The 113427-nt window shown below is 35.2% G+C and overlaps 5 protein-coding genes, 1 long non-coding RNA gene, 1 other non-coding gene and 1 pseudogene across 10 annotated transcripts; 2 read left to right on the top strand and 6 right to left on the bottom strand.

Moving 5' to 3' along the window:
* Window positions 1-10686: 10686 nt before the first annotated feature.
* LOC130954788 (rRNA 2'-O-methyltransferase fibrillarin 2-like) lies at window positions 10687-13712 on the bottom strand. Its single transcript, XM_057881553.1, has 7 exons — window positions 13556-13712; window positions 13152-13447; window positions 12834-12929; window positions 12648-12725; window positions 12377-12553; window positions 11366-11434; window positions 10687-11060 (listed from the first exon to the last, which is right to left on the bottom strand). Exons 1-7 carry the CDS (start codon window positions 13569-13571, stop codon window positions 10884-10886), a joined length of 909 nt encoding a protein of 302 aa, XP_057737536.1. The 5' UTR covers window positions 13572-13712; the 3' UTR covers window positions 10687-10883.
* On the bottom strand, window positions 11726-11798 carry LOC130959329 (small nucleolar RNA snoR60). Its single transcript, XR_009078420.1, has one exon. It is a non-coding gene; the product is annotated as a small nucleolar RNA snoR60 (small nucleolar RNA).
* Window positions 13713-14480: 768 nt separating the features above from the next.
* LOC130956720 (uncharacterized) lies at window positions 14481-23145 on the bottom strand. Its single transcript, XM_057883723.1, has 5 exons — window positions 22924-23145; window positions 22516-22815; window positions 21960-22435; window positions 21497-21656; window positions 14481-14846 (listed from the first exon to the last, which is right to left on the bottom strand). The coding sequence occupies exons 1-5, from the start codon at window positions 23143-23145 to the stop codon at window positions 14481-14483; spliced, it is 1524 nt and encodes a 507-aa protein (XP_057739706.1).
* Window positions 23146-27775: 4630 nt separating this feature from the next.
* On the bottom strand, window positions 27776-36960 carry LOC130956719 (uncharacterized; annotated as a pseudogene).
* Window positions 36961-44864: 7904 nt separating this feature from the next.
* Window positions 44865-47253, bottom strand: LOC130956718 (uncharacterized). Its single transcript, XM_057883722.1, has 11 exons — window positions 47233-47253; window positions 47021-47143; window positions 46873-46924; window positions 46629-46728; window positions 46315-46524; window positions 46076-46211; window positions 45873-45988; window positions 45611-45725; window positions 45324-45521; window positions 45138-45218; window positions 44865-45029 (listed from the first exon to the last, which is right to left on the bottom strand). Exons 1-11 carry the CDS (start codon window positions 47251-47253, stop codon window positions 44865-44867), a joined length of 1317 nt encoding a protein of 438 aa, XP_057739705.1.
* A 1749-nt stretch (window positions 47254-49002) lies between these two features.
* On the bottom strand, window positions 49003-53719 carry LOC130956229 (uncharacterized). The gene is made up of 6 exons (XR_009077042.1): window positions 53243-53719; window positions 52763-52869; window positions 52605-52639; window positions 52464-52514; window positions 52124-52228; window positions 49003-49279 (listed from the first exon to the last, which is right to left on the bottom strand). It is a non-coding gene; the product is annotated as an uncharacterized LOC130956229 (long non-coding RNA).
* A 7259-nt stretch (window positions 53720-60978) lies between these two features.
* On the top strand, window positions 60979-62668 carry LOC130954246 (N-alpha-acetyltransferase MAK3-like). 2 transcript variants are annotated; one of them, XM_057880977.1, is made up of 2 exons: window positions 60979-61336; window positions 61909-62668. In XM_057880977.1, the coding sequence occupies exon 2, from the start codon at window positions 61961-61963 to the stop codon at window positions 62561-62563; it is 603 nt and encodes a 200-aa protein (XP_057736960.1). In that variant the 5' UTR covers window positions 60979-61336; window positions 61909-61960; the 3' UTR covers window positions 62564-62668. The 2 variants fall into 2 exon arrangements, with proteins under 2 accessions (XP_057736960.1, XP_057736959.1); XM_057880976.1 differs by having other exon boundaries at window positions 60980-61395.
* Window positions 62669-99903: 37235 nt separating this feature from the next.
* On the top strand, window positions 99904-106772 carry LOC130955168 (uncharacterized). 3 transcript variants are annotated; one of them, XM_057881977.1, is made up of 7 exons: window positions 99904-100152; window positions 100753-100957; window positions 101207-101315; window positions 101523-101643; window positions 101798-102640; window positions 103124-105005; window positions 105900-106772. In XM_057881977.1, the coding sequence occupies exons 2-7, from the start codon at window positions 100762-100764 to the stop codon at window positions 106337-106339; spliced, it is 3591 nt and encodes a 1196-aa protein (XP_057737960.1). In that variant the 5' UTR covers window positions 99904-100152; window positions 100753-100761; the 3' UTR covers window positions 106340-106772. The 3 variants fall into 3 exon arrangements, with proteins under 3 accessions (XP_057737960.1, XP_057737958.1, XP_057737959.1); XM_057881975.1 differs by having other exon boundaries at window positions 100649-100957; XM_057881976.1 differs by lacking the exon at window positions 99904-100152 and adding an exon at window positions 100216-100514 and having other exon boundaries at window positions 100649-100957.
* Window positions 106773-113427: the final 6655 nt, after the last annotated feature.

Genomic DNA, 113427 nt, shown 5'->3' with positions numbered 1-113427 from the left:
CCGAAAGGGATGCTATTTACTCATCTGACTCGTGAGGCCAAGACTTGGCAGATGATATTCGCTTGCTATGTCCTACCCACCACACACTTTTCTGAGATCCCTATGGAGATGCTCCTGCTGATTGGGTGTGTTATGGAGGGGAAGGAGGTCTCTTTCCCTAGGCTTATCCGACAGTGTATGTGGCGGGCGCATATTCGTGGCCTACTTCCATTTCCTACATTGGTCACGAGTATGGCGGCCCTAGCTGAGGTCCCGTGGTTGGACGATGATGTGCGACCACCACCCCCTGATGCTGATGACAGGGAGGTTACTATCCCCTGGGGTGGTTGGGTGCACGAGCGACCACCTGCGAGACGCCGCTCTCGGGCTAGAGCTGTCATGGGGACATCTTCACCATCAGCCCCTACAGCTGCCCCATCATCCTCTACAGCTGCAGCTCCTTCATCATCTACTGATCCACCAGCAGCCCCTGAGCCTACTTATCTCTTGGTCCAGCGTCTTTTCCGATTCTTAGAGCGTGAGAGACGCCATGTCAGACGCCGTTTGGATCGGATGGACCAGGCACTGATTTCCTTGGGTGCTGAGCTACCTCCACTTCCCGACTCTCCGGCCTCCGATGAGCAGGATCATCAGGAGGAGGATGCGGAGGCATCGGTTCAGCAGGATGCCCCTGACACTACAGAGCAGCCACAGACTCAAGAGGAGCCGGTCCCACAGCCACAGTCAGAGCCGGCACCTATCGTTGTACCTCCCACTGATCCTCCGGTTTAGCATCGAGGACGATGCTTGGTTTTAAGTGTGGGGAGGACACCGGTAGTATTATTTGGGAACCGGTGAACTTTTTAGCCTAGTTATCTTATTTTGCACATTTTGTATATATTTTGATGCATTTCTAGTTTGCTTTGGATACTTTTATTGCTTATTTTGGATTTTAGATATTTTGATGCTTTTGGATATTTTTAGATGTTTTGGATGATAGATTCCGTACTTTTAGTTGGATTTTTCTTTATACATTTTGTTTATCTTTATTTTTAGTTGTAGCTGTGATTAGAAATCATACTTTGAATTGCAAATACTTAGTCACCCTTTTTGCATAAGAAATTGATTTTGAGTGAAAAAAGGGAAGGGTGAACTAAGAAAAATTTTTGAACTTTTCAATCACAACAATGCTTAGTCAAACATTGAGATTTTTTTTCAAGAAAAAGTTTAAATATAGAGCATTGACCCAATTGATTGAAAGAGAATTTTTGAAAACTTGCTTGAATTTCATACCTTGTGAAGCATGTATTGAATTGAGAACACAAGCTTGTGAGACTTGAGCCAATTGATGTGGTTACATTTATAACCACTTATTTTCCATTCTTGTGTGAAAATTACTCTCTTTCTATGATTATAATCCTTAATTTGCTTGATTCTATATATCCATTTGTTTCTTGTGTTTGCGCATATATATGATTGAGGCCATCACTTCATTAGCCACTTACCCAAATAGCCAACCCTTTTTTATTCCTTTGATTAGCCAATTTTGAGCCTATGCTTAGCCAACTTATTCTCAATTTAGCTCATTGCAAGCCCAAGGCGGAAAACCAATGAAAAGTCCTTGTTTGGATCTTTGATTAGCCTAGGCTAGTGAGAGTGTTTATTATTCAAGTTGGTGAGGCTTGGGAACATTGGATGGGATAAAAGGGGTAGTACACCTTTATGTTTAGGAATTGGGCACATATTCATGTATAAATTGAATATAGAGACCTTATGCATTGATGTTCTTGTATTTAGTTTGAAAAAAAAAAGAGAGGAAAATATATAAAGAAAAAAAAATGATGCAAAAGAAAAAAAATGGAAAAATGATGATGGAAAAGAAAAAAAAAATATAACACAATAAAGAAGGGACAAAATGCCCTAAGGTGAATTCAATAAAAAGGAATCAATGCATAAGTGTTATGAACCAAATAAGAATGCATGAGTATGTAAGAAAAGTGAAGAATGGGTAGTTAGATTAGTGCTTGATTGTATAGGTCATTAAATAGGTTAGGTGGGAAAGTCTATGTTAATCAAAGATTCAATCCTAGTCCACTTAACCATAAATGATCCTACCTTGACCCTAACCCCATTACAACCTAAATGAAAGACCTCATGATGAATGTATGCATGCATCGAATAAGTGTTGATTGTTAGAAGAAAATCAAATTTTGGAAAACATGATTAGAAGAGAATTGAGTGAATTAACCCTTAAACACCGAGTGACTAGAGCGGATACACATCCGGTGAGGGTTCAAAAGTTCAATCACATGTGTTCACCCGTATTATCTATATTCTTGCAAGTTTGAACTCTTTTTGATAATTCAATACAATTGTGGTTTGGACTTAATTCCTATTGCCTAGCTCTTGTGCTTACACATGCTCTCTTGAAAAATTGATTTGTTTGAACTAAACATTTCCAATTGCTTTAGATAATTGCACTTAGATAGGATTCATGTAGTTTAGTTGCATTCAATGTCATGACCCTTAGTTCCTTCTTATTTTAGCATGAGGACATGCTAAGGCTTAAGTGTGGGGAGGTTGACAAACCCTAATTTGACGGTTTGTTTTGTATTGAATTTAGAGTATCTTGATAGCCTTTTGTCACATTTAGCCTAGGAATTAGCATGATTTCGTTATCTCTCCCGTATTTGTGCTTAAGTGTAAAAACATGCTTTTTAAGCCTTATTTTGATGAATTTTATTTCCTCTTTGATTCCATAAGATGCCTTGATATGTTTGTTAGTAATCTCAGGATGAAATAGGCTAGGCATGGATCAAAGGAAGCAAGGAAGGAAGCATACAAGTGGAGAGAAGCATAAAAAGTCAAAGAGGCAAGTCAGCCATGCACGCGCACGCGCACAAGGCGCTCGCGCGCACATTGCGAGACAGGCCAAGAACGCGCACGCGTACCATGCGCGCACGCGCCGATGATGGCACATGACCTCACTAATGCTACACGTGCCTGGCGATTTTGGGGAGGTTTCAGCAACCAACTTTGGCGCCAAAATGCATATAAGAGCCAAGGATTGAAGGGGATTGACATGACATTCACACATTCACATCATAGACTAATTCTAGATCATTAGTTAGATAGTTTTAGTTTTAGAGTTTTAGAGAGAGAAGCTCTCACTTCTCTCTAGGATTAGGAATTAGGGTTAGATTAGGATCTCATAATTCTAGGTTTAATTCAAGTCTCCTTCTACTTCTACCTTCAAGTGGTGATTGCTACACTTTGGTTCTTCTTTCTATCCCTATCCTCTTGTTGTAATTTCTCTTATTTTGTTTCTAGGTTTTGTAATTGAGATATTCTTGTTCTTTTGTTTTCTTTTAATAATGCAATTTAAGATAATTCATGTGATTGTGATGTTGTTGACTGTTGTTTTGTTAATTCCTTGTAATTATTGGTTGTTGATTCCTTTTATTCTTACAAATAAAAATGCTTTCTTTCATTACCCTCCAAGTGTTTGATGAAATGTTTGAGAGGATGTTAGAGTAGGATTTTATGTTCTTGGCTTGAGAAGGTAACTTAGGATTTCTTGAGTCACTAGTGTCCAATTGATTGCTAGTTGATAGCCATTAACTCTAGCCTTCATTAATCCAATTAGTGGAAAGCTAGGACTTATGGACTAGGATTGATATAACTCACTTGACTTTCCTTTGTTAATTGATTTAAGGATGACTAAGTGTGATTAATCCTTGCAACTACCATACTTGTGGCTAGTGATAATGATGAAGACCCTTGACAACCAAATCTTGCCAAGACCATTTTGTTAATAAAGTTTTCTTACCATTTACTATTCATGTTTCTCCTCTAAAACCCCAAATATAACTCACAACCAATAACAAAACACTTTATTGTAAATCCTAGGGAGAACGACCCGAGGTTTAAATACTTCGGTTTATAGATTTTAGGGGTTTGTACTTGTGACAAACAAATTTTTGTATGAGAGGATTATTGTTGGTTTAGAGACTATACTTGCAACGAGATTTCATTTGTAAAATTCTAAACCGTCAAAAATCCAATCGTCAAAAATGGCGCCGTTGCCAGGGATTTGCAATGGTGTTGTGTTATTGGTTATTGTACATATGTGAATATTGTGAATAGGTTTATCTTTTGTTTGTTTCTTAATTTCTCGTTAGTTTTATTTTGTTCTCTCACTATGAATTCTCACTTTGGTTTTGAGTTTGGTTCTAATTGTGTTGTAGGAAATGTGAACTTTAATGGCAACATGTACCAAGGATGGAACCATCAAAGATGGGAGGAGCCTCAAGGAATTGATCACTCCTATTGGCAACAACCTCCGGATACTTATAGGTATAATTCCCATCCTAATGCACGCCAATTTAACGGCTATGATGATTCTTTTTGTGACACTCAACAACCACCATCATATGCCTATGAATCCTATCCTCAACATGAACCTCAACCATTCTCACAAGCCTTTCATTACCAAACACCGCCCTATGATCCATATCCATCATATGACCAAACCCCCATACCATACTCTTATGACCATTATGAGCAAGAACCTTTAGAACCACCACAATTCCAAGATTACTACTACCAAAAACCACCTCAATACACACAATCTCCACAACCTTACCAAGAAGAACCACCTTCCTATTATGAACCCTCTCTCCAAAATGATGAACCTTCCTACCCACCCCAAGCCCCAATAGACGATCCTCTCACTTTGTTACTCCAAGGACAAGAAGCTATGAAGCGGGATACACTTGAGTTTGTGACCAATTTGACCAAGGTGGTGCACACTTTAGCCCACCAATGCTTGAATACTCAAGGTACTTCCGTGACCACATGTGAAAAGTCAAAAGAAGAGCAAAGCATGAGGGAGAAATTGGAAAATTCGGTGGAAAAGAAGGGAGAATCAAGTTTTGTGTTGGAACAATTGGAGAAGCCTATGATCATTGAAGAAAGGGAAGAAGTGGTTGAAGATTTAGGAGATATTGAAAGTCCATGGGAATGTAGCATCATGGAGCACTCTTCCAAGAAGCTTGATATTGATGTTGAGGAGGGTGCGCGACCTCCAAGGCATACCATTATTGAAGACTTAGAAGAGGTTTATCAAGAGATGGATTCAATCATGGATGAATTTCTCTCTACAATGGAATCCTCACCCATTGGACATGAAGCTCAAATTGTAGAAGAGTGTGCACAACCTCCCAAGGAAGACGGAAATGGCATAGTTGCTACAAGTATGGTGGCGCGCACGCGCATAGTACGCGCACGCGCCGTTGCTGCCACCTAGTCCACTTAAAGCAAAACGTGGCCAGCGATTTTAGAAGCCTTGTGGGCCCAATCCAACTCATTTCTGATGCTATTTAAGCCAAGGATTGAAGAGGAATCAACATACTTTTCATACTTTTAGATACTTTTGATCATTAGTTTAGTTTAGTAGTTAGAGTTAGTTTCTAGAGAGAGAAGCTCTCACTTCTCTCTAGAATTAGGATTAGGATTAGGATTAGTTCTTAGATCTAGGTTTTAATCTTTGCTTTCTTCTACTTCTACCTTTCAATTCTTTGTTGTTAGATTCATTCTTCTTCTACTCTTTTGTTGTAATTCCCTTTATGTTGTTCTTACATTTTGTTGTAGATCTACTTTTGTTTCTTCTACTCTCTTTCAATTCAATCAAGGTAATTCATAATAGTTGTGTTCATTTGATTTGTTGTTGTTTAATTCCTTGCAATTGAGTAGTGTAGATTTACTTTTCTTACAATTTTACTATGCTTTCCTTTTATGCCTTCCAAGTGTTTGATGAAATGCTTGGTTGGATTTTAGTGTAGGTTTTGTTCCTCTTGGCCTAGGTAGAGTAATTAGTGACACTTGAGTTGTCTAATTCCTTTGTTGATTGATAATTGGAGAGATTGCTAATTGGTTTGGAGTGCACTAAAGCTAGTCTTTCCTTGGGAGTTGGCTACAACTTGTGGCTCAAGTCAATTCATCCACTTGACTTTCCTCCATGGTTAGAGGTTAACAAAGTGGGAGCAATACACAATTCTCATCATAATTGAGAAGGATAACTAGGATAGGACTTCTAGTTCTCATATCTTGCCAAGAGTTTTATTAGTTGTTAGTTTATTTTCATTGCCATTTACTTTCATGCCTCTTATCAAAACCCCAAAACAACTCAAACCAATAACAAGACACTTTATTGTAATTCCTAGGGAGAACGACCCGAGGTTTGAATACTTCGGTTTATAAATTTAGGGGTTTGTTTTAGTGACAAACAACTTTTTGTATGAAAGGATTATTGCTTGGTTTAGAAACTATACTTCGACGAGATTTTATTTGAGAAATTCTAAACCGCCAAAAATCCATTCGTCAAAATGGCGCCGTTGCCGGGGAATTGCAATGGTGTTGTGTTATTGGTTATTGTATATATGTGAATATTGTGAATATGTTTGCTCTTTGCTTCTTTGTTAGTTTTTAGTGTGTTATCTTTATTTGTTACTAATTTTTTGTTTTTGTTTTTTGTCTTCTCTTACTATCATGAATTCTCATTTTGGCTATGAGTGTGACTACAACTATGTTGTAGGAAGTGGAGATTACAATGAAGAGATGTATCAAAGATGGGATAACCAAAGGTGGGAGGAGCCATATGCATATGATCAATTTTCATGGCAACAACCTCCACCAATGCACTATGAAGAAGAGCCATTCTATGATGCATATCAATCCAATGGCTATGGTGAATCACCTTGTGACTTTCAAGAACTACCACCATATGCCTATGAACCATATCCTCAACATGACTCTCAACCATACTCACAAGCCCCTTCTTACCAACCACCCTCATATGACCCTAATCCATATCCATCCTACCAACAACCATATAAGCCATATGAACCACACATAGAGCCACCACCATCCCAACATCACCATTTTCAAGAGCCACCCCCTCCATATTATTACCAAGATGAACCACCTCCAATATACGAAAATTTTCAACCACAAGATGAATACTACTTTCCACCACAACCTCCCATGGAAGAATACTCATATCCATTGATCCAAGAGCCACATGATCCTAATCATATTATCCAAGAGGAACAAGAGTCAAGGGATCGTCTCAAGGAAGCATTGGATCAATTTCAAGCAACCATGGAGTGTGTTGTGCAACAAGTGGAAAGAATGGAAAACATTGAACCACCACAACTCTACCAAGAAGAACCACCTTCCTACTATGAACCCCGCCCCCAAATTGATGAACCCTTCCACCCATCCCAATCTCTAATGGATGAAACCCTTGGTGTTCTTGTTCAAGGGCAAGAAGAGATGCAAAGGGATGTGCAAAATTTCATGGCCGCCTTGGATGCGGTAACAAATCAATTAGCCTCCCAATGCTTGAACACTCAAGGAACTCCCATGGCTACATGTGGAGAATCGAATGAAGAACATAGCATGAAGGAGAGATTGGAAACTCCGGTGGAAAATGAAGGAAGTTGCTTTGTATTGGAACAATTGGAGGAAGCTTTAATTGTTGAAGACAAGGAAGAAGTGGTAGAAGACTTAGGAGATGCGGAGCCTCCATGGGAACATAGAATTGAAGAAAACCCCTCCAAGATGATTGAAATTGATGCTAGGGAGGAAAGTGCACACCTTCCAAGGTATATTCCATATGAAGACTTGGATGGGATAAAGAAAGAAGTGAGTTCCCTTGGTGATGAAGATCAAGCATCAAGTCTTAGTGGTGAAGAATCCTTTGAGCGTTGAAGAACCTCCCGGTTGGATTTGAAAGTTTAGTTGAGGAGGTAAATTTTGAAGAGGTGGAAGTCCCTATTATGCTTTGAGTAAAGGAACACCTTCATTGAGTGGGTGAAATTTATTTCTATTAGCTTTATTATCCCACTTGAATATGGTTTGCTTGAAACGGATGGCCAACTTAGGGGAGTTTGTGGGATGAAGCGTAAGCGGAAAAGGTTTTGTGGTGGGCGTTGCAAATCAAGGCTCATTATGGTTGAGGCATCAAACATGAGATATAAAGGATGGAGTAGTGCTCAAATAGATGGGTCTAGAAGGATTGTTGGGCACTTCATAGAGAATTCACCTTACTCACCACCTGGTTGGACTAATAATGATGATCAACCTCAAGACGGGTGTGAAAACAAAGTGTGGGACCCCGGATCACAAGAAGAGGATCAACTTTGGGAGCCCCAAGCTTGTGAAGAACTCCATCAAGACTTGGCTCAATCCATGAGAAATCTTGGGGCACAATGGAGAACCAAGCATTGGTGGGAGTTCCAAGATGAATACAAGCACAAGCCACCTTGATAAGAAGCTCCCCATAAGTCCAACTTAAGGACAATAAATAAAAGTGCTAGGTGGGAGACACCCCACCATGGTAACATCTTTTCATTTTCTTTCTTTGTACATATTGGTAGAATTAGTTTAATTTCTTATTTTTACTGTTTTAGTATAGTCTGATAAATAAGGTTTTAGGGTGTTTTGGTAGTTGCTTGGAGGATTGAAAGGCTTGGATTGGTGCAAAAACTTAGAAAAAATTTTGAAAAACAGAACACCATCCACGCGTGCGCGCACCTAACGCGTACGCGCACCTGAGCATTTTTTGACCATCCACGCAGACGCGCACTGTACGCGTACGCGTGGATGCAAAATTTCACCTCCAGCCAAAAACCCGAGAGTTAAGCCTGCACTGTGCGAACATTGGGCCTAAGGCACAAGTCTATGCACGCGTGCGCGCACCTGGCGCGTACGCGCACATCATCTTAAATTCGCAATGCACGCGCACGCGCACTGTGCGCGCGCGCGTCGATTGCACAATCTGCACCCCCGGTACTTTTACCCGAGAGTTGTGCCAGACTTGGGCCGACACTATGCCTCCGGCCTAACTCGACGCACGCGTGCGCGCACCTGGCGCGTACGCGTCCTTCGACCAATATACCCATCGACGCGTAAACGTGCATGACGCGCACGCGTCGGTTAAAAAAAAAAAGAGTTTTTTTCTCCCCTTCCATTTTCTTTTGCTTATCGCATTCGCATACTTCTACTCTTCCCATTTTCATTTAGTTTTTGTAGCATGTTTTCGGTTTTTTTTTTTACGAGAATTCATTTGTGAAATTCCTTACTCTTTCTATTTTGATAGAAAGAGTAAATACTAAAGAAAGACGGTATAGATTGGAAATTATTAGTCACGGTGATAACATATGCGTATTGTGTAAAAAAGACATTAAATATATTCACTTGTTTCTGGGTTGCAAGTTTACTTGGCAGGTGTGGTGTCAATGGCTATCTAACTTTGAGAAATCCTGATCTATTTCAGGTTCACTAAAAGAGCATTTCAAGAGTTGGACAGATGTTGCTAACAAAAAGGAGGAGTGCAACAAGTGTCTCATAAGCTTTTTTGCGATTATTTGGAAAGTCTGGCTAGAGAGGAACATACAGATTTTTAATAACAAGAGGGGTACAGAAGAAATGTTTCATAAATCTTTAATTAATTATAGAGAGTGGAGTAGTTTAAATCTCTTTTGTTATTAATGACAATGCCAGAGATGACGCTAGAATACTTTTTCTAGTTATATTTCATTACATGTTAATGTTTGATGTTTTGGTTCTTTTGTCGTTCTACTTTATTGTGTTGAGCTCCCTTATTTGAAAAAGTAAATAAATAAAATTGACTAAATAGAGTAGGAGGACCAACTGGACCAAGCAAGTAACACATTGTTATTGTTATTAGGCAAATTCTTTTGGTGACTAAGTTTGTTGTCAAATTTGTGGAACTTAAATGATTTATTTTTGTATTTTTAAATTAAATATTTTTTTATCTTTTATAATAAATTTTAAATATTTAAAATAATTTATTTTTATATTTTTAAATTAAATATTAATTTTTGTCTTTTTTTAGTAAATTAAACAACTATATATAAACACCATACACCTTGTTATTATATGTAACCTAGTTATGTATAAGAGCTATTACAACAAAGTTTTTCTTTACCCCGAATGTTTCATCCTATTCAACCTGTGCTTTGTAATTTACTTTTTAATTATCTAATGTTTACCTTGTGATAAAATCATAAATACAATTTGCAGGTGGAACAAACAGCTAGGCATCCGAAAAGAGATGATATAAAATATTAAAATGTAACATCTCCCAAGAACCTTAAAAGGCATAAGAAAAGGACTCTGTTCTTCCCACTTCATATGGTGTGTTGTGGTAATTACACAGTATAAAAAATTGTTGATATTGTAATCATATCTCAATAGGTCAATGTTTTGTAAAGTCAATCCCTTCTAAGAGGGGATAAGTTACAAACTGTTACTAAAATTATGATCCAAATGGCTGTTACTTAATGCTTGGTTAATAATACTAAAGAAAATATATATAATAGAAGAGTTGAAATGTATATTCGTAGATTAAGAACTTCCTGTTTCTATATCAAAAGAAAAGATAAAATTCAACCAGATATAATTCATACATATGATGATGATATGAGAGCAACTGAATGCAAGAACCATATGGAGAAAAATGGCACTCGCAAGCATGTGTTCAATCATCACTTTCGGCAACCAAAAGGGCTGAATACGCTATTCATATAACGCATCAGTAACGCAGAGAATTGCCTTTTCTCCCTTTAAAAGAAGCTTAATTGAAACATTAAGAGAAATTGCTTCAACCAAGGGAAAGGGTAACAAAATAATCATTTGATAACACAGAAGAAACCCAACCATGAAATTACAAATTTACATTACACATTCTTTTGAAAAGCTTCTATCGAATAGAGACTACCAGAACAAGGTGTAGGTATAAAAATCTCAAGATTTCTTTATCACAATATTATCACTAACATCTCAAGATACTGAATATTAAAAAAAAAAAAACAAATTTATTCGGCATCTTTTTTCTTCTTAGGCATTCTGTATCCACCAACAACACAGGCATGGTCCCGTTCGAATGGTTCAAGGGTGACTTGCTCAAAAGGCTTAAACTGCTCCGCCTTCAGTTTATTGACTTCGCTTGCAAACACCGACTCCGCTGGTACTGTGGAATCTATGCAGTTGGCCTGTCGCATACAAAAACATTAGATTATTAATCACTAATCACTACCCCTTTTTTCCAAGTCAACAATCCAGTACATTAAGGACTTGTTTGATCCACATAGTCAAACTGCACCCATTAGGATAAGGTTTTCAGCCGTTGCTGAGCAACTTTAACAATCTATATGATTCATTCATAAATAATATTACGAAAGGACAAATTTCTATTAAGAATATATGTGAATTATGGATGTTCTCCACATGAGAGGCTTCTTATCATAACAAGAATCTAACACAAATAAACAAACGTAAGACTAATTTCAGAACAAACCTTGATTGAAATAACAAAATGACCCCCTGCTCTGAGATAATATGAGGCATTCAATGCTAAAATCCTTGCCTGCAAGGTCACCAATATAGCATAAAGTTTTAGGGGAAAAAATTTGATTCATAATCTAAGTTATAATAGTCCAGGCTGTTGGTAGCGTAAGGAAACAATATTCTCATAGAACTATTATCCGGTTAGATTACAAGTCCACAAATAAAGATAACATGGCTGAATATGCATACTACATGCTCAGAGAAGACGGGAACATGGAAAGAAAAACCAACCTATCAAGGAACTACATACTGCAAAAACAAGTTTACTGTTCTAGAGACAAAACAGTGGGATAGAAAAAAAAAAAAGTCGTGCATCAGAATCTCGAACCTGCATCATCCAAGATGTCCTGAAGGGGAATCCGAGTATATATCCTCATGTGCACAGATGTAACATAGAGAAGAGGAAATTGTTTAAGTGAAAAAATACTTTGTATTTGAGAACTATTAACATCCATCAATTACTGAAAACAGGAAGCTTTTAAGAGAACTTTTAAATGGAAGGTACATTGCATAAACATATAAAAAAATTTGAAAGAAAAAAATTTTGCCCTATGCAGGAGGTTATCACTAAGAGTGACAACAGGAGGAAAGTTATTAAACCTACTAACTTCTAGATAAGACAAGAATAGAATAAAGATCGTACTAAAAACATCATTCGACAGACAAATCAGAATAATTGCATCAATGAAAATGTTTAAAAAGAGGACATGCAAAAACTGTGGAGCATGTTAAACATATACAACATACAGAATTGGAGCAAAGAGATACTTACCTGAAGTTTGACAGCCATAAAAAGACGATGAAGAAAAGAAGATAAAAAATGAATAGGTTATACATCACTTATGTGAAATTAGCATATATTGGCTTAACAGTCACAAGGAGGGTGGAACCATCCTCGAAAACTTCAATATTTAACCGATATATCTTTCACAATCGAATTGCCAAGAAGCTTAAACCACACCTGATCAGGCTGCGCAACATCAGAAAATATCACATCTACCATGCCAACCAACATTCTGTACTTAGCTGGATGTCTAGCATCTTCAATAATGGGTATAACATTGGTGCGTTTCTTCGCCATGTTGACCAAGTCACGCCCGCTACGATGAGAGAACTCCACAGCATAGACGACTCCATTCTGCATACATCAATCACAAACAACAAATTCTTAGCAGCTCTTGAAAACCATAAAATGACTTGAAATGATTATAGAAGTTTGAATTAGTACATACCGGACCAACAACATCCGACACATGTGACACAGTTGTTCCAGAAGCAGCTCCTAGGTACAGGACTCGAGCTCCAGGTTTCTTTATAGAACACAAGCGAAGCCGATAGGAATACGCAAGTCAATATACAGGATTCAAAGCAAACGCTAAGACACAACACATGTTATTAAGACACTTGAAACTACTTACAATCCATATGTTGTCAACCCCACCAAGAATGGCAGCAGCCAACTTGGAACGGAAAGGGTTCCAAACCCTGTACTCATCTTTTGTGCCATCCTCCTTCTGAAGAATGTAATAATAGTTCATGTGTAACATAACAGATGTTAAGTTAAGTACACTAATCTAATTTTTTCTTTCCTTTTGCAAGGCATGAACAAGATAACAGATGCTAAAACCAACAGCTGTCAAGCATTTCATTACATAATGCAGCATATTATAAAAATCAACAAATTATTTACACACCAAAAAGGAAAAAAAATGGTCCAAGATGAAGAAGAATATAACCTGCACAGTGATCCTTTTCTCATTATAAACAGCTTCACCAGGAACCAAATTCTTAGTAACAAGAGCATCTTCTTTACCCTTTGCAATGAAAATACCTTCATGTCTGTGAGGCTCAACCACAACCTTGCTGCCTCCCTTCATTCCTCCACGGCCACCCCTACCTCCTCCACGACCACCACCACCTCTGCTGCCGCCACCTCGAGCTTTGAATGGCGTACCTCTTCCACCACCACCACCTCTTCCTCTGCCTCTGTCACCCCTGCCACCCCTGAACCCTCCACCAGCACCACCACGACCTGCGGAAATGAAATTTCAAACTTATCAAACATTATGAAGAACCAGTAGAATCAAGCTGACAGTATTAGAGATTGAATTACGAAACGGAAACACGATTTTGCAATAACCTCGAGGAGGAGCCATCTTGAAGCTTCGATTGTAGAAGGGTTTGAATGAATATGGATTGGAATGAAGAAAAATGAAGTGTGGTAATGAAGGATTTATAGCTAAACTTTTAGGGTTTAGGGTTTTTGACCGTGTGAGTCTAATGATTTTTTTGGTGACTTAAAAAGAAAAAAACAAAAACTAAGAGAGAGAAAAATAAGAAAATGCTTAAGAAAGGTAGACTCGCTGAATACTATCTTCAAATTCTTTCTAAGGCAACGGAAGCTCCACTTGGGGAGAAAGGGTCCTTATTGCAGTCTTTGCCATGATGTCTGCTACTGTATTTGCATCTCTCAAAATCAACCGAAGATCAGCACGCCATTTCCAAGACATGATATCTCGGATTTTTAACACCAAAGGATCAATAAACCTAGAGCAATCTTGTAAATTATTGACAATAGTAAAGCTTCCACACAATCTGTCTCACATATAATGTCTCTTTATCCGAGTCCCATGCTAAAAGAAAGCCTCTCCAAATAGCAAACAACTCTCCTTGCAAAATACTACGACTTTCAATTGTTCACAGACAACCTCGTTGCCACTTTCCCTTCCAATATCTGCTAACACAAGCAAAACCAACTCGAGCACCACTGCCAGGATAGCTAGCATCACAATTAATCTTAAAGGTACCCACTGAGGGGGGAATCCAAGAGCCACTAATGGTTGAGGGGATAGACAATTGTTGCAACTCAAAAATATTTCGGAGCTCCTTTTCTAAGGATAAAGCCATATCAAACACCTTGTCTGTGGTCCAATGCTCGTGAGGATGAAAGATCTCGTTATTCCTTGAACGCCAAATCCACCAGAGACCAGAAAAGAATCTAAAGGGGCGCTATTTGCTATTATGTAAGAACCAACTCATCAAATTCACTGGTTGATCGGAGATCCCTAAAGCTTGTCAAACAAGTTGGGCTTTTGGACAATCTCGAAGACAATGTAATACCGATTCCTGACCTGAGAAACATCGTGAACAGCTATTCGTGTGCGAAATGCCCCTCCTAAAACGAAATGCAGCAGTAGGAAGAGCCTCCCGAAGACATAGCCAAGCCAAAAATTTGTGTGCTTTTCCGGAACATGTTGACGCCAAAGCCAAAGCCAATTACCCCTATCCTCCCAACTAAACATCTTCTTACTGAGCCACAAATAACCACTATGAGCATCATAAACCTTTGAAGCCGCACCAGTCCAACACCAACTGACCTCTGAACCAGCTTGAACATCTGGATTGTAAGAGTTAATGTTGCTCTGCAGAGACTGATTCAGAGGAGAATAGATATTCTCAAGGTTCCACTATCTAGATAACCAAAGGTCTAAGATCCTAAGATCCGAATCAGAAATGTGAACATAATCCATCTCTGTGAGTCTAATGATTGGTTTGGTAATCTAAATTTTCTTAACATTTTGTGATTTTGTTGTCAAATCATATTATATTTCTATAAAAAAATGTCAATTTAAAAAAATAAATAATAATTATATATAAAATATTAATTATATATAGATAAAGTAGATATAAGGTTAAATACGATTTTGTTTTTTAAGGTATAAGTCGAAAAATTTTTACGTTTTTAATATTTTTTGTATACAAAATCGTTTCTAAAGTTTAAAACCAAGTTTTAAAATTGTTTTTTTTTTTACTTAAATATTAAAATTTTGGACTAAATTGTCCATAACAAAAAATTTATAAAATAAAAAAATAAGAGAAAGAAAATATTTTTGTTCCTGCTAGGGGTGTGCATGGCCCGGCCCGGCGCGGCCCCGAGCACTTTAGGGACTAATTTGGTGTGATTTCATCGGATTTAGGGTCGAGTGAGGGTCTCAAAAATAGACCCGGTCATTATTTCAGGTCGGGTCCGCACCATGGCTCAGGTCACCCGAAGTTGGTCCGGTGGCCCGGTTATCATACACAATTAATATTTTGTGTTATTAGTGATGGATGATGGCTATTCTTATGTGGAATTTAAGTATTGTAAACCTTAATATTTTGTGTTATTAGTTATTATAAGATTATAAGTTAGTATTTTATGTTTAAAATACATAAGATTTTAGACTAATGCATAATATTGTGTTATTTGTATTGATTTAAATATTTGGTGTTATTATACAATATTAGTATTGATTATGGTTATGCTTTAATTTTAGAGAAGAGTTGGTTCTTGTTATATTTTTCTAAGTAAATTTTACCATGTCAAATAATAGTTGGAGCCTTGGTAATTTGGATATTTTCACATGCTAACTTATAAGAAGGTATCAAGGTAACGTAATGTTAATGACCCGATTTTCACCCGGTATAATCGTGGTCCGAAAGTGTATAGGTTTCATCGGGTCTAGGGCCGGATTCGGGTCTAATAAATAGGCTCGGTATATATTTCAGGTCGGGTCTGCATCACATCAAACCCGGTTTCACCGACCCATGCACACCCCTAGTTCCTGCAAAAAGAGAAGGGAAGAAGAAGAAGAAGGGGGAAAAGGAGAAGAAGAAGTTGTTCACGATCTACCTGTGCTTTTGCTTCCGCTGCCACCTCTGCACAATTTTGGTCCCTAAAATAAGGACGATTTTAAAATCAAATTAAACGTTAGAGATGATTTTATATGCAAAAAAAGGTTTGGGACGAAAAAAAATTTCGACATATACCTTATGGACTAAAGTCGTACTTAACCATAGATAAGATGATAAAATAATTTTTTCCATTCTTTTTTGTATCTAGAGGATATATAATTGAATTAATATCAAGGCTTTAGAATACAGAAATTTTTATTTTTTAAAAGTAGTTTATTAAAGTTTACTTTTAAAAGATAATTTTTTAAAAATTATAGTATCTATATTTGATAAATTAAATTAAAAATAATTTTAACTTTTAAAATTTAAAAATACTATAATAGACATTAATATAAGAATTAAATTTGAATATTAATTAATGTACGAGGTTATATTAGATTTTTTAATTTTGATAAATATAAGCCAACTTTAAAAAGTTCTCTGTTAGGTACTTTCAAAAGTACCTCTAACTTTTAAAAATCGCAAGTATAAGCATATAAAATTTTTAATTTACCAAACATAAAACGAAGTATTCATGCATTTGAAAAGTTGAAACGCCTTCTCGAAAAATTTTACTAAACCAAACCTAAGACCAACGAGTGCTTAGTTAAGGGCTCCGCGATTGGGAACTATTTTGTGGATCCAAAAAATCCAACGGATCACAAAGCCCACTTAAATATTAAATATTGAATCTGTTATAATTTTATTATTTAAATTTTGAGTAAAGGACAAATAGGTCCTTGACTTTTTTTTCTGCGGACATTTTAGACCCCAAGGATTGGAAAATATATTCATGTCCCTGACCTTTTCAAAATCGGACAAATTTACCCTTCCGTTAAAGTGATTCCGTTGGACCTGACGAAAAAGTCTGACGTGGCTCCCGTGGCACTGATTTGGCCGTTACGGGAGCACACGTGGCATGTAATTTTTCAAAACAGGATATATTAGTCCTCTTCATAAAAGCATAAAGTTGTGTTTTCATAAGGTCAAATGCGATATCAAACCAACCAGACTTTAGCATAGAATTTTGAGAATTGAGACAATAAAAGGTGAGAACCATGGTGGCCATCACAGAATTTTGAGAATTGAGACAAAACCAAAGAAGATTATATATTGAGAGAACAATAAAAGGTGAATACAATTTGATACAATAGATCTTTTATACACCAACAAAACTATAACCAATCAGCCAATCACAACTCAGTTACTAATCTCTATTAACAATTTCTAACTAACCCCACAAAGGAAGAATCTGATTTGAGAAGACCAATACAGTTGCTTCCTCAACAAATTATCAAATGTCAAAGACTAATACAGTTCAACCACTCAAAGCAGAATTTGACCAATATCAAGCTTCACCAATTGGCAAAAACAAACATCAAAAGCTACCAGAACTATTTCAAAAAATTTGAACTAAATGTTTAACCACCTTAAAACAAAGTAAAAAAAGAAGCTAAGTTGAACTTAATCAACAGTTGCAGAAGCTATACCAAAAATATGAAACTTTGAAATGAAACATGGAATTATGGTTGAAACTTCACACTTCTAAAGGAGCAATCAGAATTTCTAGTTGAACTGGTGTCCGGTTTGAGCCGGAAATGATAACTTTCCCCAACCCAAGCCCAAAAGGCCAGTGGCACCGATGAATAAACTCTCGTTGTCGTGACCACACCCGAGTGCCACGCGCGCAACCCTTTTCCTTCGAAACGTGAGTGTTTCGATGCAGAAATCGCCGAATGTGAAGGCATCGTCGCCGTAAGAGACCTGATACTAGCATACCTTGTTCCAGTTGCATCCAGAGAGTCAAGGTGGCGATAGAGAGGGGCGCCAAACAACGTCGTTTTCGGTGTCAAGCACCATGTACACGTACCTGGCTGGGGTTCCAACCCCGAGGCGCGTGAAGTACTCGCCACTTCCTTAAGCTAGACCCGAGATAACTGAGCTGCTGAAACTCGAACCCGATCTGGGAGAACGGGGCCTGGCATGGGTCTGGTTGGTAGCTGCGGCAATGGAGGTCAGGGCGTGGACCCTGGCGGCGTCTCGTTGGAGCCTTAGGTTGAAGATCTAGTTAGAGGCTGAGGAAGGAGTTGGAGGTGGCTGAGGGCAGTGACTCACTTCACACACTCCACCGTTTCTGTACATTTGAAGGATTACGGCTCATAAATTTGAAAGATTGGGAGTCTAGGTGAAACGGCGTTATTTTGGTGTGGGAGGACTAATATGTCCTGTTTTAAAAAGCTACACGTTTTGGTCTAAGATGACTAATATGTCCTATTTTGAAAAGTTACATGCCACGTGTGCTCCGTAACGGCCAGGTCAGCGCCACGGGAGCCACGTCAGACTTTTTCGTCGGGTTCAACGGAGTCACTTCAACGGAGGAGTAAATTTGTCCGCGTTTGAAAAATGTCAGGAATATAAATGTATTTTCCAATCCTTGGGAACTAAAATGTCCGCGGAGAAAAAGGTCAGGGACCTATTTATCCTTTACTCTTAAATTTTAGTTGGATTTTTAATAGGCATGTGAATAACTTCTTTTAGCATGAAATATCTTTTTAAAATTATTTAATTTGTTTAGTGTAAGAGATCACAAGCTTTGTTCAACTATGCTTTAATCAATGTTGAATTAATAACTTTAAACTAGAGATTCAAAATATAATAAAAAATACTAAATATATTATAAAAAATGACTCAAAACACAATATTAAAAATATTTTTTATGGTAGACTCTGTTTACATCTTTATGTAAAGACTAAAAGTTTGGGAAGCACTTACAATTTGTTTGGATATAGGAAAGAAAATGAAAAGAAAGAAAATAAAAGGAAAGAAAATGAGAAAAAAGAAAATAGAAGAAAAACTGGAGTTATTTGTGTGTTGTTTGGAGGAAAAGAAAATAAATAAAAAAATAAAAAAATATTTGAATGAAAAAAAAAGTGAGAAAAAAAAAATTATAATGGTGTAAAATTACATTAAATATCCTTAAGTATTTTGTTTTTCTTTATTAATCAAAAGATAAATTTGTAATTTCATAATTTTTTTTTTCATTTTTCTTCTATTTTCATCTCATCTATGGAGAAAAAAAATTATAAAACCTACATCATATTTTTTCTTTCCATCCAATTTTCACTCTTCATTCAAACAACAAAAAAATTTATTTTTTTCACTCTTTTTCTTTTTTTCTCATCACTTTTCTCATTTTTCATAAATCCAAACAACCCCTTAAACCTACTACACATAATATAAAACTACTTAAATGTAATAATTAAAAAAATCTTTTATTTCATTTTAATGATGTGTTCTATAGCCATAGTTGATGTAATACTCTTTAAGTGTGCTTGAAAACCTTCTTCCACTCTTGTAAAAAGTGCATATATAATCTTTATCGGGACGAATTCTAGACTGATGACTTTTAAGGCACTGTCACGGTCTTTATTGCATAAATTAAAAAAAACCATCAAAATCTCTTCTTCAAGTCTCTTGATATAATCTTTTATTTTTCTCTTTCTTTTCTTCCTTTTCTCTTCTCTTGTCTTGTTTGGTCATTTTTATTAGTCTTCTATTTATTTTATTCATTTTCATTTTTATCTTTAATCATCTTCCTTTTTCTTTTCTTTTTTTTTCCATTGTTATTACTATTTAGGATATCATCCCCTATAATAGTCATTTTCTATTAATACAAAGATAACAAGATCTTAATAAATTATATATATATATATATATATATATATATGTATATATATATATATTCTTTGGGTGTAGTTATTAGTAAGTTAAATCTCACTTTGGTTCCTAAGATTGGTAAGTTACACTGATTTGATTATGACTTTCAATTGCTATAATTTGCTCCTTCAGATTTAAAAAAGTGCACCTATATAGTCCCTCCTATATTTTTATATTTTTTGTCACCAGAGCTCAACGCCGTTAGTGATTTATAACATTATACCTCCCTTTTTAATATTGTTCAAACCCTCAAATGACGTCGTTTAGTGCCTTCTTTAGTGCCAAAATGTGTACAACATCATTTTAATATGTCCAGCATGACAAGACTTGAGCCACGTTACTAACGACATTAAGTTCCAGTGACAGAAAATACACGAGAAACTACATGAGTGTGAAAAAAATCTCATATCCTAAACTATTCAAGCTGTGATGTTAATAGTTTGACGAATCAAAAGAGAGAGAAGAAGAGTGAAAGTTGAGAGAGAGAAAATTGGTTCTTCTCATTTTGAGATTTTTTTTTGAAAGAGAAAACAAGCTCAACACACTCGGTGGAGCGTACAAGGACAAAATTATAGCCATGCAACTCCTACATCATCTCCGGCATAGCCATCGACAACATGAGTCAGCTTTCACACCACTTCCTAAAGCAACAAAATGACCTAGCAACACACTCCTCCACATATGTTGTCTTGTTCTGAAAAAATAAAATCATTTCTACATAGCCAGATATTCCATATAACTGAGAAGAAGCCCACTAGCCATTTTTTTTGCATGTCTTTTCTCAAAGGCATCGTCCTTCAACTCTCAAAGTGCTCTTTTATGGAGCTTGGGATGCTCCAAACCCGATCCACATGATTAAGCCATGCACACCACACCTGCCAAGCAAACTCACACGTAACAAACAAATGTTGAACTGATTCAACTTCCTTGTTACACATAACACAAATATTGTTACTCTAGTCAATGATGCACAATCTACTCAGACGATCCTTTGTATTAACTCGACCTACTAGCACAAACCAAGTAAACAGCTCAACTCGAGGAGGCACTAGTCCTTTCCATATTTCATTTGTGAGTAGCTAAGGATGTCTTCTGTTAAAGTCTCTACCTGCAACGCCTGCACAAATGAGTTAGTAGTATAAACGCCTTCCTTGTCAAATCTCCAGACTACTCTATCTTGTACACCTGCTATCAATCTCACAGCATACAAAATATCAAGCAGTTGATTCAAGATGTCAGTCTCCCATTGGCGGAGTTCCCTCCTCCATTGGAAGTTTCACACTCACTCTATCCCATTCCAAAACACGCACTCCCCAATAATAGATCATTTATTATTTGAAATCAAGAAGAGTCTCGGAAAGGAGTCTTTCAACTTTTCTGACTGTAGCCATGTATCCTCCCATAATTTGGTTGATCTATCATCCCCTACTTCCATAACAAGTCCGTCAATCATCTTTTGTCTGACATGTTGCTCTTTTATTTGCAAGTGACATATATCTCTCCACGAACTCCTTTTTGCTGGTAATGCTTGAGTGGACAATAACTGTTCAGGATTTAAATTATTGCATGAGCACACAACCTTCTTCCACATTAGACAATCTTCCTTAGAAAATCTCCACCATCACTTAAACAATAAGGCAGTATTACGAACCATCGCATCTTCCACTCCTAACCCTCCTAGCTTCTTCGGTGCCTGTATCATCTCCCACTTTACCAAAGCCAATCCAGGTCGTCCATCATCCTTCCCCCAAAAGAACCTCCTTTGTAATGAAATAATTTTTTTCACCACCGCAATTGGCATATTATACAGGCTAAAATAGTATATAGGTAGACTATTAATGATTGACTTGATGAGGACCAACTTTCCTGCTTTGCTGAGAACTTTTGCTTTCCAAAAGCTGAGTTTCTCCTCTACCTTATCTATTATCGGCTTCCATATTTTTACCAGCCTTGGGTTTACTCCTAGATTAATACCTAGATACTTCATCGGTAGAGTTGCCTGCTGACAACCCAGTAATCAGCACATCCGACCAACCCACTCCTATCTGCAGTTCACCGGTATCGACCTGGACTTCTCGAAGTTAATACTCAATCCAGACATCATTTTAAAATACCTCAGAAGCCTCTTGTAATTTCTCACTGTCTCCTCCTCTGGTGGACAGAACAATATAGTGTCTTCAGCAAATTGAAGATGTGATAACTCTATATTATCCCTACCAACTAAAAGAGGAGATATTCTCCTATTCCTTACTGCTTTCCCAATCATCTTGTTCAACACGTCTACAACAAGAACAAACAGAAATGGTGATAATGAGTCTCCTTGCCGAAGTCCCCTTTCCATCTTGAATGGTTTTAAAGGTGACCTGTTGACCAAAATAGAAATAGATGCAGACCTAATGCACTCTGTAATCCATGTCCTCCATCTGATACCGAACCCCATCTTTTCTAGCACAATCTCAATAAAGTTCCATTTGACTCTGTCATAGGCTTTCTGGAAGTCCAATTTGATAATTGTTAATGCCTTCTTCTTCAGTTTTAGCCATTCTACAGTTTCACATGCTATTAGCGCTCCATCATGTATCCTTCTACCCTTGACAAATGCACTATGTGATTCCTAATTAAGCCTGGCATTACACTCCTCATTCTTCTTGTCAACACTTTAGATATCACCTTATAAACGCATCCCACCATACTGATTGGTCTAAGATCCTTTATCTCCTTCGCGCCTACAAATTTCGGGGCCAACGCTACCCAAGTAACATTGGAGTCTGCTGGTAACCTTGCCGTCTCAAAAAAGCTCATCACTGCTTTAGTAAATTCCACTCCAATCTCATCCCAACACTTTTTTATAAAGTTCATGTTGTAACCATCACTGCCTGGAGCCTTAGATGATTTACGATCCCACACTGCCTCCTTTACTTCCTCCTTCGTCGATAGCACCTCCAATGCTTGAGCTTCCTCTATCTCCAACTGATTGACTAGACCATCTCAAAAGCTAATATTTGGTGAAGCTTCCTGATGGTACAGGTGTCTATAGAAATCTCTAGTGGCAACCTTGATTCTTGTGTGATTCCTTACCAACCTCTCATTGATCACCAAAGACTCAATCCGATTATTCCTTCTTCTTGCTGATGCAATATTGTGGAAGTATCTTGTATTTTTGTCCATCTCCTTGGTATGTAGAGATCTAGATATTTGCTTCCAGTGTATATCTTGTCTCGTATACCATATCTCACAACACCTTACTAGCGCCTTTCTTCTTGCTTTCACTGTACCATCATATACCACATTGCTAACCATATCATCCACTTTCTTAATTTCCTCCTCAAGATTTTTTATCTTCTCAAGTATATTCCCAAAGTGTTGCTTGTGCCATCTACCCAGCGGTTTTGACAACGCCTTTAGCTTATCCAAAAACTATGTATCTCCCAATCCCCTTCATTCCTCCTTTATCATCTTTAGGAAGCCTTCATGTGTGAACCATGAGTCTAAGCTGCAGAACAGTCTTGGACCTTGAACTATTCTTCTATCTTCTATTATCAAAGGACAATGATCTGATAAACCTCTTGGCCCTCTCTTAGTCGAGTATCTGGGTATGCATCTAACCATCCAAGCTCACCAGGCTTCTATCGATATGAATGCAAGATTAACCTCTAAATCATGTATACTTCTGATCATTTAGCTCCAGCTCAACCAATTCCATATCATTTACCCATGCTTTGAAGTCTTCGGCAGATGCTGACAAGTTAGTCGCCCCTTTTCTTTCTTCTATATGCATAATTTCATTGAAATCTCCCATGTAACAAAAAAATTTGACACAACCTTGTAATATAGCTTAACTCCTCCCACATTGAGAGTTTTTCATCTCTCACATGTGGACCATATTCTAGACAAATCGCACAATGAAAATTATCTTTGGTCATCACTCCTTTTCCACATAACCACCTATCTCCTTTATAACAATTTATCAACTTAAAAAACTGATTCATCCCATATTAACAGTAGGCCTCTGGATATTCCAGTAGAATTAACACACTCCTAACTAGCTCTATCATTATCCCCAAATCCTTGCAACATCAAACTTATTCCACACCTCTTTTTTTGTTTCTATCAATCCCATCATATTTAATCTAAACTTATTTTTAAATTTTTTTTATCATATTCAACTTTGCAACTCCTCCCTACCTCCTAATATTTCAAGAGTTTAAAATTATTTAAAAATTTTATTACACACCTGCTTTCAATTTTTTGGGCAGTTTCTTCTAATTTTTTCTTTAAATAAATGATAACAAAAAATAATTTTTTTGTAGTTAATCTTATGTACTCCTACTATAATTAATTACAATCAATATTAAATTAATAAAAAAATAAATTATATATATATATTCTGCGGATATAGTTATTAATAGATGAGGTTGAAATATAAAATTATAGGTTTGGTATATATATTACCGATAGATGATATAAGAGTGTGATATCTAGGATGTGCATTTAAATTTGTTTAAGTATTACTTAATAACTAATATTACGAATATTTTATGTTCAAATTTCAATGTATGAAAAATTTAGTTTAAATGAATCTCAGTGTTGATGAGCTAGTAAATAATAATTTAACTATTTTACACAAGTCTCATCCAATAACAAATGAAAAATTCATGAATTTATTATTATCTAGTTGTCTTTCATAAATTTCATTCATATAACATGACTTTATTAGTAGACATAAAAATTAGAGTTTGTTAGTAAACATAAAAATTAAAAGTAAGTAACAGTAAAATTTAAACTTAATAGTAAAATAACATAAATATAATTTTTATAAATTATAATTTATATATAAAAATATTAATTATATATAATAAAAAAGCAACCAAAACTATAGTTAATGTGAAAAAGAAACAATTTTAAAATATTCATCTAATATATTATTTAGATTATTATTTTATTAGTTTAATGTTGATGGTAATTAATTATAATAGAAATACACAAAGAATACACAAACTTAACCACAAAACCATTTTTTTTATTTTTGGTTTTCATTTATTTGTGAAAAGGATACGGATTAGTCAATTAGAAGAAGAAAATTTTGTTAAAGTTTGTTATTGCTAACCTATAACTCAAACACAATTTTATAATTTCAAATTCTCATTTTAGTTTTTTTCTCTTTAGTTTTTTAATTCTCTACTCAAATTAGAATTCGTTCAATTTGAAATTAAAAAAATATTTTATAATTAATCTTATGTACTCTTTATGTACTCTTATTATAATTAATTATTATCAATATTAAACCAATAAAAAAATCTAAATAAAATATTAACTAATACTAGTGAGCTGTCCGCGCGAAGCGCGGGACGCTTTGTTAATTACATAATAGTATATACTATTATATAATTCATATGAGTTTGCATTGTTTTGGAATCATACTTACTATATATATTGATTTTGAGTATAATGTAATTAGTCCCAATTAAGTACGAAAAAGCAGAAGGATAATGTTTCTTTTTTTGATATACGATATATATTCCCTCGGTTTATATCTTTTTTACTACTCATTCGATATGATATTGAGGCCTCCTATAATAATAATAATAACAATAATAATAATAATAATAAATAAAATAAAAAATTTCATTCTCTCTCTTTAAGAGATGTAAAAATAATATTCCTCTATCTTTTATTTATAAAATATGTATTTTCTTTTTATATACTTTTTAAAAAATCTCTTTTTTAATTTATTTAAATTTTTTTATTAACTACCATTAACTTTACCTATTTTTTAAGAGAAATTAATTTTTTTTACAAAAATATTATTTAGCAAAAATTTTACTTTTTATGATAAATTTTTATTTACTAAAATACTCTTTAATAAATTATCTTTCTATTGATTAAATTGTATTTTTTTCAAAATTTAAAAAAAAAAAAATTTTTGAATGATTAAATTATTTTTTTTAAGATACCTTTCAATAATTTTTTAATTATTAAGAAATTTGTTTTGTCAAGATGTGAAGGAATGAGATGTTTATTTTTTAAATTTTGGATTTATCCATCTCAACTTATTTTTAAATTTTGATAAAGTTGTTAATAATTTTCAATAGATTTATTAATCAAATTATTTATTACTATTAATTATTAAACATATTAACAGTGGTAACATTTTTTTAATTTAATGTTAAAATAATATATATTGAGTATTAAAAAATTAGTAGTAAAATAAAAAAATAATTATTAATAAAAATTTTAACAAAATTATAATTTAATAATTAAAAAATAATTAAAAAGTATCTTAAAAAAGTGAAATTTTTTATAATAATAATAATAATAATAATAATAATAATAATAATAATAATAATAATAATAATAGCGCCGATGACGCATGTTCCCATAATTCCATTAACTAAATCACCGCTTTATTCAGTTATAGTGTGTTAAACATGTTTTTATTTATCCATAGGAAAAGAACAGTAAATAACATTACATTACCAAAGTGTTGGGTTTAACTTTATTTTTGCAAGCAGAATACTCGTGGTTTAAATTCGGGATAAATATGTCACTTTTGAAGATATATTTTGAATTTGAATAGTTGAAAGTAATTAATAAATTTTTCATCGCCAAAATCTTCCCCCTCCCCAACTCCCCAAGACACACGCAAGACACATGACATCTTCCATCTTCGGTATCTATTTTTTTTTTGCATTTAGCAATTATTACCACCAACCCACATAAATGAGAATTTATTATCACCCACTCCTCCTCTCTATTCCATTAAACACCCTCTTTTTGAAAAACAGATCTGGCACTTATAAGAACGATTGTCGCTGCAAGCAGAGCAATTATTTGCAAGTTGATTTAGTTGATGGTGTATATATTGTTAACTTCTGAAGTTATACTTGATATAAAATTCGATCTTCTGTACTCGTATGAATCCAGGAGAGAGTATGGTTCCAGAAGAGTGTAGTAGAAATCAGTTTTTTCTTCCACATCTTTTGGCTAGAAAACTAATTTGAAGCGTAATAGAAATTTTCTGGAAGATGTGTTCTGTACTTCTTATTTGGTATTTTAAATTTTTTATTTTTAATTTAATGTTATTATGTAAATTATATGTTGTAATTACAACTGGAGAATCGATCTATAATCTGGATGAATTTCTATATAACCAATACTTAAAATTTAGGCATGTATTTAGTAAAATAATTAAATAAATTAAAATCTAACATGATAATGTGTCTACATCCCATTAATTAAGATACGTTGATAAAAGATACACTGAAAAAAACCCTGAGTTAACTTGTTGATCTGTTTTGACTGATCTGGCTAGCATATTTTTCTTGTGGCAAAAATATGCTACTTACCTATAAACCGCAATGAATTCCTTGTTCTTATTCTCCAGTTCTTGCCAAGGACTACAGTTGAAACATCAAGAAAAAAGTTGGTGTTTTGGTCAATAACCATCCACTTTCGTACACATCAGAATCCTGTAGGAGAACAGAAGTAAGGAATCCTGTTAATCAAACTATTTGCAAATGTATGCTTATTTGTTGAATACTATTCATTAATCAGACATTCATATGTTTTCCTAACTTTTATTTTTTCCTGTGCAGTGTGTGCCTGCAATATCAATAGTTTATGTATCAAATAAATGTGCCGAGATGGACAATGCATTATTATTTCTATGGTTGCACACACAGCGTGTTGTTTCAGGTATGTTTTTAGACTTTTAATTTGACATGGTGACTTCCTATGACAAAAGTTCCTGAAACAATAGGCTAATATGTTCTATACATTGGCATCATGATAGTTTATACTATACAACTTATTTTGGATTTAAAAATTCCTTGTAATGTAAGCGAAAAAAGTAATAAACAAAATTAACTATTAGTTACATAGAATGTACCTGGGATTGTATGCATTAGTAAATCATAGCACTTGTGATTTCTTATTCAAGATTTTTGAACACCTCTTTGTAAACCACGTTGTCTGTCTCCTTAACTCTATCATCATCATGACATAGAAGTATCTTTAGACCTTTTTTATTTGTAACCCTTGAAACGGCAACATACAATTGACCATGGGTAAAAACAGGCTTTTTTAATATCAAACCAACTTTCGATAACGATTGACCTTAACTTTTATTAATAGTCATTGCATAGGATACCATGATAAGGAATTGTCTACGTTGGAATTTGAACGGTATCCTATAGTCGGATGGGCTTAAAGTCATCCTTGGAATGAACACCTTTTGACTTGCGTTTTTTCCCGAGATGCTTTTTGCTTCTAATATGTGTTTTCCAAGCTTTGTGAGAACCATCCGGGTCCCATTGCACAAACCTGCAGAGTGATCGATGTTTCGAAGTAACATGATGGGAGTGCCTACCTTAAGTGTTAAGTCGTGGTTTGGCACCCCAGAGCACCTAATTGTGTTTAGGAGTTCAGGAGTGTGGACAGAAGCTAATATGTCATTATTGTTCTCTGTAGGGCATGCTTTGTCACTGCTAAAATATGTTTGTGCTTCAGTTGGGTTTAAACTCATCATGTACCTATTGATTTCATCAACCAACTCCAATGTGGGTGCGAGAATAGCCCGATCTTCAACTTGCATGTTACAGTTCATTCCGCTCGTCATTTCTGGGTAAATTTCTTTACAAATAGCAACTATGGGATCATCCCACTCCTTTATGAGGATGTCATCTGTAATTTCAACATTGTCCGCTCCATCCATAAATCTTTCACATCTCCCATCTCCAATGCTTAAAATCCAATATGCAAACTCCTTTAGTTCTATACAACTTTGATTGCCATTAGCCCCTTCTAGGCGCATGTTCTTCATAAGTGTCATCAACTTACAGCTATTCCAAATGTATGATGAATTAATTGTTGCATTTACAATCTCCTGTCTAGTCCCTTTAGGTATCACGGGTAATATTTGTCTAAAATCTCCTCCAAACACAATTGTCTTCCCTCCAAATGGTTGTTCTTCACTTCTTGAGTTGTTAAACCTCAAAATATCTCGCATTGTTCTATCAAGAGCTTCTATACAATATCTGTTCACCATAGGAGCTTCATCCCATATTATTAGCTTCGTCTTAATCAGCAAATCAGCTAATGGACTTCCTTGTTTTATGTTACATGTTGAAAACTCATCAAGATTTAGGGGGATTGCAAAACGTGCATGAGCTGTCCTTCCACCAGGTAGTAACAAAGATGCTATTCCGCTTGATGCTACAGTCAATACTATTTGACCTTTGGATCTTAACCCAGATGCTAAAGTCTTCCATACAAATGTTTTTCCTATACCACCATATCCATATAAGAAGAAAACTCCACCTTATTTTTTGTTAACAGCATCCATAACTTGTTTGAATACACCTTTCTGCTCATTAGTTAGCTGTGATAGTTGAATGTTGTATTCATTCGAAAGTCCACGTCTATCATAACAAAGCTCATCACATATTAGTCGATTCACTCCTATTGTGATCAAATCAGTTGAATATGCATCCAAATCAGGATACGGCATAGATTGAAAATCTTTAAGACTCTTATTGTGACTTTTCAACTTATGCTCAATGTCTATAAGAGTGAAATCCTTAAGCTCTTCGTTGGACAAAGTAAGGTCTATGCAAGTAAGATAAATTTATGAAGTGCATTGCAAAAATGTATAGGTTATTAATGTAGTATATAGAATAATCAAACTAATATTTCTAATTACCTGGGTTGTCAAGAATTCTTCTTTGGCGATGTAATATGTCATCGGAAAGCAAAGTCCATGTATTTTCCCTACATATTCAGGTCTTGCCATTGAATTTGAAAATAGTAGTGTTGCAAATAACTTTCGCAAATAATCTCCAGATCCCTAACTACTTGCTTCTTCGATTGCATCAATGTATTCTTTGTCATCATCCAATAGACCACGTGCGTAACATGCATCCCTGAATGTTTCGTACAAAACATCATCCACAGTTCTAATCTCTTCATAGGAAATAGGACCTCTCACAAAGTTTAAGAATAATCTTAAATAATAAATTTCACCAGACCCCGGTGGCACAAAAAAAACCCTACCAATAACCGAGTGTGATTTCCGTGGTGCCCAAACCCTTTCTTGTGCCTTCCAAACAAACTTTGTAGGAAACTCTGCATAAGTTAGAGAACGGGCTTCTTGGTATTCTTTGTTTGCCTCAAACCATCCCAAAAATATCGACTCCTTCACAGAAGCTTGTCTAGCAACCTCATCAAGATTCTCATGGTCTTTGAATATCACTGATTGCTCATTGGGCAAGTGAAATCCGAGCCTAATTACAGATGGATCTCTGTAATGAATATTATATCCAAAAATTCTCCACGCTGCCTCACATGGAGATATGTACCTACAGTTATAATACATGCTAACTTCATCAACTTCATCCTCCTCGGCATTTCCGTTTGCAGTTTTGTAGAAAGTCCCTGTAACGCGATCATTTTCTTTGTTCACATATTTAAACAAATACTTGATTGATCTTGATTGGTTACACCACTCAACATTTATGTGTGCCCTATATCTCAATAGTAAGAACCTATTGTGTGGAACCACATATCTATTGTCAAGGTCAACACCTGTTTTGGTGATTACCTTTCCGTCATCTTTGCGTCTATATATTGAATAACCATCGTCATCAATTGAGGTCGTCTCAACAAATTTTTTTGGGAAATGTCGGATACATTTGCTATTTTCCATGCAAGGCGAGTCTTTTCTAACAGAACCGCATGGGCCATGCATCATGTGCTTTTCCACAGCATCATAATATTCTGGGTCTTTATCCTTATCTGGAATTTCTGCTGATATAATTCGATCAATGTCCTCTCCAGTAGGATATTTATCATCACGATGTAAGAATATCAGTATGTGAGCGTGAGGAAGTCCACGTTTTTGAAACTCAATAGTATATACAACTGCAAAAAAGATTAAAGTAAAAGTGGTTTGGTTAGACCTTATTAATCCTATTTTGAGTATGGTGTTGGAATAATGTCTCAAGAGGCTATCTAAAGTTTTTTTTAAGATGCCTATTAAAATAATAAAATATAGATTCAATCCCTACTAAAATTTTGACTTTTCACCAAATTTCAAACAAAAGTCATAGTTTTACTATCTTCCACACTTTAACATATGGGTTCTAATACTATAATAAATCTGTTCGTGCATGGTGCATCCAGTGGTGATTTAAGTCACCGAGTATGTGAATTGAAACATGGCATGATACTAAGATCCTCCCTATATATGTTCTAATACTTTCTCAGATGTAATCAGCAACCATTTTTTCTCTAAATAAAAATTGTTTGAATAATTAAACTTTTACATGCACAATATTCGAATCTGCCTACAATATTTTTTGGTATGCCTAAATCACATATGAATGAATAATTTATCTGCAATGACTCTTCCAAAAATTTTCTTCGTCTTGATTTCTTTGATTACTTGATCTAATTTCACTTTAAAAGCTCTACAAACCATGTCTGGTCGGTCCTTTGCATTTAACTCTCTGTTCCTTAGAAAATCTTCAAGCTCTGGCCATTTTGGATTGCATGTAAATGTTATGAATAAGTCTGGGTATCCCACAACTTTGCAAATAGCCATTGCATCTTGATAATTTTGTATCATGTACCTAGGACCTCCCGTAAATGATGACGGTAAGATAATATGCTTCCCTTGAGATGACGAGGTGGTTTCCCCATTGAGAACTGCTTCTTTTAAACCCTTATATAATTCACATCTTAATTTTTCTTGCTCAAGACGTATGAAATTGAGTCTTGCAGACTCAATCATTGAATAGCTGTCGACTAAAAACTGTTGAAATAATCTTCTTGAATACAACAATGGTGATCCATCGGCCAATCTTTCTTGTATCTGAAATGCAAAGAATTCTTTCATTGTAACTTCTTTTCTACCTTTGCCACCATTTGTAAATCTCTTGTTAAGCATTATATCCTCTTTATAGCCATCCTCACCATATGGAAACAACAATGGATATTGTAATCCTAAGTAAGCTGGATTAAGTTGATTGATGCGTTGTAATCTTCCTCCTTTTGTCTCAATAATAATGTCACGGTCAGTCCTATCCACATCGAAATCTCCTACGATTAATGCAGTTACCTCATTGGTTGTAGGTAAGTTATATCTTCTACCATCCCTCCCTCTTTTACCCAACAATCTAAACTTTACATTGCATGTTGAGTCAGCGGCCATTGACTCCCTAACCATTCGAAATGCTTTTACTAAGACATTGTTCTCATCCAGCATATCCTTTAAGTCTTTAACAATGTCTTTGTGTATGCTGTTCTTTTCTTCTCTACTGAAAGTAATTTTTTTTATTAATGAACAGTATCTAATAAAACCAGGATACAATAAATTAAATATTGAGAGAGATTTCTATTGGCGTAGGATACAATAAATTCAAATAAAAAATATTTACTTAAATAGTTGGATATTTATACCAAAATTAATTTGTATTTATTTAATAATTTATTGGCCAAATAGTTTTTACAGCATATGTGAAATAATAAGAAAACTAAATAAGTAAATAAATTTTCTTTTGTGTATATAAGTAAAATTAACTATTGAGAGAGACTTCTATTTAGCGTAGGATTGAGTAAATTTAAATAAAAAATATTATTTAAATAAATCAATAACCAAATTAGCAAATTAATCTATAATGGTTGAGAATTATGTATTCCTTAAAGATTAGTTATGTACCTCACAATAGATATGCTATTTTGTATCTCATTTTGGGTATCAAAGACATAGAGCTGTGCGAATTTAGCATTGTTGCCTTCTGGTGGTATAAGGCTACCCATCAGATGATAATTTTTCCCACACAAAATGAAAGTAGGAGGACCCCGTGAACAATTAATTCTGCGATCAATCTTTGCCCCCATTGACATGAATTGAAACATACTATTGTATGCTCTTATGTTTTCACGAAAATGTTTGCTCTTGACACCATTTCCATACAATAAATCATATAAGACCTTAGAAGCTTGTTGTAGTAGTGGTGTTTGAACTTGTCCTCCTCTACAACATGTTGTATACTTTGGTGCACTTGTATTATAATGCTTCTTTGATCTTTCATCATACCAGAAAAGAGCATGGCAATGTTCACACTCATGAATTACACACCCCATGTGCAAATATTCTGTTGAGGCCCAAAAGATAATTATTTATATGTATTTGCAAATGTTGAATTGGAGATGCAGACCCAATAACACTAATTATTCTATAAATAGCTCCTCTAATATACCTTTGTTAACATGGGTTTGACTTGGTTCTACATCGCATGCTATATGTGATGTGGAATCTATTTCTCCAACTATTTTACACACATTATCCCAAATTAGTAGTAAAATGTACAATTTTTCAACCTAGCCAATTGAAATGAAAATACTCTGATCCAACATAACTTTGAGAATTATCTTTAGTAGAGTGGAAAAATTTACCTTCTTTTCTATCTTGTGATTTGGTTCTTTTGTCTCTTTGCCCCTTTGTTGTTTGCTCTATCATTATGAGACTCTATTGTTCAAGTATCTTAAATAACCCATTAATAATAATCCATGAAGTTAAAACATTTCATTGGCTTACTTGTATTTAGATTATTCTCACCACATGGGTCCCGTGTGTGGACCATGTCTTTGTTGATTATGTTTGGCATCATGATTCCAAATGAAGTTGTATTATCTATAATTGTCGATGAGCTGTTTATATCTATTAATTAGGATCCATTCAATCTTGGTCACAGACATAGCATTATGGCATAGCACTTTTATTTCTCTACTAAACACATTTGATAAAAGCTGACATTGCAAACCTGATACAGAGTTGGCTATGTTTGTGACATGAAACTGTTCTTTAGAAACTTTACCTGCAGATCAATGGGCTAAAATCATCCCCTTTTTCTTTAGCACAAATGAAACAGTGCTATGCATTTTATAGATTATTAACCCGATTCTATTTTATAAACATGTTACTATTAAATATGTTTTACACTTGTGTATTTTTTTCTCATTTTATAAGACATTTTAAAATCTTTAATCAAATTTATATTATAATTTTTTTTGTGATATATCAGCATGTAAATATAAATAGTTCTATTGGGTGACTATAAATGAATTTAGCATTGATTTAATCATTATCATGCTTACCAAAAGGGATGACATTCAGTTCTTGAATCCTTTTGCTAGCAAGTTTTGTTATCCTGACTCTCCTAGCATTTTTTGATTGCTCGATATCTAAAAATAAAAACATTCATGATTTTATATATAAAAAAAATCATAACATGAAGTTATACTAAAAAAATGAGGAATTGTGCAATAAATAGTTTGTTAATTTATTGTCTTTTGCACTACTGCACAATTACATAATAAAAGTTGAATATGTACATGCATTCTATTAAGAGTCGCTGTCTTACTGTAGTTACTTTTATTAACGTGTAATTGAAACAATAGTCATGTGAAATTTAAGTCAATTTACTGTTTATAAATTTGTTTTTTTTTTTGGCATGGTAGTTGACTATCATAGTAGATTGGATATAATAATAGTATAAGCTTTTTTATTACTTATACTCTTTGGGTTGAATTTCACAACATAAAAATCTCTCTTTATTAAGAAATAGTACATTAAACATACCCTTCACAATTTTTTATGATAAATTTTGATATTTTTTAATAGAAAATTCAGTTGAGTTTTGATTATGCAAATTTAAAATTTAAAGAATAACAATTTAATTATCCATTTGCAGAATAATTTGTTAATTAGATTGTACACGAATACACTATGAATGAAGAAGAGCTCAATAGGTGCAACTTAATATATACCATTCTAAATTTCACATACTTATTTTTTTTAGATTATTAATATCTATATAATACAAAGTTCTTAACAACTTAGTTCATTTAACGTGTAAACAAATTTGTTATTTATATATTTACATTTGCTATTTGAATTTTCCATAAAAAAAACTCTATTTATTAAGAAATAGTACATAGAACTTATCTGATATATATTCTTTTATGATAAATTTTGATATATTTTTTAAATAGAACAATCAATTGATTGTTCCATTATGTGCAATTTAAAAATTAAAATAACAAATTATTTATTCATTTGTAGAATAATTTGATAATTAGGTTATACACAAATACACCATAGATGAAGAAGAGCTGAATAGAAGCTAGAGTATTAATGTATTTTCTTGAAGGAATATTTTTTATTTAAATTTACTATTTGATTATTTTCTAAATCCTATATTCTCATTCACTGTGAAAGGAGTTTTGTTTAATGAAATAAAAATATATTGATTAGATATCTACTAAATATTAAGTTAGTATAATTTTACAAATCGAAAAAAACTCAAATAGTAAATGAGTATGGTCTATTAATGTCTAAATAGGAATCTCTCTCAATAGTTGATTTTACTTTTATACAAAAAAATTATTTACTTTTACTATGGTGAAATAGATACAAATTTATATTAACCACTCTAAATTGTATATACTACTTTTTTATTGGGTTATTAATAGCAATGCAATAAAAAAGATTAATCACTTAATTCATTTAACGTGTAAAAAGATTGTTAATTATATATATAATTTTTCTAAGAAAAAATAAATTAATGTATGAATCAGTTCTTGCAAATAACCCATTCTATAAGTCATTATATGAAAACTTAATGAAAATTGTTAACGTGATTCACCTTGTATGTAAATGCTTTGGCAGCTAGCAATATCCTCTGTGGTGTCCACATTATTTGTTTCATATACTATTGGGTCTAATATCTCCATATTGTAAGAGCGTCCAAAACCACCATAGTTACATTTTTTGATGATGGAAGATTCTGAGCTTGTAAAATTGCTTCAAACTAATCATTGTAGAGAAGCAAGTTTATACTTATTATAAAATACAAATTATTATTGCTGTTCTTACTTATTATATATTTTAATCACTCAATTTTGTGCATAACTATAAATGTAAGCAATGTACAAAAAAATCAAAGAACATACCATATGAAGTCATATGTAATTTGGATTGTCTTTTTCCAGCAAGCTTGAGTGCCCTTTCCCTCCTACAATTATTTGTCTCCTCTGTCAAAGACAAAATTTATCTAAAAAAACTATATACAAAAGACATAGTAAATAAATCATATAACAGCATAAGCTCAATCTACCATAAATCTATTTAATATCAGATTGTAGAATATATGTACTCAAGAAATAGGTTGGAGAATTACTATGGTTAAACATACTGCCATGTTACTTAAGAAATACACAGTCTATTTAGGTTGTTGTATTCATTTCTGGGTTTCTACCTTTATTCTGTGGAATACTCCTCCAATCTTGTGATGATGTAATTTTTCCAAGTGGAGAAATGTACTTGGTCAAGCTTTCACCTATTTTTAAATGTGGCGTTGGTGTAACATCAACTCTTGTATATTGCTGGTTCTCCTTGCTATGTTGGCCAAGTGTCGTCGTTCTCGTTGAATTGATTGTGACTGAAGCTACATTTTTTTGTTTGAAAATAATAATTTTGGTTAGACCACTTTCCACGTATGTCATACTATTGTTGATGTCCTTCTAGCTTAGTTAAAATTGTAGTTACTTAATGCTCCAGAAGTGAGCTCCAGCTGATGATTTTGTTCTTCATTTGTTTCGTCATTTATTGTTGCAAATTTGTTTATCCAGGTGTGTGCATTTTCTAATAACTCATCCACCTTTCTCTTATTATTGCAATTTCTCCATTCTACATATGAATAAATTTATTTTCAAAACATAGTATTCTATAATTTTTTTATATAAGTATGTGAAATTATTCTGACTTTAAACTACTTGAGCTAATTGTCTCTCCTGCTAAATGAAGTAAAGATTTTCTCAAAAGAATGTATTGTAAGCTTCAGAAACATATTTAAGGAATGACTTCATGAAGTATATTGCTTATAAGTACATACCTGCAATATTTGGCAGTGAGTTTAGACTGATACTTTGAAGAGGTAGTCTGATTGTGGCTTCATTATCTGTGCTCATTGTTGCCTTCCATGGTCTCTTTCTCTTTACATTTAGATAGTCTCTTCTTTGTTTCTTTGCCATGGCAGCAGTTGCTCTGTCCATTCTTCACTTGAGGGTTTTGGTCACAACCCAGATAGTTTTTTCAATATGCTATTTTTGAGTCTTTTATAAGAAATTCTTTCCTAACATGTAATGCAAATCTATAATAGAAATTGTAGATAGTTTTTTTTATCAAAGCTGCTTGATAAATAACTCTTAGACCCTTCTTGTAATTTTCACCATTTCTATTTTATTCATCTTCTCTTTAACTTTATTAGACATGTTTTGTTGCTGCATAGTTTATATCTATATTTTAATACTTTACTTTTAAATCCATTTTATCCTGCATAGGTTTTGTTGCTGCATAGTTTATATATTATTTTAACATTATCCAGTTACATAAATTTTTTGACATGCTCATTTCAACCAAATTATAAAATTAGTCATAATTAAAAAAATTATTATTTTTATTAATTTATAAATATACTCAAAATTCTCAGTTTTTTATCTTCTAAACATAATTACTATTATCATATCATTGTTATTATGAAATTTTTTTTTGAAAATTTAATATTTTATTCACTTTTATTATGTTACTTCAATTATTTTTTCGTACATAGATGGCATATTGCAAAGTGCTTATCTTATAATCAACTATAATGATAAATATCCAACTCTGTTAAATTGCAACATAATTTTTTATTTTGATAAATTTTATGACTTAAAAAAATAGAATTGGTGTAAAAACTTTTCCTTAATTTACTTATAAGATAAAGAAAAATAAATTATATTTTTTTGGGCCTCAATTTTTTAACATGTTCATTCCAACAAAATCATCTATGTAACTGGAGACATTTTCAACTCTAATATCATATTAACTATCCATATGTGTACATTGCAGATTTTGAAAATCATTATTATTCAATATAGTCTGTGACTTAACTTTAAATTGGATTCGGATTCAATCCTCTCCTAAATCAAGTGTTCATTTATATATCTTCTTTTGCTATTTTTTGCAACTTAAAGCAAGCTTTAGTCTGTCATGTTCTTATATCTTAATTTTTTTTCTGTGGTTAACATCTAGATTAGTCATCAGTCAATATATTGGATATATATAATTAACTAATATATATGTATGGTGATTTTTTTAGATCTCATAATAAAGTGTGATTATTCGGTCTTTATTGCATGTTTATTTTGCCTCTTGGTCTCACCATCATATGTTTTCATATTTGGGTACTTCACGTGTTATTAGTTTACCTTCATTATTTTTAGTCAATTAAGTTCAAGATAATTGGTTGTTTTAGTCTTAATATGATAGTTCCTTTGTATAGTTGAAATATAACATTATCGATGTAAATATAAATAGCAAAACTCAAAATATTCATAATATCACAACATAAGAACACCACACTACATATTATAATAAAAGAAACATATTCATGCTGCATACCTCTCAATACCAAACAGCAACTACTGATCACATAGCAGTAAGTAGTTCATTAACAAAAAGATATTAGGACTAAGCAAAGATAGACTAAACATAACAATAACAATTTACCTACGAACATAAATTATAACAACACAACTTAAAAACATCATAAGCATCTGGTCCTTGCTTTAACATTGGTTTCATCAAACCATATAGAGTCCTTCGGAGTGTAGAGTGTAGGACTTGATATTAACATTCTCATCCCAGCTGTGATGCAGTATATGATCCCTTCTAGATATCATGTATTTCAGTTTTGAAACTAAGATATCAGTCCTCTTCGCATCATTTGAACCACAAAAAAAACTTCGATACTCTAGGACAGAAATGATATCCTTCCCTAGAAATAGTGTAGGTTGATATGGCATTGCAATACCTGAAACCTTTAACATTCTATGCCACCCTAGCTCATTGTCATCAACACGGCTCAGCTGCCACATTACAACCTGCCTGGTGAAGCCTATGTTTAAATAGGACATGAAGCCGACTCCATTGTTATAATGTGTAAGAGAATGGTAGGTTAACTTTGCATGAGATGGAATCTTTTCTTCATATGTTAACTTTTTCTGCAGGGAGAAAATGACAATGCTACGTGGCTCTATATAGTTAACTCCTTCCCAACCAATCCAATAGACTGATCCCTTGTCGACAACCGAGTTGGGACCAAGTTTTTTAACATCGCTGTGAAATTATTCACAATCTTTCCAAGCAGCATCAAATGAATTGTACAATGTCCATGACATGGACTTGTGGAAAAAATACTTTTTTGTAAACATGTAGAATTTGATACTCAATGGTATCAAACAAATACCCAAAAGCATAGAGGGAGACCGCATGGCAACGGTGTTTTTTTGCCTCATCCGAGACATAGTTCACATTGCGGGTAAGCGGATTCCAGATGAGCAACATAGAGTTTAAGCCATCTTGGGAAAACCTAATACATAGGTTTCCATTATCAGATCCTATCATTGAGTAAAATCCAAAATGATTTATATCGACAGGTAAATTAAGCTAAACCTTCTCTCCATTTTGTGGATTTGTCCTCAGAAGGCATTGGGAGTTGTCATTAGTTGGAGGGTATCCAACACCAATGATAAGTGTGGTGCTCCTGTTCTTATTTTCTTGGTAGTTCAGCTTCACAAACAATGTTGTGGAGAGCTTGTACCTCCATGTTTTATTAAGAGTCCTACACCTTCCAGCTGTTTTTGGGTTGGTCTTTACCAAGATCTTCCATAATAGGTCGTCATTGAGGTGTGGAAGGGGCACTCTCTTTGGTGGTATATCACTCATTCTTTTGATTAAGGACCAGAATTTTGTAGATAATAATTTGGATATAGTATAAGCTTTCTTATTGTTGCTTGTTTCCATACTCATAGCAGGTTTATATATACATCCGTTGTCAAGTACTTTGTACATGATACCATATTTTAAATAGTTGAATCTTAATGATGGAATTGTGATCCAAAGGATGGAAACAATGGTCATTTTTTTAAAAAAAAATCATAAACCTTGTGTGATTCCCAATGTAAAGGGCTAAAAGAAATATCTCTACATAGGACAGAGTAAAAGCTATATTACCTTGCATATTTCTATGATTTGTACGTAATTTACATATTTTTTGATAATATAATTTTTTCATTTTTTTATGTTTGGTTTAAAGATATCACTCCAAAGCAAATAAATACCTGATATTAAAAAAATGAGTATAAAAAAGATTGTGTGTTTGACAATATCCAAGCTTTATCTGGGCAATATCAATCTTTCACTCTTTTTCTTAAGTTTGACTTTTACCTTATTATGTTACATTTAATCACTACATTTGCTTGTCCAGGTACCAATAAGATTTGATTTGTATCCCCTTTAGTTCCATGCTAAAGCAAATGTCTTTATCCCTGAAAATATGAAAGTAACTATTGTGAGTCTTTTCAATTACACTTATGATAGCTAGCCTATCTATCACTCATTTAACTTTCTTTGATTCTAAGTAATGAAACTTTTTCATGCTATACTAATTTTTTATTCATCTATCAGTTAATATCCATTGGTCTGATATTTTATCCCCTTCAATTACAACATGTCGTACAATGTAAATCCTCTTCATAGGTATTTCCTTTTGCAACTTCCTTATTGAGCTATTTGCATGTTAACAATTCATTATTTTGGACTTTGACTATATATAAAAAAAAAATTTCATCTAATATATATAAAAATATTTTTTTATCTCCTCTGTGTGTGAGTAAGCAAAAGAGGAAATTGCAGGAATATTGCAAATGTAATTACAAATTTTTAAAATTTCTTATTTTTATCCAAATGTCTTGCTTTAATAATGGACAATTTGAATATTATTCATAACAAATTAGTACTACAATATATGTTTATTTCTAACTCAAAACAAATTAGTACTACAATATACTGAAACTATTTTATTTGAAGGAAAAGGATTTAATTTTAAAAATATCTAAAAATTTTATATGATCAATTATTTAAACTGGAACCAACAGATAGATTTAAAAAAATTTATATTTTTTGTTATGATTTTTATTTCCTATATTTATTATGCTACATTGTGAGTCACTTAAAACTATTTTATGGGTAACTTCATTTTTTAATTATGTTTTTCATATCATCAATTGATTATGGATTTCCATTTTTTTTAATTTCTGTCAGTGTATACTCCAATTGGGCCAGCTAAACCCAAAACCCAATAGCATATGTATCTTTGGACTGCAATTTCATGGGAGCAAAACTAATGTTTACTTAATCTATGTATATAGCACAAGATTTTGTATTTATTTCCATGTTATAGTTAGAATTAATCCATCTTTACTCTTTTGAAAACACTCGGATAACAATTAGACATTAATAAAGGTAATTTTTGCCTTCTCAATAAAGTGAATGATATCTAATTATAATTGGTCAACGGTAGCATAACTCATCACTTCAATTGTATGATATCACCATGCTTGTCCTTTTGTTATTATATGTATAATAAAAAACTAACCACTTAATTCATTTAACGTGTGTTCTAAAAGAGCTCAATAGCTATTGTCATTTTAATGACTAAATTTTAGTTGAAGTTAAATTAAAACTAAATATTCACATCAACTTAAATGGAATTGAGTATAAAAAAATGTGTGTTTCACAATATCCAAACTTTATTTGGACAATATCAGTCTTTTACTCTTTTTTTTTTTGAAGTTTGACCTTTATCTTATTATGTTACACTTAATTACTTCATTTTCAGGTTCAGGTAGATTAAGATTTGATTCGTATCCCCTTTAGTTCCATGATAAAGCAAATGTCTTTATCCCAAAAATGTGAAGGTAATTATTGTCAATCTTTTCAATTACACCTATGATAGCTAATCTATCTATCACTCATTTAACTTTCTTTGACCCTAAGTAGTGAAACTTTTTTATGCTAGACTAATTTTTTATTCATTTAGCTGTTAATATCCATTGGTCTGATATTTTATCCCCTTCAATTACAACATGTCGTACAATATAAATCCTTTTCATATGTACTTCCTTTTGCAACTTGCTTATTTAACGGTGACGTATGACAATTCATTATTTTGGACTTGGACTGAATTCACCCTTATTCACAACATTTACTATATATAAAAATCTTTTTCCATCTGCTATATATAAATTTTTTTATCTTCTCCAAAAGAGGGAAGTAACAGGAACATAGCAAATGTAATTACAAATTTTTAAAATGGTTTATTTCTATCCAAATGTCTTCCTTTTATAATGGACAATTTGAATATTATTCTTAATTTATTTCCTTTTAATGTTTTCATATATATTTATTTTTAACTTAAAAATTTTATAGTTTGTCAGGCTTTTACATTGAATTCTTATACAAATTCCAAAATAATGTAACTAATATAGGCTACTTTTAACTTTATTGCCCCTAAAGAAAACTTTCTTAATGATTTAATGGCAATGAATCTTGATCGTATCTAAATAGGTTTGCTTGTCAATTTATCCAGCATTTTCTACTTAGCCAAAAAAAGATAGAGCACAGTCCATCTTTTTCATCCCAATCTAACATACTAAATGGCAATAGCTTTATGATGCATCTATTTAGGGCCATATTAGACATTGTTTATGGTAGCTTTGACCTTCTTTGTTTTCTAAATTTTAAAAAGGTGGATTTTATCTATTCTTGACTTCCTTCTCGATTCAATTGTCTCATTTCACTGAAATTGCTCATGAAATTTGAAATTGTATTCTGCCCAGAAACATAATATCTTGCTTTCTTGATGTGTTATGGTCAATTGAGTATCTAAAAAAACTTGTAAATCTTTGTAACTGATAAATCAAACTTTTTTTGTTATAAGATAATACAACAAACACGTTACTGGTACACTTTTAAAATTGGGGGATGCATCTGCATTGCATCATTTATATCTATGGACACAAATGCATGTGTTATCACAATGCTCAGTTCACTTTCCCAAAATAAGAACTACTTTTATTCGTTTTTTCTAACTTAATAGGATATGAATTACTATATTTATTTTTTGATTAAATTTCACATATTAAAAAGCACTATTTGTATAAAAATATTGCATCGATCTTATCTAATATATATTTTTTGATAAATAAAAGTGCTATGCCATAATACTATGTGTGTGACCAATATTAAATGGATCCTAATCAACAGATATAAACAGCTCATCTAGGATTATATTTTATTTTGTTACATTTTAATATATTTTTTAATATTAAAATCAATTGAGTGTTCATTATGTGACTCCAAATTAAAATCTCAATGAGTATCAATTTGTTTATCCATTTTTAGATTAATTTGCTAATTGGGTTATCCATTTATTTAAGTAATGTTTTTTATTTAAATAGATACAAAATAATTTTGGCCAATAAATTATTAAATAAATACAAAATAATTTTGGTTTAAATATGCAACTGTTTAGATCTAGTTGACACTCACAATGTCCAAATAATTAAGTATTCCTTAAATTAAGTTGTAAATTATTCAGGACATTATCATTATTATTTTGTGATACACCTTTTGATCACTACAGAAACCTTAGAACTATCAAAGGCATATGATATTTTCACTTTCATGGGATACAATTGAAAAAGACATGTTGATCTACTTGGATTGTTAGTCGTAGAAACATAAGTACTTTGGATAAATTTTGCCATCAATAAAGGAGCTCACATATTGTCCATTACTTTTATCCCAATCTCAATTGTACTAATGTTATAAATATACAACATTTACTCTTTTTAATTAGACATGTCTTCTTTTATCATTTAAATTGTTATGTTTCTTATAAATGAAAGCAAGTTTCTTATAGTTTATCATTCTTTTACATAGGGTTCCTTTAGAAATTTCAAAATAATATAACTATTATAGACTACTTTTAACTTTATTGCTCTTAGATAGTTTTCTTAATGCTTTAATGGCAATGAATCTTGATCATATCTGGATAAGCTTGCCTGTCAGTTTAGCCTGTCTTTTATACTTACAGCACATCATATAGAGCACAGACTACTCTTTTCATCCCAAACTAACATACTAAATGGCAACAATTCTATGATGAACAGATTTAATTATTTTATTAGACATTGTTTATGGTAACTTTGACCTTCTTTGTTTTTTGGATTTTTAAAAGGTGATTTTGGTCTATTATTGACTTCTTTGTTGGTTTAATTGTCTCATTTCACTGAAATTGCTCATGAAATTTGAAAACATGTTCTGCCCAAAAAGATAATGCTTGACTTTTTTTGTGTTATGGTCAATTGAGTATCTAAAAAATCTTATAAATGATAAACCAATTTTTTTTATAAGATAACACAACAAACATGTTAATGTTGCACTTTCAAAATTCGGGGATGCATCTGCATTGAATTCTTGTACATCTATGGGCAAAAAAAGCTTAGGATTGTAGGATCATAATGAAAGCATGAATCCTGTTATGGGAGTTGTCCTCAGTTTATATACATTGAATTTTGTTCTACTCTAAACTAACTATAAGTAGTGCGCTGACACATTTTAGGTGATATTATATAATTACATATATGTTTCTTTAGCATGGTTCATAAAAGATATGCTTTGCATACATACTTTTGAGATGATTTGGTTAAGCACAATGTATACACTGCTAAATATATAACTGCCCACTCTTACTTTAATATGATAACTCTTGTGCCTGTTAAATAATTTTAATCGTTTCTTTCCGAACTTGTTTCGATCTGGATATACTTAACTATATTCATCTTGGGTGTAAGTGGTAAAAACAGAATGATAACAACAACATATATGTAAAAGAAAAAATTAGATATCATTTTAGTGGTCAATTAAACTAAAGACTGGCAATCCAAAATGTAATACAAATTCTAAAATCAAAGTCAACATAATTCACTAACAGAAAGCGATAAAATTTACTAATAATTAGAAACTAACATCACATAGTCTAACAATCACAACAATCCACATCTTAGATTTAGATTTTCTGTCTCTTATTAGTCTTTCTGGTGAATTTGTTGGTTGAGAATTGTCCTTCCTCATCATTTATGTTGGTGCTTGAGAAGCCACATTTCATATCATTGGAAGTTCCTTTAACTGGGGTTTTGCTTTTGAGACTTGATACAAAAGCTTCCATAGGATCCTTTAAACCAAATAAGCAACAAAATGTGTTAATCAATCTGAGTCTTGTTTTTAACAGTCTTGCAACTATTTTTAAAAACAGCAAAGATGTTTTTTATTGAATCCATACCATATTAAACTGATTATCACTATTGGTCTTGATATTAATAATGTTTTCTGAAATATCAATCGAGTTGCTACAACCCATCTCCTGTGGACAGGAAAAGTATAATTCTATTTAAAATTAACACCAACCAACTCAACAAAAACAAAAATGGTAGACACAATTAAAGAAATGAACCACTACCCAACTTACAGACGGGTTTGCCGATACATTGGAATGCTCTTCTTTTTGCAAGTATTTATCTATCAGATGCTCATCATCACATATTTTAATGACAGGATAAACTTGGTCAAAATGCTTGATATTTCCAGATTTAATATTAATTTTAAATAAATCTTTTTTATCCATCATATTGTCTAGGGAGGAGGGGTATTCTCCCTCACCGGTATCCTGCAATAAAAAAACTCTTTTCTAGTTTAGTTTACGAATGTTGAATTGGATATATTTTCTTTGAAAACCTCAACTCGGTATGCACTAACCTCTTCTTCCCTAACTTGGTCTGCTTTCTTTCCACAGAGTTGTGTTGTTTCCCTGTCCCAAAGCAGTAGGCTGATGCTCCTGGTACCATCATACACCATCACTTCGACCTTGAACCTGCCAGTAGACAAAAACTCCCACAACTAAGTCATTCTAATTTTTAAATTTTTCTAGACTTACTATACTAAATTGTCTATATAGAGAATAGTTCCAAACCTAATAGATGCAGATCCATGTGTGTGTCCACATTTAGTACATTCATACCTATCTCCAATAGGAGTCTCAACTTTCTTCGAACATTTTCTATATGACTTATAAAACCAATCATTTTTACCTACATTTATAGCAACAATGGTGCCAACAATCCAGCACGTCCCTTCCTGAAAAATGTTACTTAAAATTGGTGATTGTTTGAACCCATGGTATGGTAACATATCAAAAGTATTTCACATGTATATATGTATTACCTCTTTTGAATTTAGAGTCTGTTCAACAGTCTTCACGACAATGACACCATTGTTCAGCTCATCAGTCGCGGACCATGCCCCTTGGGTTGTAACTTGACTAATCCTAGATGTAGTTGCAGGTGCAATATTAAGCAGTCTGAACATTACATTGTAATTGTAAGAATGAAGTTGTCCTTATGAACATTAACTTCAAGGTGTGAAAGGTTAATAACAACAAATGCGAAAGAACTGGTACTAACCTGTTTTTAAAACCAAGTACCTCTTCTAACTCTAAGTCGACATGGACCTTAGATATGGAAAAGTTGCTTTGGACAGATGTCTTTCCATTCCACCTTGATGCCTCGAAGTATTGCAATACAACAATAAGGGGTTCTTCCCTTACATCTTCTAGGTGTGGAAGGAGGTGATCAACCGTTTCTCTGAATAGAGTACAACCAATCTTGTTGCCCCTGTTAAAGAAATCAAAATGAAAAAAAGATTACAAATTTGACTATTTTCATTATATTGTGTATATTTATTTAATAGTAATATATCTTTGGGTTTGGGATCATACTCTAAATCTTCCAAAACAACTGCCAATCGCCTAGTTTCTTTTCCTTTGCTGGTAACCAACTCTCGTGGATCCTCTTTCCCAACAACCTCTGCAATCATGTCTAGAAAGAAAACACATTGAGTATAGTCAAAATCTGAGGATGAACTCACTATAGTATTAAATACTAAGATAACTTCCAGATTTTTTGCCAACAATATAATACACACATATTAAGATAGCTTTTAGTAACGCATTTTGAACTAACCAAACAGTTCGGTATTGTCAAGCTTTTCAGCATTTAGTAACTCAGGAATAGTCTTCAATCAAAATTCTTCAAGGGAATAGCTTGGATTTTCGACTGGACTTACAATGGTCCTATGTGAGAAAGTGAGGACCCACTTTACTGAAGTTACCCTAGACTTGATCTTGTTATCAACAACTATGAAGTTACTCATCACATACATGCAGAACTCTCGGATGTTACCCAACCACTTTTTCAAAATCGGGTTAGGAATTGAAGCATGAATCCTATCACCCTGAAAGATGTTTAGTTGGAATAGTCAATAATCAAAAGAGGGTAAAAAAAATATAAATACCATTACAAAGGATTTTTTTAATAACATACCTTAATATCCTGAAGAATCATCTCAATTGATCCCACTTCTTTTTCGTTGAACTTGCTAGGATTCTCCCAGAATCTTACCACGTATACCTTGAAATTTCAGGTTAGTTTTTTTGCATTAACATCACATAGGCAATCATAACATTTAGCCATTTTGTGTGATTTGTACCAAAGAGGAAGATGAAACTATTCCTATTTTTCAAGAGATGCGAACAAAATATTTTAAAAGCAGGGTAAAATGTGGGTTTGCATCAAAGAACTCTATTTATATTGATGTCTCACTTATCTTTTTATTTGAAATTGAATTCTTTTATTTTTATTTTTATATTATACATTTGCCAAGAGTAGCTACTGCCACTTGGCATGTATTGGCCATTAACATTTGCCAAGCAAATAACTGCTCCACTTGTCAAATACTTGATCATCTAATGCTCTCCTATTATATATAGGAAGATTTGCCAAGAGTAGCTACTGCCACTTGGCATGTATTGGCCATTAACATTTGCCAAGCAAATAACTGCTCCACTTGTCAAATACTTGATCATCTAATGCTCTCCTATTATATATAGGAAGATATTCAATATATTTTTTATATGTATTTCAACATGCTGTGTTCTATAAGTAGCCACGACTCTTACTAGATGCCACTATGCAATCTTTTTTCTAGGTTTAATATTTGTGAACTCGTTAATTATGAACTAACTTTTAACTATTTTGTCAATTAATAACACTCTCTCATTCTCAATCTCTCGACAAATCACCTCACGTATTATAACATCTTCCGGCTTCATGTTGCATCACCCAACCGCAATCTAATTTAATGTCACAATGTAACTTAAAATTTATTCAAATTTTTACCCATTCTTTACTCTTTCTTTTTTAATTAGAACCCACGTGCAGTCAAACGTCTCACTACTTTACAATGAATTTAGTTTCACAACAAAACTGAAATCATTTTACAATAATCCCTATATTTTTCTTAAGGAATAATCAAACCCAATTGAATACCTTCTCCTTTTTTGAAAATTTATCACAACATCACGTGAAAACATTTATGTCTATTTTATAATACAAGAAAACACGTCTATTGCCACGCTTTTAAAGCATGGCGAAAAGCTGAAAAAGCGTGGCGATAGCTTTTCACTACGCTTTTTGAGCTACCGCCACGCTTTTGAAAGGGTGACCTATAAAAGGGTGGTGGTTGCTCTATCGCCACGCTTTTTGCATCCTATTGCCACGCTTTTTTACAAACTGCCACTTGTAAAAGCGTGGCTGTAGGTGGGAAATATGGCCATGCTTTTAAAGCGTGGCGATAGGTAGAGATATGGCCACGCTGTCAAAGCGTGGGGATAGGGCAGATCTGGCCACGCTTTTTCGAGCATGACAACAAGAGCAGATATGGCCACGCTTGTAAAGCGTGGCAACAAGTGGAGATACGGCCACGCTTTTAAAGCGTGGCGAAAGGAGAGGTACGGCCACGCGTGTAAAGCGTGGCAAAAGAGGAGGTATGGCCACGCGTGTAAAGTGTGGCAAAAGCGTGGTAATAAAGTAGGTATGGCCACGCTTGAAAAGCGTGGCAAAAAAGCTTAGATACGGCCACGCTTTCTAAGTGTGGCAGTAGACAGAAATATGGCCATATGGCCACGTTTTTAAAGCGTGGCAAAAAAAATGGTCAGTAACCTAGTTCCCTTTTTAATCTTCATAAATAAAACCTTACATGAATTCATAGATAATTTTATAATTTAGTCAATGACCAATAATCAAGTAATCCAACTTTCATAAAATTGTCACCAAAATAAGTGTGTGATCACATAACAACATAAACTAACAAAATACCAAAAGTGAAAGTCATAACTACTCATGAATTCCTAATACATGAATTAGAATTCCTAATCAAAGTCTTCTTCAAAATACCAAAAGTGAAAGTCATAACTACTCATGAAATTCCTAATACATGAATTAGAATTCCTAATCAAAGTCTTCTTGTACTCCATGCCAAGATATAAAAACTTCATGTATCATTGCAAGCTAAATTGTTTTGACCTGTGCCCTGCAAAATAAAAAACACAAATGAACAATTACAAATGAAAAATGGATGATGCAGTAAACTTCAACCCACTAATTTTTCTAACAATCAGATTTGACATCAAACTTAATTTTTGTAACATAAAAAGCATTCTAACAATTAGATTTAATTTTGCTACATATATCCACTAATCTGTACAAGGATTCTCAAAATCAACTTTAAATTTGATATCAAACTTATTAACAAATAGCTTATTGTTCAATAAATAAATCTGATTTATAGCATCAATGAAAACGTGATACAACATTCATGTTCCCTCAGCCAATGTTTGATATTCTATTGTTGAGCAAAGCCTAGCTAAACCTAACAAACTAAAACTGAAACATAGATTACTTATTTTTAACAAAATAAATATGTGAATCATGCGCCTACACAATATGATGATATCAGCCAGTACCATTAATATCTCTCTAACATTTCACAACACACTATGAAAGTGTGGCGTGCATTCAGAATTTTCAGTTAGAAAGAACCAATAAGTAAAACAAGTGAAAAAGAAGATGCAAAACGAACAACAATGGCAACTAGTTCAAACCTTTCAAGTTCTAACAAACTTAACTCTTTCCACCAGTCATTGTTATTCAAAATCATATTAGAACCTTCCAAGTTCGAATTCAGCAACAACAAACAAAATTGAAGTACTTGGTTATATTCAGCAACAGACTATTACATTACCACAGGAGCAGCAGAACAAAGAAGTGGCAGCAGTAGTGGATAGATAACTATCGAAAGCCTGAACAAAAATAAGCTACATTGAAACCCAAATTACTAAAATCCACTCATCATCCTGTGCCATTTATACTTCTATACTCCTAAGTCCTAACCTATAATTTTGTTTTCAATTTTCTTAAACTTTAATACAATTTGCTAGTTAATGCAAAGTATAAAGTGGGTTGATGTGAATGTGAAGGAATAAAAAAGGGAAATGGAAGCAAGTGTTGGGAGCTACTGATCGCTGATGGGAAAATGCATTAGGACCCCCTTTTAAAAAAGCAAATTTAAATTCAAATTTTGAATAAGTAAAAAGCAAATTCAAATTTAAATAAGGCTTATTTTAACTATATGACCCATTTAATAACATTCCCAATTTTAAAATATTATTTTTTTTAAATCTATTTTTTCTTAGACAAAAAAGTGAAGGGATAACCATTTTTATCTAAAGCTTTTTTTTTAGAACTCGAACGCAAATAAAAGGCTTGAAAAAAAGAGTTATAATCTAGTTGTCGTAATTTCCAATTATTGGCCAGTGGTGAGAACAACAAACCATATGCATAATGTATTCATAGCATATATAGAAATGGTCATCAAGCTTTTTGAACTGGAATATCCAACAATCAAAATACTACTATGGTCCAGGCTCCACACCTTTTAATTTCGTCACACTCTGAACCTTATAAAACTTAAAAACATAGAAACTACAGTACACCTTGAAACTAACTAATAAACTGCAGACTCAGTGACTAATGGCAGAGAAGACTGAGTAGGAAATGTCAGAGACGAATGCACCAACAGGGATGAATCAAACAAAAATATTGGTGAGAGCATGATCAATCAATTATTGGTGAGAGCATGGAAACAATAGACTGCAGTATTACACAAACTAAACCATAAATTACATATGAGCTACAGTTTTCAAAGAAAAAAAGAGGCCAAGAAAAATATGAGCTACACCATAATATGATACTCTATCAAACAAAAGGCCGTCCAACAACCAGATCAAAAGAAAATCAGACAATAAGGCCAGCGAACAGTCAAGACAACAAGAAAAACGAAAAATAAACACACAAGCTATGCACATTAAATAAAATCAGTCAAGTTCAACCAGATCTTAGATCTCCACAGTAGAAGATCAGAATCAGAGTTGTCAGCATGCTATATACGGTTAAACATAGCACAATTTCTAGATCTACTAGGTCTCTAACACATGGCACGAAGCAGCAACACTTATTAAACAGCAGTAGTAAATAGCTATTTCCCAGTTTCAAGCAAGCAGCAAACAGAATTTATAGACTTAACCAGTTCCACAAACTGAAATCATTGCAGTTCATATAACAGTCCAAATTCTCTAATTAACCACGTAATTCAACTAAACTAAATTAGTTAAACTAAACAAGCTAAACAGAATGAGCTAAACCATATTAATCAAACAGAAATATTGGTGAGAGCATGATCAATCAATTATTGGTGAGAGCATGGAAACAATAGACTGCAGTATTACACAAACTACACCATAATTTACATATGAGCTACAGTTAAACATAGCACAATTTCTAGATCTACTAGGTCTCTTCATTGCAATAAGTGCTAAATACAGAAAGAGAAGTTGAAATTAAATGAGAAAACATAATACATATAGTAGTAGTGGTAAGAGTTGCCTATAGACTACAGGTAGGGTTCCCTCCAATCTATATTTCCTTATTTAATTGCCATGTTACTACTATAAGATTGTACACATACAATATGAAAATAATCCATATAGGTAGCAGGTCCCCTATTCTGAATGCTTATTCTTTATAAAGTTGTACCAAAAAAAATCAAGTTATCCCATGTATTTGTTTAATCTTATGCTGTTGAATACTAAAAGTATAGTCATTCTTTTAAACTTCTTCCAGCTCTAACATAACCTAGTTACAAACTATTGGATGGAACAATCATATTTAAACATTCAACTTGCCTCAGTATTAAGTATTTAAGTTCATTTGCCAAAATAAAACAATTATAATAGCATAATTGTCCTTACTTGTTCAAGAACTGGTTAAATTTACTTGTCCATACAACTTTTCCTTATTCTGAATGCTTGTTATTTACCTGTGTGTGAGTTGCTATCCCTCTCATCTGAGCTTGACTACCTTGAAGGTTAGCAATCTGTTGCGTAAGCCTTACCAACTGTCGAGCAAGAACTTTAATTGCAGCCTGAATATTGCACAGGAAAAGAAGAATATATTGGCATGTTTGGCACAACAGATTATATAGAGACTAGAGAGAAATAACAGTTTTTAATACTTTCAAAACTTTTGACAGAAGGCTCTTTCAATATATAAGATGTTTCGAACCAAAAGTAAGCCAATTCGAACACATTCAGATCAACGTGACAGCTTCTCAAGTAATAATTATGCATAAGAAACCTATGAGAAAACGTGGATCATACCTCGTTTCCCGTCTTAGCAGTTCTCTTTATCTCAGCAAGAAGCTTCTTTTCCTAAAAACAGTAAGAAAGAAAAACATTAGAGATAATTCCAAAGTTCAGCAAGAAAATAATCAGTGATCAATGAATAACTGCTTCACATACTTCCAATTGTAATGCTCCAATTTCCCTCTCTATAGCTGAAAAACATCACCAAAAATCAATCAATCAATAATTTCTAGGAAATTCACACGAAATTGGAAGAGATATTTATATTAGCATAATTGAGCAGCTTTTTCTTTCTATAGCATAAAAATAGTTACCTTGAATGAGATTATTCTGCTTTAGGAATAAGATTTAACCTAGTCTAGTCCAAACTCTCAAAAACTTCTTTTAAGGTCAGATATGTCCCATCTCTAAATATTACAACCTGGACAAGTTAAGATTATTCACAGTCATAATCTTTCTAAAAAACAATTCACGAGATATTAATAATCATAAAAGGCATTTGGTATTGACTTCTGCAATGATCATTTTAAGTATCCTGAATGTCGCAAGTATTGCAGCAGTATTATCTATCTCATTCATATGTTGAATTAGCATACTAAATAGTTATTCAATATGAAAAGTCTATTTTCTATTTTTCTTAGTACACATACAGTACAAGTTTAATGTGACCCTAAAATTAGTTAAATACTCCAAACCTAATCCAAAGCATCAAATTCGTCATAAACAGTAATCCATCCCAATTCGCGAGAAATTGTAAACGAGAAATTGAATAGAGTAAAATAACATGTACAAACCCTCAGCAGAGAATCAAGCGAAGCAAAAACGGCGAGGCAGGAAATGGCAGAGACGAACGCACCAGCAGGAAAAATCGACCAAAGCAGAAATGGCGAGGCAAACACGAACGAAGGATCAGCAGATGCGAGGCAGAGGCGCGGTGGAGGGGATGACAAAAAAGACGGTGGCCAGCACAATGTTGACGGTTAGGGCATGGTGGCCAGAGCAGGAAGATGGCTAGAGCAGGAAGGTGATGACAAAAGTAAGGTAAAACCAAAAGGAAGGAGAGCAGAGGAGATGACACTGGCGACGATGCAGAGGAGATCGGCGAGGAGGAGCACGAACAAGGGATGTAGCAGTTGCGAGGCAGAGGCGCGGTGGAGGGGATGACAAAGAAGACGGTGGCCAGCGCAATGTTGAGGGTTAGGGCATGGTGGCCAGAGTAGGAAGATGGCCAGAGCAGAAGATCGGCGAGGAGGACGACTTTCGAAGGTGAAAGCTAAGGTTCCGTTTGGTTGATGTATTTGATGAGACATAGACACAGAGACACAGACATTAAAGACATAGACATAAAATATTTGTGTCTATGTATTGTGTTTGGCAAAAATAAAAAACAAGACACATATATTTAAAAAAGACTGAATTACCTTTCATTCAACCACAAATTTTACCACAATTACAATACACTTATTATCTCAAACAATGCATGCCATCACCATTAAATTTTTATTTCTTCTAATAATTTTTTATTTCTTCTAATACCATCTTAAATTATTATTTAAATATTAAATATATAATTGTTCTTGAAAAAAATAGAAAATTAAAGTTCAGAATTTATCAATTAATCAAAATTTAAATAAATAAAAAAAATTAAATCTACAAATTTTTTTTTTGAAAAAAAATAGAAAAGTAAATTTAGTTGTAGAATCTAAAAGAGAAAGAGAAAAAAAAAATATTTGGGAAGATAAGAGGACAAAACTCAATAAGGGTAAAAGAGTAAAAAATTAGTGTCTCACAAGTTGTGTCTCAGTGTCTCACCAAATTGGAGGTACACAAATTTAGTATCTCCGTGTCCATCCGTGTCCTCCCGTGTCCTTCGAAAATCTGTGCCTCACCAAACCAAACAGCAGACATGTGTCACTGTGTACCACTGTGTCTATGTCTCAGTATCTATGTCTCAGTAACCAAACGCTACCTAAGAGTGGTTTTCATAGATTAGGGTTAGCGTCAATAGGTTGGGGACCAGGTTGGGGCCGGGTTTGGGGTCGGGTTAGAGTCAATGGGTTGGGGACCCTCTTGCCACGCTTATAAAACGTCGCTGTTTCACTCTACGGCCATGCTTTCGAAGCGTGGCCGAAAATAAACTTTTGGCCATGCTTTTAAAGCGTGCCAAAAGACTACCAGGATATGGCCATGTTTTATAAGCGTGGCCGTAATGAAACCCTATCGCCACGCTTTTAAAACGTCCTTAAAAACGTGGCCGTTTCTCTAATCAATTGCCACCCTTACAAAAGCGTGGCTATTGATCCTTTTCGCCACGCTTTTGAAGCGTGGCAAAAAAATGGCGAAATCTCTAATCTATCGCCACCCTCATAAAAGCGTGGCCATTGACTACTTTTGGCCACGCTTTTGAAGCGTGGCAAGAAAAAAGCGTGGCCATAGACCTTTTTTCTTGTAGTGTTAATTTGATTTTTTCTCTTTAAAAAACAATATAATTTTACTTTCTTTTATTTCTTTGGTAAAAAACCGTAATATAATTATAGTTCGACTAAATCATTATACCTTGTGGATTAGCCCACGCAAATATCCACCTTCTAATGACCTATATAACTATACTGTAGAACTAAACAAACAAAAACTAAGTCCATAAAAAATTGTGCTGAAAAACTCTAACTCCAACCCATTTATTTGCACACCTCATTACAGTAGTTGGCTTCATTTCCAGCCGATTCTTTCACACGGAACCAACATACATTTTTGTAATGTCAAATTATGTTTTTGGTAATTGTTTCTTTCCATGTAACCTTCGTGGACCACACAATTCCCTTATTTACCTAACGATCTGTCATCCCATCAATATCATTCAGTTTTTTAAGCTGTACCATCTAAATTGACAAATATTTAGAATTTCACTCTTCTAATATATTGAATTTGGAATAAGAGTATGCCACCTTATTATTGTCTTCTACAAACAAGATTTTCCTATTCAATGTTTCCATGCTTTTCGGTCCGGTTGATGGTGGAAAATTTAGTTCAAACACAGTAAAATTCACACTCAAGTGGGGTTTATCATATTTATGTAACTCCTCGTTTAGATCCTTGATTAGATTAGGTTCATAGTAGTCTTCTACTTTTCGGTTTTTGATTTCACGTTCAAGTTCCTCTATAGCCTTGTTTATCTTCTCCATTAGTTGGTCATGCACTTCCTGCATTCTAGCTTGATATGTTGCTCGAGCTCTTTTCATATGTTCTTCCAACTCAGCATCCTTGGCGATTTTCTCTTTCATAGTAATGTAGTCTCTTCGAACATGTAGAAACTCTCTCATGGAAGTTTCCATAAGATAAGCATTGCTAGAATAGTTGCACACAGATTGTGGAAGTATTTTGCTTATGGTCTTGAATCAGATATAACGAGGAGAGGAATTAACACAACTTGGACTTTGTTTATACCTTTTGCAATAAATTCTGATACCATAGTAAAAGATAACATCTGCAAATGATCAAATTTGTTTAGTGGGCTTTGAATAGTTCCAGAAATTGTCACCTAATTTGTAATGTGCCAATGTTTGGGTGCTGCGAAAGATTGCAATCACTTCAAAATCGTTGGGAAAATCATTTGGGTCTTTCGAAAGAACGACTTTGTTGACACCATTCTCGCCCATGTACATCACTTGGTCATCATCGCACTGAATTGGCGGCAGGTTGATCATAGATTTTTCAGATTTGCTTACAAATGGGTTTATGAGAACAAGTTATATTTGTGCCGATTTGTTATCTATGAAGAACAACCATCTGTAAGAAGATCCATAGCATCTTTTGTAAGAAAGGTTGAGTTGAATTTGATTGCGGAGAGCTATGTTGTACAAACCACGAATTTCTTAGTGGCCTTGAATAGGAACCACGAGCAGAGAAAGTTGATCTTTTGCGCAAAAAAGATGCTATTTGTGCTGGTAAAACCGAACTGCACAATTTGATTGGGTTAATCCCGACTAACTAACTGCGGTTAATTGCGGATAAGTTCGACACGCAAGCACTGACCAAATTTCTTTGTTTTTACGTCCTTTCTTCATTAAATTTCAGTCCTTGATCACGAAAATTTTAGCCATTTTTACCATCATAAATTCAGCAAGACTTCGATTTTATATTTAAGAAAGCACTGATCACAAAATTTACAAACACTTTATGCATTTTGATATTTTTTACCGTGTTTCAGAGTGAGAAAGAGAGAGTAAATTCTGCACTACTCCTCCACATCCCAGTCCTTATTCCTCACTGTTCATACATTATTTTTCAAGTGTTCTTTAAGAACTCAAGCCATATAAACAAAAACCTTTGCCCATTTTTGCTAATTTTTGTGTTTATACCGAAATTTCGGCAAGGTAGAATCTTGTTCCTTCTCCTTTCCTTTTTTATTTTCTTCAACAGTAGCCATGATAAATTTTTACTCTCTTTCATGTATATAAAATTCCTCTTGAATCACCCATAAAGTATGCCTAAGGAGTTAGAAAAATTTGAGCTCAAAGTGGTTAAATTTCGACGTTTTTGTGATACTTTTGGCCAAAAAATGAAACTACACCACCACCAGCTGTGCTTTTGCCCTTGTGTGCATATTTTCTAGTGTATAAAAGGTTTAATAACTAAATTAAATAAGAGGTACATGTTAGAATTAGTTAGAATATATTTGTGCTTGTTTTTGGTGTTTATATGAGCTACTTTATGGTGAATTTGTGCTTATTTTAAAATAATAGAAATTTTGTGAGTTACCATCATTTTAGCTTGCTAAATATATGTAATATATTATATAATTGTCTCTGGATTTTGTGTGGTAACAGCCAAAAACATAGAAGCACTTGAGTTTAAGTTTCAAGTTTCAAATGTCACCAAAATGAAGAAAAATGTAAAAACTGCACCTCTGAAAATTTTAGTCACTAAGAGCACAAGAATTATGGTGAAAAAGAGTTTAAAAATAGTTAGAAAAATAATTTTAATCCTATGGAACAAGCAGGTAAAAAGGAGGTTAAAAACATAATATAGAAAAGATATAGTAAAATTTTGAATTTAATAGGTTTAAGGGTCAAATAATAATGGTATAAATTATTTAGGTCAAAATTATATTTAAAATAAAGTTTTAGGCTTAAATAAAAGTTTTAGTAAAAATTATAGGTAAAACGGTAAAAAGCGGTAATTAGAGAAGTAAATAAATTAATAAAGAGTAAATTCATTTTTTTAGGTCCCTAATAGTAAATATTAGATTTTAATAAAAATATTAGGAGTAATTTTAGCCAAAGAAAACTATTAGGATTCATCCGGTAAAATTTTGACGCTAAAAAAGTTAAACGGTAAAACTAGAGTACTTAAGGCAAAAATAAAATTTTTAGACATAAAATACAAAATTAAAATGATTAATTAACTTAATGAAGGAGAAAAGGTCTATTGAAAAAAATATGAAGATATAATGGTAACATAATAATATTAGTGGTAAAAGTGTCATTAAAAACCTAACGAAAATGGTAAAAAGAGAAGTTAAGTAAAAAGAGCAAAATGGTAAAATGTGACAAGACTGAGATATTTTAAGAAGTGATCGGGCACAAATTTTTATATAAAAAAACGGCATATAAGTCCCTTAGAAATAAATTTTGTTGAGATATACCGCGGAAAAAGAAACTATCAACCCCAAAGTGCTAAGAGATACTTGGCAGAGCGGACTTCCATCTCGCCTGACCAGAGACTATATGAACGTGGGGACGCCCATCATATGGATTGTCACTCACTGAGAGCATCTTGTATTTTTGGGTTATTCTTTATTAGTGTCACAATTGTATTCTGGGCAATGGTGCAAGGCCGACCCAATAGAGTAGCCATATCTGGACTTGGGCCAGGTAACGTCTGGTTGTGGGTAGCCAACCAACACATGATCTCATGACCTGTGTAGGACCAGACATGCATCATACTTGGTTGCTGCATTTCTCTGATTGTGACTGCTTACTTGTATATGTGACTATTGTACTGTTATATACTAGTGATTGCATTTGTTCGTATGATTTATTACTGTTGTGACCTTATAAATGATTAGATTTAGGCTGCAAATCCCCTCAGATTTTTCGTATAGTACCCTGCTGGGAACCTTAGGTTCTCCCCCCTTTTTTCATTTCTGTAGATGGGGACCAGCGTGATCTTCTTTGAGTACATGGCATACGGCAGCTACGTGGACCCCGCGACGGGGAGCGCGGTGTTTTGGGATAGTCCGCGTACACGCACCTACTATCTTCTTGACCGTCTTTATTCTCACTCTTTGCTCAGCCAAGAGTTTGATCCTGACATGCCCTATGACACACTGCTATCCGAGCTTCACCCCGATAGAGGCTAGTATCCTTTTTCGTCTTTTACTCTGAACATGGCAGAGCCAATACCGGAGTACCCGATCGTTGACATACCCGAGTACCCACCATAGTTCAACCCCGAAGAGGATTAAGTAGCTCTCGATATACCTATGCCCAACGCTCCACCACCATCCTCTGCAGCAGAGCCAGGGTTTGATAGGCCAGGGGTTCCCAAGTGCTCTGGGTCTGCACCTTCATCAGAGTATAGCTCAAATGCATGGATCGATTAGATGATGGAGGATCTGTGCTCTAGTTCTTTCGAGACCGGGGAAGAAGACTCCACTTAGGATGCGAGCAGCAGTAACATCATGGGCACGTCAGAGTGATTCCCTCGTTTCAGCATAATGTGTCAGCAGCTTTCGGATATACAGTTTTAGCAGCAGCAGCAGTAGTAGCGATGGTAGTAGTCATGTTAGTAGTGGTACTTACCCTCTCTCTGAATAGACTTTTAGAGGGCTAGCTCTTTTGTATTTATTTAATAAGTAGATTGGGTCCCAGACTAGGGTGGCTCTTGTGAGCCGGGGTCTGTAAGTATAAATAATAGATTATGTACGTATTATAATAAGTAGTTAAATATAAACTTAGGTTACGTAATAAACTAAGTCTACGGGCATTTCATGTATGTTATGATTATGCTTTGCTATACTTATCTGTTCCTTGTATTATCTACATAATTTACAATTATTCCAATATACTCGACTAGATATGCGATTCTCGACTAGCGTTACAAGCTCATAGTGCAGTGTTTCACTATATTGTTTATGTTGGAATTTTTCTGATTTTGAGGTTTTTATACTTATTTTTTTTTATTCTGAGTTGTTTATGATGAATTTTTTTTATTTGTCATTTATGCACATTTTGATTTTTGTTAACTATAAATTTTGATGTTTGAAATTGTTTGTGAACTTTTAATGATAAATTATGGATAATTTATTAGATAAAATTGTAAAATTTTAAATTTTATCAACTTAAAAATCATTAAATTTAAATATTTAAAATTATATATTAAATTTTTAATAATTTTATTTTATATTTAATTAAACCAATTAAATTTCAGTTGAAACTCTGAATTATTGAACCATTCACTCCACCGGTTCGATTTTCGCAACCTTGATAAAATCTATGGGTGAAAGAGAGTGAAGATTTGCACACTGCATCGAATCGAGCATAGTTATAGATATCATCAAATCTATATGTGATCATATACAATATATTATCGCCAAAAAGTGCCCATGGAGATGAAGCATTGCCGGTGATTTCCTCCACTATTGTTGCCATAATTACAACAGAGAGAGAAGGAGAGAAAAGAAAAAGAGAAACAGTGATTTATTGATTTTATTTTTAATTATCCGAAGTGTCTGAGGATCAATTATATGTAATTGAAAGTTGATTTTATTAAATAAGTTAGATTTTAATAAAATACTTAAATTTTTTATTTAAATTTTAAATTTTAAATTTCTTTTAATGATAGTAACAATTTTTTCTGTGATCAATTTTTTAAAAAAATAAATATTTTCTAAAATTTTGTAGACATACTAATCAAATTTTTTTTATTCAAAATTAATATAAAAAACTAGAAAACAAATTTAAGTTCAAAATTTCATGAAAAAAGTGATATCACAATTTAAAAATATATATTACTGAAATATGAATTAAAGGTATCTTTAGTTGAAAATTATGTTTATGAAGTAAAAATAAGGATGATAGTGATAGTAACGGTGTTGTTGGTGGCGCGGCGCCGTGGCGATGATGACAATAGTTTTATTTATTTATTTATTTATTTTGGTCAAATAGATTGAACAGCTTCCAATTCTAGACATTAGCCCCATATTTTACACACACACAATACACTCACACACTATCATGAGTATCATGGGTTTAAGAATTAGAACCCGAATGCAGAGTTGTATGAGGCAGATAGGTAAACCATCTGTGCTGGGCCTCTGCTGCAATAGTTTTATTTAGTTAAAACTTTAACCTAATTTAGTTTATGTAAAAAGTATGAGTTAATTAACATGTAGAATACTTAAAAAAAATTAGAAGTAAGAAAAGAGTTTTTGGTCGAGGTATGGGCCGGACAGGCCCGATCCACACCGGAACAGAACCCAAAGACCCGGCAACACCCCGCTCGAAGTCACTCTCAAATTCGAAACACTCCTTGAAACTACCCCCCAAGTTCTGCGTCTGGATACTCCTTCTTCTTCATCCGATTTCCTTCCATTTTGCCTTCTTTCTTTCTCCGACGAAGACACCCGCTGAGTTTTCCAGGAATTCCTGACCTGAGAGCTTCTAAGTTTTACGCAATTTTTTTGGAGTTTTGGTCGAATGGGTCTTATTATCCATAGTCTTTTTTGTTTGCATAATTGGGCCAGCCCATGAACCCTAACTTTTTTTTGTTCATTGTTAGGGTTTATCTCCCTCGAGTGACTGCACTGCACACCCCTTCTCTTGCTTCAGATACCTCGCATCTCGCACGCTGCCACATCGCCGATCACCGTAGTGGTTTCTTCGCCGGTAATCGATTGCCGATCCACATATAATATCGTTGCTTCTTCCTTCGTTGATTTGTCCAGGTTTTTTTTTCTTGATTTTTCATTTTTTCTTCTCTGTATGGTACTTCAAATCTTCGTTATTGAGATTTGTTCAATTTTAGTTAGATTTTATTTTTAGTTCCAATTTCAGTTGGATTTTAGCTTTTAGGTAGCTCTAATCTTTCTCTGAGACTGGTTTACTTCTAATGCTTGTATTATGAAACGTATATCCAGCATTGAAGTCTTGTTCTATGATTCATTGTGTGGCATATTGTTTGTGATTGATTATTGAATTTTTTTATGCTTCATTTTATTTTAATAAAAAACCGTTGCTATTAATTGTTTGAAAACTTTCATGATAAGCTTGTTAATTAACATCAACCTTGAAAGAATTTGTTCAAAGCAGTAAAGATGTTTGGGTTCTTTTAAATGAAACTTAATCTTTTTATTACTAAATTGATGTCATGGATCTTGAATAAACGATGTTTCACACCTTTGAAGAGTTAATTTAAGGGTTTAGCTCTAAATGTTACAATTGTATTCCAATGCAAAAAGAATATCAAAGCAATAGCCAAGACTAAAACAAGGAGTACAAAGAAGACACACCATGGAAACAAGCACCAAAGAAGGCTTAGAACTCAAGAAAGTGGATTGTGATGCATCGGAGATTGAGTATGTTAGTTATGGTGGCGAGCACCACCTCCCCCTTATCATGAACCTAGTCGACCAAGAACTCAGCGAGCCGTACTCCATATTCACGTATCGTTACTTTGTATATCTCTGGCCTCAGCTCTCTTTCCTGGCATTCCACAAGGGTAAATGTGTCGGCACGGTGGTTTGTAAGATGGGCGACCATCGAAACATTTCCAGAGGATACATTGCCATGTTGGTTGTGATCAAGCCCTATAGAGGAAAAGGCATTGCTACAGAACTTGTTACTCGGTCTATTAAGGTGATGATGGAATCTGGTTGTGAAGAAGTTACTCTGGAATCAGAAGTTACAAACAAAGGAGCATTGGCACTCTATGGTCGCCTTGGCTTTATTAGGGCTAAGAGGCTCTTTCATTATTATTTGAATGGAGTCGATGCTTTCCGGCTCAAACTGCGATTCCCTCGGCCGGAGCTGCACCCATCTCTGCCTGTGATGGCAGATAAATATGGTAGTAGTCATATACCAAGTGATCTTGATAATTCAGCATTTGAACAATGATTTGATTCCTTCAGTGCCTGTTTGAGTGTTTGTAAAGAATCATAAACCCTTCTTGAGCATATTGCTGTACAATTAATTAGATACCAAGATTTTTTATTGGCTCAACTCTACTTATATTACCATGTAAAGATTAATATAATGCTATTAGTATTAGCGATTATACAATATATGAATATGGTAAAAGAAAAAACTATAGAATTATGTTATATTCTGTTAAATAATATGGGGTGGGATGCCTTTTGTTGTGAAACTTGGAACAAATTGATTATCAAAACCTTTATTTTCTACCTTGAATATAGGAATTTACCACTTCAACGATGCACTCATGCAAGGTTTAGTATCAATCTCGCTCAAGTCATATTCATCATGTTCTACCTCTTGATTTTGTATTAAGCAAATATTTAAGAGGACATGTATTGAACCAAAATATATATTTTGCAAAGGCAATATATACGCAGATTTGTATGGCGTATTTTAACGTTAATGAAACGTTAAAATGGTTTAGTGCAGCCAGTTCAGTTTGGAAGAGTAGGGAGAATTTTTCTTTTTCGGTTTTTGAGGCGACGGAACGTTAATGTGGGATGTGCGGGTTTTTATATGGTGAAGTTTAAGGTCAAGGCTTTTGGTCTTTGTTTTTTTTTTTTTTTTGGACGTGATTTGGTCTTTTTTTTAGGTCCTTGCTTTTTGTTAGAATAACGGAATTCCCAAGGACGCCTTTAACTATTTAACAACTTTATCCCCTTTTTTCCCCTTTGGATAAATTTAATGTAATTTAGGTGTTATAACGTATAATTAACGTAAGAGTCTGAATAACGCTTTAATTAACGCGTGTTACCTACAGCTATTATTTAGGATTTTTAAATGTAGGATGAAATAGATTTTGCAACGAAAAAATTGAAATTAAATATGAAAAAAATTTGGTAACAAAAAATTTTCCGTCATATTGAGCCAAATTTTTTTATAATTTATTTCATTGATATAACTTAACAAGTATAATAACTTATGTCATGCACGCGATAAGATTAAAATTATAATTTTAATTTGTTGTATTAAAATTAATTTAAATTATAATTTTTTAATTAATAAAAAAATAACATATTATATATTATTTTTTTCTTTATATAGTATTAATTGTATTAACTGTAAAATAGTTATTAATCGATATTAGTAATCTATTTTCTTCAATAAATCAGACATATATACTCAATGTGACCATAAATAATACAGTAATATTTAAATTCACCAACAAAGTTTTATATGTTGGTTTATTGTGAAATAAGAACATATCAAAATCAGATCAAAATAAACAACAAATTAATAGAAAATCTTAATGCCGAAAGTTCTGCCATAAACAATAAATAATTTAAACCCATTGAATAACAACTCAACACTATCCTTTGATGCCTGTAAAATATATATCTGAAATAACATTATATCAATGTTAGTATATAAAATTATATGATTAACGTAATTATAAAATTATTTATGAGGAGAATAAAATAATACGGATTTTAATGATAATTTTAATATTCTCAAGATATTAATGTACAATTAGAGTGCATTATCCATTAGCACCTAGAATTTGTCAATTTTTTTAATAGATAGTAACAAATTTTAATAAATGAACAATACAATAATAATAATAATACAAATTAACTACGTACCAAATAAGTTAAATTTTTTATTTGTTTGTCTCAATATATCAGCATGATCAAAAAAATTGAAATGATTGTCAGAAATTTTACGATTATCGACCATATTTTCTATACGTGATTATTTCTTAAAAGTTGACTCTTAGATTTAGGTTCATGTACCATAAAAAACACTATATATAGACTTTAGTAAATAAAAAATAAATATGTAAATTAATTATTATTAAGATAATTTTTGATTATGTACAGTAGTTACACATTATATATCGATTTTGTTAAAATTATATAATTTTATCCTATCATAATTAGAATAATTATTTTCTATCATGATCAGAATAATTTTGGCCAACTTCGTAGCATTACCACATCATTATTATTATTATTATTATTATTATTATATCAGGGAATTGTCAACAATGAGACTCTTGGTTATTTCATCGGTAGAGTATATCTTTTCTTGACACGTCTTGGTATAGACAAAGACCGGTTACGATTTAGGCAACACCTTGCTAATGAAATGGCCCATTAAGTTGCTTACTACTGGGATGCTGAGATTGAGTGTTCCTACGGTTGGATTGAGTGTGTTGGCATTGCAGATAGATTTGCATATGATTTGCATGCTTACTCGGTAATGACCATTAAGTAACATTCTCTGGGTGATATCATTATTAAACTAAGATACAGTTCTAATAGATTAATAGGATGGCAACTTTGGTGGTTGGTACAATTCAAATTGTGTATGTTAACTACAAGATTAAGGAAATTTGATGTGTATACTATAACTATAATTCATGTGCTTTTTGTTGACGTTGGCATATTGTTGAGTAAAATATATTTTTGTCATTGAAAAAGTCATTTTCCCCTTTTGTTTTACTATTACATGATAAATTGTTTGATGTATCACTTATTCTATTCTTGAAGTTTCGTTTTTGACTTTCTAGTGCTTATTGTTACTGTGTATTTAATTAATAAAGCAGAACTTTTAACTTTGAAATAACTTACATGGGGCTTTAATGATCGCAAAAAGCTGGAAGGACAGTAAGTTTAGAAGTGGCTATACTTAACGGGTCATATTGTATATTATATTTTACCCTTTGTTGTAATATCATGATCACTAAATAAATCTTTTAGCATATTATTATACGCCTGTGATTTGTTTTTGTTTCATTCTCATTGCAATTTTTTATTTGATATTTCAGGATAAAAGTGGGTTCCATTGGTGGCTCATGAAAAATTTTCAGAGCCTAAAGAAGTGGAGGTACGTTTTAACATTAATAGTGTTTGATTGATATTAGTTGTTTGTAGTAGATAGCTTTAATTTAATTTTTTTTTTTCAATTTTCCAATGCCTTTTATTAGTGTTCACCAAGTATTTGATAAAATGTCAATTGTAGTTATGGAGTAGATTTTTACTCTTGGCTTGGGGGTTAGGTAATTGGAGACACTTGAATTGTCAAAGTCTTTTGTTGATTGACAATTAGAAATTGTTAGTCGATTTGAATGCTACTAAAGCTAGTCTTTCCTTAGGATTTGACTAGAACTTGTGAACTCAAATTGATTATCTTCACTTGACTTTCCTTCATAGTTAGAGGTTAACTAAGTGGAGCAATAGCCAATTATTGTCACAATTGATGGAGGCAATGATGAGAGGAATTCTAATTCTCACCCCTAACCAAGAATTTTACATTGATTGATTGTCATTCATTCTTATTAGTTTAATTTCTTGGTTTCCTTATTCCAATTGTTAGTTTCTCATTGTTTTAATTCATGCTCATTTACTTTTCTTGTATTCAACTCCAAAATACCAAGAGAACTCCTAACCAATTATGTGCATCTTAGGGCAACTCCTAGGGAGAACGATTCAAAATTCTACTCTCGGTTATTAATTTTGAATTGTGGTGATACATTTTCTAAATTTGGTGCGGGATAGCTTGTTGGTTTAGACTATACTAACGACGGAATTTATTGGTAAAATTCTAGACCGACAAAATATCGCACATCAGCAGCCCATCCTCCACAGCCTATCCTCCACAGCCTGCTCAACAACTTTAAGCCGTCCACAAGCAAGCTTGGCTTAATTTCATGGTACCATCATAGTCGCTACTTAATATTAGACTTATTAGCCTTTTTGTCTTTTCGGCAATCATTACAGGGATCCTTTAGTAATTACCACAGTTGCTAGAAAATAAATGGTTAACTTAAAAACTGTTCGTACTTGGAATAGCAATGTACCAGTAAAGTGGTCTGATACATGTGAAATATTTCCGTCCAAATAATGAATTAAATATATGAAAGACGGCGATGTACATAGAAATTCTTTATGTGAGGATGTTAACATGTAGAACACAGTGAGAGCTGCTCTGCTGCTTTGTTAACTCAAGAAGAAAGGTTCGAAATGTTGTTTCTGACCTCTGGTTGTATGGTTGTTAGCGTGGCTTATGAAGTATAAACAGCTTGTGTTTCAGCTAGCTATTTAGTGGAGAATGCCTTAGCATTAATTGCCTATGTTTGTGTGGATTGGGCCAAAGTAATAGAGCTCTTCTTTAACATTGGAGTATAATTTTTTTTGTGGCCTAAAAAATTAGTTAAGGTTGTCTTATATCACCCAAAAATATAAAGAGAGTTGATAATAATACAAAAAAGGGTTAAGTTTATTATATTGATGTAGGTTTATTTAATTAATTTATTTTAATGAGTTGTGCTAGAAATATTTTAATTGAGATCACTATTACAATAGGTTTTTGAAAAATGTTATTTATGGAAGATTAAACATAGGTTACTATGAGATAATTAGAAAAGGACAAAAAAATTTTAAAAAATTATATTTAGTATTTATAACCAGAAGTGATATGGTTATTTCAATTTTATTCAATAGAGTTTTTTTAATTCAACTTTTAAAACCAACTAATTAAGTTGATAACTCTTTATTAGATATATATACAATTTAAATATGAATGATCAAACTTAAATAGAATTTGTTATTTTTTTTTAAAATTGTTTAAAACTAGAAATAACATGTTTATTTATTGATATTTCTTCTGTTAAAGTTAACTTTTATTTTGACAATTATATATAGTTGAAAGAATTCTTTACTTTGATTTTGATTTTGTAATTATACGAAAGATAAATTTATTTTAATAATTATTTATTAGTATATATAGAAAAAAAAAACGATTATGCACCTTTAAAGAAAAGAGATTGACAAAATAAAAAATGGTGTTCTAATCAAATTTAAATTAAGATAACAAATTCACATGTTATAAAAATTATAAATATAATAATGATTTATATCTTATTTTTTGACATTAAAAGATTTTATTTCTTAAAACCAAGAAACTTGATTATATTGACAATAAAAGATTATTTTATATTTTTTTTAAATATAAAATAACAAATAAAGAAATTTCAAATAATATTTTATCATTTTAGATTATGTTCTTTAAAATTAATGTATTAGTCAAATAATTTGAAATTTGATTATATTTTATAATAATAAAAATTTATATTATAATATACGTATAGTATTTGTTCGCAGTTAAAAATTTTTGAATTCCTCACTGTGTGTGTAAGCCAATATCATAAACAATTGGGAAAAAATGGTTAGTTGGAGATATTAAGGCGAAAAAATGGTTATCTTTTTTAAATGTTTATTTTTTGTGTTTGGTTATTTTTTCCTCTTCTGGAGACAGATGTAATTTCACATCTTAAATTCGTGTTCACGTGAAACAAAAAGTTGTATTTTTGTGTAATTAGAAAATTAGGTTCGACAATCAGTTGATTGAAATTATTTACTTTCTACCAACTCTGCTTTTATATTTTTATTTTTGTAGTCTCTTTATTACTCAGATCTTTCGTATATATAATCATATTTTTAATAGAATTTTTATTTTTTTATATGAGTTTTTTTATTCTATTTTTTATTGTATTTTAATTATATTTTGTATAAGATATTTTTGTTTTTTGTTTGGCTCTATTAAAATTTATAAGTATAATTGTTGTATACTATGTTTATTATTGTAATTTTGTTATAACATGAATTGTTGATCCCACTAAAAAAGATAAAGTAAGTAAAAAATTAACTATACGAATAATAGAGTTATAAATAAAAGAAATTTACAATCTAAAATAAAACTAAATAAAATAGTAGTGAGAGTAATAGAAAAATTATGAATAATATAATTTAATAAAATATATTTTGATATATTATTTATATATGATTTTTGTTTCTAATATAAAGTATATTTTGTCAATCAGTATATGTTATTTTTAATTTAATAAATAAATATTAATTTTTATTATAAAATTGATGAATCAAATTTATTTAAATATCTAAATTAAAATAATAAGATAAAATAAAATAATTATTTAAATTAATTTTTTTATTTTCTTTTATCTAAAAGGAATTTTGAATAATATAATCTAAACAATGTTTAACTGATTACAATCGATATTAATTAAAATTTATCAAATATAAATCACATTAATACCAATTCAATTTGAATGAAATTCAATTTTACAAAATCAATTTTACGTAAGTTTTCATCTACAAACTTTAATATAAAAGTGTTTGTATTTTTATGAATATTAAACACGAAGTAATACATGTTAAGCAAGGAGTAATTTAGATTCTTTTGATTGTAATTAATTTAAGGCAAACAGAAAGACTGATTACTTAAGCATGGTTTAGTAAAATCTTTACTTTTAAAAAGCAAAAATCTAAGGTCAGATTTTACAAATTTGAGAGTCAAATTTGTGTTTAATTCTATTTTTTTTTTAATCTCAAATCTGAGGGTTAGATTTGTGTATTTGGCAAATTTTATTATCAAGTTGGACCCTCCAATTTCTTATTTCAACAATAAAATAAATACTCACTTTATCCAAACCAATTAATAATACAATATATTTTTCAGTTTCAAAAACAAAATTAACGATAAAGCATGTAGGAATAATTCAATAATATGTATGCTAAGTTGAGTGGAACATTTGTCGAAAAAAATCTTAATCGGATAGATGAGCATTATATTTTTACATAGTTAGTTAAAAATGTCAATATATTTTATAGTGATATTTTATTTTGTTATAGTTTAATATTATTATTGTTAATGTAAACAGTATTGTTATTATTATTGTTAATTTATGTTCGGTGGGCAGTTACCGGACAACTAGGGTGGATATTTGAGGGGGTGAGGACTCTTCGATCGTGGTCGTGCTGGGTTCGGATCTACCGGGTAGCCGAGCTCTCGTTGTGGAAGGAAAGAGGGGGTGCCACCTGCAAAGACACTCCGACGCTCTAGTCAGCTAGTGTGCAGGTGGGGAATAGGTTAGGTGGAAAGTGTGACGTACCTTGGGGGAGGGTAGGACCCTTCCCTTATATACCATGTCAGATGTGGGCCCCAAGAGGGCAGAACCCACCTTCTTCGAAGTTTCCTTGTACAGCTGTGGTGGCCAGCTGTCCCGGAAGGATGCGCGGGTCAAAAAGGTTCGGGTCACCTGACCGTTGAGGTCGGGTAGTGATCGGGTCGGGTACGCCCAAGTTCTTTCTTGGGCCAGGTCGTAACAGTGCCCCCGATGCGTGAGCAACAGCCGCGTGGGCTGTTGGTGACGCGACGTTCCTGACTTCTTGTGTTGTCGCCAATTCGGATGTCCGTGGGGAGGACGTGCCCCTTTCGCGCGTGCCTGTTTGCTGCTGGGGTGATTAGTTACTGCCTCGTTTTTCGCGCCGAGTATTAAATGCTCATAATGGGTTTAAAACCCTCTATGCAAAGACTGATATGCCCCTCGACTTTTGCGTTCCCTTTGGTGGTGGTTTTAAAACTATTCAGTAGTGCTTTTGGGATTCATTTGGCGATCATCTCCTCCGATTCCAATTCTGCCATCCTCCATCTTCTTCTTCCTTATCAATTCTAGGGCGTTTGTTGCTGCCTTTTTTTCCAGATTTTTGTTATCAACACAGGTAACTTCCTTTATCTTTTTGTCATTCTTTTGCTTCTGCCATTACTTCTTTTTGTGCATGCCGTATGTTTATCTTGCATGATGGTTGATCTTAGGTCCTAGGGGGGTTGCCATTCTTAGTGTGACTTTGTTTGGACCTTTTACGTTTTTAATCGTGTTTAGCCTTAGTTGGGGAGTAGTGTGGGGGTAGCTTCTGTATTCGCTCCGAGCATCCGACCTCTTAGACTGACTGGATGGTCCCCCCATGTAGGTATGGCTCGCACCGCCTCCCGGGCTTCCCCTTCTCCCGCGGCGTACGACCCCTACGCCTGGGTTGTTTCTGACGTAAAGGACTCTCCCAACCAAATGGGCGAGGAGGAGCTCACCGAGTTCCGTCAAAATGAGTACTTGTGCGGAGGGACCGACGAGGAGGCCAATTACGACGTCTTCGTCCCGGCTCCTCATGAGCGCTTGTATGAGCTCAATTTTCACGCTCCCCGAGTTGCCGACTGGATTTGGTTCTACAAATCCATGTTTACTCAAGTGGGGGTCCGTATTCCGTTTTCCGCCTTCCAAATGGCGCTTCTAAGTCGGATTTCCGTGGCGCCGTCGCAGTTGCATCCGAACAGCTGGGCTTCAATCCGCTGTTTCGAGATGGTTTGTGAATATCTCGAGCTGCCGGTGTCTGTAGATGTTTTTCTTTTCTTTTTCAATCTTACAAACCCTTCGAAGGAGGGGAAACATAAGAAGGGGTTCATGTCCTTCCGGTCTGCCCAAGGTCGGAGGATTTTTGGTCTGTTTGAGGACTCCTATCACGGATTTAAGGATAAATATTTCAAGGTCCACCCGGTCAAAGGTCGTCATCCCTTTTGGTTGTCGTTGGAGGGGGCACGCCTCATCCCGACTTATTGGAGCTTTGGGGCAGGGTCCAATGCCTTTGTTAAAGTATCCTATAAGGGCATGTCTGCGGTGGACAGGAGGATTGCCGACGTGTTGCTGGCAATCTTTGGGAGGAATCACGTGAATCCTCACCTCCTCATGGGTGACCGGGAGGCCGGTCGGAGCTATATTTGTGAGAAATCTTTGCTTGCTTTGTCTCTTAACTTCTTGCTTTTCCTAATAACCCATTGCGACTAACGGACTTCTTTTTCTTTTTACAGTGGGAATGTCTGCCGAGATAACGGGTCTCCCTAACTTGTTCCAAACCTTCCTGTGCGCGAGTGACGACGAGGGAGGTAATGAGAAATCTGCTGCTCCCCCGGAGGACAAGGCCGCTTCCGAGCAAGGGGCTGCGGTCGACGAGACCGGCACCTCGGCTCAGTGTGCCTCGGTTCAAGGTGACAAGGTTGTTCACGTTTCCCCCTTCCGCGAGGTGGTCGGCACTGGGGGTTCGACGTCTAACCCTGATGCCGATGACGAGGTGGAGGAGGTTCCTAGCCTTAAAAGGAAGAGGAAGATGTCCAGCAGTCCTGAGGGGGTTCTTACTGTCATGGAGAAGAATTTCGACGCCGAAAACTTTATAGATTCTCAGCTTATTCCTGGTACTGAAGAGCATTTTCATGAGTCATCCCTTGCCGGGCAAGCGAGGTGGATGTATCGTACCCTTTTGCGCGGCGCAGTGATAGCTCGGAAAGCAGAGTTCGAGCTGTCTGGGATGGAATCTCTTCGCCGGAGGTTGGAATCTGCTGGAAAGGCTAATAACGAGCTTAAACGCGAAGTTGAGACTCTCCGGGAGCAGCTGACCCAATCTAATGAGAAGCTTGACGCTGCCGAGAAGAAAGCAACTGCTGCCGAGAAGAAGGTCGCTGCCGCTGAGAAGAAGCTGGAAGAGTCAGACGCTACGGTTTCACGTCTTGTTGAGCGCGAAATGACTTTAGAGAGTCAGGTCGGCGCGGCATAAGGACGGGTGGCCGCGATGGAGAAGGAGAAGCAAGTCGTGGAAGCTGAACTGACAGCGTTAAAAACAAAGTACAAAGACGTCGCCAAGCAGGGGAAGGGTGCGATCCTGGCAACGGAGGATGCCCTTAAAGCTCAGGTCAAAGTTGTTGCTCCTGACTTCGATACGTCAGCAATCGGTGTTTTCAAGGTGATCAAAGACGGCAAGATTATTGACGTTCCCAAAAAATGATTCCTTACGACTTGTTTGAAACTTTTGGTTGGCCGTTTTGGCTTTTGTGAACTGTTGTTTTACCGGGTTGTTTGCCCGTGTTATTATAATCAACACTTTTTTATTCGTCTGGTTGTGTAGTCGTTTATATTCACCGTTATTGGTTTGCGGTTGTCATTCGTTTTACCGTATTGGTAATATTCCGGCTAAGTTGGTTAAGCCGGATCATGGCTTTTCGTATAGCCGTTTTGTATTGTGGTGATTGATGGGCTTCCGGGGTGATCGGTCCCGGGGCCGCGCGTTGTTGTTGAGTAGGGGAGGTTTTCGCTTGCGTAGTGGAACAAAACAAAGGAGAGAAAAAATTTGCACAAGTATATTTTATTCGAAAATTGCGTAAAATGCCCTAACGAAAAGTACAATTCAGACGCGTTAAATACTTAGCTCGGGTGGTCGGTATGTCGCCTCATGTGCTAGGAGTAAAACCTTCTCAGGTTGCTCGCATTTCACGTTCTTGGGATTTCTTTGCCATCGAGCCTTTCCAGCTTGAAAGCGCCTTTACCCATCACTTCTTTGACTCTATAGGGGCCTTCCCAATTTGTTGCCAGTTTGCCTTCTCCTGGGGTCGGCAAGCCGATGTCGTTGCGCCTTAGGACGATATCATTTGGTTCAAACTCTCTTTTGAGCACTTTGGCGTTATAGCGTAGTGCCACTCTTTGTTTCAGCGCTGTTTCCGACAGATGGGCCATTTCTTTGGCTTCGTCTATCAGGTCCTTTTCCACAGCTTCCCCTACTCCTTTCAGAAGTAGTCGCGGGCTCGGTTCCCCGACCTCTACGGGTATTACTGCGTCCAACCCGTATGTTAGTCGGTAGGGGGTCTCCTTGGTGGAGGACTGCTCGGTTGTTCGGTAAGACCAGAGGACCGAGGCGAGCTCGTCTGCCCAAGCGCCTTTTTTATTATCCAGTCGTTTCTTTAGCCCTAACAGGTTAATCTTGTTCGCGGACTCCACCTGTCCGTTCGTTTGAGGGTGTTCTACCGAGGAGAACTTCTGTCTTATACCCAGGCCGGTGAGGAACTCCGTGAACTTCTTGTCGGTAAACTGTGTGCCGTTGTCTGAGATAACGATCTCCGGGATCCCGAATCGCGTTATCACCTGCCTCCACATGAATTTTCTGCAATTGGACGAGGATATGCTGGCCAGTGGCTCGGCCTCTATCCATTTGGTGTAGTAGTCAATGGCGACTATAAGGTACTTGACTTGTCTGGGGCCAACTGGGAAAGGTCCCAGGAGATCGACTCCCCATTGTGCGAATGGTCGGGAGGCCGTTAACAGGCTTAGCTCGGAGGCCGGTGCCCTGTGGAAATTGGCGTTCTCTTGACACTTGGTGCATTTCCTGACGAATTCTTTGGAGTCTGCCATCATTGATGGCCAATAGTACCCGGCCCGGACTAACTTTCTTGCTAAGGCTTTTCCCCCTATGTGATGTCCACAGCAGCCTTCATGGACTTCCCTGAGGACGTAGTCCGTCTGGTCGGGGTGTAAGCATTTCAGTAGGGGCTGGTTGAGCCCTTTCTTGAATAGCTGTCCTTGAATGACAACATATTTGGCTGCTTCCCTTCTTTGTTTCGCGGCATCCTTTTCGTCGTCAGGGAGTTTGCCATTTTCTAAGAAGCTGGTGATGGGTTCTAGCCATGAAGAACCCAGCCTTGATAGATGCAGGGTGATCGCCGGCTCCCTCGTCATACCTTGGATGAGAGATCGGTTGCCTTCTCCCGGTTTAGTGCTGGCCAATTTTGATAGGAGATCTGCCCGTGTGTTCCTTTCTCTGGGCACGTGGTGGACCGTGACCTCCTCAAACTTTTGGCTCAAATCCTTGACTTTTTCCAAGTACTTTTGTAATAATGAGTCTCTGGCTTGATAGCTCCCGTTTACCTGGGAGGTGACGACCTGCGAATCGTTGCATATTTCCAGCCTCGTTGCTCCGACTTCCGCTGCTAGGGTTAAGCCCCCTATGAGGGCTTCGTATTCTGCCTGGTTGTTCGAGATGGGGAATTCGAACCTGATCGACTGCTCGTATACGACTCCAACCGGGCTTTCCAGAGATCTGGTGGGAGGCTCCGTCTACGTGGAGCTTCCACCGTGCGCTCGTTTCTTCGGTTGGATCACCCGTTACTTCTACTAGAAAATCTGCCATTGCTTGCGCCTTGATTGCTTGCCGAGGCTCGTATCGTATGTCATATTGGAAAAGTTCGATGGACCAAGTCATCATTCTTCCCGCCAGGTCGGGTTTTTGGAGCACTTATCGGATCCCTTGGTCCGTTCTTACGACTATCCGGTGACTTTGGAAGTATTGTTTTAACCTTCGTGAAGAGGTCAAGAGTGCTAGAGCTAGCTTTTCCAGTTTGCTGTACCTTAACTCTGCCCCTTGTAAGGCTCTGCTCATGAAATAGACCGGTTGTTGAGCCCTTCCTTCTTCTCTTACCAGAACCCCGGCCAGGGCTTCTCCCGTTATGGCGAGGTACAGGTACAGCGGCTCCCCGACCTTTAGTTTTTCGAGAACCGGGGGCGCCGCCAGGATTTCCTTGAAATGCCTAAAAGCTTCCTCACACGCGGGCGTCCATTCGAACGCTATCCCTTTCTTCATGAGGTTAAAGAAAGGCAGGGCCTTTGCTGCCGAGGCTCCGAGAAAACGGGATAGCGAGGTCAGTCGTCCTGCCAATCTCTGGACGTCCTTGATACAACCCGGGCTCTTCATCTGGAGGATCGCTTGGCATTTCTCCGGGTTAGCTTCTACCCCACTTTGGGTTATCATGAATCCTAGGAACTTTCCAGCTTCCATAGCGAAGGCACACTTGAGGGGATTGAGTCTCATGCCATGTTGTCGGAGAGAGGTGAATACATTTGCCAGGTCATTCAGGAGGTCATCAGGTCGCGTTGTCTTTGCGAGGATGTTGTCCACATAAACCTCTACAGTCTTGCCTATGAGGTCGTGGAATATCTTGTTCATCAGTCTCTGGTATGTTGCTCCTGCGTTTTTCAGCCCGAAGGGCATCACCTTATAACAGAAGGTTCCTTCCGGCGTTATGAACGCCGTCTTGTCCTCGTCGGGACGGTGCATCGGTATCTGGTTGTAGCCAGAGTAGGCGTCCATGAAGCTCAAATAGCGGTAGCCTGTCGCAGCGTCGACGATTGCATCTATGTTGGGGAGGGGGAAACAATCTTTTGGGCATGCCTTGTTAAGGTCGGAGTAGTCTACGCACATTCTCCATTTGCCGCTGTGCTTTTTTACTAGAACTACATTCGAGAGCCATGTCGAGTAGTCTAGTTCTCGTATGAAACCTGCTTCTAGGAGGCTGGCCGTTTGCCTGGCCACCTCCTCTGCCCTTTCCCGCGACATCTTTCGTTTCCGCTGGGCTACCGGGCGCGCATCCGACTTCACGGCCAGGCGATGTGACATAATTTCGGGGTCTATGCCCGGCATGTCGGCCAGTGTCCAGGCAAACAGATCCCCATTGGCCCTGATCATTTCTACCAGGGGCTCCTTCAATTCATGTGGGAGGTTCCTGTTGACGAACGTGAACTTTTCCTCCGTGTCGCCGACCCTGAACCTTTCCAGGTCCCCTTCTGGTTCCGGTCTGGGCTTGTCGTCTACCCTGGCGTCTAGGTCAGCTAGGAACACCCCCGATGCTTCCTTAGATTTCTTTCTTAAGGACAGGCTGGCATTGTCGCAAGCCACTGCCATTTCCAGATCGCCCCTTATGGACCCTACGGACCTATCGTCGGTAACAAACTTCATGACTAGAAGCTTCGTGTTGATTATCGCTTCAACATCATTGATCGTCTTTCTCCCTAAGATGATGTTGTAGGCTGTGGAATCTCGGAGAACTACGAATTCGGCCATTGCCGATCTCCGACCCTGTGCCTGTCCCACAGAGATCGGCAGGGATATTACTCCGTCTGGCTTGATGAAGTGGTCGCCTAATCCGATGACCCCGTGTTGGTGCGATGATAGGTCGGCGTCCCTTAATCCTAGAGCGTCGAACACATTGCGAAACATGATGTTCGAGTCTGCCCCCGTGTCGACAAGGATCCGTTTGATGAGGCCGGTTCCCACCCTGGCCGTGATGACCATAGGTGGGTTCTCGGGTGCTTCGTCAAACCATTGGTCTTCGGGGCCAAAGGAGACGCATAGGGGCCTCTTAGAACTTTGCATTGGGGCGGAGGAGACCGCCAGAATTTTGGCGTCTTTCTTGTGAGCTGACCTAGACCTCGGTGCGGAGTTTTTGGCGGTTACTACATTTATCACTGTGAGACCGTGGTCTTTGTCCTCTGACTCTTGTCGCCGCTTTGCCGCTCGGGTCTTGGCCTCTTCGCTGTCTTGGTCGCGTTGCCGTCTCCTTGGCTCCCGTATGAGATGGGAGAATTCAGAGAGTTTGCCATCTCTTATTGCTTGCTCTAATGCATCCCTCAGGTCAAAGCAGTCTTGTGTTTGGTGTCCGTAGCCCTTGTGGTAGTCACAGTAGAGGCTCTTGTTCCCCCCCCCATTCGGTCCTTGAGTGGTCGGGGCTTCGACAAGATCCCTCTCTCGGCTATTTGCTGGTAAACTTCCACAATGGGAAGAGTGAGTGGAGTGTAGTTGGTGAACTTTCCGATTCGGGAAAACGATCTGTGTGCCTTGGTCGGCCCTCCCTCCTTGGCTTGTTCCTTGTGTCTCTCTCCGTTACCCTGTTGCCTAGGTTGATTGTAGCCGGAGTGCCGTTTATTGGCGGCCACGACCTGGCTGACTTCTTCGTCATTTATGTATTCCTTAGCCACCATTTGGATCTCGTGCATCGTCCAAACCGGTTTGGTGGTAAGGTGTTTTCGAAAGTCCTCGTTCAGGAGGCCGTTCGTCAGGCAAAGGCTGGCCACCGAGTCGGTTAGGCTGTCAATTTCCAAGCATTCGTCGTTAAAGCGATCCGGGTATTTTCTGGTCGACTCCCCGGGTCTCTGGGTTATCCCGAGCAGGTTGATCAGGTATTTTGCCTTTGCTATCCGCGTTGTGAACTGAGCCAAGAAGGCACGGCTGATGTCCGAAAATCCGTAGATGGATCCCTGCGGGAGGCCGTTAAACCATCGGATCGCGGATCCGGCTAGGGTGACCGGGAAGGCCCGGCACCTCACCTCGTCCCCTACTCCCTCCAGATTCATTCTAGCCTCGAAAGCCGTGAGGTGTTCCAGAGGGTCTTGAGTTCCGTAATACCTCATATCCGTCGGTTTGTCGAAGTGCTTCGGCAACCGGACCTCAAGGATGGACCGATGGAACGGGATGGCGCCCATTATCACGGGTTTCCGCGTCCTCACAAGCCTTCCTTCCCCGCCTTTGCGATCTTGTCCCGTGTGGTACGTTTCCTTACCTCGGGAGTAGATGATTGTGTCATTTCGTCTTCTCGGGATAGGAGAGTCTGCTCGGGTGCTTTCCGCTTCCGTTCTGGAAGCGGAGGCGTGCCGGGGGTGACTTCGGTGGGAATCTCTCTCCCGGCTCTCTGGGGACGGGGAATAAGTAGGATCAGTGGTCCGTCGATCGTGCTCCTGATCAGCTAGTTGTCATTCCAGATTTTGGACTCTGTGACGTAGCTCCTGCATTATTCGGGCGCTGTCACCGCCAGTTCCTCCGAAAGGCCGCGTCTCTCGCTTCCTTGTTCGTGGTTCGATGTGTTGCCGGGGGGACCTTCGTCGTCCTCCCGGTGATGCGACAGAGGCTGCCGCCTCTGCGCCGGCTGCTCGGCCTTGGTCTCCAAGGCTCGGCACAACTTCCATAACAATCCCCACAGACGGCGCCATTGTTCGGTGGGCGGTTACCGGACAACTAGGGTGGATATTTGAGGGGGTGAGGACTCTTCGATCGTGGTCGTCCTGGGTTCGGATCTACCGGGTATCCGAGCTCTCGTTGTGAAAGGAAAGAGGGGGTGCCACCTGCAAAGACACTCCGACGCTCTAGTCAGCTAGTGTGCAGGTGGGGAATAGGTTAGGTGGAAAGTGTGACGTATCTTGGGGGAGGGTAAGACCCTTCCCTTATATACCATGTTAGATGTGGGCCCCAGGAGGGCAGAACCCACCTTCTTTGAAGTTTCCTTGTACAGCTGTGGTGGCCAGCTGTCCCGGAAGGATGCGCGGGTCAAAAAGGTTCGGGTCACCTGAACGTTGAGGTCAGGTAGTGATCGGGTCGGGTACGCCCAAGTTCTTTCTTGGGCCAGGTCGTAACAATTTAAATATTATTATTATTTTTAATCATAACTATTATATTTACTGTTAGCATTATTATAATTATTACCTGCCTTTAATATTATTATTGTTATTATTATTATTATTGTTGTTGTTGTTGTTGTTGTTGTCCATTGCCTGCGCTAGGTGAAAAATGGCAAACTTTGCGAGCGCGGAAAATTAATGTCATTTCTATTCTACTAGCACAAATATAAGAAGGTAGACAATATGAAGTTGAGTTTTGTTTTTGATTTATAAAAATAAATTTCAAATTTTTGGAAATTAAATTCAAATACATTTAGGTATAATATTTATATTTTTAAATAAAATAAGATTATATGGAATTTATGTTTTACATAAATTTCACTAACTTTTAACTTTTGTCTTTTGTCGATTGATATGTTATTTTTTGTTTTTTTTTTCAAATGGTGTTTTATCTTTAGTTTATCTTGACATAAGTTTCTTTATTTTGCCAAAAGAGAATGTTGCACAAACTAAGAAAATTTCTAATTCAGTATTATTTCATTCGGTTTTATCTTCATACCTGGATTGTAGTACAGACACGTCAACGTAGATGTAGTCAATGCAGGTGTGAAGAGCAGTCGACGGCGAAAATTACCATTAATGACTGGGTTAACGCCAAAAGCAACCTCCCTATTGTAGGAGGGCAGGTAGCAAATCTTGGGCAAATTTCATCTGCTGCATAAATGGCGTGATGTGTCCTTCAAGAATAGGATAATCATTACAAATGTAGAGAGGAGTTATATAAGGCAACACTGGCAACCCAATTTTTAATCTGCCCGACCTCGTCGATGGCGGGAATGAAATCCGGCTTTTCATGGGAAGAGAGGAAATGATATTTGCCGGGTCTAGTAGGTACAGAGCAAAGTATAGCGGTTGTAGATCGGATCACAGTCATCACACCCTATCTGTGGGCCATGCTCTGCCGTACACGTCTTGTCCGAAGAAGAAAATGCTTTACATGGTGCAGGGAGCAAAACTTGCTTATATAAAGATCCCACATTGCACCTCCACATTCGCATACTTCATATCTTCTCCCCATTCTCTAGTTTCTAACTTCTGATGATGTGTTTCTGACTATATCATCAGTAATGGAAGAAACAAGTTGTGTCGACCGATTATCAGCTCCGAGAAGAAAAAAATGGGTACCTTCTCTAACCAAATAGGGATTTTTATTTGGCACTCCCATTCCCAGCAAGATGCAAATATTTATTCCGAACTAACGTTCTCTTTCTTTTCTTTAAGCTGGTTCCCTCGACTCAGTGCCTGACCAATGCACAATCATCCTCCGACGTTGGAAGCATCGACGTCAACCCAGGTTGCCAGTTAATGCGGTGAGAATCGTAAACCCTTGGAAACCCGTATTGATTTGTTGTTTTTGTAGAAGATGTTGTTTCAGTAATGGACCTAAGACCTTTTATGTATGATTTGTTTAACATAGCAACCATTTGAGGGAGTTACAACTACTAGTGAGGGTCAATAGGGCAGAGCCGGCGTCATCTCCGACGTTCTCTGGAGCATCTGGGCTACAATTGAGGTTCAAGCCCTACTCCATTGTTTGATTACTTTTTTTAATAAGGTCAATGGGGTTTGTGTAAAACAAAATATAAACGGTGATTATCCATAAAGTGTACATGGGGGTGGCATAAAAGTTTTGAACTTTAGGATAAATTTTGGTCAACACTTAGGTCCCAATACATGTAGTGTACATGATATGGGAGTCTGACCTTGAAGGGCCCGTTTTAAGAGAAACTAAATTTTTGTGAAAGCCAACCCAAGGAAGTCTTCAAGAAGTATTGGTGTCTTCTGTGAACATGTTCACTCTCAAATACATATGTCTTCTTCGTGCCTTGTACCATTAAAATTAGTGGAACCCATTAAGAAAAAGTTTTTTTTTTGCGTGCAGAAGATCGAATCTAGATCACTTACTCTGGAGGCAAACCTGGGTGAACTTCAGCGTTTGGTGAAGGTGCAAAACTCAAGCGGTGTGACCCCATTAATTGTGACTTCAGGAACCACCACTGCTGTCACAGGCTTTGCAGGAAACAATCACGGTGTTGGACAACTACATGCCTACCCTGACAAAGGAACCACTTCCACAATAGGTCAAAGGGATCAGAAAAACTAAACCTACATCCACCTGACCAATGTAGCTGACAAAGGGAAGGGTATTATCGAAAACGATTCCGGGTACATGTGGAATGTGATAATCCCCAACTCCCTTGGTTATGATGATGATATTGTCATCGATGAGAACCTCTCTACCCCACGTCTGGTTGTTAGTGGTAGGTGCATGGGGCTGCAATTTGGGACTATGATGCATTGGAAAGTTGGCACACCTAAGCTGAGCCTCGGTGGGAACATATTGCGCCCCTACACTGAGTAATGGTCGACTGATAAGGTGTACACATATAACTCCCAAGTTTTCTCCATGTCTTCCAGTTGTCTCACATAATTTTGAATACGATACCTCTAGCACTTGATTTAAGCTAATTTATTAGCAGATCATGTAGGCATTTAATGACTTCCCAGGTTTTGAACAACTTGACTGCACAAGTGTCGTCTGTGAGGTGTTCTCACATTCAGCTACACCCTTGCGTGCAAACAAGATACCTAAAGTGGAGCAGGCAATTTCTTTCTCAGACTAGCCCCATCATCTGATAGCTACCGTGGAAGCTACAAATCCAATCCAACCAGAGTCGGCGGAAAAATTCGATAACTTAACCGAGTCAGGGCGGGAAAGAGGTCAGGCGTCCTAGACTCATCTCAAGGCTTGAGTCCCCTATCTTTTTCATACCCATGGTAAAAAAAAATTAAAAATGTGCATACCTTAATAACATAGGTGTAAGTATGGTCTATGATTCGTTGTAATTTTTCTGTTGATTGTAGAGTCATGAGATGGTCTTCGACCCAACTGCTGATATGGATCTAACTTACGAAGAATGCCACATCACTACTTACGTCTATGCCAAGACAGATGATCTTGAGTAAGTTCCTCCAAAATTTTCTATTATTTCAATTCTCTGATTGCCAGTCTATAAAGCCAAACCCGTTATGAGTAATATAATTAAATCTATTATGCTGCAGTGAGGTACTCTTCAAATTTTATGAGTTGGAGGTCGCTAGGGGCATGTTCCATTCTTTTAACCCAAAATTTGTTCCACACTCTGATGTAAGTGATTCCAGCTAAATAGATACAACATGCTTATTTAGGTACTTTGTTGGTGATGACTAATATCTTGTTGTTGGTTAATGGCTTCCTCATATTTTCTATGGCAGATTGTGAACATTGTTGTTGTGTTTGCTTCTCTGAGAGCATCAAGAGACACTCTCATTCGCTTTTGGTTCCTCCCAAGTCCCTTCACCGTTGATGTCATTCAGTTGAGGCTCATTGATGTCATAGTAAAAAAATACCTGTGTCGTTGGATGCCTACCACAACTAAGTTGGAGAAGGTATAACTTAAAGAACTTTGCTTTCACATTTGGATTCTGTAATGTTGGGGTGGTAGGAGGATGTGGTAATTCCTCATTTTGTGTACATGGCAGGTGATAATCCTCATATGTGAACCTAATCATTCATGGTACATCATGGTGGTCCACGTAAAACAAGGCAAGGTTTACTCGTTGGATATTACCAAAACCGATGAAAACGTAGAGCGTAGAGAGCACAACATGCGCACAATCATAAGTGCCATGCCCTTTTCCATAGTTTTCTAATGACCTTGTGATTTCCATGTGGTGTATAACTACTTTGCTAAGCAAGCTACTGTGGCACTGTGTTTTATGTAGATGATAACCTTATCACAAATTTTCAAGTAAGAGCAGAATGCTGGCAGTTTCAGAGAGGTCTCGCCGGATCCTACAACTTGGGGACCCATTAATTATCCTAATGAAGTGCCCAGCCTACCAGATAGGTGCTTTAATAATTTCTTTAGTGATTGAGTATTACATGTAATGATGTTATTGCCAAACTAGTAATTTGTCTACTATTGAAGCTCTAAAAAGTTGTGAAATTCTAAACCAGGAACGATTCCGCTGTGTGGTGCCTTTACTGGCTGCTGAATGACGGGTTACTTAACCCTAGGAGGTTTGGTGTCATGATGAGTGGAAAGGTGAGAATGAAAACTACAACAAGTATCATCTTGTCTTACTGGAACCAGAAGAAGCAGGTTATGGATCAGGAGGCAGAGAAGTTGCGGCGCACTCTCATGCACGCTCATGACTAGACTCCATGGCCATGGACGCATACATGGCCTTCCCGTATGTGCATGTGTTGCGAATAATTATAATGGTTTGTAAAATATGTTAGTAAGGTATGCTATGTATATAGCCAAGAACTGTAGCTGATCTTAATTGGGTGGTAAAGTGTGGAAATGAGTGGTCCCTCCACTATGGCAGAAGCACCCATATCAACACATTACCCTTTTGCAATGACGGTGGATAAAACCAAATCCTTTTGATTATATTACTTATGTCTGGTGTCTATGCTAAGTTAGGGTGGTATTTATAATATCAAGCATGGGTGTCATTGTGATTATGTTTATGTAAGCTATGTGTGTAAGTTAAGAACGATGTGATGAGCTCTATGTTGACGTAATGCCTATCTTTATATTACATCCATAAGAATATTGTCTCATGTATGACTTATGCAAAATGGACTTCAATCTAGTTTGATCCCTTATGTTTGGTTACATTTTTTTCTGTCATTTCTATGCGTGTTCACATATTAACATGATGTTGAAAGGCACACATGTCTCTAAGTTTTGTATCCTAGCATGGCTGTTCTTTTGTTATCCACAAAGAAGGCATCGATATTTCATTCAAAAGTGCTTAATGGATTACGGTCTTCCCCTTTAAGGACAAATTATTGCATCGTGTGACGTATTTAGATAATATTATATTTGGTGCCAAGAAAAAAATAAAGTAGAAGTAAAGGACAACGTGAAAAGTTATAAGACTTTGTTTATATAATCAAATATTAAAGCATCTTGTGATCTGATCATGTAGAAATCTATTTCACAATTATCATCACAAATGAAACAATTATTAATTTGTTCGAGGGCACTAGTTTAAATTAGTCATTTTAGTTTAAATTTAGAGCACTATTTTAAACAGTAAGTTTAGTATAGAATACGCCCGCACACGTCTAACTGGGTATCATCTAATCATTTGAATTAAACGTAAAATACGAGTTCATGTTTGAGTATTTTTGCATAAATAGTTAAGGATATTTTGTTCTTGAAATGCTTTCTAGAATGTTATTTGGTTTGAAGTTTACCATTGTTTCTCTTATTTAGTGTTAATATAAAGTTTAGAGTGTTAATTTCTATTAAGTCAATTGTATCTAAAAATATGTATGAAATTTTTTTTCGTGAGATTGAATTTAGAATACGAATTCGAGTAATCTTTTTGAAGTAAAAATATTATACACATTCCGAGCTCAATTTTTAACTATGTATTAATATATAATCTGTGGGTACTAAATTACTTTGCAATGAATAAAATATCACAATATTTATGTTGATTTGAACCCTCCAATATCGCTTCGCCGCCCGGAAAAATAAAAAACACAACTGACACTAATGCAGAGATAAGCGCAACCTAGAGTAAGGAGGGAGATGTCGAAGAGTTTATTTCTTTTCCCTGAAAGGGAGGCGTTTTTTTCCATGACATGTATTCATACTAGATTCTTTCATTCTCTTATATAGAGTCAGCATGCTCATGCTCTATTTAAGGCTTCTAATTTTTCTGATCACGGAGAAGATGGGTGAGGAGGATAAGGAGTAGAGCCGGCAGATCATCCCCAATCCTATTCTGCTATATGTGTCTAAAACAAGAATAAAGCATATTGCACGGGTTGATGGATTATTTTAGCAAAGAATTGGGGGAATGAATTGAGCTGAATTTGAAGGAGGAATAAGGTGAGATAACAGCTCAAGTTAGCGGGATTAAATAAGACACTACTGCTGACGGTGTAAGGTCTCACATCGGTTTGGGAGGGGAATGAAGCATGCCTTATAAGGGTGTGGACACCCCTCCCTAGCATGACGCGTTTTGAGGAGTGAGTGTTGGGGGGCTTCGGCTATCACACCTATCGTGAAAGGAAAAATCGTGAGGTCTTGTATGACAAAGCGGACAATATCGTGCTAGCGAGTGGTCTGCGCTGTTATAGATGGTATCAGAGCCGGACCACCCGCTAGCACGATATTTGCTTTGGCACACAAGCCTCACGGTTTTACCTTTGACGATAGGATGATAGCCGAAGCCCCCACACTAACTCGTCAGAATGCGTCATGCTACGGAGAGGTATCCACACCTTAAAGGCATGCTTCGTTCCTCCCAACGATGTGGGACAAATACTTCTAAGGGAGCCAGCCCCCGCTGGCACATATATCCGCTTTGGCACAAGCCTATTGCCGTTTTGGAACACAATACCTCATGGTTTTGCCTTTCACGATAGGGATGATAGCCGAAACCCCCCACACTCACTCGTCAAAACGCGTCAAGCTAGGGAGAGGTATCCACACCCTTATAAGGTATGTTTCGTCGCCTTCCCAACCGATATGGGACTTTACACTCGATTTTTAAAAAATTGTTAAAAACATTTTTGGGCTATATATTTTAAATAAATATAAATAATTTTCTTGGTAAGAGTGTGGAACTATATAGCTCATAAATTTTCTTTGGAAAAAACACTCAAAAAATACTTGGTTTCTGGTATATGATGGGGCCACAGGCCCAGAGTAAAGAAAAAAAACCCTCGAGAGGAAGAAGATGGATGCCCCAGTAGTGTCTCTCTAAGAAAAATATTACTTCCATGTGTTTAGGCACCGCATCTCAGTGGCGTTCAACATAGTGACGTGTCTTGCTTCTTCGATGTGTCGTGCTTCTTCCGGCATCACCGGAACTGTGGCAAGGATGGTCGCTGTCTATAACAGTCCAGACCACCCACTAGCACGCTATTGTCCACTTTGGCACACAAGACCTCACGATTTTGCCTTTGACATTAGGGATGATAGCCGAAGCCCCCAACACTCACTCACCAAAATGCGTCATACTAGGGAGAGGGATCCACACCCTTATAAGGCTTGCTCTGTTCCCCTCCCCAACCGATGTGGGACCTTACAATCTACCCCCCTAAGGGAGCCTAACGCCCTCGTTGGTACATCGATCCGGGATCCTGCTCTAATACTATCTGTAATAGCCAGACCACCCGCTAGCACGATATTGTGCGCTTTGGCACACAAGGCCTCACGGTATTCCCTTTGACGATAGGGATGATAGCCGAAGCCCCCCCACACTCACTCTTCAAAACGCATCAAGCTAGGGAGTAGTATCCACACCCTTATAAGGTATGCTTCGTTTCCATTCCCAACCGATGTGGGACCTTACACTTGATTTTTAAAAAATTGTTAAAAATATTTTTGGGCTATATATTTTAAATAAATATTAAAAAAATTTTTTGGTAAGAGTATGAAACTATATAGCTCTTAAATTTTTTTTGAAAAAACACTCAAAAAAATACTTGGTTTTTGGTATATGATGGGGCCACAGGCCCAGAGTAAAGAAAAAAACCATAGAGAGGAAGAAGATGGATACTCCAATAGTGTCTCTCACAGAAAAAGATTAATTCCATGTGTTTAGGCCCCACGCTAGTACGATATTGTCCAAACCCTTATAAGGCATGCTTTGTTCCCTTTCCCAACCGATGTGGGACGTTACACTTGATTTTTAAAAAATTGTTAAAAACATTTTTGGGCTATATATTTTAAAGAGTATGGAACTATATAGCTCGTAAAGTTTTTTGGACAAAAATCTCAAAAAAATACTTGGTTTTTGGTATATGATGGGGTCACAAGCCCAGAGTAATGAAAAAAATCCTAGAGAGGAAGAATATGGATGTCCCAGAAGTGTCTCTCTCAGAAAAATATTACTTCCATGTGTTTAGACCCCGCATCTCAGTGGTGTTCAACATAGCGACGTGTCTTGCTTCTTCGACGTGCCCTGCTTCTTCTGGTATCGCTGGAACTATGGCAAGGATGGTCGCCGTCTGTAACAACCCAGACTATCTGCTAGCACGATATTGTCCGCTTTGGCACATAAGGCCTCACGGTTTTGCCGTTGACGATAGGGATGATAGCCGAAGCCCTCAACACTCACTGGTCAAAATGCGTCATGCAAGGGAGAGGTATCCACACCCTTATAAGGCATACTTCGTTCCCCTCTCCAACCGATGTGGGACTTTACAGTCCACCCCCTAAGGGAGCCCAACGCCCTCGCAGGCACATCAATCCGGGCTCTAACTCTCATACTATCTGTAACAGTCAAGACCACCCACGAGCACAATATTGTCTGCTTTGGTACACAAGGCCTCACGATTTTCCCTTTGACGATAGCTGAAGTCCCCGATAATCATTCGTCAAAATGCGTGAAGCTAGGGGGAAGTATCCACACCCTTATAAGGCATGCTTCATTCCCCTCCCCAACCGATGTGAGACCTTACAATCCACTCTCTTAAGGGAGCTCAGCGCCTTCGCTGGCACATCGATCCGATCTCCGTCTCTGATACCATCTGTAATAGCCTAGACCACTTGCTAGCACGATATTGTCCGATTTCGCACACAAGGCCTCACAATTTTTCCTTTGACGATAGGGATGAGGGTCGAAGCCCCCACACTCACTCATCAAAACGCATCAAGCTAGGGAGAGGTATCCACACCCTTATAAGGTATGCTTCGTTTGCCTTCCCAACCGATATGGGACTTTACACTCGATTTTTAAAAAATTGTTAAAAACATTTTTGGGCTATATATTTTTAATAAATATTAAAATATTTTTTTGGTAAGAGTGTGGAACTATATAGCTCATAAAATTTTTTGGAAAAAACACTCAAAAAATACTTAGTTTCTGGTATATGATGGGGCCACAAGCTCAGAGTAAAGAAAAAAACCCTCGAGAGGAAGAAGACGGATGCCCCAGTAGTGTCTCTCTCAGAAAAATATTACTTCCATGTTTCTAGGCACCGCATCTCATTGGCATTCAACATAGCGACGTGTCTTGCTTCTTCGACGTGTCGTGCTTCTTCCGGCATCACCGGAACTATGGTAAGGATGGTCGCTGTCTATAACAACCCAGACCACCCGCTAGCACGCTATTGTTCTCTTTGGCACACAAGACCTCACGGTTTTGCCTTTGAAGTTAGGGATGATAGCCGAAACTCCCACACTTACTCGTCAAAACGCGTCATGCTAGGGAGAGGGATCCACACCCTTATAAGGCATGCTTCGTTTTCCTCCCCAACCGATGTGGGACCTTACAATCCACCCCCCTAAGGGAGCCCAGCGCCCTCGCTGGTACATCGATCCGGGATCCTGCTCTAATACTATCTGTAACAGCCCAGACTACCCGCTAGCACGATATTGTGCGCTTTGACATATAAGGCCTCACTGTATTCCCTTTGACGATAGGGATGATAGCCGAAACCCCCCACACTCACTCTTCAAAACACATCAAGTTAGGGAGTAGTATCCACACCTTTATAAGGCATGCTTCATTTCCCTTCCCAATCGATGTGGGATCTTACACTTGATTTTTAAAAAATTGTTAAAATTATTTTTGGACTATATATTTTAAATAAATATTAAAATGTTTTTTTAGTAAGAGTTTGGAACTATATAGCTCTTAATTTTTTTTTTTGAAAAAACACTCAAAAAAAATACTTGGTTTTTGGTATATGATGGGGCCATAGGCTCAGAGTAAAGAAAAAAATCCAAGAGAGGAAGAAGATGGATTCCCCAATAGTGTCTCTCTCAGAAAATGATTACTTCCATATGTTTAGGCCCCGTATCTAAGTGGCGTTCAACATAGCGACGTGTCTTGCTTCTTCGATGTGCCCTGCTTCTTCAGGCATCGCCGAAACTATGAAGAGGATGGTCGCTGTCTGTAACAACCCAGACCACCCGCTAGCACGATATTGTCCGCTTTGCACACAAGGTCTTATGGTTTTGCCTTTGTCGATACGGATGATAGCCGAAGTCCCCACACTTACTCGTCAAAACGCGTCATGTTAGAAAAATATATCCACAACCTTATAAGGCATGCTTCGTTCTCCTCCCCAACCGATGTGGGACCTTACAATCCATCCCCCTAAGGGAGTCCAGCGCTCTCGCTGGCACATCGATCTAGACTCCGACTCTAATACCATTTGTAATAGTCCAGACCACTTGCTAGCATGATATTGTTTGTTTTGGCACACAATGCCTCTCGGTTTTGCCTTTGACGATAGGATGATAGCCGAAACCCCCCACACTCACTCGTTAAAACGCGTAAAGTTTAGGAGAGGTTGTCCACACCCTTATAAGGCATGCTTTGTTCTCCTTCCCAACCCAGGTGGGACCTTACAATTAATTTTTAAAAAATTGTTAAAAATATTTTTGGGCTATATATTTTAAATAAATATTAAAATAATTTTTGGTAAGAGTATTGAACTATATAGCTCGTAAAGTTTTTTGGAAAAAACAGTCAAAAAAATAATTGGTTATTGGCATATGATGGGCCACATGCCCAGAGTAAAGAAAAAAATCCTAGAGAGGAAGAAGATGGATGCCCCCGTAGTGTCTCTCTCAAAAAAATATTACTTCCATATGTTTAGTCCCCGCATCTAAATGGCGTTCAACATAGCAACGTCTCTTGCTTTTTCGACGTGCCATGCTTCTTCTGGCATCGCCGGAACTGTGGCAAGGATGGTCGCCGTCTGTAACAGTCAAGATCACCCGCTAGCATGATATTGTCCGCTTTGGCACACAAGACCTCACGGTTTTGTCTTTGACGATAGGGATGATAGTCGAAGCCCCCACACTCACTTATTAAAACGCGTCATGCTAGGGAGAGGTATCCACACCCTTATAAAGCATGTTTCATTCCCCTCCCCAACCGATGTGGGACCTACAATCCACCCCCCTAAGGGAGCCCAAGGCCCTCGCTGGCACATCAATCCGGGCTCCGACTCTGATACCATCTGTAACAGCCCAGACCACTCGCTAGCACGATATTGTCCGTTTTGGCACACAATGCCTCTCGATTTCGACTTTGACGATAGGGATGTTAGCCGAAACGCCCCCCACACTCACTTGTCAAAACGCGTCAAGTTAGGGAGAAGTGGCCACACCCTTATAAGGCATGCTTCGTTCCCCTTCCCAACCGAGGTGGGACCTTACACTTGATTTTTAAAAAATTGTTAAAAATATTTTTGGGTTATATATTTTAAATAAATATTAAAATATTTTTTGGTAAGAGTATGGAACTATATAGCTCATAAAGTTTTTTGAAAAAAATACTCAAAAAAATACTTGGTTTTCGGTATATGATGGGGCCACAGGCCCAGAGTAAAGAAAAAAACTCTAGAGAGGAAGAAGATGGATGCCACATTAGTGTCTCTCTAAAAAAAGTATTACTTCTATGCGTTTAGGCCCCGCATCTCAGTGGCGTTCAACATAGTGACGTGTCTTGCTTCTTCGACGTGCCCTGCTTCTTCCGACATCTCCAAAAATATGGCAAGGATGGTCGTCGTGTGTAACAGCCCAGACCACCCGCTAGCACGATACTGTCCGTTTTGGCACACAAGGCCTCACGGTTTTGCCTTTGACGATAGGGATGATAGCCGAAACCCCCCACACTCACTCGTCAAAATGCGTCATGCTACGGAGGGGTATCCATACCCTTATAAGGCATGCTTCGTTCCCTCCCCAACCAATGTGGGACCTTACAATCCACCCCCCTAAGGAAACTCAGCGCCCTCGCTGGCGCATCGATCCAGGCTCCATCTCTGATACCATCTGTAACAGCCCAGACCACCCGCTAGCACGATATTGTCCGATTTCTCACACAAGACCTCGAGGTTTTGCCTTTGACGATATCGATGATAGCCGAAGTCCCCTACACTCACTCATCAAAATGCGTCAAGTTAGGGAGAGGTATCCACACACTTATAAGGTATGCTTTGTTCCCCTTCTCAACCGATGTGGGACATTACACTTGATTTTTAAAAAAATCTTAAAAACATTTTTGGATAATATATTTTAAATAAATATTAAAATATTTTGTTGGTAAGAGTATGGAACTATATAGCTCATAAAATTTTTTGGAAAAAACACTCAAAAAATACTTGGTTTTTGGTATATGATGGGCCACAGGCCCAGAGTAAAGAAAAAAAACCCTCGAGAGGAAGAAGATGGATGCCCCAGTAGTGTCTCTCTCTGAAAAATATTACTTCCATGTGTTTAGTCACCGCATCTCAATGGCGTTCAACATAGCGACGTGTCTTGCTTCTTCGACGTGCCCTGCTTCTTTCGGCATCGCCGGAACTGTGGCAAAGATGGTCGCCTTCTATAATAGTCTAGACCACCCGCTAGTACGATATTGTCCGTTTTGGCACACAAGGCCTCACGATTTTGCCTTTGACGTTAGTGTTGATAGCCGAAACCCCACATACTCACTCATCAAAACGCGTCATGCTAGGGAGAGGTATCCACACCTTTATAAGGCATGCTTCGTTCCCTTCTCCAACCGATGTGGGACCTTACAATTCACCCCCTAAGGGAGCCCAGCGCCCTCGCTGGCACATCGATCCGGGCTCTGGCTCTGATATTATCTGTAACAGCCCAGACCACCCGCTAGTACGATATTATCCGTTTTGGCACATAAGGCCTCACGGTATTCCCTTTGACGATAGGGATGATAGCCAAAGCCCCCCACACTCACACGTCAAAACGCCTCAAGTTAGGGAGAGGTATCCACACCCTTTAAAAAAATCTTAAAAACATTTTTGGGCTATATATTGTAAATAAATATTAAAATATTTTTTTGGTAAGAGTATGGAACAATATAGCTCGTAAAGTTTTTTGGATAAAACTTTCAAAAAAATACTTGATTTTTGGTATATGATGGGGCCACAGGCCCAGAGTAAAGAAAAAAATCATAGAGAGGAAGAAGATGGATGCCCCAGAAGTGTCTCTCTCAGAAAAATATTACTTCCATGTGTTTAGGCCCCGCATCTCAGTGGTGTTCAACATAGCAACGTGTCTTGCTTCTTCGACGTGCCCTGCTTCTTCTGGCATCGCCGGAACTATGGCAAGGATGGTCGCCATCTGTAGCAACATATACCACCCGCTAGCACGATATTGTCCGCTTTGGCACACAAGGCCTCACGGTTTTACCGTTGACGATAGGGATGATAGCCGAAGCCCCCCTCCCACACTCACTCATCAAAACGCGTCATGCTAGGGAGAGGTATCCACACTCGTATAAGGCATACTTTGTTTCCCTCCCCAACCGATGTGGGACCTTACAGTCCACCCCTTAAGGGAGCCCAATGCCCGCGCTGGCACATCGATCCGGGCTCCGACTCTGATACTATCTGTAACAGCCAAGACCACCCGCTAGCACGATATTGTCCGCTTTGGCACACAAGGTCTCACGATTTTCCCTTTGACGATAGCCGAAACCCCCACAGTCACTCGTCAAAATGCGTCAAGCTGTGGAGAGGTATCCACACCCTTATAAGGCATTCTTCATTTCTCTTCCCAACCGATGTCGGACCTTACACTTGATTTTTAAAAATTTGTTAAAAACATTTTTGGGCTTTATATTTTAAATAAATTTTAAAATATTTTTTTGGTAAGAGTATAGAACTATATAGCTCGTAAAGTTTTTTGAAAAAAGCACTAAAAAAATAATTAGTTTTTGGTATATGATGGGGCCACAGCCCCAGAGTAAAGAAAAAAATCCTAGAGAGGAAGAAAATGGATGCCCCAGTAGTGTCTCTCTCAGAAAAATATTACTTCCATGTGTTTAGGCCCCGCATCTAAATGGCGTTCAACATAGCGACGTGTCTTGCTTCTTCGATGTGCCCTGCTTCTTCCGGCATCGCCGGAAATGTGGCAAGGATGGTCGCCGTCTGTAACAGCCCACACCACCCGCTAGCACGATATTGTCTGCTTTGGCATACAAGGCCTCGCAGTTTTGCCTTTGACGATAGGGATGATATCCGAAACCCCCCACACTCACTCGTCAAAACACGTCATGCTAGGTAGAGGTATCCACACCCTTATAAGGTATGCTTCGTTCCCTCCCCAACCGATGTGGGACCTTACAATCCACCCCTCTAAGGGAGCCCAGAACCCTCGCTGGCACATCGATCCGGGCTCCGACTCTGATACCATCTGTAACAGTCAAGTCCACCCGCTAGCACGATATTGTCTGCTTTGGCACACAAGACCTCACAGTTTTGCCTTTGACGATATGGATGATAGCCGAAGCTTCCCACACTTACTCGTCAAAACGCGTCATGCTAGGGAGAGGTATCCACACCCTTATAAGGCGTGCTTCGTTCCCCTTTCCAACTGATGTGGGACCTTACAATCCACCCCCCCTAAGAGCGCCCAGCGCCCTCGCTAAGTGAAAATATCAGTAAAAGGATAATTACTAAAACTAGATGTATTAGAACACAAGTAATTACACTTCTAAAGGTAAATATATGAACTACTAGTATAAATGACACTAATAACTTGATTATCTTGGAGATAAAAGATTTATGATAAAGCATTAGCATAGCTAATTTACCAGAGAGTGCCGGCATTATCCTATGTCATAGATTTTAAATCCGGTTATAATATTATTAAACTTATCTCTGTTTACTAAAGCGGATATAATAATAATAATAATAATATAATAATAATATATTATTAATTTTTCTCTCGAGATTCGGGTCCGGCTCATTGAACTGAGTCAAACCGTGAAAATCAAAATTTTAAAATTCCTAGCCAAAATGGCTCAAAAATCAAGTTTTTCGTGACTTAGTCAACGTGCTTGTTTAGCATCAGTAAAGGTGTGTGCTTCATGATGATACAATGCTGATGCAGTAGAGGTGCTTGATAATGTAGTGGAGGTGCCTATTTCACTGAACTTCTAAAAAAATTCTGTTTCTTCAGAAAAAATTCTATTTTTTTTAGAAATAAGCCATTACACTTTACATGCTTAATTTTATTTTTAATTTGGGAGATTGAGTGATAAAATAATAACGATGAGGATTGTTGTGCATCTTATTCTTTATTTTTTTTTTTGGCTAACCTCCTTTTTTATAGAGATCATGAATAATTATATATAATGATACTTATACATAAATGATAAATAAAAATTGTATTATATTTTTTGTTAGTAAAGTTTTTATTATTTATTTTAAAATAAAAAATATTATAAATTACTTTTTACTAATAAGTTTGACTTTAACGTGATAAGATATTGTGCATTTATTTATACATTTATCTTATATTTAATAATTTTGGTAATATTTAAGCTAACAAAAAAAATAAAACTATTTCACTGATTTTATTATTTTTAAAAATAATTAAACTTTAAATTTTTTAATTAATTTAATAAAAATTTTATCACAAAAATTAGTATGTATATTTTTATTTAAAAATTTAAAAAATACTTCATATGTTTTTAAATATTATCTCAATACAAGTACTCTCTCTCTCTCTCTCTGTGTGTGTGTGTGTGTGTAATTTTGTCTTGTAGCGCTAAAGGAGAATAGATACGCGAGTTTAATTAACTTGACGTTTTTATGACCAAACAATAGATATGCATGAAAAAGCATTCGAAATCATTACCATGTAGCCTTTTAAGTTTCCTTATTACCTACCAATTAAAGTGACATAATTCTATATAATTCTCAAATTGTGTACATAGATATTGGCTCATCATGAATAACTCATTTTATTGTTTTCTTCATCTTGCATTGTCCCACCTAAATATAACCTTTTTATTATATATATGTATTCTTTTTTTTTTTCTAACTGTGTTCTTTTTTTAGCTTACTCGTTTAGCACCTCTTTTGACATTAATTAATTAAAAAATAGTCTACTCATATATTCAAATACATTGATATATAAAAAGATAAACCACCACAATACACTTAATTAAATTATTTTGTCGCTCATAAGAATTCTTTCAAAATTTATATCGACAAACATACATTTAAATAATTAAAGAAATAACGAAAATTCTCAATTGTAATTAAAGATTGGTTCCATTTTTTGTCACACTTAAATATTTTTGTCATATTTTTAAATAATTTAATAATATTTTTATCGATAATACAATTCGAAGATATTTTTATTACTACCAAAATAATTTGAGTGAATTTTTTATAGTTTATTACCCTATATAAAATTAAATAAATAAATAAAAAACACGAATAACCCTTTTAAATTTTGGCATCAAACTCTTCTAAAAGGTAAAAATTGATAAGGTAAAAAAAAGAGGTTTAATTATCTTTAAATCAAGTTAACAAAATTCATATATAATGAAAATTACAAATTTTAAAAAAATTAGACCATCATTTTCTTACTTTATTAATCTCTTTATTTTAGAATGCCTTTTTTCTATGTAATTTCAATTTTCTAGAATTTTTTAAATGTGAAATTCAATATTCTAAAATTGAATATTACCAAAAGGATTTTCTAATATATTTTCTTTACTAATCTATTTTATTTAAAAGTCACCTCTTAATTATAGAAAAGTAATTCTGAAAGAAATTTTAACTTTTTTTCCCTATTTGACAATTTTGTACTAAAATATAGAATTGCATTATTTTTTTAAATTTAGGAGTGAAATTTAAATTCGAAAAAATATTAACAATAACAAATAAGTAAAACGGATAAAGAATGTGACTTATTTCATTGTCAAGCTTGCCAAAATATGGCAGTGACCGTGATAGTTCATAGTTTAATGCTTGTTCGGTTGTTCCATGTGTTCTTTTATTATTGATAATCAAAAGCTCATAATAGTGTTAGCTCATTTTGGCTATTCTACTTTGAAGTTATATGATGTTAATTTTGTAGGAAGAACATTAAATTTTCATGATTCATCTTCATTAATTGAAGTAAAATACTCCATAATTGTCCAATAACAGTAATGACAAAATTAAATGGTTGTCCCATTTTAATAGTTGATAAATTAAACGGTACTTTTGGACAGCAAATCAACATCATTAATGTTTGTAGTTGGTTCATTGTGTTTAGTTAACGTCTTAGTTTTTTTTTTTTCATTTTTTTGTTGTTGTCTATCATATGTATGGTTAGAGTTTTATAAGTAAAATATTTGTTCGAAGGATTTAACTAATATATATTCTAAAAATATATTAAAATAAAAATTTTTAAATATTTTATTTTAATAAATATATTAAATTCTTAAACTTTACATATTTTTTTGTTTTTTTACAGTATTTTTTAATCTGATAAAATTGCTAAAGTAAAATTTAAATTTTAGACACTTACTTAAATGAACTAATAAATTAATTACTAGACTAATCCAATTTAATTTTTACAAAAATTTTTAACCATAACAAGTTAGTTAAACTCTTTGACTTGATGGGAATTTTATAAAATAAATACATCTTTTAACAAAGATTTTTATATTCTAGAGACTTAAATTTAAAATATCTTATTATTAGATGAAAATTTTATAATGCACAACCCTGACACAAACATGAAATATAATACGATATTAAAACACATTAACATACGAATTTTAAAATTTTATAAAGTATGGAACACACACATATATATAAAATATAAATATTTTTTAAATAAATTGAAATAATATTTTAATATTTTATTAATATTAAAATATAAATTAATTTTTTAATGTCTTATTTTAATTATATAAAGTATTTAAAATATTTTTTATTGTATAAATAATAATATATACTATTTTTAAATTTATTTTAAAAATACATGTTAAGATAAGTAAAGACAAGTTGACACCCACATAATGGTATTTAGATGTATATAAGAGTGTCTCGAAAATAATTTTTATTTTTTATTAATATATAGTTGGACACCGCAGATACGCGTGTCGAATAAATATCAATAAATGTCGTATTCAAAATATATCTGACACGCAGACACAATAACTCAATATAGTGTCCGTACTTCATGGATGAAATTATCTCCCACTTTAATCAATTTTAAATTGTAATTTTAGCTTAGATTATATTGTGTTAAGATATTTCTAATTGTATCATTGTTCAAAAATGACTCTTAGAATGGTGCATATGAGAATATCTTTTGGCTTATGAGATTTTTGCCGTGCCAAAATCTATTGTTGCTTGGTCTATAGCCAACAATGGGTCAATCAAACATTTATTAAAATTTGGTATAATTAAATTATTTTGTCCCAAAATTCACCGCAATGTATGTGTATCCCGAAGCTTTCGCATGTGTGAAAAAGGTCCAATAATCTCTGCTTTTTCAAGTTGGAAAGCACCGCAAGCATTAATAGAACATCTAACAACTACTACTATTATATCACAAAAGTGAAATAAACAAATAATTTATTTATTTTTAATTATTAAGTCAAAAATAATTATTCTTTAAATTTTTAGGCTATTAAAAGTAGGATTTAGTTAAATTCTTTAAAAAGTCATGCTTTGGTTTATTTTATATAAATATTTAAGAATTAAAAACTTCTAAGATTTAATGTTAGTTTTCATCATAGTAATGATAATTTAAAATTGATAATCCTTTCAATTGGAATAATTGTCAATTTAATCATTTACACACTATTTTAAAAATCTAAAATGAAGGATTACAAACTTTCTTTTTCTTTGTAGCACAATATCTTTATTTAATAATTAATTTGAGATGTACATATTTTATTATTTATTGTACTTATTAAAATTGTGCAAAAAGTAAAGATAAATTATGCTTAAAAATTATTACATTGAAATTTAAGAATGAAAAATATATTAAATTTTATAAAAATACCTAAAATAAGAAATATTGCAAACAAGGAATATATCTTAATAATAGGCTATACATGAAATTGTGCATATAATAAAAATCCAATTAATTATATCACTTATTAAAATGAAAACGAAGAGACATCTAGCTACTCAAATTTATATATTTATTTTAAGTATTACTTGTTTTTAGAAATATTTACAGAAAAAAAATATATCAAGGGTATTCCAGTTTTTATTTTACATAAAATATTAAAATAAAAACAAAAAATATTTTCTCAATCCAAAACAATGTCATTAGTGTGATTATTACTCTAAAATTAAAGCAAAAAGGAAACTGAAATTCATGCTACAAAAAGGGTAAAAAGATAGTGTCGAAATTTGATAATCCTATAGGGTCTACTTTACATGGAATATATTACTCATAATTAATAATTAATAATTAATCACTTTGAAGACACTATCCGTTTGACCTTATTCATAACTTAATTGTAAATCATTTTCGACAATTAAATAATGAAAAGACATATTTGCCATAACTCACTCATATGCAGTGAAGCATACAAAGAATACTTTGCACCTACAACACTTAAAGGCCATTGTTATTTCTGCACGGTACCTTTGGCGGCACAGCACGAACCGACAATAAAATAAAATAAAATAAAAAATAGAAAAGGAAAAGGAAAAATTATTTAAAAATTACTTTATTTTTTTTATTTTCTTTAGATACTAAATCCACGTAATGCATATGAGAGGTACAACCCTTAAACTAAACTTAATTATAATTTACATTATTTCGTTATGAACTATTGATACATATATATTCACACGGACGAACACGATAGAATATCAAATATACAGGATACATAAATTTTAAATTTTTATAAGAAATAAAGACACGATATATATATTATTTTTTAGATAAATTATAATAATATTTTAATATTTTATTAATATTAAAATATAAATTAATTTTTTAATTATTTTAATATATGTTTTATTTTATAAAATATTTAATTTTTTTGTTTAAATAAATAATAATATATTTTATTTTTAAATTTATTTTAAGATTACAGGTTAAGAATAAAGTAAGATATGCTAACATGTGATGATATTTAAGTGTGTTTAAACGTGTTTGGAGAAGAATTTTTTATTTTTTTATTAAGACACGGTTGGAGATAGAAAATACGTATATCGGACGAGTGTCGATGAGTGTCGTGTTCGAAATATATCCGATACGTAGACACAATAACTAAACAAAAAGTGTCCGTACTTCATAAGTTACGAAAAAAATTTTCTATTACTTATATTTAAGGTTGAATTACTCTGTTAATATTTATAATTTTGTAATTAGACTTTTTTTAATTGAGTTTATATATTGTTTTTAGTTTTATAGTTAAGTCTTTGTAAATGTAAAAAATATTAGAGTTAATATAATAATTTTTTGTAAATTAAAAGTAACTACAATTAAAAATCTACTTAGATATTTGATGAATACATATTTTTTGAGAGAAATATTTCATTAATTTTAGTATTTTTGACACAAAAAAATTTAATTACAAAATTAAAAATAATATAAAAATTCAATTAAAAAATATAAAAATCTAATTATAAATTTGATAAAATTATAAAAATTAACAAAATAATTAAACTTATATTTAATGTAGATTTAGTTATTCTATTAATTTTTATAGTTCTACTAAATTTTAATTAGATTTTTATAGTTTTAAACTTTGTTTAAATAAAAAATTTAATTAAGTCTTTTTAATTATATTTTATTAAAAAATACAATTTATTTCTATATTTGATTAAACATGAAGTATAAAACGTTCTAAAATCAAATATGTTAAGATTATTATATAATCTTTTAATAATAAATGATAAGAATCTAACTATAAATTTTTATCTGATATAAAAATTAAGTTATAAATTTTAAAACTGTTACTCACAAATTAAAAAGTTGATAAAACTATATAGATTAACAAAATAATTAAACTTATAATACATTATCTATATTTAAATATTTATAAAATAATACTGGTCAAAATTGTTTTTATAATTCTATCCATTCCAAATATATAAAATAATCTGCTTTTATTATTTTTCTAGTTCTAATCCTATGTTTACTTCTTCAAGAAACAAAATCAAAGGAAATTAATATAATTTCCCTTTCCTTTTAAAAAAAATCCATTTTGTTATATTATACTACTTTTTTAGTAAATAATTTATATGCTTAGACATCTCACCTGATCTGTACAACTAAGAAAGGCAGAAAAAGAAGCCACAAAAAGAAAAAGAAAAAAAAAAGAAAATAATAAAAAAAAAGGTTGGACACTTGCTGTTGAGAGAGGTAAGCAGCAAAATCCAACGACAACAAAGGTTTTGGGTATTATTCTCAAATTTCACTACCATAATCTTTAATAATATTAATTGTTTTAATTTAATTTCGTTTTTGCATCATTATATAAGAACAGGACATTTTTCTTTTATATTTTATTTTTAATATTATACATATATTTTTATTTTATTTTGTGTGTGTGAGTTTGTTGTAACCGTTGGATCACTTATTTGTTTTTCTTTTTCGATCTGTACTTTGGTGTTTGGGAGAAGAGTGAAGACTCATGAATGCTATAGATCCGAGTGTCTCATACAACATTCGTCGCATTATAATTCGCATTTAAGCTCTTGTTTTTTTTTTTTATTGTTATTTTTTGTTTTTTTAATTTTCTGAACTTGACTTTGGGATCTTTAAGCGCACCCTACTCTTTCTAGTTTCTGTACTCTTTCACCAAGCTCTTATATTTTCAACCCAATTTTGACTTGGGAGGAGTTTCGGTAAGTCAAATTCCACTACCTGTTTCTGATTTTTGTTGTTTGTTTTTTTATTTTTTTTTCCAACCTCAATGGTGGCTTTTTAGGTTTCCAAAGTTCAATTCTTTGGTCTCAATTTGAACCCCACAATTGGGATCTGCTGCTGGCTAATGTTCTAGGGTTTTAGGGAGTGGAGGTGTCAAATTTTGGGGGTTTTTTGGGATGTTTGATGCGTGTTAATAGTGTTTACGCATTGCATTTTGAATGGCACAGTTGTTTCGTTGAGTCACTGTATTGGTAATCTGAATTTGCTTTAATTTGTTTTGAGATAATGGGGTTTTGTTGACTCAAGTCACACTCTGCTGCATGATACTGTGTAGTATTGGGTAAGTTGAGAAGCAATTAGATTATTAATCTATTGAAGAATGAGCATATAACAAAAATGTAGGAAGAAATTTTTTGTTTTATTCATTTATTTGGGTTGTAAATGATTGATTGTTGGGGCTTGAATTTATTGTAGGGTTGAGCTTAATTAAAGGTCAAGGGTTGCTCATTGGGTATAGAGGGATTTTGAGTTTTGTTTTGATGGAGAGCTTGAGGTGATTTGGTCTTGCACTGAACTAGGTAGCGGAAATGCCGGCCTCCCCAGTGATGAGATACTCTCCTGGGAGGGAGCCAAGAACAGATGGTCACAAGCGGGGCCGTAGCCTCGAAGGAGGATTGCTCTTAAGGGAGAAAGATGACGATCTTGCTTTGTTTAGTGAAATGCAGAGCAGAGAAAGGGAGAATTTTTTGCTTCAATCGTCCGACGACTTGGAAGACTCATTCCGTAATTTCCTATACTGAGATCCTAAGGGATGTTTGTTAGTTTCTATTTTTTACAGGAAAAAGTGAGTGGTAATGGAAGTCTTGTAGTTATAAATTTTACACTACAACTCCTTCAAAACTCTCGTTTCCCCTCCAAACTCTTAACTCAAACATTCCCTAAGGGAACATTGTGTTTATTTTTGGGTTCTGCATTTGTGTAATGTAATGTTCATGCATTTGTTTCCTCTTTGGTGTGTGTTTTATTTTACAGCTACCAAGTTGAGACATTTTTCTGATGTCAACCTTGGAATCTCCATTCCGGGTCGAGGTCAAACTAGTGACTTGCTTAATGCTGATGGCGACAAGAATGACTATGATTGGTGAGTAGCATTCCTAATTTGGTACTCTACATTGTCAAATCACATTGAATTTTCTTACTATTTACTATTGTCATTTTTTATGCATTCCAATTCATTTACTTGGTTGGACAATAATTCAAGCTTCTTGATCACAAAGCTTGAGATTAGTCAATTTCTGGTCATCACTGCTTAGTTCACTGATGTCAGTCTATATATTCATTTCTAAAGGTTATTGACACCCCCAGACACACCACTGTTTCCTTCATTAGATGATGAACAACCACCATTGAATATTCCCAGCAGAGGAAGGCCTCAGAGTAAACCTATTTCCATATCAAGATCTTCTACGGTGAGCTTTGAATACATTTGTAGTTAAGCTTATACACAGTTATATGTTTCAGGAAGAAAAAGGTTCCTCTCGAATTCTTTTTCTCATCTTGAAAAATGTTTTTGTGCTTTTACTTATCAAGCATCTTATGCTGGATGACCACCTCATCTATCAGATGGAGAAAAGTTACAGAAGCAGTAGGGGCAGTGCAAGCCCTAATCGTGCAAGTCCTAATCGTGCAAGTCCAAATCGTTTAAGTCCCTCCCCTCGTTCTGGAGCTAACACACTGCAATCAAGGGGAAGGCCATCGTCATTGCCGAATTCCAGTCCAACCCCAATTTCACAGTATGGGACTCCGTCTAGAAGACCATCTCCACCACCAAATAAACCCATGACACCTGCTTCTAGGTCTTCCATTACTACTCCCCGGAGGATGAGTACCGGCTCTAGTGGTCATGTAGTCTCATCGGGGAAGAGGGGGACTTCGCCAGTGAAGACAAATCGTGGAAATTCTGCATCACCAAAAATAAGGGCATGGCAAACTAATATTCCTGGATTCTCTTCTGAAGCACCTCCCAATCTTCGTACATCATTGGCTGATCGACCTTCATCATATGTGAGGGGTTCATCTCCGGCATCCAGAAACGGTAGGGGTTCATCTCCGGCATCCAGAAATGGTAGGGGTTCATCTCCGGCATCCAGAAATGGTAGGGGTTCATCTCCAGCATTCAGTAGGCAATCGATGTCACCAACTGCTTCTAGGAGCAGTAGCTCGTTTTATAGTCATGATCGAGATCAGTTTAGCTCACTGAGCAAAGGTTCTGTGGCATCATCTGGAGATGATGATCTAGACTCTTTGCAGTCCATCCCAGTGGGTAGCTTAGACACACTGGATTCCCGAAGGGCTGGTTCATTTTCAACAAACAGAACTCCTACCTTTTCCAAGAAATCAGCCAGGATTGTTTCCCCTAATTCTGCTCCTAAAAGATCATCATTTGACTCTGCTTTCCGGCAAATGGTATGTTTATCTAATTCTCCTATTGAACAGTGTTACTTTTTTAAACGAAATGTGTTAATTTTTCATGCCAGTTAGAAGTTGATACTTTTAGGGTAGTAATCCCTGAAGAAACGTGAACTCTCTCTAAGCAATATAAAATGGAAACTTAACCATCCTTCTGTACCTCCTTCAACGACAATTTTGAAGTTATCGTTGTTTTTATGTATCTTTACATATTCTCTAGTGCTATAATTGTTATTTTTTACTTGATTTCTGCAGCATGTTGTCTTTCCTATGTGCATGTATTTTTAATTGACCTTGATTGAACAAACTACTGTATGCTAATAGCTTCATATAGAGTCACAATTGAGTCCCCCCCTGCTGTCACATTCTTGAACCAACAAATAAATCCCCCTTTTGCCATGATTTCTTCTCGAATGCACTTTTCTTTTTGGATGTAACAAATCTACTTATTTTTATAATTACCTTTCAAATCCTATGCAGGATAGAAAAAGTCCTCAAAACATGTTCCGGCCACTTTTATCAAGTGTTCCAAGTACAACCTTTTATGTTGGAAAAGGAAATTCAGCCCAACGCTCCCTTGTATCTAGGAATTCCTCTGTCACTACTAGCAGCAACGCAAGCTCTGATCAAGGTACAGGTTTTGCACTAGATATTGAAGGGAGTGACCACAATCAAGATGATATGGCTAGTGAAACTGACAAGATACTATACCCTGATATTCATGAAGAAGTGTTTGCCTTTGATAAAATTGATAAATTAAATGCCAATGTTGAGCATCAGACCAATACAGAAGCAATTGATGTCATGCACAACGAAACTAGAGGACTTAAGGTTCTTGGTTCAACTGTATCTCCAGAGCCTGTTTATCATGGTGGTATTGACATTGTAGTCAATGAAGGCTCAGAAGCTTCCCTCCTCATGGGTGACAATTCTGAAACTGGTAGTTTCGAAAATACAGCAATCTGTTCTCATTGTGGTTGCTCTTACGAGGCACCGGATGAAGTTGAGAAGAATATTGGGATTTGTCCAGAATGCAGAAAGAAGACCAGAGTTTTGAAAGCCATCATACTTGAGACAGCTTTGACTGTACCCGAAGATTCTTCAGGAATTTCTAGAAACAGGCCTGAAGAAGAAGAATCATCAGCTACAACAAGCTCATCAAATGTTACTTCTAAACTGCCACAAGAAACTGATGCAGTTAATTTGAGGTTTCCCCATGGTGAACAGGAAGCTGAGGAAAGTCAAACATCATGCAGTGAACAAATCCAGGATCACTCACAAAGCAGATCTCTTGTTGGTTCACTGACACAGGTAGATGGGCAGGTGTCTACAACCCCACTAGAAATGAACCAGTCAGAAGTTGATTGCAAGTCTCATGAGGAATTTGGTGATCAGCAATTGAACAACAGCGAGCAGCCAAATTTGAAAGTGGACTTCACAGAAGGTGCTGGTATTTCTGTATTGCTGAAAAGGTCGAACAGCCACAAAGGAACTGTAATTCAGGGCAGGTCTTTTTCTGCCTCAAGAATTTCTTATGATGATCTGTCTTTTTCAAGGGACAGTGTAACCAGTATTAGAAGCTCAACAAGGCAAGGTAGTTGTTCTGCCTCGTCATCGGTTGATTTTAGCTCAACTAGACAGACAGAGTTTCGTGGTCAAAGGCAGTTGAGTAGCAGGAAACTAGACGTAGATTGTGGATATGACTTGAGGATCAAGGCTCCTAGTGCTGGTTCATCGTTCTCTGGAACCTCAAACCATTCTCACCATGGATTAGATCTCGCAACTCATGATAATTATCGCAAAACAGAATGTCGCTCTGTGGAGGACACATCCCAAGTTCTGCAAGAAAGATTAGCTTCAGAAAATGCAGTGACGGATGTAATTGATGCATCTTCTATAAGATCAATTGTTGAGGAAAATAAATTTGAAATTGATGATGAGGGCAGAGTAAATAGTGCTTCAGAATCTTTGAGCCAGACTGCTGGTGTTCAGTCTGAAGACAATTCAGTCGCTTCATTTCCAAATATTCGGGATTGTATTTCACATGAAAATGTTGAAGACCATCAAGATACCGAAAGGAGTGTACCAAATACAGAAACATTAGTCAAGGTTTCAGAGTCATCCTTTGATGAGAAAGAGGATGTGCAGGATTCTTTTTTTGCTACTAACAGTTCTACAATTACAGAAACAGAAATAGAAGGGAATTCTGAGAACAATACTGGCACAGTGAATGAAGATCTTTCCCAATTATCAAAGAGTTTCCCGGATGAGTTTCAGGAACCTCGTGCCCAAAATCCATCCGATGATTGTGTTACAGCTTCTGTTTCAGAGATGAATGCCTCTGACTATTCACATGGCATAGGTATGACATTTTTTTGCATTGAGATGACAAATGAAAAGATATTGCAAATAAGTGCCTGATATGAAAATGCATGCTTCCCATATTCCTACTTTTCCTCTCCAAGATGTACTTATGCACATAATTCATTTTGGTTTGTTTGAGATGATAAAGTTTGAACCGAAAATCTGATGCATACTAATCAAATCCCTCATCACTAGATCACTCCTATTGGCCTCACGCACATACTTCAGAGTTTGTGGTATGGTAATATTTAGAAGTTTATGAGAAGAAAAAACAATTCTTGAATTTGCTTTATTTGATACTATCATGAGTGATTTGGCTCTTCTAAAGTACAAAAGTTGGTAAAGTGAGATATTGAGGCAATAATATGATATGATCTAATGCTGTTCAATATTGAATCTTGGTAGGTAGTTAAAAATTATAATGTTTTGAGAGATCGTTTCTTGATGTATTTCCTCAATATTTCCTCAAATGTAAAATAAATGACGACATTTCGGGGTGATGTTCCATATCTTTGTTTAGGGATTTTAATTTTGATGCCCATGCATTTGTGCTTTTCGGATGTTAGAGGCATTATATTTAATGCAGATTCTGTTGTTTTAGAGTGCTTCTATGCTACTTTTTGAATATTACATATCTCTGATTGTGTCTCATAAGTGCTGTACGAGAATTGCCAGCACTATATATAAACTTGTAGTTCTTTTCTTTTGTTGGGGATAGAGGTTGATGCTGAGGAGGAGCCATAACTTGGAACAAGTTCATGGAGTTTGCTGTTGTGAAAATATTTCTGCTTCTCTACTTGGTGCTTGCAAAGTTGTAGTCTATTTTTCCACTGAAATCAGTCAAAATGAATACATGCCCAATTTCTAATTGTTCTTTATTGTTTTATGGCAGAGGGATCAACAGTAACAGTGGAGTGTCAAGGTCCAGGGAACACAAGAAGCCTGACACTCGAAGAGGCGACCGATACCATACTTTTTTGCAGCTCTATTGTCCATGATCTTGCATATCAGGCTGCAACAATGGCAATGGAAAAGGAATTCTCTGACCCATTTGAAGGTTCTGAGCCAACAGTGACAGTATTGGGGAAACCCAATTCTGATAGGAAGGAAACTCGCAGCCGGACCATTGGCAAGCGCTCTTTGAAATCCCACAAAGCAGCAGCCAGGCAAAGGAAGTTGGAAACTGATGTCAAACCCCCTCCGGGAAAAATAACCGAAAACGACGAAAACATCAACGAGCCTTTCATGCGGAATGTCGGCATTCCTAACGAGGTGGATAGTACGAAGCCGCCCCCCAAGCTCGAGTCAAAGTGCAACTGCATCATAATGTGAGAGTTTCTGCACCTTCACTATGGCCTTTTTACACAGGAGAACTCAGCCAAGTGCTTGCACCTTAATGGTTTAGTTTTGAAGGCTGTTTGGGATAAATAACCATTGCCCAATTGGTTTATTTGCTGGTTCCAATATATATTTTGTAACAAATGCCACGCTGTGTTTGACATAATTGTAAAGTAATTTTTTATTTTTCCCTTTTCTTTTTTCTTCTTTATCTTGGAGGATTGTTCCTGTGACCCCCTCTAGTTGCTGAATTACTGATTGTTATTTCCATCTCAATTGAGTGATCCATCAATGGAAGTGTGAAGTAGAAAAGCATTTATATTCGTTAAAATTGCTGTTTGTATTATAGTCCTTAATGTTATTCCTTTGTTTTGTTTTTGTTTACTTATTAGGGGGTGATAATGTCACTTTTAAATTGATTACACTATCTTTTAATTATATATTTGTTTTTTTTTTCCTAAAATTATCCATAATTTTTAATTTTTTATGGATATGGTAAAAGAAAATGTGAGAAAATGTTGATATAACAATTAACTGATTAAGAATTGGAAATAGTTTTGAAAGAAGATAAAAAACGTATAATTAAAAAGAAGTGATGTTATGAATTTGAATGTGTCATTATCATTTCTCATTCATCATCTTCTATTCCTTCTATCTATTACTACAAAAAAAAAAGGGCAAATCTAAGCATTACAAGTCATATATATACATAGTGTTTTTACTCTGCAGAAACTAATATTTAACTAACTCAATTCTAACTAACCAAACTGATCTAACCATAATAACTAATCTTGAACATTCTCTTCTTGAATCTTGACATTAGACTTTGTACTCCTAATACCCCCTCAAACTCGAGTGAGGTCTTGAACACACTCGAAGCTTGGGTTTCAGCCTATCAAAAGTACTAGCATATAAAGGTTTAGTCAAGATATCTGCAATCTGATCTATCCTTGGGATGTGAATAATGTGAAAAGAATTTGTCTGAAACTTGTCTCGAATAATTTGCGCATCTAATTGGAAGTGTTTAGTGCGATTATGCAGTACCCTTTTGCTGCTTTCCAGTGAGCCAGCAATGGAGAATGCATGAATTGACTAATATTAGTGACTGCATATGATATATCTGAGCGTGTGATGGTCAAATACTGCAAGGAACCTACTACTATTCTATATAGTTTAGGATCTTCAAAACTTTCTGAACCTGTAGACATTAATTGAAGGGAAGAAACCATTGGTGTTGGTATAGGACTAGCCTCACACATGCCAATTTTAGATAAAAGATCATGAATGTACTTTGTTTGTGAAAGATGTTTTGTGAACTTCTATGCCTAAGAAATAATTTAACTCACCAAGATCTTTTAAAGAGAAGACTTCTCTAAGTGTATCATAGAATCCACTTCATAAGCATCACTGTCAGTGATGATATTGAATTTGAAGTATTTCTAACAAATAAACAAGTATCGGATTTTGTACTTTGAAAACCAAAAGATGTTAGAGTTGTGGTAAGCTTATTGAGCCATTCTCTAGGGGTTTAAAACTGAATATTAACTTTGCATTGCATTAAAACTAAAACTAAGAAACCAGGAACATGTACAAGTCATATATATAGATAGTGTTTTTACTCTGCAGGAATTAATATTTAAATATGCTAACTAGCCAAACTGATTTAACCATAATAACTAATCTTAAATATTCTCTTCTTGAATCTTGACATCAGACTTTATACTCCTAATACTCTTTCATAAAGCTGTTTGTAAAACCAAATCTTGTTTGGATGATTTTACTAAGATTATTTAAAATATGATACGAAGGTATTTTCATTTCATTTCTTATTTATTTATTTGTTAATGTGATATTCACCGTGGAAGATCCAATGTTCCAATCCAATGAGAATGACTGTGCACAAACGTATCTGAAACACAAAGGCCTATTCATGTAATTATGATTATGTTACTTGCACGGAAAAATGTTCAAAACTAAGACTTCATCTCGTGAAGATTATAGTTTTTGAATTTCTCTCTTCTCTTGAGGAGAGTTTCTTCTTTCTTAATTCTTACTTTTGTTTTTACGCTTTCATGTTTATTTTTTTTATTTGTATATTTATTTTTGTGTAAAATCAAATTATGATTTCGATATAAGCCACAAAAGGAATTATCATTTGAAAATATGCTATAAAAAAAAATCACAAGTCAAATACAGGTTTTTTTTTCTGAAATAAAATAAAAAATTATTATTTTTTCAAATCCATTATTTTAACTTTAATTTTTGGAGTGCAATTTTTTTTATTTAGGGTGAGTTGAAACTCTCGAAAAATTTCTATAATTTTACAGAGTTCCTCACACCCCGGCGAACTTCATCCAACTTTTTTCTAAGACCTTGGCTGAAAACGAAATTCAGATTTCTAAACCATTATCATCGTCTAACAGTTATAGGAGTACACAAAAGTACACGGATAATAAGCATGGCTTCTTTAGTATCGCCGGCACTAATAATAACCATTATCATCGTCTTTAGAAATACACAAGTACACATGAATAAATCATATTTAATCAAATTTTTTTTATTATAAATTAAAAAATCATTATCTCCCAAAAAAATACGATTTATTTCTGTATACTCTTGTGTCCTCTTATATATTCTAGAGACAATAATAACGATTGACATTGTTAACTTTCAAACTTTTCTTCTCATCCAATCTAATATTTATGAAGAAATGGGGTGAACTACGTCCGGTGATAAGGCGAACTCTGTGAAAATATAGAAGTTCGCCGAGGTCAAGTGAACTTTATTAAAATAATGGAGTTCGCTAGGGTTCGGCGAATTCGCCTTAAATCCAAAAAAAAAAAAATCGTATTTTGGATATTAAAGTTCAAAAATTAAGTTTGAAAAATAATAATTTTTTTATTTTATTTCAAAAAAAAAATCCGTTAAATACATTGGTCCAGTTTAGATAAAAAGTTTAATTAAACTCCTTTTAAAAAAAATGTAATAATAATAAATGATTATATTAAAAATAGATTATAAATAAGTTATTTTATATTTTGTATTTGGGTTTGATTATGCGAAAAGTTATTTTTTTAACTTTTCTATAAATTCTTATATAACTTTTTAAAAAGCTGCAATTTAATTTTAAAAATTATACCAAACATTAATAATATTACTTTTTACTTTTAAAAGCTTCCAAACGGCCTAAGATTTATGAAGTTGTGTTATGACTTATGAGTGATAATATATCTTTATCTAAGAGATAATTAACAAGTAAACTACGAATTTCTCTCTATTATTTTTTGAAAGACTATGAGTCCATAACAAAAATAATAATAAAATAGTTTTTTTTAAATATTTGTTTTATGAAATGTATTATTTTTTTTCACTTAAAATAACACCACTTTAGGTAAAAAAGAAAAATATGAAATCCTTGAAATCATATCATCTTGGATTAAAAAAAAAATCATTATGTCTTGCACACTAAATGGTCAAAGATCACTTAATAGAGTGATAATATATCTTTATCTAAGAGATAATAAATTAACAAGTAAATTACGAGTTTTTCCCTATCAATTTTCAAAAAATCATGAGCTCATGACAAAAATAATAAAATAGTTCTTAAATATTCATTTTATGAAATATATTAATTTTTTCAGTTAAAATAACATCACTCTAGGTAAAAAAAAATATAAAATCCTAGAGAATTATATCATTTTGGATAAAAAAAAAAAGCATTTTGTTTTACACTCTAAATGATCAAGGATCGCGTAATATTCTTGTTTTGTCAAAAATTGTGTGACATTTCGAGAAAATAGATAAGAATTAAATTAAATATTTATTCTAAAGTAATCTATTAATAATAAAAAAAAATATTTAAAAAAATTAAAACAATCAACATTTAATAAAATTTGAAGAAAAATGTATCTCCATCTTTCTTTACAACCAAGTTTTGCTTTTTTAGCTGGTTGGTAATTTTTCGAAGTATAGTTGCAACATTTAAATTAAGGCACTTCACCTAAATAAAATAAATAGAACAAATATTTATTTAAATACAATAATTAAAAATTGATTACTTGATTGTCCTATTTTTATTCTATGTAAACTGTGATATCTCTTCCACGATTTATGAACAACGTAGAAAACAGGAATGGATTCTCTTAATATTTTTTAACAATTGAAAGAGTAAAATGTGATATCTCACCATTAGTTTATAAGTGGGACCAAGAATAAATATGAGAGAGAATAATGAAGGGTTAAAAATTATACTTTACACTTTTAATTTTTTTTTAACAATTGAGAGGATCCATTTTCTGTAGAAAATACATAAACCGTGGTATCCCTTCCATAGTTTATGAATAGTAAACATGCATACATAATCTGTTCTATCCCTTTCACGGTTCAGAGGAGTAAAAACTCTATATATATTTAGTGAAATCAATTGTATAGAAGAGTATCATTTTTACAATGGCAAGTGAGGAAGAGAGTTTCCTAATGCTAGTGCATTGCTCTAGGAAAATTCATAGAAGCAAGAGATACAGTATGAAGTTCACTGACAAAGAACCCTTGAGTGTATTTATCAGTTCATCGAATACGTTGTCAAATTTAAAGAACAGCATATTACAAAAATTTGGGATATTTGGGAGCAAGTGGGTGAAGACATTATTTTATAAGATCCCTATCGTAGTTGTGCCAACCGGTGTGAAGTATGATACGTTTGTGATAGCGTTCCATGAAGATCTTCGGGTTCTGTTTCATTGTTGTAGGAGTTTTCTAAAAGTCAGAATACACGAGCTGTATCCAAAGTTGGAGGTCGGTGTTGACAGTTCTGAGGCATCAGCTTCGAATCCTTAGTCGACTACCATGGGCGGTGCTTCTAGTTTGATGGCTGCAGTTGCACCAACTCGTCCATCCGTTGCATCTCCTTCCTTTGTGGCTAATTTAGACCGTACGAATACAGTTGATTCTGTACCATTCAAGAATCGTTCAGTCCGACAGCAGACAGTTGAGGTGACTAGTGGTTCTGGCATTATTCCTGATGTTGTAGGGTTGGAAAAACCTGATCGAGTTGAGAATGCAATGCGGGAGGATGATTCAGACTAGGAGCCTGTTGATATAATTGGGAACAGTAATAATGATATAGGTGCCAATCCACGTATACAGTATGACCCATTAAGTTTCGGCACACATCAGTATCCTTCACACTTTTCAACTCTAAACTTGGAGGCTATGGGGTAACAGCCGGACAGAGATGCTGCCGTTGGGGGTTCTTCTACAGAATTTTAAATTGGACAATCATTCCAGAATACAGAGGAAGATTTTTTGAGTGTGAAGGATTATAGCATCCATCGAGGTGTTGAGTAGAGGGTCTTAGAGTCAGATCATCTAAATTATCATGGAAAATACAACGAGTTCGGCAAAGAATGCACTTGGTTGATTCGCATCTCGCTTCGTGCACAAAAGGGCACTTGAAAGGTCAGAAGGTATAATGGTCCGCACACTTGCTTGGCTACCTTTTAGCGACCACCGACAGCTTGATTACCATGTTATCTGTGCGAGGATCTATCCGTTGGTTAGAGCGGATGCTGTGGTGACGATAAAGATATTGTAGGAAGCAACGGAAGCAAATTATGGATTCAGGCCTAGTTACAGGAAGATTTGGATGACAAAGCAAAAGGTAATAGCACAAATATATGGGATTGGGAAGACTCGTATGCCGAGTTGCCTTGTTGGATGCTTGTAGTCTAGTTCACCATGGCCGGCACAGTTGCAGTGTTGAAGACTTTTCCAGTTAAAGTTGGGAGATCAGGTCGATGAATCTACAGTCTATTTTCATCGTCTTTTCTGGACATTTCTACCTTGCATCGAGGCCTTTCGACATTGCAAGCCCCTCATGAACATCATAATGTAAGCACACGCGTATATACGCACTGTCTCCTCACTCGCATCTGATGGGAGCACCGAAACCTCTCATGGAACCATGTGAAGTGAATCGTCATCTGCTTGACTTTATTCGATGGCGGTAGCTCGCTGAATAATTTTTGAAACCGCTCCCACGCTGGTCTTCCGTTGTCCATGAACTGCTCAAAGTCAGTGAGGCACCCACTAAAGGCCTCCCCATCAATGGGCGAACCCAGCTAATACGCCACATCTTGCAGAGTGATGGTGCATTCTCCAAACGGCATATGGAAGGTGTGCGTCTCAAGACGCCACCTCTCAATGAATGCGCTAAGCAGAGGCTCATCAACCCAGAACTAATGATTGTTCAGTCTAGCCAAGTGATACAAACCCGTAATTTTCAAGTACGGCCTGATCCGTTCATGTAGAGGCATATTCCGTTATCTTCTAACACTACAAATACACCTAATCGACTGCAATATGTGGAAGAAAAAATTATTTTGACACATCAAATTTTAAAAAGATACGGTTCATTAACGAAAAAACTAATTCAATACTAATCAAAATTTAACGTACAAATCACTACACTATAATTATTTACGAATTACACAAAACACACATAACATTCTTACAAATAAATTAACAAAAACAATTAACTCCTTACTAATGAAATTTTAACATATAAAAAACTAATCTCTTGGTTGATGTTTCTAGTCACGTGAGCAATGTTGTTCAATCAGTACATATGATCTTGGTTTTTCATAACCCCACCACGCCAGAGTCTCGATGTTCCCAGATTCTCTCCCAAATGCTCTCACTTCCAACAATTCTTACACCCAACAATAATCCATCATTCGGTCTCACGGATTATATATATATATATATATATATATATATATATATATATATATATATATATATATATATATATATATATATATATAGCTCTTCATAAACCATGGAAGGAATATCACGGTTTGTGCTCACATTTTTTTTTAAACCATAAAAGGAGTATCACGTTTTATGCACACAAATTTTTCTTTATAAATCGTGAAAAGAATACCACGATTTGTGTACACATTTTTTCTTTCATAAATTATGGAAGGAATACTACGGTTTATATGTTTTTTTAAAAAATGAAAAGAGTTTTACAATTTACATAGAACAAAAAATAGGATAACTAAGTAAATAATTTTCAATTA

This window comes from Arachis stenosperma, chromosome 10 (assembly GCF_014773155.1).
Source record: "Arachis stenosperma cultivar V10309 chromosome 10, arast.V10309.gnm1.PFL2, whole genome shotgun sequence".
NCBI classification, from domain to species: domain Eukaryota; kingdom Viridiplantae; phylum Streptophyta; class Magnoliopsida; order Fabales; family Fabaceae; genus Arachis; species Arachis stenosperma.
This window is presented reverse-complemented; position numbering and strand designations above follow the sequence as displayed.

Excerpts from the sequence above, each read along its gene's own strand:
- LOC130954246 (XM_057880977.1), top strand. The coding sequence starts at position 61,961 with ATGGAAACAAGCACCAAAGAAGGCTTAGAACTCAAGAAAGTGGATTGT.
- LOC130955168 (XM_057881977.1), top strand. The coding sequence starts at position 100,762 with ATGCCGGCCTCCCCAGTGATGAGATACTCTCCTGGGAGGGAGCCAAGA. Across the intron at positions 100,958-101,206 it reads CGACTTGGAAGACTCATTCC|CTACCAAGTTGAGACATTTT; the intron begins GTAATTTCCTAT and ends TTTATTTTACAG. Across the intron at positions 102,641-103,123 it reads ACTCTGCTTTCCGGCAAATG|GATAGAAAAAGTCCTCAAAA; the intron begins GTATGTTTATCT and ends AATCCTATGCAG.
- LOC130954788 (XM_057881553.1), bottom strand. Across the intron at positions 12,726-12,833 it reads GGGTTGACAACATATGGATT|AAACCTGGAGCTCGAGTCCT; the intron begins GTAAGTAGTTTC and ends TGTTCTATAAAG. Across the intron at positions 11,435-12,376 it reads ATGTTGCGCAGCCTGATCAG|GCAAGGATTTTAGCATTGAA; the intron begins GTGTGGTTTAAG and ends GTGACCTTGCAG.
- LOC130956718 (XM_057883722.1), bottom strand. The coding sequence starts at position 47,253 with ATGATTCTTCAGGATATTAAG. Across the intron at positions 46,729-46,872 it reads TGACAATACCGAACTGTTTG|ACATGATTGCAGAGGTTGTT; the intron begins GTTAGTTCAAAA and ends TTTTCTTTCTAG. Across the intron at positions 45,030-45,137 it reads GTGATAATCAGTTTAATATG|GATCCTATGGAAGCTTTTGT; the intron begins GTATGGATTCAA and ends TTTGGTTTAAAG.
- LOC130956720 (XM_057883723.1), bottom strand. The coding sequence starts at position 23,145 with ATGGTTAGCAATGTGGTATATGATGGTACAGTGAAAGCAAGAAGAAAG. Across the intron at positions 21,657-21,959 it reads AATTACAAGAGGCTTCTGAG|CCTGTATAATATGCCAATTG; the intron begins GTATTTTAAAAT and ends ATACTATTTTAG. Across the intron at positions 14,847-21,496 it reads TAGGAGTGGAAGATGCGATG|TCTCTGCAGAGCAACATTAA; the intron begins GTTCGTAATACT and ends CCTCTGAATCAG.